The sequence below is a fragment of the Dendrobates tinctorius genome, unplaced genomic scaffold, assembly GCF_039654945.1.
Source record: "Dendrobates tinctorius isolate UK_male_01 unplaced genomic scaffold, ASM3965494v1 ptg000230l, whole genome shotgun sequence".
Taxonomy (NCBI): Eukaryota; Metazoa; Chordata; class Amphibia; order Anura; family Dendrobatidae; genus Dendrobates; species Dendrobates tinctorius.
In genome coordinates, this window is record NW_027361897.1 from 7,688,918 (window position 1) to 7,833,096 (window position 144,179).

Sequence of the window (144,179 nt, forward strand, 5' to 3'; positions counted from 1 at the left end):
TACGTTCAACACATTAGCCAGATGATGGCACTACTACTATCCCATCATTGGCTAATGTGTCAATCACTGTCATTGTAGCAGGCATAGCCCGATGGGACTACAAGTCTGCCTGCACACACACACAACCCCCAGCAGGCCCGCACAGACCCCCGGTAGGCCCGCACAGACCCCCGGCAGGCCCGCACAGACCCCTGGCAGGCCCGCACAGACCCCGGCAGGCCCGCACAGACCCCCGGTAGGCCCATACAGACCGCCGGCAGGCCCGCACAGACCCCCGGCAGGCCCGTACAGACCCCACCCGCACATACACACACGCACAGTCAATTCAATTCAATTCAAATTCAATTCAAAGAAGCTTTATTGGCAGGACTAAATACACATTAGTTTTGCCAAAGCAAATGTACAAAAGGGAAAAGGGATAGGGACTGTAGGGATGTTGGGTCTCCGCCCACGCACCGCCCACACTCTTCCCCCCTCCCGAACTGGATGTGCAAGGAAAGAAAGGGTTTATTTTCATTCCGATATTTCTGCCCCATTAACTAGCATGGGTTTCTGGTATCGGAATCGGCGATACCCGATATTTTTGGGGTATCGGTCCGATCCAATCCGATCCGATATTTCCCGATATCGGAAGATATCGCTCAACACTAGTGTTGAGCGATACCGTTCAATACCCAAAAATATCGTATCAGATGGTATCGCCCGATACGAAAAAAATATCGGGTATCGCCGATTCCGATACCGGAAGTCCCATTCAAGTTAATGGGACTTCCGGTATCGGAATTAAAAAAAGCCCTTTATTTCCTTGTTGGCTAATTCTACATAATTGAAAACAAATAAGAATCATGTAGAATGTATTGTGGGAGGTGGAGGAGACATTAAAGGCATAGTGGTTTATTCAAATCACATGGCATAGCATTAATTCCAATTTTTTTTTTCAAGATGTTCGGAATTAAAAAGATATTGACTATGTTAACTTTTTTATATTTTGTCAGATATGTATGTTTCACAACTTCCATGCTCTTCACCTTCTTTTGTACTTCTCCCACACTTTCTCCTTCATGATCCGCAGCAGTAGCATTTTTTTCATCAACTTTTTCTTCACCTTATTCATCTTCTTCTTCACCTTCTTCCCATTAATTTTTTTTTCCATTCTTCATATTCTTCTTACTCAGCTATTATTAATTTTCATATGCTATTTCTTCATCTTCTTTCTAGTCTTCTTTTTCTTCATTTTCTTATGGTGACAGGCATTCCTGTAGTACTTATCTATAAAAGTTATAAGATTACACCTTACGTTCTGCCTGTCACAAAAGATTTACAACAGGATTTGTCTGCGTTCAGTTTGGCTTGCAGCAGCAGGCATTTTCCAGGGGCACGACGAGGAGGAACGGACTCACCCCCATTTACTGCTTAGTCTTCTTCTGCTTATAATTTTGATTTCTTCTATGCTGATTTTTAGTCTTGTGCTTAATGTTGTTCTGCTTTCTGTTCTGCTTTTGCTTCTTCTGCTTCTTGTTCTTCTGTCTTTTGTTCTGTATCTTGGTGGTTGTCTTCATGTCCTTTGTCCTCTTGGTCATATTATTTAGGGTCATATTTCTGGTCTTCTTTGGTGTGGTCTTCAGGGTCATCGTCATCAGGGTCGTCGTCATGGAGATCAATACGGATTACCAAAAACAATTTCAAAAGCTTGATCTTGGAAATGTAGCAGAAGGTACAAGAAGGCTGAGAAACTGGCGAGAACCAGCTGACAGTACTGGAACCTGTAGTGGCAGCAGAAGGAACAAGAGCCAATGGCACTACTGAGGAACAGCTGACGGTGCTGGAACCCAGATGGGTAGCAAAAGCTACAAGAGCCAATGGCACTACCGAGGACCAACTGACGGTGCTAGACCACGGTTACTAAGCAAAAGGTACCTGTGCTAAAAAGCACTACCAAGGACCAGCTGACGTTGCTGGACCTCTGATACCGAGATGGAGGCACCTAGGCCAAAGGCTCTGGCGAGAACCAGCTGACAGTGCTGGAACCCGGATGGGTAGCAGAAGGAACAAGAGCCAATGGCACTACCGAGGACCAACTGACGGTGCTGGACCACGGTTACTAAGCAGAAGGTACCTGTGCTAAAAAGCACTACCAAGGACCAGCTGACGTTGCTGGACCTCGGATACCGAGATGGAGGCACCTAGGCCAAAGGCTCTGGCGAGAACCAGCTGACAGTGCTGGAACCCGGATGGGTAGCAGAAGGAACAAGAGCCAATGGCACTACCGAGGACCAACTGACGGTGCTGGACCACGGTTACTAAGCAGAAGGTACCTGTGCTAAAAAGCACTACCAAGGACCAGCTGACGTTGCTGGACCTCGGATACCGAGATGGAGGCACCTAGGCCAAAGGCTCTGGCGAGAACCAGCTGACAGTGCTGGCACCCGGGTCGGTAGCAGAAGGTACCCATCCAAAGCAAAGTAGCCAGGCCGCAAGCCGGCCGCAGTTACCGAAACCCACAGTCCTACTGGGGGTCCATGTCCCATTGGCACTACGGATCCAGCCTTCAGTGCCAGTTCCCGCAGCCCACATAGGAGTCACCTAAACTGTAGGCACCGTAGAGTCGGCTAACCCGGCCGCAAGACGACAGGACAACAGATTGGTGGCATAGTGACCTTGACACTACCCGGAAACAGCAGGCGTGCTGAAAACAGGCTGGGCAACAGGGAGTACCCGTGCCAAAGACACTGCCGAGAACCAGCTGACGGTGCTGGAACCCAGATGGGTAGCAAAAGCTACAAGAGCCAATGGCACTACCGAGGAACAGCTGACGGTGCTGGACCACGGTTACTAGGCAGGAGGTACCTGTGCTAGAAAGCACTACCAAGGACCAGCTGACGGTGCTGGACCTTCGGATACCGAGATAGAGGCACCTAGGCCAAAGGCTCTGGCGAGAACCAGCTGACAGTGCTGGAACCCGGGTGGGTAGCAGAAGGTACCCATCCAAAGCAAAGTAGCCAGGCCGCAAGCCGGCCGCAGTTACCGAAACCCACAGTCCTACAGGGGGTCCATGTCCCATTGGCACTACGGATCCAGCCTTCAGTGCCAGTTCCCGCAGCCCACATATGAGTCACCTAAACTGCAGGCACCGTAGAGTCGGCTAACCCGGCCGCAAGACGACAGGACAACGGATTGGTGGCAAAGTGAAATTGACACTACCTGGAAACAGCTGGCGTGCTGGAACCAGGCTGGGCAACAGGGAGTACCCATGCCAAAGACACTGGCGAGCACCAACTGGCATTGTTGGAGCCCAAGGACAATCATGTTGTAGGCCGAGGCCTACTTGGTGGCAGTTTTAGATTGTTTGTAGGCTACAACAGACTGTCAACGTGCTCCAGTTAGGCATCTGTCTCCACTCTGTTTCCAGGATTTCACGTGACCACCAACACCGCCAGTTTATGCGTACAGTAGCCGTCTGCCCAAACCACACGTGTTCCTGTGTTACTGGGGTTCTGTACTGTAAGCAGATCCCCTGTTGTGTGTCTGCCACTGTCTCCTGCTCTGTCCACATTCCCACCAATTGTAGTGGGAAGGTGGACAGCGCAGGAGACAGTGCCGGACACACATTGGGGGATCTGCTCACGTAACAGAACACCAGGAACACAGGAACAAGTGTGGAATGCGTGGACGGCAAATGTGAGCAGCAACTGGTGGTGTTGGAGGTCAGGGGAAATACTAGAGACAGAGAGGAGACAGAGGCCAAATCAGAGAATCTTTAAATCAGAAGTAGTTACAATTTGGAGGCAGCAGCAGTTTGCCCTCCACACAGCAGGGGATCAGCTGACGTTACCGACCCCCACTTTCACATGAACGAGTGTTTTTTTCTGTGCGGACAGCACTTCCGAGCACCAAGTGGCATTGTTTGAGCCCAGGGACAATCATGGTGTAGGCTGAGGCCTACTAGGAGCCAGGTGTAAATCGGAGGTATGCTGACCTTGGAGGGAGCAGGACACTTTGCCCTCCACACAGCAGGGGATCAGCTGACGTTACTGAACCCCACTTTCACATGAACAAGTGTTTTTTTCTGTGTGGACAGCACTTCCGAGCACCAACTGGTGTTGTTGGAGCCCAGGGACAATCATGGTGTAGGCCGAGGCCTACTTGGTGGCAGTTTTAGATTGTTTGCAGGCTACAACAGACTGTCAACGTGCTCCAATTAGGCATCTGTCTCCACTCTGTTTCCAGGATTTCACGTGACCACCAACACCGCCAGTTTATGCGTACAGTAGCCGTCTGCCCAATCCACACGTGTTCCTGTGTTACTGGGGTTCTGTAATGTCAGCAGATCCCCTGATGGGTGTCTGCCAATGTCTCCTGCTCTGTCCACGTTCCCACCACTTGCAGTGGGAAGGTGGACAGCGCAGGAGACTGTGGCGGACACACATTGTGGGATCTGCTGACATTACAGAACCCCAGTAACACAGGAACACGTGTGGAATGCGCGTACGGCAACTGTGAGCAGGAACTGGCGGTGTTGGAGGTCAGGGGAAATACTAGAGACAGAGTGGAGACAGAGGCCAAATCAGAGAATGTTTAAATCAGAAGTAGTTACAATTTGGAGGCAGCAGCAGTTTGCCCTCCACACAGCAGGGGATCAGCTGACGTTACAGAACCCCACTTACACATGAGCGAGTGTTTTGTCTGTGCGTACAGCACTTCTGAACACCAACTGGCGGTGTCGGAGCCCAGGGAAAATCAGGTAGTAGGCCGAGGCCTACTTGGAGCCAGGTGGAAATCTGAGGTACTTTGAGTTTGGAGGGAGCAGGACACTTTGCCATACACACAGCAGGGGATCAGCTGACGTTACCAAACCCCACTTACACATGAACAAGTGTTTTTTCTGTGTGGACAGCACTTCTGAGCACCAACTGGCAGTGTCGGAGCCCAGGGAAAATCAGGTAGTAGGCCGAGGCCTACTTGGAGCCAGGTGTAAATCTGAGGTACTTTGAGTTTGGAGGGAGCAGGACACTTTGCCATACACACAGCAGGGGATCAGCAGACGTTACCGAACCCCACTTACACATGAACAAGTGTTTTTTCTGTGTGGACAGCACTTCTGAGCACCAACTGGTGGTGTCGGAGCCCAGGGAAAATCAGGTAGTAGGCTGAGGCCTACTTGGTGGCAGTTTTCGATTGTTTCTACACTACTACTAACTGTCAACGTACTCCAATTAGGCCTCTGGCTTCACTCTGTTTCGAGTATTTCCTCTGGCTTCCAACCACGCCAGTTGCTGCTCTGAAATGTCGTCTGCACAACCAACACTTGTTCCTGTGTTACTGGGGTTCTGTAACAGCAGCTTCTCCCTAGAGGTGAGTCAGGCAATGTCTCCTGCTCTGTCCACTTTTCCACTACAAGTAGTGGGAATGTAGACAAAGCAGGAGACATTGCCGGACTCACCTCTGGAGATGAGCAGATGTTACAGGACCCAGGTAACACAGGAACAAGTATTGATTGTGCAGACGGCACTTGAGAGCTGAAACAGGCGGTGTTGTAGGCCGGAGGAAATACTCAAAACAGAGTGGAGACAGAGGGCAAATCAGAGAACATATTAAATCAGAGGTAGTCAGAAGTTGTAGGCAGCAGGAGAGTTTGCCGTACACACAGCAGGGGTTCAGCTGACGTTACCGAACCCCACTTACACATGAGCGAGTGTTTTGTCTGTGCGTACAGCACTTTTGAGCACCAACTGGCGGTGTCGGAGCCCAGGGAAAATCAGGTAGTAGGCCGAGGCCTACTTGGAGCCAGGTGTAAATCTGAGGTACTTTGAGTTTGGAGGGAGCAGGACACTTTGCCATACACACAGCAGAGGATCAGCTGACGTTACCGAACCCCACTTACACATGAACAAGTGTTTTTTCTGTGTGGACAGCACTTCTGAGCAACAACGGGCGTTGCTGTAGCCCAGGAAATAAAGTTCAGGTCATAGAAACATGAACACAACACGAGACCTGGATCCTGTAGCCAGCCAATTATTTATTGTGGAAGAGGACTGGCAAATTCAGATGAGATCCAGGCCTTGTTCATTTTCACTAAAGTAAGCCGGTCATCATTTTCGGCGGATAGTCACGTGCGACGGTCTGTTACCACACCACCTGCAGCACTAAAGACACTTTCCAATAATACACTGGCAGCAGGGCAAGCCAGCACCTCCAATGCATACTGGCTAAGCTCTGGCCATGTATCCAGCTTAGAGACCCAAAACTTGAACGGGGAAGAGCCATCTGGGAGTACACTAACAGGGCAAGACAAGTAGTCTGTCACCATCTGACGGAAACGTTGCCTCCTGCTGACTGGAGCCGTCTGTGATGGTGTAGCCGTTTGTGGCGGTCCCACAAAACTTTTCCACATTTGGGCCATACTGGCCATGCCTTGTCCTGCGGCACTGCCTCTGCTACCTCTTTGTGCAGAGCTTCCTCCACTGCCTCTACCCACATGGCTGCTTTGAAAAGCACTACCAGCAACACTTGCGGGGGGAATGGAGAACATGATGGCCTGCACAAGTGTTTCTTGGTACTCCCGCATTTTACTCTCCCGGTTCAACTGTGGTATGAGGCTTTGTAAGTTGTCCTGGTAGCGAGGATCTAAGAGGGTGTACACCCAATAATCAGCCGTGTGGAGAATGTTGGCGATGCGGCGGTCATTTAACAAGCACTGCAGCATGAAATCAACCATGTGCTGCAGACTGCCAACTGGACCGGAAACGCTGTCCCCAGCTTGAGGCAGCATCTCAGCCTGCTCAGCATCACCCCACCCTCGCTGTACACACTGACTACTAGAGCCTTGAGTACCTCCCTCCTCTGGAGAGATGTGTTCCTCCTCCTCCATTGACTCCTCGTCATCCTCCTCACTAAGTGTCCCCTGCCTGGGCCTTTGTGTGGAAGCACGTTGCGCAGACTTGCCAGAAGCAGATGGCATTTCTGACTCCTCATCCTCGACCTCTTCAAAAACCTCCTCACTCAGTGCTTGTAAGGTTTTTTGAAGCAGACAGATAAGGGGGACAGTCATGCTGACTAGTGCATCATCTGCACTGGCCATCCGCGTGGAGTCATCGAAGGCACGCAAAACTTGGCAGATGTCCCTCATAGTGGCCCACTCAGTGGTGGTGAAGTGTGTCCGGCGCACAGTGCGACTTGTTTGCGCCTGATGCAGCTGGTACTCCATTACTGCTGCCTGCTGCTCACACAACTGCTCCAACATATGTAACGTTGAATTCCACCTGGTGGGGAGGTCACATATGATGCGATGTTCTGGCAGGTGGAATCGGCGTTGCAGAGATGCAATGCGTGATCTTGCCATGCTGGAACGCCGCAAGTGAGCACACTCTAGGCGAACCTTGTGCAGCAGTGCATCAAGATCCGGATAGTCCCTCAGAAAGCTCTGCACGACCAAATTGAGCACGTGTGCCAGACATGGTATGTGAGTGAGGTTGCCTAGGCCCAGAGCTGCCACTAGATTTTGGCCATTGTCACTCACTACCAAACCTGGCTGGAGATTCGCTGGCACAAACCACACATCGCTCTCCTGCTTGATGGCATTCCGGAGCTCCTGTGCTGTGTGGCTCCGATTCTCCAAAGAAATTAATTTGAGGATGGCCTGTTGACATTTGGCCACACCTGTGCTCATATCTGGCCTAACAGGCTCATGCAGTGCTGATTCCGAGGAACTAGAGTAGGAGGAGGACTCAATATGTACAGACTGCATTCCTGCAATCCTTGGAGTTGGCAGAATATGTACAGAGCCACTCTCCAGATCTGTACCCAGCTCCACAACATTGACCCAATGGGCAGTGAGGGAAAGGTATCGTCCATGTCCATGGCTACTGGTCCACGCATCGGTGGTCAGGTGGACCTTGCTACTGACGGTGTTTAGTAGCGCATTTTTAATTTTTCCCTCCACATGCTTTTGCAGGGCAGGGACGGTTTGCCTGCTGAAATAAAAGCAGCTGGGCACATTGTATTGTGGAACTGCCAATGACATCAAGTACCGGAAGGTGTCAGTCTCCACCAGCCTGAATGACAGCATCTCAAGGGCCAGTAGTTTGGCAATGCCGGCATTCAGAGCCAGTGCTCGGGGATGCTTTGCCGAGTATGGCCACTTTTTCTCCCATGCCTGTGCTACCGATTGCTGGTGAGTGGCCTGGGAGTGTGCTGATGACTGAGAACGTGGTTCAGTGGGTGGAATTTCACTGGGTCTCTGGACAACAGTGGCAGAGGTTCTTCCATGGCGTTCCAGTGAGGAAGCCGAACCAGCTGTGTGTGAGCTGGAGGAAGAGGCCCCAACACGAGCTGAAGAGGTGGTAGGTGCTGCTGAAGGTTGGCCTACATCTTCAGTGTGTCTGTGTAACTCCACCTCGTGCTTGGTACGCACATGTTTTCACATATTTGTGGTATTGAGGTTGCTCACATTTTTCCCTCGTTTAACTTTCTGATGACACAGCTTGCATTTGACAAAGCAAATGTCATCTGCAACTGTGTCAAAAAAATACCACGCACTGCAAGTCCTGGGAGCGCCCGTTTTCTGTTCTGGAAGAGGATTGCTCCTCACGGTTGCCAAAGTGGAGGCTACAGGCAACCAAGTCTGTCCCCGCCCTCTCCCTCCTCTTTTGGCCGTTCGGGGAATCTCTTCCTCAGAGCTGCTCCCAGCACCTTCCTGTGACTGACGCCATGATGGGTCAAGGACCTCATCATCTCCACTCCCCTCTTCAAGCACCGGCTGGTCCTGGGTTGTCTCGCCAGCACTGTATGCACCAGAAATTGGCAACTGAGTCTCATCATCATCAGATGAGTACTGAAGTGTGCTGACAAAAGGCACTGGCCCACCCGCCTCTTCAGATTCAGAGGGACAAAGCAGTTGCGCATCACTGCATACTCCCTCTTCTTCACGCTCTAGAATGCTGCTTGGCTGGCCACCTCTTTCCAAGCCAACAGATTCTGAGTACAGAAGTAAAGATTGAGATGGCTCCTGTCCAGGGCTCTCAGACTGCCTGGGCAATTTGGCAGGTGGTGAAGAGACAGATGGTTGCTCTTCAGTGCTCTGGCCCTGGGAGGATGCGGAAGTCATTGAAGTGGATACGTTAGCTGCCATCCATCCGACAACGGCTTCAATTTGTTCGTCACGCAGCAGTGGGGTACGGCGAGGTCCTACAAAGCTGCGCATGAAGGACTGTTGCCTGGTAAAAGTGGGGGATGCCGGGTCACTGGTGGCTGCAGCAGACACCGAATCCCCACGTCCTCTCCCTGCTGAATCCCCCCGTCCTCTCCCTGCTGAAACTCCACGGCCACGACCACGTGCCTTACTCCCTGCCTTCTTCATCTTGGTAGACTGATAAAGATAGGCAGAAAAGTGAAAAAGGGGGGGGCTTAGTGTTCTTATTCCTGAACACCTGCTAACCAGTATAAGAAACACTAATTTGGCTAAGAGTGTGTGTACTACACTTTAATATGATCTAATGTGGCCTACACAACTCTAAAGTGGAGTGTTTGGTGAACTTTATTTCCTTTTTTTTTTTGGGGGGGGAAAATAAAAGGATGTGACCAAAGTTTGAAAGCTATAGTATCGCAAACTTTTTGGAGCGATTACAATGCAGGAAGCTAACCTACAATGCAATTGATGAGGCTCCAAAAAATAGGGTGATACTAGTCTGGCTGGCCCTGAAGGGCACAAGCCAGCAAAAAGGCCCCTCTATCTAATCCTATATAGTGTTTGCAACCAACCAATGACAATGGATGCGGATGGAAGCACACTAATATAGGAGCAAAAATCTGGACAAATTAGCTGCAAAAAAAGGACTATGTATGAGGCAGTGACGCACGCTGAGCGGACTACAACCAGCGGTGGCTGTAGAACACACTGCAACGTGAGCTGCACTCACACACAGAGAGACCTATCAGACAGCCAAAAACAGTGCAGAGAAATGGGCTATAGCACTGAAAGGCTGCTGAAAGGCTCCACTGTCCACTCCTTTAGTGTTTGCAACCAACGTATATGGATACGTATGGAAGCACACTATACAGGAGAAAAAAAAAGCAGCAATAAAAGAAAAATGTGTATGAGGCAGAGACACACGCTGGGCGGCCTACAAGCAGATGTGCCTGCAAGCAGACGTGCCTGCAGGACACACTACACAGCGTGGGTCTGCACTCACACAGCCCTTGCAGACAGCTATTAAAACAGCGCTGCTGGGCTAAAAAAATGCTACAGTGGTGGATTATGTAGCCTGGGTAGAGCAATAGATATGTTTGATGATCGCTATTTCTAACTGTCCTTCACAGTCTTCAACAGCAGCCTGTCCCTAACTGAATTCACAGCAGAGTGAACCCGAAATTGCGGCTGCTGCGGTTTTTATAGTGCATCATGACATCATTTCAGCAGCCAATCACAGCCATGCCAGTAGTTAACATGCCTACATGCCTAACAGGATGTGCCCACACTTCTGAGGATCCCCATTGGCTGAATCAAATCGAGCGGGCTCCAAGCATTATGGGAACTTCCGATTCCGGTATTCGATATGAAAAAAGTATCAGAACTAAGTATCGGAATTCCGATACAGCGAATATTGGCCGATACCCGATATTTGCGGTATCGGAATGCTCAACACTACTCAACACTATATACCACCTTACACGGTGACATAGAGGAAGGTACAGATGACATTGAAGACGAGGTCATTGATGACCCAGTTGTTGACCCGGATTGGTATCTATTGGGGGAAGAGGGTGCTGGTGACAATAAGTCAGAACAGGCGAAGGATCCGAAGCAGGCATCGTCATCGCAGCAGCGGTTATCCGGCAGGCCCGTAGCTGTCAAAAAACTTGGCAAGAAAACTAAAAAAGTTGCAGGACAGCTTGGCCAGATGGTCAAATTAGCACAGCATGCAAGCCCTGAAAATTTGTACCATAGTTGGAAGAGTGCAGTGTGGCACTTTTTTGAACAAAATCCTACTGATGACGCAAAGGTTATCTGTAAGAAGTGCCAAAGGACCTTTAGCAGAGGGAAAAATCTAAGAAATTTGAATACCAGTTGCATGCTTAGACATTTAACCAACATGCACTTGCAAGCATGGATGGACTACAAAAGCTCAGGTAGCACATGTGCACCTGCTCCGACTGAAGTTAGCCGGCAACGCTCCATCGCTTCCCCCACTGTAAGGCCACCGCTAAGCACACCACAATCAAGAAATGTTGAGATGTCGTCGCTACGCCAAACCAGTCAGGCAATCACAATATTTTCGTGAGGAAACACTGAATTGAGGCCATCAACACCCTCACCATCACCAACCCCTTCTCAGTCCATCATGTCAAATGCTAGTTCCCCCATATGCAGCTCACGAGTCTAGCTCACCCTACCACTGGCTTTGAACGCTTACATTGCCAAACTGATTTCATTAAAGATGATGCCCTTCCGTTTGGTAGAAAGCGAAGCTTTCCGAGAGCTCATGGCCTACTCTGTCCCAAGCTATGACCTACCAGTCGGCAATTCTTTTCTCGAAAATCCATCCCTGCTCTCCACCAGCATGTGAAAGACCGCATTGTCCATGCAGTAAAAAAATCAGTGAGTGGAAAGGTGCACCTCACAACAGATGCATGGACCAGTAGGCGTGGCCAGGGTCATTACGTCTCCATCACTGAGCACTGGGTTCATGTGGTGGATGCAGGCTCCACAGGGGACAGCGGCGGTGGAACAGTGCTGCCTAGCCCACGGTATAGGAAACAGTTGGCTGTAGGCATTCAACCCTCTTCCCCCTCTTCCACCAGAAGCGAAAGCTCGTTGACGGAGCGCAGTCGCACGAGCACTCCATCCACATCTGTCAGTGTTGCACACGAGGTGTCCTATTATAGAACAGCTAGTGGTAAGCGGCTGTTTTAAAGATGATGTCTTTGGGCAACAGTAGACACACCGCGGAGGTACTGGCCGACTACTTGCATCGACAAACTGAGCAGTCTACATCTTGAGTCAGGCAAGGTAGTCAGTGATAATGGGTGGAATTTTGTGGCAGCCATAGCCCTTTCGAAACTCACCCACATACCTTGCCTGGCTCAGACCTTGAACCTGGTGGTGCAGTGCTTTCTAAACAATTATCCGGAGTTAATAGCCCTGCTCCATAAGGTGCGAAGACTGTGCTTGGACATCTTTTGCTCAAGCGTCCACTCCAGTCGTATGCAGAAGCTGAAGCGATCACTCAACCTCCCCAAGCACCGCCTAATCATAGACGTTGCTACAAGATGGAACTCCACCATGCACATGGTTGAGAGGCTGTGCGAACAGAGGAAGACTGTTATGCATTTGTGGGAGAATACACAGGCAGGCAGGTTGAGGGCAGACATGGAATTGTCGAGTGTGCAGTGGTCAAAGCTGTAAGACATCTGTAAAGTCCTTCAGTGTTTTGAGGAATGCACACGGCTGGTAAGCACAGACGACGCCATCATAAGCATGAGCATACCACTTATGTGTCTGCTCATGCAAACTTTGATGCACATCAAGGTTCAGGCATCTGCAGCTGAGGAGCAACAGGAGGAGGAGGAGGAAGCCTTGATGACAGTCAGCCATTGTCTGGTCAGGGAACTGGCGTGGACGAGGTGGAGGAAGAAGAGGAAGATGAGGAGGATGAGGGGGATGATTATTTTGGGGAGGAGGATGCTTCTTAGGGGGCAACAGAACATGTGGGCGTGCGAAGGTCAGGTACAGGGTTTTTGCGTGACTGGAGGGATGTGGATTTGTCAGAAAGTGCTCCTCCACCCACCACTGGCAGTGCAGCATTGACACGTGGAACATTGGCCCACATGTATGACTATGCCTTGCGGATCCTAAAAAGGGACCCCCGCATTGCCAAAATGATGAAGGATGACGACTACTGGTTGGCCAGCATCCTCGATCCACGCTATAAAGGCAAATTACACAACATCATGCCACAGGAGAACCTAGAGCTAATATTGGCTAACAAACAAGCAACTCTGGAAAACAGGTTGTTTGAGGCATTCCCAGCACACAGCAGTGGAGCTGGTTCTCCCACGAGTCATAGTGGGCAAAATGGAAGAGGTGTTCGTGGTGCACAGAGCCGAACTGGCGTTGGAGACAGGGGTTTCCTGACCATGTTGTTGTCTGATTTCTCAAGTCCCGCACACACGACAGCTAATACAGAATCGATTGCAAGTGACAGGAGGCAGCAGTTGTCAACTATGGTTACAAACTACTCCACCTCCCATATCGAGGTTCTCCCTCACAGGTCATTCCCCTTTGATTATTAGGCCTCAAAACTGGACACATGGCCTGAATTGGAACAATATGCCTTACTAGAGCTCGCTTGCCCTGCTGGTAGTGTGCTGTCTGAAAGAGTCTTCATTGCTGCTGGATCAATCCTGACAGAAAAAAGGACCCATCTGTCGACCCAAAATGTTGATGATCTAACTGTAAGGTACACCTGGGGTGGACCCGCTAGACCGTGGCAACGAACCTCCCGGGGGCGAGCTGACCAGGTGGACCACCCCCTATACAGGGAGCGTTTGGGGCAAACCCGCGGGTAACTATTACCACGGCAGCTGGTACCCTGGAGAGTAACGACAGACAGACAACTAGAGCCGGGTTGGGGGTACAGGACTGACGGTACCGGCTTGGAGACACAGGACAGGCGGGCACGGCTGGGAGACACAGGACAGGCGGGCACGGCTGGGAGACACAGGACAGGCGGGCACGGCTGGGAGACACAGGACAGGCGGGCACGGCTGGGAGACACAGGACAGGCGGGCACGGCTGGGAGACACAGGACAGGCGGGCACGGCTTGGAGACACTGGACCTAGGAAAGAGGAAAAAGGAGAGGTGAACGAGCTACGGATGGACAGGACGCGATAGCGAGCAAAGAGGGCGGCCAAAATCACTAGGGAAAAGCAGTGATACTCAGGCACCGCTGGCAGGAAGAGGCGGCCAGATATAGGGGCTAGTAGGAGGACTTCCGGGTCGTGACCTAAGGTGGAGGAGGAGCAGGCGCGCGTCCTCAGGAGGAGGAGGGGGAGCGCGCGTGCCCAGGCACAGTATGTGCGCGCGCCCGCCGAGCAGGGGGGGCGGGAGCGTGCACCCGGCGCGGTCCGGAAGACCGGACGAAGGGGACCGCCGGACAGAGAAGAGGAGCCGGGGAGGACCGAGGACGGCGGCGCAGAGGGAAGCAGGATGCCGGGGGAAGGGTAAGCTGCGGCCGGGAGGAGGCAGAGAGAGGAGCGCGCGGCAGCCGCCGCGTGACAGTACCCCCCTCCTTACGCGCCCCCCTCCGCAGTCCGGAAAAGAATTTGGCCAAGATTCGAGGGGCCTGGATGTTCTCTTGGGGCTCCCAGGACCTCTCCTCGGGACCAAAGCCCTTCCAATCAACCAAGAAAAAGGTTCTCCCCTTTTGCTTCCTCATGGCCAAAATATCTTTAACCTCAAATACATCGTCTGCGGAGACAGGCGGAGGTGAGTGAGGGGCTTTAGAAAGGAAACGATTGAAGACGACTGGTTTTAGCAAGGACACATGAAAGGCATTAGGGATACGGAGAGAGGCAGGAAGCCGTAGTTTATAGGAGACATCGTTAATACGGGACAAGATCTCAAAAGGTCCAATATAACGGGGACCCAGTTTATGGGAAGGGACCTTGAGGCGAATAAACTTGGAGGCCAGCCAAACTTTATCACCAGGGTGATATGGCGGAGCATCCAGGCGTCTTTTGTCGGCGTGTCTCTTAACTCTGTTACGTACCAACTCGAGAGCGGCCTTGGTCTCCTGCCAGATCCTGGAGAATTCCCCGGTCAGAAGGTCAGCCGCCGGTACACCCGAGACAGGAGGAACCGGTAGAGGTACACCAGGATGTTGCCCATAGACGATAAAGAAAGGGGACTTGCCTGAAGACTCGCTGGCGTGGTTATTATAGGCGAACTCAGCCCACGGGAGAAGTTCAGCCCAGTCGTTCTGGTGGACATTGGAAAAATGCCGGAGGTAGTTCACCAAGCACTGATTTGTCCGTTCGGCCTGACCGTTGGACTGGGGGTGGTAAGATGAGGAGAAGTCGAGAGTGACATCCATTGATCTGCATAGGGCTCTCCAGAAGCGAGAGGTAAATTGGACTCCTCTGTCAGAAACAATATGTTGGGGCAGTCCATGAAGACGGAAGATGTGCTGAACAAAGATCTTCGCCAAGGCTGGAGCTGATGGTAAGCCGGAAAGGGGAACGAAGTGTGCCATCTTAGAAAACCTATCAACCACCACTAGGACGACTGTACAGTTGGCAGAGTGGGGTAGGTCCGTAATAAAGTCCATGGCAATGTGTTGCCAGGGGGACGAGGGTATAGGAAGCGGGTGTAGAAGCCCAGAAGGTAACTGCCTAGGCACCTTGATCTTGGCACAGGAGAGACAGGAGGCGACGAAATCCCGGACATCCTGGGGAAGAGTCGGCCACCAGTAGTAGCGGGATACCAGGTGAAGTGTCTTCTTAATCCCGAGATGGCCAGCCAGCTTGGAAGCATGTCCCCAGTGAAGGATTCGTCCTCGGTCCTTCTCCGGCACAAAAGTCTTGCCAGGTGGAGGTGAGAGAAGAGAAAGTGGTGCCACCGTGATGAGCCGGGATGGATCCAAGATATGCGTGGGTTCTTCTTCGACATCTGAGGGAAGGAAGGATCTGGACAAGGCGTCAGCTTTGAGGTTCTTGTTGCCTGGGCGAAAATGTAGATCAAAATCGAATCGAGCGAAGAACAGAGACCACCTGGCCTGGCGTGGGTTGAGTCTCTGCGCAGACCGAAGATAAGCTAGATTCTTATGATCTGTGAAGATTGTGAAGGGATGTGCGGCGCCCTCCAATAAGTATCTCCACTCTTCTAGAGCTAACTTGATGGCCAGCAGTTCTCGGTCCCCTATGGAATAATTCCGCTCTGGGGTGGAAAAGGACTTGGAAAAGAAGCCGCACGTGACGAGTTTACCGGAAGAAGATTTTTGAGACAAAACCGCTCCGGCTCCAGTTGCTGATGCATCCACTTCGAGGACGAACGGTTTGTTGGCCTCAGGACGATGGAGTATGGAAGCCGTGGTAAAAGCTCGTTTTAGAGATAGGAAGGCCTCCTCTGCTTCAGGGGTCCAGACGTGCGGGTTGGCTCCTTTACGAATCAAAGATGAGATAGAGCCGGCCAATGAGGAAAAATGAGGGATGAACTGCCGATAATAATTTGCGAAGCCGAGAAATCGCTGAACGGCTTTCACCCCTTGGGGACGTGGCCAGTTGAGCACGGCAGACACCTTCGCCGGATCCATACGCAGGCCGAAGTCGGAGATGATATATCCCAAAAATGGAAGGGAGGACTGTTCAAAGACGCACTTCTCCAATTTGGCGTACAGGCGATTCTCCCTCAATCGGAACAACACTCGGCGGACATCTCTTCTGTGGGTGGACAGATCGGGAGAGAAGATCAGGATATCGTCAAGGTATACAACCACACTGGAGTACAGAAGGTCTCGGAAGATGTCGTTCACGAATTCTTGAAAAACTGCGGGAGCGTTGCACAACCCGAAGGGCATGACGAGGTACTCGTAGTGTCCATCCCTGGTGTTGAAGGCGGTCTTCCATTCATCTCCGGAGCGAATACGGACGAGATTATAGGCTCCACGGAGATCCAATTTAGAGAAGATTCGCGCACCTCGCAGCCGGTCGAACAGCTCGGGGATGAGAGGCAGAGGATATCTGTTCTTGATGGTAATCTGGTTAAGACCTCGATAGTCAATACAGGGGCGGAGAGACCCGTCCTTTTTCTTAACAAAAAAGAAGCCAGCCCCAGCGGGAGAAGAAGACTTTCGGATGAAGCCTTTGGCCAAATTCTCTTGTACATATTCAGACATGGCCTGGGACTCGAGTGGACTCAAGGGATAGATTCGCCCCCGGGGCGGAGTCGAGCCGGGAACAAGCTCGATGGGGCAATCATATTGCCGATGCGGTGGAAGAGCCTCTGCCTCTTTCTTATCAAAGACATCTGAAAAAGCCCAATAGACCGAGGGCAAATCCGCAGGACCCGAGACAGGAGACGAGCATTTGAGGGGTGGTACTGGACGAAGACATCTAGTCTGGCAAACGCAGCCCCAGCGAAGGATGTCTCCGGTCCGCCAATCTAGGACAGGTTCATGCATCCTCAACCACGGAAGGCCCAGGAGCAAGGTGTGGGATAGAGATGGCAGCACGAAGAAGGTTATTCTCTCACGGTGCAGGACCCCGATCTGTAATTCCAGCTCTTCAGTGACCAACGTTACGGTCTCGCGCAAGGGAATCCCGTCGACTGAGGCTAACTGCCGGGGAACCTCCAAGGACCTAACAGGTATCCCCAATCTCTTCACCGCCTCGAGTTGGATGAAATTACCAGCAGCCCCTGAGTCAATATAGGCTAGCTCCGAGAAACGTTTGGATCCCTGGATAAACAAAACAGGAAGGGTCAAAGGTAGAGAGGTGTCGAAGGCACCTAGGGAGGCCTCTCTTACCTGTCCTAGGCGGAGGAGTTTCCCGGCCTCACAGGGCAGGAACGTAGAAGGTGGGAGGCACTGCCACAATAGAGACAGAGACCATGAGTGAGTCTCTCCTGGCGGCGTAGCTCTGCGGGCCTGAGTCGGTCAACCTGCATGGGTTCAGGGGCTGACGCCGAGGTGGAAGGCCGGGCGCGGGGAGGACTGCGCATCGGAGGAGAGAACCGAGTGGGTCTTCTCTCCCTGACGGCCTCGCGGGAACGCTCGCGGAAACGCAGGTCAATTCGCGTTGCCAGCGAGATGAGATCTTCCAAAGAAGTAGGTGTATCCCTGCCTGCCAACTCATCCTTGATTCGGGGCGACAAGCCACGCCAAAAAGCCCCTACTAAAGCCTCATTGTTCCATCCTAGTTCAGAAGACAACGTACGGAACTGGATGGCGTACTGTCCCACAGAGAGAGCACCCTGGCGAAGGCAGAATAAGGACTCGGTAGCGGAGACCAGACGCCCGGGCTCATCAAAGACCTTGCGGAATGTCTCCAAGAAGGTTGCGAGCTGGGAGACTATCGGGTCATCTCGCTCCCACAAAGGATTCACCCAAGCCAATGCCTCACCCTCTAAGTGGGAAATCATAAAGGCCACCTTGGCCCGGTCGGAGGGATACTGCAGGGGTGCCAGCTCGAAGTGCAACTGACACTGGTTAATGAACCCCCGACAGAGCTTGGGATCCCCACTATAGCGTGGGGGTTTAGCCAAGCGGGGCGAGGACTGGGAAGCTGCCGCAGGCACAGGGACAGCGGCCGCCGTCTGTAGAGCTAGAAGGCGGTTATCTACAGAAGCTATGTAGTTTAAAATATGGGCCTGGGTGTCGCGCTGCTGAGCAAGCTCCTGCTGTAAGCCGGAGATTTGGGAGGCAATCCCCGGATCGGAGGTTTGCAGAGATGAAAGTCTGGACTCCATCGACTTGAGGAACGACATGATCCTCGCCTGATTCTCACGAAGGAACAAAAGTTCCTTTTGGGTCGGGGTCGGGGTACCAGCGGAATCCATGGCCTGAGTATTCTGTAAGGTACACCTGGGGTGGACCCGCTAGACCGTGGCAACGAACCTCCCGGGGGCGAGCTGACCAGGTGGACCACCCCCTATACAGGGAGCGTTTGGGGCAAGCCCGCGGGTAACTATTACCATGGCAGCTGGTACCCTGGAGAGTAACGACAGACAGACAACTAGAGCCGGGTTGGGGGTACAGGACTGACGGTACCGGCTTGGAGACACAGGACAGGCGGGCACGGCTGGGAGACACAGGACAGGCGGGCACGGCTGGGAGACACAGGACAGGCGGGCACGGCTGGGAGACACAGGACAGGCGGGCACGGCTGGGAGACACAGGACAGGCGGGCACGGCTGGGAGACACAGGACAGGCGGGCACGGCTGGGAGACACAGGACAGGCGGGCACGGCTTGGAGACACTGGACCTAGGAAAGAGGAAAAAGGAGAGGTGAACGAGCCACGGATGGACAGGACGCGATAGCGAGCAAAGAGGGCGGCCAAAATCACTAGGGAAAAGCAGTGATACTCAGGCACCGCTGGCAGGAAGAGGCGGCCAGATATAGGGGCTAGTAGGAGGACTTCCGGGTCGTGACCTAAGGTGGAGGAGGAGCAGGCGCGCGTCCTCAGGAGGAGGAGGGGGAGCGCGCGTGCCCAGGCACAGTATGTGCACGCGCCCGCCGAGCAGGGGGGGCGGGAGCGTGCACCCGGCGCGGTCCGGAAGACCGGACGAAGGGGACCGCCGGACAGAGAAGAGGAGCCGGGGAGGACCGAGGACGGCGGCGCAGAGGGAAGCAGGATGCCGGGGGAAGGGTAAGCTGCGGCCGGGAGGAGGCAGAGAGAGGAGCGCGCGGCAGCCGCCGCGTGACACTAACCTTCATTAAAATGAACCATGCATGGGTTTCAAAAGATTTTGTCCCACCCTCCCCTGATAACACATAGGTTGCCAGAAAAAAGGCTCGCTTTTGTCCTCCTCTTCCTCTGACTTCTCCAATTCCTCCATTTGCAGCACCTGAAAGTCCAGCCTACACATCAACATATGCCATTTTTTAAACCACCCAAAATGGGCAGCCCCCCCACCCCAGGCCCAGGGTCAACACCTGCCGCACCTGGGCAAGTGCTGTTGCCCTGAACAGGTGTGTGGCCCCACCCTTGGGCGACGGGACTGGCACAGGGCCTCTCATAGTACAATAAAGTGTCTCTGACAGTGGGGACCCACCCTGTGCCAGTACCGGCGCCCACGAGTAGGTCCCCCCTGCTTGCTCAGGGCCACAGCACTTGCAATACTTACCTCTCCCTGCTCCACCGCCGTGACGTCTTCTGCCTTTCCTGACAGTGACATTCAGGTTACAGAGCATGATGACATCACGTCTGTGTGCCCTCTACCGAAACAGTACAGGTGCAGAGAGCTTTAAAATGGCAATGCTGAGGAGTCCAGAATAGAGCAGTGCCCAGCGAGGAGAGGTATTTAATTTTTTTAAATTTTGGGAGCATTTTTTAGGGATCAATATACACTGGAGAATGAGATTTGGGGCCCATCATACACTGGAGCATCATCCATTTGGCCCATCATAAACTGGAGCATTCCAAATGGGGGACATCAGACACTGGAGCAGCATTTACGGGGCCCATTATACACTGGATGAATAGAAATGGGGCCCATTATATATGGAGCATAATTTGGGCCCATAACACACTGGAGCATCGTCCATGGAGACCAACAAATACTGGAGCATTCCAAATGTGGGACATCAGACACTGGAGCAGCATTTACGGGACCCATTATACACTGGAGTATTAGAAATGGGGCCCATTATATATGGACTCTATGGAGCATTATTTGGGCCCATAAGACAGTGGAGCATCATCCATGGGGACCAACATATACTGTAGCATTATGTGGAGTTCATCATATACTGTATGGAACATAATATGGGACCAATTATTCTGTATGGAGAAATATATGGGGCTCATTATTCTGTATGACGCACTAGGTGGTGGCCATAATACTGAATGGAGTAGTATACTGTCCGTTTTTTGCGCTATTGTAGAATTTAAAATAGATAATATCAGTCATGTCATGTAAGCAGTGAAGTATTTTTCATTGTACTACACCTATATTTCTGTGCCGTATCGGAGCATTATGAATTGTGGTATGTGTTAAAAGGGTGCACTGACACTCTTTGGCCCAGGGCACACGAAAACCTGGTACCAGCCCTACCCCCCCACAACTTTAGCCAAATAACCCCCAGTTTTCAAAGCGTAACCTATTTTTATAAAGTAAATTAAGGTTGCCAAGCTTAAGTAATAAGAATTGATGTCATTGGCATTGAAATGGGCACTCACTATAGGTGTGTTTACTGTCCTCCACTCCCTGCCGACTTTGCTTCCCCATTGACTTGCATTGGGTTTCGTGTTTCAGTCGGACCCCGACTTTTTCCTATAGTCAGCCGATTTTGTTCGACCCGACTTTTTAGAAAGTCGGGTTTCATGAAACCCGACTCGACCTGAAAAAATGCAAAGTCGCTCATCTCTAGGTATAACTAACCACAGTTGGTTACTATGCCCAGGCAACGCTGGGCTCTTCAGCTAGTATATATATATATATATATATATACAGTATATACATATATATATATATATATATATATGAATATATATTAGTATTCACCATATATAACATTTATAATAGTGCTTCCCACCCCCAGTCCTCACAGCTCCCAACACATCATGTTTTCAGGATTTCCTTACTATTGTAGGTGAAGGAACATTTGGCAATTCCTGATGCCTTAATAGTAATTCCATCACCTTTTGTAATACTGAAGAAATCCTGAAAATGTGTGGGAGGCTGTGAGGACAGGAGATGGGGAAGCACTAGTATGCTCATGCTGTAGTATATACACACTGTAATACATAACTATATACAATATGTTACTCATTATGTGTATAAGCACATGTGGGGGAATGCCAGGGCTGTAGTCGTGGCTGAGAGTAAATGCTTATACACACCCTGGTCTCTCGCCACATGAATACAATGTCCTTTCGTCAGCATACTTGACTCTCTGCTTTCTGCACCTTCAGGGTCCTCTCTGATCTGATAACAGTTTCCTTCTGACGATTGCACGCAAAGAGAGACAGAGTCCAATTCCAACAATAAACAAACAGATTTACTTGTTTCTATACGCAGTACGTTCAGTTCAGTTACAGCATTGACATGAGATTCCACACAGTACACATCCTTCACTGTTCCTGTGCTCTTCCTCATGACTCTGGGTATTCTCCCGCTGCGTGCTGTCTCACTTGGTACTGCAGCATTCTCCCTATCTGGCTTAACTTACACTGTCTGTTTCACCCAGACATAAAGCCATATGCCCACGTAGTAAACCGCTGTTAGGGACGGCAGAACGCACTAAATATAAATTAACGTAAAGTTTGTTCGCCGCCCGGGGTCCACCATGCAGAAGGTATTAACACTACTGCTAGATAATGGCGGACACTAAATATGGCGGTATATCGCACACGGGTTGAACGTCACCCTGTGTGCACAGGGTGTACTCTGTTAACTTCACAGAGACGCTAAAGCATTAACTTTATATACTCAGCCTGTTGGACTGACAGGTCTCAGAGAAGTACACGCATGGTATATGGTCGCAGGAGCTGGGCCCAAGGCAGAGGGTCATAGTCTGTCTAGACCTACCGTCCGTGCGGCGTCCCAACTGCGGACGCCAGGAGGAGCTGCAGACTGCAGCGCGGCAACAGACACTGCCGCTAGTCGACAGTGCCCGGTAGCAAGCACACTGTTGGACGCTAGCAATGTGGAGGATGCTGTTGTGGCTTGTAGCTTGCCACTGGCTGGCGCTGACTCTAAACTAAGTCATTATACACACTCGAAATATCAGAGGGAGGGGATCTTAATGAGTCATTCGCAGGTTCATGCATCCATCATGATTCACACAGTTAGCAACAAGAGACTATACTAGCGCATGGCTGAGCGGCCATGCAAACCTTTTATAGCCGGGACTTTCCGGAAGCTTCCAGATCCCAGTAATGGACCAATCAGCTCATGAGAAGGACCTGGGCATGTGACTCCTGATCTCCAATGGGAGATCGTCTCATGAGCATGCTCAGTAGAGCGACGGAGGGACTAAGCCTCTGGAGTGATTTGCTGCTGAGCAGCCTGCATTGCCATTGCTGACCCAAAGGTGGCAGCAATAGCCAGACCCACAGAGCAAGTCTGGGCAGGGCATCTGGGATGCTGGGATTGCTGAGCAATTTCCTCTGTGGTCGAGAGACAATGGGAGTCCACAGAATGTGAGGCTCTGGATTCCTGCTGAACCACCGCAGAAACCTGACGCCTAGAATAACCCACCCCTCTAGGGCCCCCCCCTCCTGAGCCCTCCAATCCATCAAATACATTTTTTTGCCATGTACCACCTTGTGTCCCACAGAGGCTTTGGCCTCAGGCTTGTCCGAAGACAAGTCTGATGTCCCGGCAGATGACTCGGAAAACCGGGACATGTGAACAGGTTTGAGAAGGGACACGTGGAAGGCGTCAGGGATGGCTAAGTCGCCAGGAGCAGAAGTTGGAGCAGGGCGCCGATGTGTGTCGGTGGGCGTCTTCATTCTCACTTTAGAGGCTTGAGTAACATGCGGGGTGCGACCCAGGCAGTCGCGAACCTCCATTGCTCGGTCTGGCACCGGCCGGGGACCAGTAACCCAGCTGGCCTCTGTTTAGAGGAGCTGCTCCGAGTAGAAGAGGTGCATACCTGAATGTATTATTTAGTGTCCCGGGCCCTGTGCAGCCACCAATAAGACCTTGCCAGGAGTTTTGTGGTCTGCTTGTAGCCAAAGTGACCAGCCTCCCTGGACGCGTGTGCCCACACGAGAACCTTGGACCGCAGATGAGGCGGGACAAAGGTCTTGCCTGGTGGTACTGACTCGAGGGTGACGGAGCCACGGTCTTCAGATTCCCAGTAGGGGGCGCGGAAAAATCCGCAGGCACCTCCGCAGAGGCTACTTGGATGCTTCCCCCATGCACCTTCCCACACAGTTTTTGCTCCATCCCAGTATTTTCCCAGAGGACCACTCTATATGAGGGGAATGGCAACGGAGCCAGGGAACCCCGAGGAGCACCTGATCGATGCCCTCTGGCATAATGAGCAGGGACAGCATCTCCTGGTGAGGTGGTGGAATTGAGAGCCTAAGGGTGCTGTTTGGTGGGTAGTCTGGGATGATAAGGTCGACCCATTGACTACCTTTATGGGCACTGGGTGAGGAAGTGGTACCAACGGGATAGCGTGCTGTTGGGTGAAGGACGAGGACATAAAATTCCCTTCTGTCCCGGAATCCACCGTGACCTGTACCTCCCAGGAGGAATCACCGCTATCTAATGTCCCTAGGAGCGCCGATTTGGGGGCGAAGGTCTCCATAGCGAATAGACCCCCACCAATTACCAGTGGACGCAATTGTTTTTTCGGCTGCTGCGAACACCCATTAGCCAGGTGACCAGACTGTCGACACTGGTAACAGCGTGTGGAGCTTTGTGCCGGACGCGTCTTGAGACCGTCACAGGACACCTCCATGGGCTCTGGTTGTAAATTCTCCTGCTCGGGTTGATCTAGAGGTTCAAAGAGGTTGTAAGCCAAGCTAACCTTCCGTCTGGATTGAGCACGCTCCAGCCCATGCTCTGAAAAACGGAGATTGATGCGGTTGGAAATGGCTATCAGCTCTTCCAGACTTACGGGAACCTCCCTGGTAGATAGAGCATCTTTAACATGCTCCGCCAAACCTCTCCAGAACACAGGGATGAGGGTCTTATCAGGCCGTTCCAGCTCGGAAGCCAATGTCTGGAAACAGATGGCGTACTGGATGACCGAGAAGGATCCCTGTGTTAACGTCAGTAACTGGAGAGAGGTGTCGTGAGTGACCCGTGACCCCAAAAAGACCTGCTTAAGGGATGTTAAGAACTGAGCAGCGGTCCAAACCTCTGGGTCACCACGCTCCCACAGTGGCATGGTCCACTCCAACGCCCTGCCCGACAGAAGGGAAACGAGAAACCCCACCTTGGCCCATTCTGTAGGGAATCGCGCGGCCAGTAACTCAAGCTGGATAGAGCACTGGCTCACGAAACCCTTGCAGGAGGCGCTGTCGCCAGAAAATTTATCGGGCAATGGGAGGCGGGAAACTGTCGGTGCAGGCGTTGGACGTGGACACACGTGAGACAGCCTCTGCGACTGCATGAGCAGCAGCCTCAGTAAATTTCGCAGCTGAGGTGGCTCTCTCTCGAGAGTGGCCAACCTGCCCTCAAGCTGCCGATTGTACTGCAATAGCTGCTGCTGCTGGTCCGCCATTACTAGCCAGACCCTGGCGCTAGTATAAAGTTAGGGATGGCGGAACGCACTAAATATAAAATAACATAAAGTGTGTTTGCCGCCCGGGGTCCACCGTGCAGAAGGTGTTAACACTGCTGCTACATAATGGCGGACACTACATATGGCGGTATATCTCACACGGGGTAAACGTCACCCGGTGTGCACTGGGCGTACTCTGTTAACTTCACAGAGACGCTAAAGCATTAACTTAAATACTGAGCCTGTTGGACTGACAGGTCTCAGAGAAGTGCACGCATGGTATATGGTCGCAGGAGCTGGCCCAAGGCAGAGGGTCAGAGTCCGTCTAGACCTACCGTGCATGCGGCGTCGCAAATGCGGATGCCAGGAGGAGATGCAGACTGCAGCGCGGCAACAGACACTGCCGCTAGTCGACAATGTCCGGTAGCAGGCGCACTCGCACTGTCGGACGCTAGCACTGTGGAGGATGCTGTTGTGGCTTGTAACTTGCCACTGGCTGGCGCTGACTCTAAGCTAAGTCCCTATGCACACTCGTAATATCGGAGGGAGGGGATCTTAATAAGTCATTCGCAGGTTCATGCATCCATCATGATTCACACAGTTAGCAACTAGAGACTATACTAGCGCATGGCCGAGCAGCCATGCAAACCTTTTATAGCCGGGACTTTCCGGAAGCTTCCAGATCCCAGTGATGGACCAATCAGCTCATGAGAAGGACCTGGGCATGTGACTCCCGATCTCCAATGGGAGATGGTCTCGTGAGCATGCTCAGTAGAGCGACAGAGGGACTTAACCTCTGGAGCGATTTTCTGCTGAGCAGCCTGCATTGCCATTGCTGACCCAAAGGTGGCAGCAATAGCCAGACCCACAGAGCAGGTCTGGGCAGGGCATCTGGGAAGCTGGGATTGCTGCGCTATCTCCTCTGCAGTCGAGAGACAATGGGAGACCGCAGAATGTGAGGCTCTGTATTCCTGCTGAACCGCTGCAGGAACCCGACGCCTAACAACCGCCACATCTTGGAACAACCTACCTTTCTATTCTGCTGTGACTTGTGCTGCAGCTTCTCCTGAAGCTTCTTTCTGTAGCTTCTGACCGACATAGGCCCTGGATGACTGGGCTATTATGTTTAACTTTGCTTCGTAAGCTGAGTAGCCCATGCTCTAAGGCCTGCCCAAGCTGTCTGGGCTCCCTGGCCCTACTAACTCTAATCAAGAAGTCCTCCTGCTTATCTGCAGCTTACCCCTGCTGAGTCAACTTTTACTTATCCTAGCCTAGATGTGCTAAAATGCCCCCCTTTAGTGGGCTAAAGGTACTGTCACACTTAGCGATGTACCAGCGATCCCGACCAGCAATATGACGCGGTCAGGATCACTGGTACATCGCTAAGTGGTCGCTAGTGAGCTGCCACACAGGCAGATCTCACCAGCGACATCGCTGGGGACGGGGATCGCTACTTACCTGTCACACCAGGCGATCCTGCGTCCTCCCGCCCGGCTCCACTCGTCGCTCGTCGTCACAGCAGGAAGCGCCACAGGAAGCTGACGACAAGAAACAGTCCAGCCTGTTCTCGCGCGATCAGCGATAACCAGCGGGGGAGCGGGTCGGAGGTAAGTATCAGACATAGAGATATCGCTAGCAATATCGCTATAACGTCACTAGTTATAGCGATATTGCTAGTGATATCTCTTAGTGTGACATGCCCTTAACTCTATTGCTACACTTTCCCTAAATAGGAAAACAATTACACATAAATACATTGCATTGCACAATAATATATACAGTATATATACATATATATATATATATATATATATATATATATACGCAGTATATATATAGTAAATTATCAGGAACTAGGGAACAAGTCCATCCTAGTACACCCCTTACACACACACTGCTCTATATGCATATACAGCTTTGGCAAAAATTATGAGACCTCTGTCCAGTTTTATAAAAATCAGCTTCTCTACATATCTCACAGCCATTCCATTCCAGTGTCAAGTGAATCCCAACCAGAGTACACTTCATTCTTCTTAATGTGCTTCTGATTAGGTGATCACCTGAACCAAATCTTATTTAACGAACAAAAGTATAAAAAAAAAACCTTGCTGTGATCTTCACAATCCTCTTGCAATAGGACAAGCTGGATGGCAAAACAAGCGCTAGTAATATCCCAAAAGTAATAGGAATGAATAAATAACTTTTAACCATTCCAAAGGAGTTGAAAAGAAAAGTCTTGAGTGAGGAATAGAAGGGCTCAATTCTGGCTTTGCTAGCAACGGGATACAGTGAGCGTCATGTTGCCTCCATCCTTAAAATTTCTAAGACAGCAGTCTATTTCAACAAGGTCAAGCAGCAGAAATTGGGGACAACAAAGCTACAGACCTGCAGAGGGCAAAAAACGGCTCTCCTCTGACCGGGATGACTGTCATCCTATACGAATGTCACTCAGCAACCACAGGATGACATCAAGTGACGTTCAAAAGGAATGGCAAATGGCAGCTGGGATGAAGTGTACGGCAAGAACATTTCATAAGAGGCTCCTAGAGGCACGGCTCAAGTAATCTAAAGCTAGAAAAAAGCCTTTTATCAATGAGAAGCAAAGAAGAGCCAGGCTGATGTTTGCCGAAGACTATAAGGATTGGACCATACAGGACTAGAGTAAGGTAATCTTTGTCATGACTTTGGACGGGATGGTTCTGCCTCAATCCTGGTCAGGTCAGGGTTGAGTCTAGTTCATCTCTCTTTGGTTCTGGGGTGGCTATTTAATGTTAGTGGTTCCTGGTTAAGTGTCAGTGATACTTCTGTGTACTCGGTTAGTGGTATCTGACCCAGGTTACTCATCTGTAATCGTTGTGCCTCTGTGTGTGAGCTTTGCTGTGTATAACCCAGTTTGTCCCCTGACTTTTGCCTCTGTTTCCTTCTCTGTACTGCCCTGGCCTTCCTGGTTCTCTGACACCTTGGCTCTCCATTGACTACGTTAACATTCTGTGCCCTGTACTCCGCGCTCTCGGCAGCTTCATTGTCCTCACGCGTGGTGGCTCCATCCCCTGCTATCCCGTGACTGCTTATCTCAGGTCAGTGACACTACCAGTGTCAATACAAACTTCTCTGATTAGTCTAATTTTCAGCTTTGCCCAGCACCTGGCCGTCTAATGGGTAGACGGAGACCTGGAGAAGTGTACAAGCCACAGTGTCTTGCACCAACTGTGAAATTTGGTGGAGGATCAGTGATGGTCTGGGGATGCTTCAGCAAGGCTGGAATTGGTCAGGTTAATCTTTGCAAAGGACTATGAATCAAACTGCATACAAGGATATCCTGGAATAACAGTTGATTCCTTCTGCTCAGGCAATGGTCCCCAACTCTGAGGACTGTTTTTTCCAGCAGGACAATGCACCATGCCACACAGCTAGGCCAATCAATGTGTGGATGAAGGACCACCACATCAAATCCCTGTCATGGCCAGCCCAATCACGAGACCTGAACCCCATTGCAAATCTCTGAATGTAATCAAGAGGAAGATGGATAGTCAAAAGACATCAAACAAAGAAAAACTGCTTAAATTTTTGTACTAGTAGTGGCATAAGGTCACCCAAAAGCAGTGTGAAAGTAGGAGAAGAGGGTTGCATTGACAATCCAACATAATGGGCAGCACTTTGAACACATTTTATAAGTGGTCATAAACTTGTAAATAGCTCATGAAAGAATAAAGTTATGTTAAAGCCAAGCACACCATTGTTTTTCTTGTGAAATTCTCAATAAGTTTGATGTGTCACATGACCCTCTTCCCATTGAAAAAAAAAAAGTTGGATCCAAAATGGCTGACTTCAAAATGGCCATCATGGTCACCACCCATCTTGAAAAGTTTCCCCCCTCCCATATACTAATGTGCCACAAACAGGAAGTTATCACCAACCATTCCCTTTTTATTTAGGTGTATCCAATAAATGGCCCACCCAGTATAACATGCAGGCTTGGAATTAAGAGCACCTGTTGATTTTTTTTCGAGGGGGGGATTTAGACTTTTGCTATGGGGCCCCATGATCTCTATGTATGCCACTGCCTGGGCATGTTGTAATGTCAAATCATAATAGGCCTTCTGGGGCTCACCAGTCAAATAGGGTGCCAATAACTCTGTCCACTACTCTGGAGGTAGCTTCTCACACTCCACCACCCACTCGAACACAGTCAAAAACACTTCTATATCATCTCCTGGAGTCATCTTTTGCATGGCTCATCTTACCGCTTTCTGTAAGTAGAAGTCATCACCTTGATGAGGGGGAGGGGCGGTTTCTCTGCTGCGGACCTCTTCCATCAGGAGTTCCATCTTCCTTTATTGTTGCTGAATCTGTTGTATTAGAAGTTTATTAGTCTCCTGCTGTACCTGATACTGCTGTTGTTGGCCCAGGACCTGGCGCATGAGTAGCTCCTCCATTTTGTCCGAACGCTGTTCCATCCCTGTAGCTGCCTTCACCCAGGACATATGGTTTATCTACTGCTGCTACACGTGTTCCTGGAACACTGCCACCATCCGAAACACCACGTGTGAGGGGTTGCCAGGCTTAGCTGCTCCTCGAGGTAGACACAGGACCACGTAAAGTCTCTGGTTGGTTTATTGTATCATAAACCAAAAACACAAACTGGTAACAGAAAAACAGCCTGTCCGGCTCAAAAGAAAGTAAAAAGTACATACGCAGTCCTGACCAGTACTTCTGGGACAATACCTCTGGCAGCTCTCACAGGAGCTTCAATACGGAGGCTTCCTTTTCCTCCTTACAACACAGACAAAGAAAAAACTGGCTGGACATTTAACTCCCTCCAGCCACACCCTGGAAGTGAAAATATGGTGGGTAGACATCCCGCCCATCTCTGAGCTACCCACCTGAAAGCCAGGCCCATATAGCGGCTGAATTGCTCTCAGCACATATCATGCTGGAGAAAACACTTTCAAATTATGCAGGAAAGTAATCTTTGTGACACATATCTCCCTTCATATACGACACCAGTGACCCTGACACACTACATAAAAATGTTAGAAAGAATACTGACTTGCATCCTCTCACTGATCAATCATCTCCTAATATAGCCAGAGAATTTGCACAAGAGTCCAGTAGAATATATGCAAAAATAAATGTGGGACATCCTTAACTCTAGCACAGATCTGCAGAGATTTTGTGCATCTACACACAGTTTTATCAAACACAGCTTCTGCCATGTAAAATAATGCCTTAATCTTGGTTCAAATCAGGTGTAGATGAGATGTGGCCAAAAACCATAACGACATGCTGAATCCTGTGGTCTGCCAATGACATAGGCTAAAAGAAAAGTTACTGCTAATTGTCCCACAGTGAACAGCTATTTTGTTTCATAATTGAACGGCAATTGATAATTAAATGACTTTAAGGTGCTGTTTGGGAATAAAACGAACAGCACTGGGACCAATGTTACTTAATAGACAAGTGTAGGTAAGAATTTTTTTCACTGACTGAATCTGCATCATACAGTAGTTTCTTTCATAAATTGGATGAGATTTGCCAACTCAAGCCTGGGTGCGCCGCAAAAAATTGTTTGCCATACAGAGCAGATAATGGATTGTACACAGACTGCATAAGGATGGAAAGTGTAAAAAATTATTTAGCTTTCTTGATGAGACTCTGAACCTACACTGACAATATGGTTTTCCAGCTGCTATTGTCTGCAACTTACTGTAATGTAGCTGCAAGAGTCTTGCAGTGTGACTACAAACACAGCTGTAATGAGCCTAAGGGATTGTTCAGTTGTATTTGTTTCCACTACAGGTTATGCCACTGATCAATAACATAATGACATCACTCAAATGAGGCCTAACATGTCATAGTGTCAGAGGTGATGACAAGTGAAGACTGGGAAGAAAAAGACCAGAACCATAAGGAATTTACTGTATTTTTTAGACTATAAGACGCACTTTTTCCCCATAAATTTTGAAGGAAAATGGGGGTAAGTGTTACAGGCCAGATGTACTTACCAGGAAACACATCCCAGTCTGATGTGAGGCTGTTTTGCAGATGATCGGTGGTGCGGGGGCTCCGCCGACATTTTTGGAAATAACGAAGCCCCTTCACATCCATCCCAGGCTGGTGCGCGGCAGTTTTGGAGATGCTAGATGGTGCGGGGGCTCCGCCAACATTTTGTGAAAGACCGAAGCCCCGCACTTCCATTGCTGTAATGAGTTGGTCTCCAGGAAAATGGCCACCGGAGGCGGTGCATGTGTAGATTGAGATCTCGGGAGACAAGATATTGCCTCACGAGATCTCGTCTATCAACTCATTACAGCAATGGAAGTGCGGGGCACTGGCCTTTCACAAAATGTCGGCAGAGCTCTTGCACCACCAATCATCTCCAAAACTGCTGCGCACCAGCTTGTGATGGATGTGTGGGGGCTTTCACAAAATGGCAGAGCCCAAGCACCACCGAACCTGCTGCACCAGTCTGGGATGAGTCAGATCATTGACAGACCACCGAACACCTCCTGTGACCCCACTCCACCAGCGGTCCCGATCACACCCTACCTCCCCAGGTAAGCTGATTAATTTTGGACTGTAAGACAGACCTTCATTTGAGGCATTAAATTTTTCCCTATTTTTCTTCTGAAAATTTGGGGTGCGTCTTATGGTCCAGTGTTACTCATAGTCCGAAAAATATGGTAGATGATGATTGGGTGGTAAGCTGTGGCCTCCGGACAGATTAGCAGTGAGGTGAGTATAATATATATATAGATATATGTGTGTGTGTATATATATATATTTTTTTTTTTTTAACCTCTCCATTTATTATGTTCTCTCTCAGATTGATAAGCATATTCTAACATCAATTGGGGCACATTCAATTTACATCCAATGAATTCAATGCCACACAACTTGAGGGGAAGTCTATCAAAGAGCAGGAATACATGTGAGCTGCGACTCAGAGGTGTCATATAGTCTTTATTTAAAAGGAATAAAGTCGTTTTAGAGTGAATAATGCTTGATAAATAATATAACAAACTAGAACTTGGGTGTACAGAGCATTCCCACAGTGTAATGAAAAGACTGCTGAACTCATGCACTGTCATTTTGAGCCACAGCAAGAAATGGTGAAGAAAATGAGAAACAAGGAAACTGTTATCTCATGAATTCAACAACTTCCAGCGTGGAATTGAAAGTATGTGGAAAGGGTGGAAGGTATGGTCGAGTGGATAAAAGGCACAAATTGAAGCCCTGCAAGATGGGGTTGAATTCATCGACTGAAAAGGGCATCATGGATATGTAAGGGGTTGTAAAGACCTCCACCATCCTCCCGGTTAAATGTTGATAATTGTGTATGTTTTAATACCTAATGCTGCTATGTACACTACTGTTCAAAAGTTTAGGGTCACTTAGAAATGTCCTTATTTTTGAAAGAAAATCACAGTTTTTTCTAATGAAGCTAACATTAAATGATTCAGAAATACACGATATACATTGTTAATGTGGTAAATGACTATTCTAGCTGCAAAAGTCTGGTTTTTAATGCAATATCTTCATAGGTGTATAGAGGCCCATTTCCAACAACCATCACTCCAGTGTTCTTATGGTACTTTGTGTTTAATAACTGTGAATGAAGGGTAATGGATGGTTAGAATACCCTTGAAAACCCTTGTGCAAGTATGTTAGCACAGCTGAAAACAGATTGGTTGATTAGAGAAGCTATAAACCTGACCTTCCTTTGAGCTAGTTGAGAATCTGGAGCATTACATTTGTTGGTCCCATTAAACTCTCAAAATGGCCAGAAAAAAAGAACTTTCATGTGTAACTCGACAGTCTATTCTTGTTCTTAGAAATGAAGGCTATTCCATGGGAGAAATTGCCAAGAAACTGAAGATTTCCTACAACGGTGTGTACTACTCCCTTCAGAGGAGAGCACAAACAGGCTCTAACCAGAGTAGAAAGAGAAATGGGATGCCCCGCTGCACAACTGAGCAAAGAAAAAAGCCAAGGAAAAGAAAAAGCCATATCTGAGACTTGCTAATAAAAGGAACAGATTAATATGGGCAAAAGAACACAGACATTGGACAGAGGATGATTGTTAAAAAGTGTTATGGACAGACGAATCCAAGTTTGAGGTGTTTGGATCACACAGAAGAACATTTGTGAGACGCAGAACTGAAAAGATGCTAGAAAAGTGCCTGACGCCATGGTGGAGGTATTGTGATGGCCTGGGGTTGATTTGGTGCTGGTAAAGTGGGAGATTTGTACAAGGTAAAAGGGATTTTGAATAAGGAAGGCTATCACTCCATTTTGCAAAGCCATGCCATACCCTGTGATTAATTTCATCCTACAACAGGACAATGACCCAAAATCACACCTTCAAATTATGCAAGAACTATTTAGGGAAGAAGCAGGCAGTTGGTATTCTATCTGTAATGGAGTGGCCAGCGCAGTCACCAGATCTCAACTCCATTGAGCTGTTGTGGGAGCAGCTTGACCATATGGTATGCAAAAAGTCCCATCAAGCCAAACCAACTTGTGGGAGGGGCTTCCGGAATCGTGGGGTGAAATTTCTTCAGATTACCTCAGCAAATAACTGCTAGAATGCCAAAGGACTACAATGCTGAATTGCTGCAAAGGGAGCATTCTTTGACTAAAGCAAAGTTTGAAGGAGAAAATTATTATTTCAAATAAAAAAAATTTTTTCAAACCTTGTCAATGTTTGGACTAGATTTTAAATTCATTTGGCAACTCATTTAATTAATAAAAGTATGAGTTTTCACGGAAAACACAAAATTATCTGGGTGACATCAAACTTTTGAATTGTAGTGTATATAATGTTATTTGCCTAATTTATCTTGTGTGTATATTGAATAGGGAAAGTACAGTATTTAAGTTGGGCCACTAAAGGAGGGCATATTAGCTTACATAAGATCAGAAATAGTTAACATAGGAGGGGCCAACCGGGGGTAAGACAGCAAGTTCCCAGCATTTTAGTCAGTTGGGCCTGGGAGCTTAGACAGGCTAGTAGGGCCTAGGAGCCCTGTACAGGGTGGTTGGCCCTGCAACATTTCAAGTAAGGAGCCCAGCTCATCCCGAGCCTCAGAATAGAGGAAAACTGGGAAAGAATGCATGGCGGCTACATTATGAAGACCATCAGCTACCTAGGCAGACGCCTGAGTGTCTGGGGTGAAACGGACAGGAAACTCCTGGATTGACTGGTCAGTCGGATTGCTGTGGTACTGGGAAGTATGGTATGACCTGGCTGTGTTCCTCAAGAGACAAGGGATAGCACAGGGACAGTAACTGACTGACTCTGTAAAGAACCGTGTGCTGCATGTGAACTGGACGAGCTGTGTCAAGTGCTGAATAAAGTTAACTGTTTAAAGTTAGACCTGGACTCTGCCTGTCTTTGTCGAGTAGCAGAATCAAGGAACCCTCACCGCCTCAGGGAGGACCCTGAGGGCCAGACAAGTGAGACAGAGGGACTTTGTGTGTATGTTGCTGGCTGGCCAGGGTGTGCCTAAGCAGCCATCATAGCGGGACATGACTACGGCCCTGGCACCCTGTACAGATAGATAGAGCAAAAGAAAAAAAGGATGTAAGTACAGAAAATTGGGGGAGGATAATTCATCTATTTTGGGGAAAGATAAATTACATCATTAAATCAGGGAGGGTAGCTCTCAATTTGAGAATAGTGACATTGTGCATATAGGGCAATAACATGTTATTAGGATATGCAAATGATAGATAATGTTCAGAAGACTGGAAAAGAAACATAAATAATTTGCTTGTAAACTACGTAACATTGGTAAAACAATTGATTCATGAACATAAAAGTTTATCATGAACCTAAAAAGTTTATCATGATTTGGAAGGGAACATTTACCAAAATATTGCACAAAACCTTTTATGGCACATCAATATAATAGAAATATATGATATTTTATAGACCAAACATACAGATATACAATTATATAATAAAAATTATGATAAAAAATACATATTTAATTAGTTACTAAAATGGTAATAAAAAAAGAATAAAATGATTAAAAACAATAAGAATTATAAAAAGACCTCTGTGATTTCATTCAATGCATGTGGTTTCAGAGTATTTAATCTATAAATCCAATAGATTTCTTTCCTGTTAACTTTTGAATTTAATTAGGTGTATTTGCTGGAATCTGCTCTATAGGGCTAATCCTCAAATTGTCAAATTCTTTATCATGAACTAGAGTGCAATGTCTGGATAGACCGTGTAAAGGAATCCTTTACGGATTTTTTGTGTATGAGAATTCAATCTACAATGCAATGGATGGGTGGTCCTGCTAACATTGTTTTCCACATTTGCAATTTATAACGTAGATAACAAATTCTGTGTTACAGTTTAGAACCTGTTTAATATTGAACTTCTCATTTGTAGTCGTTGAGGTTACACAATTAGAACCGTGATTTATAGTGCGACAGCATTGGCACTTTTTTGTACCACAATTATAGATGCCATTGAGTTTATTTATGAGATTCTGAATAGAGTTGAGCGAAACAGGTCGGTCAGATTCAAAAGTCGCTGACTTTCGCCAAAGTCGGGTTTCGCCGAGCGAAACCTGACCATAGCGTGAGGTCGGCCATGTGGTCGTAGACCCAAGCGCCAAAGTCGGATTTCACAGAATGCTTGCACGTGACTTTTTTTTCAGCCAATGAGCAAGGACGTACACTGTGGGCAACGAGATGACATGTGCAGCATCTGGGAGAGAGAGAAGGAGAGAGATTTTGCACACTTTAAAAAAGCGGTCTGGCATGTAGGTGTCCCCCACTCCCTGCCGACTTTGCTTCCCCATTGACATGCATTGGGTTTCGTGTTGCAGTCGGACCTCAGACTTTTCCCGATAGTCGGACGATTTCGTTCGACTCGACTTTTGAGAAAGTCGGGTTTCATGAAACCCGACTCGACCCTAAAAAAGGCAAAGTTGCTCATCTCTAATTCTGAAGGTTCACTCCTGGGGCCACAATATTTTTAAATGTAGGGGCTCTTTGAAAGGTAATCCCAGGGTTTTTAGGAAGAGTCACCAACTCTTGCTGCCCCATCCGTTGCATGTCTGGAGGAACCTAGGGTGCGCTTTCCTGAGGAGGCCCGGTGGATCTGGGGAATGATTAATGAGACGAAGCGGCGAGAGTGTAGCATTGTGAAAGAATTGCTGTGGCCCGGTGGGGAAGCTATGGTTGGACGGTTGACCAGCGGTGTGATTCGGCACTTTGATTCCACAAGGTGTTACGGCTTTATCCTGGAGACCAGCACTGGGGATAAAGTCTATGCCATCGTCGGGTCCATGGCTTTTGAAGGTCCCCTTCAGTTATAGGACCATGTCAGTTTTATAAAGGAATAAGGGCCCATGAGGGCCATATGCGGTGGCTGTGAGGATGGCCTCTATTCGGGAGGAAGAACCACCACAGGAGGCACAGTGTTGGCAGTGGCCGACAGCAACAGTCGCAGTTTCTGCAGTTAGGCAGGATGAAGCATTGTCTGAACAGAGTGTGGTGGCCGCAGGTGAATCACCGGAGCAGGCACCTCTGGCAGCCATGGGGCCTCTGCTGGAGGGGGTGTGGAGCAGAAGAAAATAGTGGAGATCTTTGGCTCATAAAGATATTATTTTTCAGGGTCCAAATGTAGCCCACTATACCAATCAGCGGCCATGTATTGGTTGATGCAGACCCTTTAAAATGTCATGCCGATTGCACCTACTGGATGACAGGGACTGTTCCGTATCTCTAAAAAGGCAGAGGACCTTATATAGCACCAAGGACTAGGTGCCAGTGGTGGCCAACATGGTCACAGTGGAACGCTTTTGCTTTTCTCTCTCCAAGTTTTAGTTCCGCCCGTTGCACATCTCCTGCTGTATCACAGGGCTGAAACCATATGAGGGTTGGGTGCTGTGGACTTCTTTAGGAACTGGACTATTTTATCCTTGAACTTTGCCCTCCTTTTAACCTTGAACAGTTCCCCTGTTAAAAAAAGCAGCCTACCAGTATTATACTGTGCCCGTGATCTGCTCAAAGGAGGAAGGGTTAAGGATTTGTGCAGGAGGACCCGAGGAGCAAGCCAGGTCAGCACTATGAGGACTGTTGTTAAGTGGTCATCGGGCAAGTATGTTTGAATTGGTTCCAGGAGTCAGGGGACCGGGGTCAGACGGACCCACTTTGAGAGAAACTGCGATGTTTTAATGGACTATGTTGCTTTTCTGCTTCAAGAGCCATTATGATTGGGGACAACCATATTTTATGAGGGAGGGGTGTAAGGAGGTGGCAAGGACCCTCATGTGCCTCCTCTCTCCTGTACGCCAAGCATGTGTGCCCCATGCAGTACCCCACCTGTATATTATTGTATTAATTTTATGTATTACTGGTTTAGCAATGTATTGTGTTGTGTCTGTGTGTATGTTCTTGTAATGTGTAACCTGTACTGTATATATAATCTGTTGCAAGTGTTGAGGTTAGTGACAGAAAGGGTTAAGTCAAAAGGGGGTCAGTCCAGCAGGCTGAAAAAGCAGTAATTTTCTGTTTCTGCAGCAGAGCCCGGGCAGGCTTGCCCAGGGCAGTATGCTCCATATCATCGGGAGCAGAGGACACCCCTGGAGGGGAAATAAAAGGACTGCCAAGGACTACCAGGCAGTGTGGGCAGGCACCAGAGCAGTGAAAGTGCCTGCAGAAGGACAGTTTGTTCCCAGACTCTGGATGGGAGCTGTGAATGCTTCACTGCTTGGGAAAGATGCAGGGTAAGTGCAGGAGGCATTACCTCATTTAATTCCCTGTTCTTAAAAGTTTTCTACTGTTGGAACAGAACCATTGGTGTGTATTGCATCTGGATGAGACTTTTCCGGCATTGAGAGTAACCAAGTAATTGAGGTAACCGACTGTGCTCAAGGGCTGGGACTTTATCGTTTTTTTTATGTGCAAGAGGCCAGGGTGCTTATTGACTGTAACTTTGTGGACTCGCCCACGACTACCACCCCATGCCACCTTGTTACAGATGTGCCATAAAAGGTTTCGTGCAATAGAAGTATCACATGGTAAATGTTTTAACTCTTCCAGTAGCATTTATATAAACAGTATTCAATCAAATAATAATCTCTTGTCCCTCTGATGGGACAGTCCACTGGATAGAGGGGCCATCCAGATAGTCAGTTTTTTTTGGGATTCATGTTGGGATGAGTACTTTTCCATTTCCCATCTTTATTTTATTTATTTATTTATTTTTTTCCCCCTTTTTTCATTTTCTTCTTCTCATTTTCTTAAATATTTATCCTACAATTAAATAGATGCCTAGATGAGTTATATTATTATACCTACACACTTGATCGATTTTTTTTCTCTATGCATATCACATGTATGTCATATGCCACCCCATGTGGTACCTGATCCTACTTTGACATCTGTCATGTGTTTTTGGCATCTATGTTTGAAACCTTCATTGCTATTTAAATGACACCTTTGTTGTTTTTACTGTATACTTGTGGTATTTCCTGATGAAGAACTAATTTGTACTTTGAAGCGAGTAGATAAAACCACCATTTCATTTTGTATCCTGGGATATACGTCTCATTAACTGTCAGCAAGCGCAGAAACCATCCACAAACCTTACCCTGCAACACTGGCAAGCAATAAACTCTTAGAAGGCAGATTCCCTCATACCTAGTGCAAATAATCCTTAGTGGCTGCTTAGCAAGAGTCCCCACTGTTACTATGAAATTCAAGTATTTAAACCCTTTCTGTTTTATTAGTTGTTGGTTTCAGAACAAAATAAATCAATAAGCTCCATTATACCATCTTAAAATAAAGTTGTGTATATTGTAAAGCAACCGCGTCCATGCTGTGCAGAGATGAGGCTGTGACCCAGCAAGTTCAAACAAAAAATGTGTTTAATGTTCACAAAAACACTCACAGTGCACAACACGCTGTATCCGACAGATCCCACTACCTTCCTGCAGTCCGTTTCAAAAATAAAAGCCCATACCGGGTTTTCCTGAATAAACTCCTTGGTTCAAATAACTTGACCTGGCTCAAATTCACTTTTATTCTGCCCTGTGAGTCACGTCACAGGGACACATAGCGACCCTCACATATGACTCCGGTCGCTGCCTCACAATATATACCACCATGTAAATACTTCTTATACATACTTTATTCTTTGGTCTTAAGATACACGATTATTAAGACAAACTCTTTCTAAAACGTGTGTGCATCTTACAGACCGGAGGCAGACTCCTGTCATGGAGAAGAACAGACACCGTGTCCTTCTTGATCAAAGAGAGAACTGTTCTCTCTTCTCCTGCCCCACACTGATCTATGCAATCAGTTACCATGACCTGAATGGAGGCTGCACATCTGGAGCAGTTGAATGACCTTCCTCTTGACCAGCTCTAAAACCTTTCATGTCATGTGATCAGTCACATGCCTGAAATGAACTTCAAGGTGTGATAATGTGTAAATATGCAAGTGGCAGAGCTGTGTGTGTTTATAAATGTGCATGTTGTTAGTAGTGTTGAGCGATACCGTCCGATACTTAAAAGTATCGTATCGGATGGTATCGGCCCATCTAAAAAAAATATCGGGTATCGCTGATTCCGATACCGGAAGTCCCATTCAAGTCTATGGGACTTCCGGTATCGGAATAAGAAAAACCCTATTTTTGCCTTGTACAGCCTCTCTGGGGTCTGTACGGGCCTTTCGGGGGGCTGTGCCGGCCTGCCGGGGGGGTCTGTGCAGGCTCCGGTGGTCTGTGCAGGCCTGCCGGTGGTCTGTGCAGGCCTGCCGGTGGTCTGTGCCAGCCTGCCGGTGGTCTGTGCAGGCTCCGGTGGTCTGTGCCGGCCTGCCGGGGGGCTGTGCCGGCCTGCCGGTGGGCTGTGCAGGCTCCGGGGGGTCTGTGCCGGCCTTCCGGGGAGCTGTGCCGGCCTGCCGGGGAGCTGTGCAGGCTCCGGTGGTCTGTGCCGGCCTGCCGGGGGGCTGTGCCGGCCTGCCGGTGGGCTGTGCAGGCTCCGGGGGTCTGTGCAGGCATCGTCCGATGGGACTACAAGTCCCATCGGGCGATGCCTGCTACCATGACAGTGATTGACACATTAGCCAATGATGGTACAGTAGTAGTCCCATCATCCGGCTAATGTGTTGAATGTAAAAAAAAAAAAAAAAAATTACATGCTACATACATGCTACATACATGCTACATACATACAACATGCATACTACATATATACTACATGTAACATACATAATACATGCAACATGCATACTACATACATGCTACATACTACATGCATGCTACATACATGCTACATACTACATACATGCTACATACATACTACATACATAATACATATATACTACATGCATGCAACATACATACAACATATATACTACATGCATGCAACATGCATACTACATATATACTATATATACTACATGTAACATACATACTACATATATACTACATGCTACATACATGCTACATACTACATACATGCTACATACTACATACTACATACATAATACATATATACTACATGCATGCAACATACATACAACATATATACTACATGCATACTACATATATACTATATATACTACATGTAACATACATACTACATATATACTACATGCTACATACATGCAACATACATACTACATACATGATACATACATACTACATGCATGCAACATACATACAACATATATACTACATGCATACAACATGCATACTACATATATACTATATATACTACATGTAACATACATACTACATATATACTACATGCTACATACATGCAACATACACACTACATGCTACATACATGCAACATACATACTACATACATGCTACATACATACTACATACATAATACATATATACTACATGCATGCAACATACATACAACATATATACTACATGCATGCAACATGCATACTACATATATACTATACACTCACTGGCCACTTTATTAGGTACACCTGTCCAACTGTGTGTTAAGACTTAATTTCTAATCAGCCAATCACATGGCGGCAACTCAGTGCATTTAGGCATGTAGACATGGTCAAGACAATCTCCTGCAGTTCAAACCGAGCATCAGTATGGGGAAGAAAGGTGATTTGAGTGCCTTTGAACGTGGCATGATTGTTGGTGCCAGAAGGGCTGGTCTGAGAATTTCAGAAACTGCTGATCTACTGGGATTTTCACGCACAACCATCTCTAGGGTTTACAGAGAATGGTCCGAAAAAGAAAAAAAATCCAGGGAGCGGCAGTTCTGTGGCCGGAAATGCCATGTTGATGCCAGAGGTCAGAGGAGAATGGGCAGACTGGTTCGAGCTGATAGAAAGGCAACAGTGACTCAAATTGCCACCCGTTACAACCAAGGTGGCCAGAAGAGCATCTCTGAACGCACAGTGCGTCGAACTTTGAGGCAGATGGGCTACAGCAGCAGAAGACCACACTGGGTACCACTCCTCTCAGCTAAGAACAGGAAACTGAGGCTACAATTTGCACAAGCTCATCGAAATTGGACAGTAGAAGATTGGAAAAACGTTGCCTGGTCTGATGAGTCTCGATTTCTGCTGTGACATTCGGATGGTAGGGTCAGAATTTGGCGTAAACAACATGAAAGCATGGATCCATCCTGCCTTGTATCAACGGTTCAGGCTGGTGGTGGTGGTGTCATGGTGTGGGGAATTTTTTCTGGGCACTCTTTGGGCCCCTTGGTACCAATTGAGCATCGTTGCAACGCCACAGCCTACCTGAGTATTGTTGCTGACCATGTCCATCCCTTTATGACCACAATGTACCCAACATCTGATGGCTACTTTCAGCAGGATAATGCGCCATGTCCTAAAGCTCGAATCATCTCAGATTGGTTTCTTGAACATGACAATGAGTTTACTGTACTCAAATGGCCTCCTCAGTCACCAGATCTCAATCCAATAGAGCATCTTTGGGATGTGGTGGAACGGGAGATTCGCATCAGGGATGTGCAGCCGACAAATCTGCGCCAACTGTGTGATGCCATCATGTCAATATGGTCCAAAATCTCTGAGGAATGCTTCCAGCACCTTGTTGAATCTCTGCCACGAAGAATTGAGGCAGTTCTGAAGGCAAAAGGGGGTCCAACCCCTTACTAGCATGGTGTACCTAATAAAGTGGCCAGTGAGTGTATATACCACATGTAACATACATACTACATATATACTACATGCTACATACATGCAACATACACACTACATGCCACATACATGCAACATACATACTACATACATGCTACATACATACACACTACATGCTACATACATGCAACATACATACTACATACATGCTACATACTACATACATGCTACATACCACATGCATGCAACATGCATACTACATATATACTGCATATATACTACATGCATGCAACATACATATATACTACATACAATACATACATATAGACATACAGTACATATAACATAGAGTACATTCTCACCGTCACTTGTCACTTTGATCCCCGAAGCCATTGTCCCCTTGAGGAATAAATATCAAAATAAAAAAACACCAATATACTTACCCAGATCCGCATAAGTCCACGAGGGTCCCACGTCCATCTTGCGTGGAGAACAGCAGCATCAGCTGATGCTACCGTTCTCTACCAGCTCCAGGAATACAATGACGGAAGGTAGGTATCCTTCCGCACTGTATTCCTCCACCACTTTAAAAAAAAAAAAAAAGTCCCTAGTCTCACTTTATGCCATTGCTGCGTGGGAATATTTGTATGTTGCATGCATGTAGTATATATGCAGTATATATGTAGTATGCATGTTGCATGCATGTGGTATATATGTAGTATGTATGTAGCATGTATGTAGTATGTAGCATGTATGTAGTATGTATGTTGCATGTAGTGTGTATGTATGTAGCATGTATGTTGCATGTATGTAGCATGTAGTGTGTATGTTGCATGTATGTTGCATGTACTATATATGTAGTATGTATGTTATATGTAGCATATATAGTATATATGTAGTATGCATGTTGCATGCATGTAGTATATATGTTGTATGTATGTTGCATGCATGTAGTATGTATGTATTATGTATGTAGCATGTATGTAGTATGTATGCTGCATGTATGTAGCATGTAGTATATATGTATTATGTATGTTACATGTAGTATATATAGTATATATGTAGTATGCATTTAGTATATATGTTGTATGTATGTTGCATGCATGTAGTATATATGTATTATGTATGTAGTATGTAGCATGTATGTAGTATGTAGTATGTATGTAGCATGTAGTATATATGTAGTATGTATGTTACATGTAGTATATATAGTATATATGTAGTATGCATGTTGCATGCATGTAGTATATATGTTGTATGTATGTTGCATGCATGTAGTATATATGTATTATGTATGTAGTATGTATGTAGCATGTATGTAGTATGTAGCATGTATGTAGCATGCATGTAGTATGTAGCATGTATGTAGTATGCATGTTGCATGTAGTATGTATGTTACATGTAGTATATATGTAGTATGCATGTTGTATGTATGTAGCATGTATGTAGCATGTATGTAGCATGTAAATTTTTTTTTTTTTTTTTTTTTTTTACATTCAACACATTAGCCGGATGATGGGACTACTACTGTCCCATCATTGGCTAATGTGTCAATCACTGTCATGGTAGCAGGCATCGCCCGATGGGACTTGTAGTCCCATCGGACGATGCCTGCACAGACCCCCGGAGCCTGCACAGCCCACCGGCAGGCCGGCACAGCCCCCCGGCAGGCCGGCACAGACCACCGGAGCCTGCACAGCTCCCCGGCAGGCCGGCACAGCTCCCCGGCAGGCCGGCACAGACCCCCCGGAGCCTGCACAGCCCACCGGCAGGCCGGCACAGCCCCCCGGCAGGCCGGCACAGACCACCGGAGCCTGCACAGACCACTGGCAGGCCGGCACAGCCCCCCCGGCAGGCCGGCACAGACCCCCGGAGCCTGCACAGCCCACCGGCAGGCCGGCACAGCCCCCCGGCAGGCCAGCACAGACCACCGGAGCCTGCACAGACCACCGGCAGGCCGGCACAGCCCCCCTGGCAGGCCGGCACAGAGCCCCGGCAGGCCAGCACAGACCCCCGGAGCCTGCACAGACCACCGGCAGGCCGGCACAGAGCCACCGGCAGGCCGGCACAGACCCCCGGAGCCTGCACAGACCACCGGCAGGCCGGCACAGCCCCCCGGCAGGCCGGCACAGACCCCCGGAGCCTGCACAGACCACCGGCAGGCCGGCACAGACCCCCGGACAGTCGGCACAGCCCCCCCGAAGGCCCGAACTGACGGCGCATCATGATGCGCACAGACAGCGCATCATGATGACGTAATTTCGGCAGCCAATCAGAGCCACAAAAGTGGCTCATTGCTTTTTGGACTTCCGATTCCGGTACGAAAAAAGTATCGGTACTCGGTATTCCGATACGGCAAATATCGGCCGATACCCGATACTTGCGGTATCGGAAAGCTCAACACTAGTTGTTAGGCGTCGGATTTCTGTCACTGCACAGCGAGAGTCCCTAGCCTTGCTTCCGGCGGTCACCCATTCCTCTCCAGCCGCAGAGGAGCTTGCTCGGCAGACTCGTCGGTCCCGGCGCTCTGCCCAGACCAGCTCCGTGGGTTTGCTTGCTGCTGCCACCTCTGGCACAGCTATGGCAATGCATGCTGCTCAACAGCGAGATTCTCCATGCCCGTGGTGTGATCTCCCATTGCTCAGGTCCTGCTCGTGTTCAGATTGGCCCTTCCGAGAAGCCAAGAAGGTCCCGGACGCTCGCGGCTATAAAAGGTTCGCATGGCCGCTCGGCCATGCGCTAGGATAGCCAATATTTTCTGACTATAAGGAGTGAGTGATGGATGCACGTATGAATGTCTCTGGTGACTGACTCATTATGAAACCCCTACCCTTGGTACGCATGTGTTGTGCAGCCTAGCCTGCTAGCGCCCAGGCTTAGGCATAGGTAGGACAGAGTTGAGTCAGATATTAGTCACTATCAGTGACTCGGCACGCCTCAGAGCAAGTGCTCCGCACTCCTTAGCCAGCGTCTATAGCAGCGTTCGTGGCAGCGACGCCGCACGCTCAGTGGCCTAGAAGGACTCTAACCCCGTGCCTTGGGGTGGAGTTCTGTGGCTGTTTGCTGTGCGCTCTGTGGCTGGGCTCTGTGAGCTAAACAGGTTCCGACATTCACTTTCAAGCGGCTGTGCGGTTCTGTGAAGTAACAGAATCCGCTCCTGTTCACACTGGGTGATGTAACCCACGTGTGACTGTTTTCACACCGCTCTTCCCTTCCGCCATTACCTAGCAGCAGTGTACCACCTCTGCACGGTGGACCCCGGGCTGCGAACGCACTCTCTACTATTTTAGAATTTGATGCGCTCCGCCAGCCCTAAATTATCCTAGCGCCAGGGTCTGGCTAGTAATGGCGGACGAACAGCGACTGCATAGATACATCCAGCAGCTGGAGGGTAGGTTGGCAGCGCTAGAGCGTTCCACCTCAGCTGCGGATGTTACTTCGGTCGTTTTCCAAGCAGCTACAGAGGCTGTCGCCCGTGTCTCCACGGCCAGTCCTGCCCCGCCCTTGTCCCACCTCCTGCTGCCCGAGAAGTTCTCGGGCGATAGTGCTTCATGCAGGGGTTTCGAGAGTCAGTGCTCCATTCACCTGGAGTTGATGGCCACACGATTCCCCTCCGAGCGGGCCAAGGTGGGGTTTATCATCTCCCTCCTGTCGGGCAGGGCCTTGGAGTGGGCCACCCCGCTGTGGGAGCGTGGGGATCCCCTGCTACAGAGTGCCACCCACTTCCTGGTCACTCTGAAGCAGGTGTTCCTGGGTCCTCGGGTCACGCATGATACTGCAATTCAGCTGCTGGCTGTGACCCAGGGTGCGTCTTTGGTCAGCAAGTATGCCATCTTCTTCAGAACTCTGGTCTCGGAGTTGGAGTGGCCAGATAAGGTTCTCATACCCATATTCTGGAGAGGCCTGGCTGATCACGCCAAAGATGCCCTGGCCACCAGGGAGGTGCCCACCACTTTAGAGGAGCTCATTACGGTCGCTACCCGAATAGACATTCGCTTCACCGAGCGAGGGCTGGAGCGTTCCAGGTCCCGCCAACGTTATAAGTTGGCTCCAAATTTCGCGAGACCTCTGGAACCTTCCGGTCAGCCTCCCGAGCCTCCAGAGGCCATGAAGGTGTCCTGCACGGGGTCCAGGACCCGGTCTGCGCCAGTAACTTCAGTCTGCTTCCGCTGTCGGCAGACTGGGCATCTTGCTAACCAGTGCCCACAGTGCTCGGAAAACGCTCCCGTCTAGTGGTTATCGGAGGGGGCCTACTAGACACCGCGACTTTCTACTCCAAGCTCCTGTTTAAAGGGGCATTAGAATTTAATTCCTCTACTCTGATGGTGGAGGTTTGTGTGGACTCAGGGGCAGAGGGCAATTTCATGTCATCTGCCTTCGCTCAACAACACGCAGTCCCCCTGGTCTTGCTACCTCAACCAGTCACCATCAGAGTGGTGAATGATGCGACACTCTCGTCCCAAATCACCCACGGCTTCACTGAGACTCTCTTTGTCTCCTTCTCATCAGGAGATGCTGTCTTTCATTGTTATGTCCGAAGGGATCGATCAGGTCCTCCTAGGGGTTCCCTGGTTGCAATCTCACTCTCCCCATATAGAGTGGTCTTCGGGAAAAATTCTCAGTTGGAGCAAGGCCTGCGAGGGTAGGTGTCTGAGGGACTGCGTACAGGTCACCACTTCTGAGGTTCCTGCAGATCTCTCCTCGCTTCCCAGGCCATATTGACAGTATGCAGACGTATTCTCCAAGAAGGCGGCAGAGACCCTTCCACCGCACCGCCCATATGACTGTCCTATTGACCTCTTGCCCGGTGCTGAGCCTCCCCGGGTTCGAGTATATCCACTATCTCTCCCAGAGACAGAGGCCATGTCTCAGTATATCAGGGGGAATCTGGCAAGAGGATTCATTAGGAAGTCGGTGTCTCCGGTGGGTGCGGGATTCTTCTTTGTCCAAAAGAAGAATGGAGAATTACGTCCATGCATCGATTACAGGAGTCTTAACGCTATAACCGAACAAGTATCCTTTGCCCCTGATATCGGAACTGTTTGATAGGCTACGGGGAGCGAGAGTGTTTACTAAGCTTGATCTGTGGGGAGCCTATAACCTGATTTGCATCCGTGAGGGGGACGAATGGAAGATGGCTTTTAACACCAGAGACAGGCACTATGAATACCTAGTGATGCCCTTCGGGCTATGTAATGTGCCAGCCGTCTTCCAAGACTTTGTGAACGACATCTTCAGGGATATGCTTACCACCTCGGTAGTAGTCTATCTGGATGATATTCTCATTTACTCTCCAGATATTGACTCCCACCGGAGAGATGTTTGCAAAATTTTCGATCTCCTGCGGGCCAATTCTCTTTATGCAAAATTGGAGAAATGTGTGTTTGAGCAGGAGTCCTTGCCTTTCCTGGGCTACATCATCTCAGCCCAGGGTTTGGCCATGGATCCTGCCAAGCTACGGGCAGTGATGGATTGGCAGGAACCCTATTCTCTCAAAGCGGTGCAGCGCTTTATGGGGTTCATAAATTACTATCGCCAATTCATTCCCCATTTCTCAACTTTGGTCGCGCCTTTGGTTGCCCTCACCAAGAAGGGTGCAAATCCCAAACTATGGTCGGAGACTGTCTCCAAGGCCTTCGCCTCCATTGAGTCCCACTTCGCTAGCGCTCCCTTTTTACATCACCCTGATGTAGATAAGCCCTTCATCCTGGAGGTGGAGCGGTCCTTTTTCAGAAGGACTCGCAAGGTCGGAAGCACCCATGCTTCTTCTTCTCTAAGACCTTCACACCGGCGGAGAGGAATTATTCCATCGGGGACAGGGAGTTGCTAGCAATGAAGCTCGCCTTCTCAGAGTGGAGACACCTCCTGGAGGGGGCTCGCCACCCATTCCAGGTGTTCACCGACCACAAAAATTTGGTCTATTTACAGACAGCCCAGCGGCTGAATTCTCGCCAGGCCAGATGGTCCTTGTTCTTCTCCCGATTCCATTTCATGCTGCATTTTCTCTTCGGGGAGAAGAACGTCTGGGCCGATGCTCTTTCCTGCTCCGTGGTGTCATCGGAGGAGGAGGAGCCTCGGTTGATAGGTCCATCAGATTGCCTGAGGACCATGGCTCCGGTTGCTCTCGAGTCTGTACCTCCGGGCAAGACTTTAGTTCCTGCACATCTGCGACCGGAGGTCCTCGCTTGGGCCCAGTCGTCCAGGGTGAGTGGCCATTTTGTGAGCAAACGGACCTCTGAACTCCTGGCAAGGACATACTGGTGGCCACATATCCCCCGTGACGTCAGGGACTATATTCAGGCGTGCATCTCTTGCGCCCAGAATCGGTCCTCTCAGCAGTGGCCCGCTGGGTTACTCTATCCTCTGCCGGTTGTGGACAGGCCCTGGGAGATGGTTGGTATGGACTTTGTGGTGGGTCTGCCCAAGTCCAGCGGCAGCACTGTCATTTGGGTGGTCACCGATAATTTCTCCAAGATGGTGCATCTGGTACCACTCTCTCGGCTACCATCGGCACGGGGTCTGGCAGCGTTGTTTATTAAACATGTTTTCCGCCTGCACGGCATGCCGGATAAAATTGTCAGTGGCCGGGGTCCTCAGTTTGCGTCTCGGTTCTGGAGAGAGCTCTGTTCTCTGCTTAGCATTGAGCTAAATCTCTCCTCGGCCTATCATCCCGAGACAAATATGTTGTTTGAGAGAGCCAACCAGACCCTGGTGACATATCTGCGACATTTTGTCTCGGCCAGGCAGGATGATTGGGCATCCTTGCTGCCATGGGCAGAGTTCACCATAACCCCTTTCTGTCATGTGACGTACTATCCCGCCCATGTGCCCTGGGTAGAGTTGAGCGAAACGGGTCGAAAAATTTCAAAAGTCGCCGACTTTTGGCAAAGTCGGGTTTCATGAAACGAAACCCGACCCTAGGATGAGGTCGGCCACGAGGTCGGCGACTTACGCGCCAAAGTCGCGTTTCAAAAGTTTGTTTTGCGCTCTTTTTCAGCCAATCAGGATCCACGGACACTGTGGGCAACGTGATGACATAGGCACGGGTCACCACCATCTTTCAGAAGGGCATGCAAGTGATTGGCTTGCTTTGGTGGGCGTCACAGGGGGTATAAAAGGGCATGCACGCCGACCGCCATCTTACTTCTGCCGATCTTAGCATAGGGAGAGGTTGCTGCTGATTCTGTAGGGAGAGCGTTAGGCAGGGAAGAAGAAAAAAAAACTGCTTCTGCTGCTAGCGATTGTGCCTGTACAACACACCAGTCACTGTGTGTGCAGTGCAAGGGGAGGCTATATTGTGGTGTATCAGTGGTGTTGGTTGTTGGGCTGCCTTCTAAGGCTTCCTGACAGCTGCATTGCTGTTTACCCACTGCTCTGCAAACTGCTTTTTTAAAAGCAATCCCAATTTTTTTTTTTTGTCCTGCTGAGGTACTGAGCTGCAAACTGCTTTTTTAAAAGCAATCCCAATTTTTTTTTTTGTCCTGCTGAGGTACTGAGCGTGCATTTTTTCACACCATACAGTGGTGTACGCTCCTCACACAGTACCGTGTAATGGCTGTATCACAGCCACAGTGAAGCTATCTGTGTCACTCTGTGAGAATAAGTCGAGGACATGTTCCGTTCTTACAGACCTGCACTCTAGGGAGATTCCTACTCTGCCCAATTCTACATACACCTTGTAGTTTGTGATACACTAGCCAATTTCTGCCTGTGACATAGCGCTGTGATATTCAGTGGGCCTCACACAATCCAAAAGTGTCCAGTGTCCACAAGTGTCTGCAGAAATTCAAAATCTCCCTTATCCTCTAGTCACTTTGGTCACAGCTGTGCCATCGAGCCTGTGACATAGCGCTCAGATATTCAGTGGGCCTCACACAATCCAAAAGTGTCCAGTGTCTGCAGAAATTCAAAATCTCACTTATCCTCTAGTCACTTTGGTCACAGCTGTGCCATCGAGCCTGTGACATAGCGCTCAGATATTCAGTGGGCCTCACACAATCCAAAAGTGTCCAGTGTCTGCAGAAATTCAAAATCTCACTTATCCTCTAGTCACTTTGGTCACAGCTGTGCCATCGAGCCTGTGACATAGCGCTCAGATATTCAGTGGGCCTCACACAATCCAAAAGTGTCCAGTGTACACAAGTGTCTGCAGAAATTCAAAATCTCCCTTTTCCTCTAGTCACTTTGGTCACAGCTGTGCCATCGAGCCTGTGACATAGCGCTCAGTTATTCAGTGGGCCTCACACAATCCAAAAGTGTCCAGTGTCTGCAGAAATTCCAAATCTCACTTATCCTCTAGTCACTTTGGTCACAGCTGTGCCATCGAGCCTGTGACATAGCGCTCAGATATTCAGTGGACATCACACAATCCAAAAGTGTCCAGTGTCTGCAGAAATTCAAAATCTCACTTATCCTCTAGTCACTTTGGTCACAGCTGTGCCATCGAGCCTGTGACATAGCGCTCAGATATTCAGTGGGCCTCACACAATCCAAAAGTGTCCAGTGTCCACAAGTGTCTGCAGAAATTCAAAATCTCCCTTATCCTCTAGTCACTTTGGTCACAGCTGTGCCATCGAGCCTGTGACATAGCGCTCATATATTCAGTGGGCCTCACACAATCCAAAAGTGTCCAGTGTCTGCAGAAATTCAAAATCTCACTTATCCTCTAGTCACTTTGGTCACAGCTGTGCCATCGAGCCTGTGACATAGCGCTCAGATATTCAGTGGGCCTCACACAATCCAAAAGTGTCCAGTGTCCACAAGTGTCTGCAGAAATTCAAAATCTCCCTTATCCTCTAGTCACTTTGGTCACAGCTGTGCCATCGAGCCTGTGACATAGCGCTCATATATTCAGTGGGCCTCACACAATCCAAAAGTGTCCAGTGTCTGCAGAAATTCAAAATCTCACTTATCCTCTAGTCACTTTGGTCACAGCTGTGCCATCGAGCCTGTGACATAGCACTCAGATATTCAGTGGGCCTCACACAATCCAAAAGTGTCCAGTGTCTGCAGAAATTCAAAATCTCACTTATCCTCTAGTCACTTTGGTCACAGCTGTGCCATCGAGCCTGTGACATAGCGCTCAGATATTCAGTGGGCCTCACACAATCCAAAAGTGTCCAGTGTCTGCAGAAATTCAAAATCTCACTTATCCTCTAGTCACTTTGGTCACAGCTGTGCCATCGAGCCTGTGACATAGCGCTCAGATATTCAGTGGGCCTCACACAATCCAAAAGTGTCCAGTGTCCACAAGTGTCTGCAGAAATTCAAAATCTCCCTTATCCTCTAGTCACTTTGGTCACAGCTGTGCCATCGAGCCTGTGACATAGCGCTCAGATATTCAGTGGGTCTCACACAATCCAAAAGTGTCCAGTGTCTGCAGAAATTCAAAATCTCACTTATCCTCTAGTCACTTTGGTCACAGCTGTGCCATCGAGCCTGTGACATAGCGCTCAGATATTCAGTGGGCCTCACACAATCCAAAAGTGTCCAGTGTCCACAAGTGTCTGCAGAAATTCAAAATCTCCCTTATCCTCTAGTCACTTTGGTCACAGCTGTGCCATCGAGCCTGTGACATAGCGCTCATATATTCAGTGGGCCTCACACAATCCAAAAGTGTCCAGTGTCTGCAGAAATTCAAAATCTCCCTTATCCTCTAGTCACTTTGGTCACAGCTGTGCCATCGAGCCTGTGACATAGCGCTCAGATATTCAGTGGGCCTCACACAATCCAAAAGTGTCCAGTGTCTGCAGAAATTCCAAATCTCACTTATCCTCTAGTCACTTTGGTCACAGCTGTGCCATCGAGCCTGTGACATAGCGCTCAGATATTCAGTGGGCCTCACACAATCCAAAAGTGTCCAGTGTCTGCAGAAATTCAAAATCTCACTTATCCTCTAGTCACTTTGGTCACAGCTGTGCCATCGAGCCTGTGACATAGCGCTCAGATATTCAGTGGGCCTCACACAATCCAAAAGTGTCCAGTGTCCACAAGTGTCTGCAGAAATTCAAAATCTCCCTTATCCTCTAGTCACTTTGGTCACAGCTGTGCCATCGAGCCTGTGACATAGCGCTCAGATATTCAGTGGGTCTCACACAATCCAAAAGTGTCCAGTGTCTGCAGAAATTCAAAATCTCACTTATCCTCTAGTCACTTTGGTCACAGCTGTGCCATCGAGCCTGTGACATAGCGCTCAGATATTCAGTGGGCCTCACACAATCCAAAAGTGTCCAGTGTCTGCAGGAATTCAATATCTCCCTTATTTTCTAGTCACTTTGGTCACAGCTGTGCCATCGAGCCTGTGACATAGCGCTCAGATATTCAGTGGGCCTCACACAATCCAAAAGTGTCCAGTGTCTGCAGAAATTCAAAATCTCACTTATCCTCTCGTCACTTTGGTCACAGCTGTGCCATCGAGCCTGTGACATAGCGCTCAGATATTCAGTGGGCCTCACACAATCCAAAAGTGTCCAGTGTCCACAAGTGTCTGCAGAAATTCAAAATCTCCCTTATCCTCTAGTCACTTTGGTCACAGCTGTGCCATCGAGCCTGTGACATAGTGCTCATATATTCAGTGGGCCTCACACAATCCAAAAGTGTCCAGTGTCTGCAGAAATTCAAAATCTCACTTATCCTCTAGTCACTTTGGTCACAGCTGTGCCATCGAGCCTGTGACATAGCGCTCAGATATTCAGTGGGCCTCACACAATCCAAAAGTGTCCAGTGTCCACAAGTGTCTGCAGAAATTCAAAATCTCCCTTATCCTCTAGTCACTTTGGTCACAGCTGTGCCATCGAGCCTGTGACATAGCGCTCATATATTCAGTGGGCCTCACACAATCCAAAAGTGTCCAGTGTCTGCAGAAATTCAAAATCTCACTTATTCTCTAGTCACTTTGGTCACAGCTGTGCCATCGAGCCTGTGACATAGCGCTCAGATATTCAGTGGGCCTCACACAATCCAAAAGTGTCCAGTGTCCACAAGTGTCTGCAGAAATTCAAAATCTCCCTTATCCTCTAGTCACTTTGGTCACAGCTGTGCCATCGAGCCTGTGACATAGCGCTCAGATATTCAGTGGGCCTCACACAATCCAAAAGTGTCCAGTGTCTGCAGAAATTCAGAATCTCACTTATCCTCTAGTCACTTTGGTCACAGCTGTGCCATTGAGCCTGTGACATAGCGCTCAGATATTCAGTGGGCCTCACACAATCCAAAAGTGTCCAGTGTCCACTAGTGTGAGCAGAAATTCAAAATCTCCCCTGTCCTATAGACACCTTGTACCTTGTTTTACATTACTATATAGTTTGTTGGATTTTGTCTACATTTCTACCAAAAATGAGGAAGGCTGGTGGAAGAGGCCGTGGAATTGGGTGGGGGTTGGCAGCTGGTAATGATGGTGTTGGTGGTGGATCTGATGGTAGTGGCAAGAGCAAAATAGGACCGAATGCAGGAGGTGTTGAGCCTGCGTCATCGTCTGGCTCCATAAGGCTTCGAAGGCTTAGTTTTCTAGGAGTTGGCAAACCGCTTTTAAAGCCAGAGCATCAGGAAAAAGTTTTGTCTTACATTGCTGACTCAGCCTCCAGCTCTATCGCCTCCTCTTCTTCAGTTGTAAAAAGTAAAAGCACTGAGTCGTCATTGGAGGCTCATGTTCATGAACCACACCTTTCCTTGTGTCCTTCACCCCAACCAAGATTGAAGGATGACGCAGGCCATACTACTGATTACTCCATGGAGCTGTTTTCACATACCATGCCTGGATTATCAAGTCAAATGGTGAATTACCCAGGCCAAGATGAATCTGACATGGAGTGCACTGATGCACAGCCGCTGATGGATGATTCTGCTGGTACATTCACTCAGATCACTACATTGTCCTCGCAGTGTACAGAGCCAGATTCTGACCCTGATGAGACTCAGGTGCCCCTTCCCGCACACTATACCACCATACACGGTGACACAGAGGAAGGTGCACATGACATTGAAGAGGAGGTGATGGATGACCCAGTTGTTGACCCAGATTGGCATCCATTGGGGGAAGAGGGTGCTGCTTACAATAGCTCAGATGAGGAGCATCCACAGCAGACATCGACATCGCAACAGCTGTTATCTGGCAGGCCCGGAGCACTCCAAAGACAGGTTCCAAACATCAAAAGAGTTGCTGGACAGCTTGTCCAGAGGGTCAAAAGATCACAGCGTGCTAGGCCGCAAAATGTCTGCCAAAGTAGGAAGAGTGCAGTGTGGCACTTTTTTGAACAAAATCCTCATGATCAGGCCAAGGTTATCTGTAAGAAGTGCGCAAAGACCTTTAGCCGAGGGAAAAATCTGAAAAATTTGAATACCAGTTGCATGCTTAGACATTTAAACACCCTGCACTTGTAAGCGTGGACACAACACCAAACCTCAAGTGCCACATGTGCAACTGATCACAACGAAGGTAGTCAGCAACGCTACATTGTTTCCCCCACTGTAAGCCCACCGGTTAGCACAGCAGCAAATGTTGAGGTGTCGTTGCAAGGCCACAGCAGTCAGGGAATCCCACTGTTATATCAACGAAAGACTGATTCTAGGCCATCAGAAAGAACACCAACTCCATCACCATCATCAACCCTCTCTCAGTCCGCCCTGTCCACCGCTACTTCCACCATATGCAGCTCTCAAGTCCAGCTCACCCTCCCAGACACTATGAGTAGGTCAAGAAAGTACTCAGTCTCTCATCCACGTACACTGGGTTTGAACGCCCACATTGCCAAACTAATCTCGTTTGAGATGATGCCCTTTCGGTTGGTGGAAAGCACAGCTTTCCGCGAACTCATGGCTTATGCAGTACCACGCTATGACCTACCCAGTCGCCACTTCTTCTCTCGCAAAGCCATCTCAGCCCTCCACCATCATGTGAAAGACCGCATTGTCCATGCACTCAAGCAGTCAGTGAGCGGAAAGGTGCACCTCACAACTGATGCATGGTCCAGTCGGCATGGCCAGGGCCGTTACGTGTCCATCACTGCGCACTGGGTTAATGTGGTGGATGCAGGGTCCACAGGGGACAGCGGTGGTGGGACAGTGCTGCCTAGCCCACGGTATAGGAAACAGTTGGCTGTAGGCGTGCGACCCTCCTCCTCCTCCTCCTCCAGAAGCGAAAGCTCGTCCACAGAGCGCAGTCGTACGAGCACTCCATCTTCAGCTGCCACTGTTGCCCATGAGGTGTCCCCCTATCGAGCAGCTAGTGGAAAGCGTCAGCAGGCTGTGTTGCAGATGATGTGTTTGGGCGACAGACATACCGCCGAGGTGCTGGCCGAGTACTTGAAGCGACAAACTGAGTCATGGCTGGGCAGTGTACATCTTGAGGCAGGCAAGGTAGTTAGTGATAACGGCCGTCATTTTGTGGCAGCCATAGCCCTTTCAAAATTCAGCCACATACCTTGCTTGGCTCACACCTTGAACCTGGTGGTGCAGTGCTTCCTCAAAAATTATCCGGAGTTAACAGCCCTGCTCCAGAAGGTGCGAAGACTGTGCACGCACATCCGCCGGTCGCCTGTACACTCCGTTCGTATGCAAAAGCTGCAGCGATTGCTCCACCTTCCCAACCACCGCCTCATTATCGACATTGCAACAAGGTGGAACTCCACCCTGCACATGGTGAAGCGGCTGTGCGAGCAGAGGCAGGCCATAATGCATTTGTGGGAGGATACACGGCCAGGCACTTTGAGAGCAGACATGGAGTTGACAGGTGTGCAGTGGTCGAAGCTGAAAGACCTCTGTAAAGTCCTTCAGTGTTTTGAGGAATGCACACGGCTGGTAAGCGCAGACGACGCCATCCTAAGCATGAGCATCCCACTTATGCGTCTGCTCATGCAAACTTTGACGCACCTTAAGGAGCAGGCTTCTGCAGCCAATGTTGATGAGGAGGAAGAGGAGGAGGGAATCCTTGATGACATTCAGCCATTGTCTGCTCAGAGACCTCTCCTGGACGAGGTGGAGGAAGAAGAGGAGGAGGAGGATGATGGGGATGATTACTTAGTGGAGGAGGATGCATCTCGTGGGGCAAGTGAAAATGTTGGCGTGGCAAGGTCTGGTACAGGGTTTGTGCGTGACTGGAGGGATGTGGATTTGCCAGAAAGTGCTCCTCCAACCAGCACTCGCAGTGCATCATTGACACCGGGAACATTGGCCCACAAGTCAGATTATGCCTTGCTGATCCTAAAAAGGGACCCCCGCATTGCCAAAATGATGAACGATGATGACTACTGGTTGGCCAGCATCCTGGATCCACGCTATAAAGGCAAATTACAAAACATCATGCCACAGGAGAACCTTGACCTAATAGTGGCTAATAAACAAGCAACTCTGGTAAACTCTGGTTGCTTGAGGCATTCCCAGCACACAGCAGCGGTGATGGTTCTCACACGAGCCGTACGGGCCGGGGACAGCTTGCCAGAGGTGTTCGTGGTGCACACAGCAGAAGTGGCGTTGGAGACAGGGTTTTCATGACAATGTTGTGGACTGATTTTTTCAAGTACCGCTCACACAACTGGTAATACTGCATCGATGGAAAGTGACAGGAGACAGCAGTTGTCAACTATGGTTACAAACTACTTTTCCTCCCATATCGATGTTCTCCCACACAGGTCATTCCCCTTTGACTATTGGGCCGCTAAACTGGACACCTGGCCTGAATTGGCACAATATGCCTTACAGGAGCTCGCTTGCCCAGCTGCAAGTGTGCTATCGGAAAGAGTCTTCTGTGCAGCTGGATCAATCCTGACAGAAAAAAGGACCCATCTGTCAACCCAAAATGTGGATGATCTAACCTTCATTAAAATGAACCACGCATGGGTTTCCAAGGATATTGTCCCACCTTCCCCTGATGACACATAGGGTGACAGAAAAATGGCTTGCTTTGGTCCACCTCTTCCTGGGACTTGACCTATTTCACCTTTTGCATCAGCTGAATGTCCAACATCAACATATGCCACTTTCTAAAACTCCCTAACTGTGCTGCCTCCTCCCACATGGCCGGGGTCACCACCTAGCGCATGACACCGTGCGAGTGCCGTTGCCCTGGACAGGTGGGTAGGCCGACTCTTGGGCGCGGGCACTGGCACAGGGTCCCTCATAGTGCAATCAAGTGTCTCTGATGGTGGTGGTGCACACCCGCCGTCAGACACACCGCCGTACTATGAGGGGCCCAGTGCCAGTACCGACGCTCACGAGTGGGCCCACCTTGCTTGGGCAGGGCCCCAGCATTTGCAATCTTTACCTCTCCCTGCTCCTCCGCTGTGTAGTCTGGGCCGTTAAATCCATACTGTGCCTGACACCGTTTGAGCCTGCCTCCTGATGTATAGACATATATTTTGAATGTGTACGCTATCCATACATGTTATCCGGGGATACGGTACCCTTTCTAACCTTTGTGCAATCATGTGCAATCCATACTGGGCCTAACACCGTCTGAGCCTGCCTCCTGATGTATAGACATATATTTTGAATGTGTACGCTATCCATACATGTTATCCGGGGATACGGTACCCTTTCTAACTTTTGTGCAATCACGTGCAATCCATACTGGGCCTAACACCGTCTGAGCCTGCCTCCTGATGTATAGACATATATTTTGAATGTGTACGCTATCCATACATGTTATCCGGGGATACGGTACCCTTTCTAACCTTTGTGCAATCACGTGCAATCCATACTGGACCTAACACCGTCTGAGCCTGCCTCCTGATGTATAGACATATATTTTGAATGTGTACGCTATCCATACATGTTATCTGGGGATACGGTACCCTTTCTAACCTTTGTGCAATCATGTGCAATCCATACTGGGCCTAACACCGTCTGAGCTTGCCTCCTGATGTATAGACATATATTTTGAATGTGTACGCTATCCATACATGTTATCCGGGGATACGGTACCCTTTCTAACCTTTGTGCAATCACGTGCAATCCATACTGGGCCTAACACCGTCTGAGCCTGCCTCCTGATGTATAGACATATATTTTGAATGTGTACGCTATCCATACATGTTATCCGGGGATACGGTACCCTTTCTAACCTTTGTGCAATCACGTGCAATCCATACTGGGCCTAACACCGTCTGAGCCTGCCTCCTGATGTATAGACATATATTTTGAATGTGTACGCTATCCATACATGTTATCCGGGGATACGGTACCCTTTCTAACCTTTGTGCAATCACGTGCAATCCATACTGGGCCTAACACCGTCTGAGCCTGCCTCCTGATGTATAGACATATATTTTGAATGTGTACGCTATCCATACATGTTATCCGGGGATACGGTACCCTTTCTAACCTTTGTGCAATCACGTGCAATCCATACTGGGCCTGACACCGTTTGAGCCTGCCTCCTGATGTATAGACATATATTTTGAATGTGTACGCTATCCATACATGTTATCTGGGGATACGGTACCCTTTCTCACCTTTGTGCAATCACATGTAATCCATACTGGGCGTGAGAACGGCTGGCGAGCTGTTAAGCAAGCTACAGCACCTGTGGTTTGCACACGTAAGTTTTTCATTTTTTCAGGAATGACGGTTAGGCCTAATTCCGGAACTGCGGTTGACCTGCACTTACTGGGAAATCATTGTTCGCGGGTAATAATTGTAATCAGTGATCCCCATCACTAACGTTGTTCAGCGGCTTATCTGCACCTGTAAGCGACAAACGCTGGCCTTTTCAGTGTAGCGCACATGCAGCCACGGACATGTAAGGGCATGACACACCAGTTATTGGCCAATCTCATGTGCCAGAGCCTCACGTGTCCCTCTAGTAAGCCGGACTCGGACCGCGGCGCATGACGGAGTCTCGTTCGTTAACGGAATTAAGCTTGCAATGTGTGCATCTGTTCTGTAGCTGGCATGTTTGAGGTTTCCCAGGTGGAGTCGAATTTAACCGTAGGCTCCACTCCTGGTGGTGCCCTTCTGGACATTCCTTTAAGGTTCAGCTTTGCAACCATACTGCCCACGTAAAACAAACACTTTGCCTTCATGAATGCTGTTTGGAGGGTCATGACTCGTGGGAATAACGCCGCCCAATCAGTTAACCTGCTAGAGAGATCGTTCGTTGCTCCCAAGCATGACATCACACTCCCAGGAGGAAGGTAATGCCACTGTGGCGACCGTACTCCTGGGGGCGACACATGTGCACTGATGCCCAGCCACTGCTCGATGAATCTGCTGGTACATTGACCCAGACCACTACATTCCCCTCGCACGCTACACGGCCTGAATCTGACCCTGATGAAACTCAGGTTACCCTTCCCATATACAGTTCCATCTTACACGGTGACAAAGAGGAAGCTGCAGATGAAATTGCATGTTCTGCCCACCCGCCATCAGACACACCACCGTACTATCAGGGGCCCTGTGCCAGTGCCGTCGCCAACTAGTGGGCCCCCCCCTGCTTGCTCAGGATCACAGCACTTGCAAAGTTAAATACTGTGCAGTGAGATGGAAGATGGGGACGACGAGGAGTCCAGACAAGTACAGGTATTCCCTAGCGAGGAGACTTATTTGATTGTTTTCAATGTTGGGACAGCAATTTTTGGGGAGCACTATACTCTGGAGAATGATAGATGGGGCCCACCATACACTGGAACATTCCAAAGGTGGACATCAGACACTGGAGCAGCATTTACAGGGCCCATTATACACTAGAGCATTAGAAATGGGGCCCATTATGTTTGGAGCATTATATGGGCCCATAAGACAGTGGAGCTTCATCCATGGGGACCAACATATACTATGTGGAGCTCATCATATACTGTTTCAAACATTATATGGGACCAATGATTCTGTATGGAGAAATAGATGGGCCTCGTCATGAGATGTAAAAAGTGAAGTATTTTTCATTGTACTATACCGCTATTTCTCTGCCGTATCGGAGCATGATGAGTTGTGGTATGTGTTAAAGGGGGGCTCTTTCGCCCAGGGCACATGAAAACCTGGAGCCAGCCCTACACCCCCACAACTGTAGCCAAATAACCCCCATTTTTCAGTGCGTAACTTGTATTATGAAGTTAATTAAGGTTGACAAGCTTAAGTAAGAAGAATTGATGCTTTTGGCATTCAAATGGGCACTGTAGGTGTGTTTCCTGTCCTCCTCTCACTGCCGACTTTTATTCACCATTGACTTACATTGGGTTTCGTGTTTCGGGACGACCCCGACTTTTCCCTATAATCGGACGATCTTGCTCGACCCGACATTTGGAAAAGTCGGGTTTCACGAAACGAAACGCGACCCTAAAAAACCAAAAGTCGCTCAACTCTAGCCCTGGGACTTAATTCCCAGGGACGGGATAGTACATCACTGCGATCAGCGGTGCCCACGTGGTGAGCGCTGCTGATCGCGGCCGGGTGTCAGCTGATTATCACAGCTGACACCCGGAACAATGTGTCAGGGGCGGTCACAGATCGCCCCCGACACGTTAACCCCTTGCACACTGCGATCAAACACGATCGTGGTGTCCCGGGGGTTAAAGGGAAGCATCGGCAGGGAGGGGGCTCCCTCCGTGCTTCCCTGAGCACCCCCACAGCAGCGCAATGTGCAGCGCTGCTGCGGGGGGCTCCATCCCTGCAGGTCCCTGAATCCAAGATGGCGACGGGGACCTTCGGGGGCCTGCAGGGAGCAGGCTTCCTCATGCCTGCAAAGCGCAGGCAAGGAGGAAGCCTTGTGCAGTGCCTGTGAGAGATGGCTGATCTGTCACAGTGATCTGTGATGTGACAGTGATGTCCCACCTGGGACAATGTAATAAAGTTAAAAAAATAAGTGTAAAAATAATTTTTTAAAAATCGCTAAATAAATTTAAAAAAAAAATATTCCCTAATAAATTCATTTTTTGGAAATAAAAAAAAAAACAATAAAAGTACACATATTTGGCATCGCCGCGTCCGTAACGACCCGCCCTATAAAACTGTCCCATTAGTTAACCCCTTTAGCGAACCCCTTAAAAAATAAAAATAAAAAACGAAGCAAAAAATAATGATTTATTATCATACCGCCGAACAAAAAGTGCAATAACGCGCGATGAAAAAGGCGCATGTAAAAATGCATGGTACCGCTGAAAACATCATCTTGTCCCACAAAAAAACAGCCACAATACAGCATCATCAGTGAAAAAATGAAAAGTTATAGCTCGCAGAATAAAGCGATGCAAAAATAATTATTTTTTATATAAAATTGTTTTCATTGCATAAAAGCGCCAAAACATAAGAAAAAAACTCTAAATGAGGTATCGCTGTAACCGTACTGACCCGAAGAATAAAAGGGCTTTGCCAATTTTACCACATGCAGAATGGTGTAAATGCACCCCCCAAAAGAAATTCATGAAACGCTGGTTTTTGTTTATTCTGAGTTCCAAAAATCGGAATAAAAAGCGATCAAAAGATGTCACGTGCCCGAACATGATACTAGTAAAAGCGTCAACTCGTCCCGCAAAAAATAAGACCTCACATGACTCAGTGGGTCAATATGGAAATTTATTTAAAATATGGAAAAATTATAGCTCTCAATATGTGGTGATGCAAAAACTATTTTTACAATAAAAAGCGTCTTTTAGCGTGTGACAGCTGCCAAATATAAAAACCGCCATAAATAGTAAATCAAACCCCCCGTTATCACCCCCTTAGCTAGGGAAAAATAATAAAATAAAAAAATTGTATTTATTTCCATTTTCCCATTAGGGTTAGGGATAGGGCTAGGGTTAGGGTTAGGGCTGAGATTAGGGTTAGGGGTGTGTTGGGGTTAGGGTTGGAGTTAGAATTGGGGGGTTTCCACTGTTTGGGCACATCAGGTGCTCTCCAAATGCAACATGGCGTCTGATCTCAATTCCAGCCAATTCTCCGTTGAAAAAGTCAAATGGTGCTCCTTCCCTTCCAAGCTCTACCATGCGCCCAAACAGTGCTTTACCCCCACATATAGGGTATCAGCGTACTCAGGACAAATTGCAAAACAACTTTTGGGGTCCAATTTCTCCTGTTACCCTTAGGAAAATAAAAAATTGGGGGCAAAAAAATCATTTTTGTGGAAAATAATGATTTTTATATTTTCACGCCCGGGCGTTATAAACTTCTGTGAAGCACTTGCGGGTTCAAAGTGCTCACCACACATCTAGATAAGTTCCATGGGGGGTCTAGTTTCCAAAATGGGGTCACTTGTGGGGAGTTTCAATAGTTTAGGTACATCAGAGGCTCTCCAAACGCACATGACACCCGCAGAAAATTCCATCAAAGTCTGCATTCCAAAACATCACTACTTCCCTTCCGAGCCCTGACGTGTGCCCATACAGTAGTTTTCTCCCACATATGAGGTATCAGCGTACTCAGGACAAATTGTACAACAACTTTTGGGGTCCAATTTCTCCTGTTACCCTTGGGAAAATAAAAAATTGGGGACTAAATGATCATGTTTGTGGAAAAAATACAATTTTTTTATTTTCATGCCCTGGCATTATAAACTTCTGTGAAGCCCTTGCGGGTTCAAAGTGCTCACCACACATCTAGATAAGTTCCTTAGGGGGTCTAGTTTCCAAAATGGTGTCACTTTTGGGGGTTTCCACTGTTTAGGTACATTCGGGGCTCCCCAAAGGCAACATGACACCCGCAGAGCATTCCATCAAAGTCTGCATTCCAAAACGTCACTACTTCCCTTCCGAGCCCCGACGTGTGCCCATACAGTAGTTTTCTCCCACATATGGGGTATCAGCGTACTCAGGACAAATTGGACAACCACTTTTGGGGTCCAATTTCTCCTGGTACCCTTGGGAAAATAAAAAAACTGGTGACTAAATATCATGCTTGTGGAAAAAATATGATTTTTTTATTTTCACGCCTGGGCGTTAAAAAACTTCTGTGAAGCACTGGGGGGTTCAAAGTGCTCACCACACATCTAGATAAGTTCTTTGGGGGGTCTAGTTTCCAAAATGGTGTAATTTGTGGGGGGTTTTCACTGTTTTAGTACATCAGGGGCTTTCCAAATGCGACATGGTGTCCGATCTCAATTCCAGCCAAAAACGTCAAATGGCGCTGCTTCCCTTCGGAGCTCTGCCATGCGCCCAAATAGTGGTTTACCCCCACATGTGGGGTATCAGCGTACTCAGGACAAATTGCACAATAACATTTAAGGTCCTGTTACCCTTGGGAAAATAAAAATTGGGGGTGAAAAGATAATTTTTGTGGAAAAATATGATTTTTTAATTGTACCGCTATACGTTATAAACTTCTGTGAAGCCCTTGTTGGTTCAAAGTTCTCACCACATATCTAGATAAGTTCCTTCGGGGGTCTAGTTTCCAAAATGGGGTCACTTGTGGGGGGGTTTCCACTGTTTAGGTACATCAGGGGCTCTCCAAACGTGACATGGCGTCCGATCTGAATTCTAGCCAATTTTGCATTGAAAAAGTCAAATGGCGCTCGTTCCCTTCTGAGCTCTGCCATGCGTTGAAACAGTGGTTCCCCCCACATATCAGGTATCAGCGTACTCTGGACAAACTGCACAATAACTTTTGCAGTCCAACTTCTCCTGTTACCCTTGGTAAAATAAAAAACATTGATCCTGAAGTATTTTTTTTGTGAAAAAAAGTTAAATGTTCATTTTTTTTAAATATTCAAAAAATTCCTGTGAAGTACCTGAAGGGTTAATAAACTTCTTGAATGTGGTTTTGAGCACCTTAAGGGGTGTAGTTTTTAGAATCGTGTCACATTTGGGTATTTTCTATCATATAGACCCCTCAAAGTGGCTTCAAATGTGATGTGGTCCGTAAAAATAAAATGGTGTTGCAAAAATGAGAAATCGCTGGTCAAATTTTAACCCTTATAAGTTCCTAAGAAAAAAAATTTTGGTTCCAAAATTGTGCTGATTTAAAGTAAACATGTGGGAAATGTTACTTATTAAGTTTTTTTGTGCCATATCTCTGTGATTTAAGGGCATAAAAATTCAAAGTTGGAAAATTGCGAAATTTTCAAAATTTTCGCCAAATTTCCATTTTTTTCACAAATAAACGCAAGTTACATGAATGAAATTTTACCACTAGCATGAAGTACAATGTGTCACGAGAAAACAGTGTCAGAATCACCAGGATCCATGGAATCGTTCCAGAGTTATTACCTCATAAAGGAACAGTGGTCAGAATTGTAAAAAAATTGGCCCGGTCATGAACGTGCATACCACCCTTGGGGGTTAAGGGGTTAAACGACGCTGTGGACGACTCCACCGGTCAGACCCCATTCCTCTTAAATTACGGTCAGCATCCGCGCGTCCCCGTGCCCATGCCCGTGTTGTCCACCGACTCTAGGGTGGCAGACTGGGCGGTGGAGGCACGTGACATTTGGGATCACATGCAGGATGCTATCCGGGCCTCCAAGGAGAGAATGAGGTCCTCCACTGATTCTCGCCAGCGCCCTGCTCTGACCTTCGCTCCTGGCGACTTAGTGTGGCTCTCCGCTCGAAACATCAGGCTGCGGGTGGAATCCGCTAAGTTCGCACAGTGCTATATTGGCCCTTTCAAGGTCCTCGAGCAGGTTAACCCCGTGGTCTACCGTCTGGCCCTTCCACCACATTTGGCTATCTCAGACACGTTTCATGTGACTCTCCTTAAGCCGATTTACATGTCCCGGTTTTCTGAGCCATCTGCCAGGACATCAGACCTGTCATCTGACGAGTTTGAGGTCAAAGCCATCGTGGGATGCAAGGTGATGTGGGAAAAAAGTTTTACTTGGTGGATTGGAAGGGTCATGGTCCAGAGGCTCGGACCTGGGAGCCAGTGGAGAACATCCACGCTCCTCTGCTCATTGCGGAGATTGAGCGGAGTGAGGCTCAGAGAGGAGGGGGGGTAATGTTAGGGGTCGGATTTCTGTCACTGCACGGGGAGAGTCCCGAGCCTTACTTCCGGTGGTCTCCCATTCCTCTCCAGCCACAGAGGAGCTTGCTCAGCAGACTCGTCGGTCCCAGCGCTCTGCCCAGACCAGCTCCGTGGGTTTGCTTGCTGCTGCCACCTCTGGTACAGCTATGGCAATGCATGCTGCTCAGCAGCGAGATTCTCCAGGGACTAAGTCCTCATGTCGGGCCACTGAGCATGCCCGTGATGTGATCTCCCACTGGAGATCAAAGGTCACGTGCCCAGGTCCTGCTCGTGTTCGGATTGGCCCATCAGAGAAGCCAGGAAGGTCCCGGATGCTCGCGGCTATAAAAGGTTTGCCATGCATTAGATAGCCAGTATTTTCTGACTATAAGGAGTGAGTGATGGATGCACGTATGAATGTCTCTGGTGACTTACTCATTATGAAACCCCTACCCTTGGTATGCATGTGTTGTGCAGCCTAGCCTGCTAGCACCCAGGCTTAGGCATAGGTAGGACAGAGTTGAGTCAGATATTAGTCACTATCAGTGACGCGGCATGCCTCAGAGCAAGTGGCAGCGACGCCGCGTGCTCAGTTGCCTAGAAGGACTCTAACCCCATGCCTTGGGGTGGAGTTCTGTGGCAGTTTGCTGTGTGCTCTGTGGCCGGGCTCTGTGAGCTAAACAGGCTCCGGCATTCACTTTCAAGCGGCTGTGCGGTTCTGTGAAGTAACAGAATCCGCTCCTGTTCACACTGGGTGACGTAACCCACGTGTGACTGTTTTCACGCCGCTCTTCCCTTCCGCCATTACCTAGCAGCAGTGTACCACCTCTGCACGGTGGACCCCGGGCTGCGAACGCACGCTCTACTATTTTATAATCTGGTGCGTTCCGCCAGCCCTAACACATGTAGCATAGCTGGTTGAGTCTATATGTACATGTAGCAGAGCTGTGTGTCTACATGTGCATGTAGCAGAGCTGTGTGTGTCTCTATGTGCATATCTTGCAGAGCTGTGTGTATGTATATGTGCATATGTAGCAAAGCTGTGTGTCTATGTGCATTTCTAGCAAAGCTGCATGTGTCTATATGCATATGTAGCAGAACTGTGTGTGTGTATAATGCAAATGCTGCAGAGAAAAACTAACAAAAGATCTATTCGACCCTTGTGTATTAAAATTAGTGTTTCACTTTATACCACCAGGGATGTTTTAATTCATAAAATGTTTTTCATATTTTCTGCCATCTAAACCTGGGTTGCGTCATATACTCCGAAAAATATTGTGTATGTATATACAAATATGTACATTGTGTATGAGGGAGGCTAAAACTGACCAAGTAGCCATTGTCTTCATAAAATAAAATATTATAAAATTGTTCTATATAAAATATGAATGCAATCTAACAATCGGATGTGCTAAGCTGTCAGTATGGTGATGGACAGCTCAGCCGTCCAAACGGATGCTTGGGTGTGATGAGCTGTACTGAGCTGTCAGTGTTTGGAGTGACAGTTTAGCCATCCAATCAGGACCAGGGTGTGCTGGTGCTTTATCCATGAATTTCTTGTCCAGAGTAATTACCTGGCTATCTAAGCAGCTCTCTGTGTTGCCAATTGTAGCTTTGCCTAGGAGGTGCATGGTTGCTCTGTGTTCCTTGTCTGGTGTTCTGATCATTGTTGCTCAACCTTGGATTTGTCTTGACCATCTATTTGCCTCCAAATGTTTTCTGACTGCGCCTTTGTCTAGCCCCTCTGTCTATTATGTACCTTCTTAGCTTTTGACCTTAACCCCTTTCTGACATAAGACATACTATCCCGTCCATGGGACCCGGGCCCCTATGTCCATGGACGGGATAGTACGTCTAGCGAGATCAGCTGCGCTCACGGGGGGAGCGCAGCTGATCGCGGCCGGGTGTCAGCTGATTATCACAGCTGACACCCGGCACTATGTGTCAGGGGCAGTCACGGACCGCCCCCGACACGTTAACCCCTTGCACACCACGATCAAACACGATTGTGGTGTACCGGAGGTTAAAGGGAAGCATCGGCAGGGAGGGGGCTCCCTACGTGCTTCCCTGAGCCCCCCACGGCAGCGCAATGTGCAGCGCTGCTGCGGGGGGCTCCATCCCTGCAGGTCCCTGGATCCAAGATGGCGACGGGGACCTTCGGGGGCCTGCAGGGAGCTGGCTTCCTCAGTGCCTGCAAAGCGCAGGCATGAGGAAGTCTGATTCTATGCCTGTGACAGATCGCTGATCTGTCACAGTGATCTGTGATGTGACAGATCAGCGATCTGACACATGACAGCTACGTCCCCCCTGGGAAAATGTAATAAAGTTAAAAAAAAGTGTAAAAATAATTTTTAAAAAATCGCTAAATAAATTAAAAAAAAATATTCCCTAATAAATTCATTTTTTGGAAATAAAAAAAACCCATAAAAGTGCACATATTTGGTATCACCGCGTCCGTAACGACCCGCCCTATAAAACTGTCCCATTAGTTAACCCCTTTAGCAAACCCCTTAAAAAATAAGAATAAAAAACGAAGAAAAAAATAATGATTTATTATCATACCGCCGAACAAAAAATGCAATAACGCGCGATCAAAAAGACGCATATAAATATCCATGGTACCGCTGAAAACATCATCTTGTCTCGCAAAAAACAAGCCATGACTAGTGTTGAGCTTTCCGATACCGCAAGTATCGGGTATCGGCCGATATTAGCTGTATCGGAATTCCGATACTGACTTCCGATATTTTTTTCATATCGGATACCAGAATCGGAAGTTCCCATAATGCTATCAGCCCGCTCGCTTTGATTCAGCCAATAGGAATCCTCAGAAGTATAGGCACATCCTGTTAGGCATGTAGGCATGTTAACTATTGGCATGGCTGTGATTGGCTGCTGAAATGATGTCATGATGCACTATAAAAGCCACTGCCGCCGCCATTTCTGGTCACTCTGCTGTGAATTCAGATAGGGACAGGCTGCTGTTGAAGACTGTGAGGGACAGTTAGAAATAGCGATTCTCAAAACAATATTGTGCTTTACCCAGGCTACATAAACCACCACTGTAGCTTGCTTTTCCCTAGCAATAGTGTTCACAGCTGTCTGCAAGGGCTGTGTGAGTGCAGCTCACGCTGTGGAGTGGGTCCTGCAGCCACGTCTGGTTGTAGGCCGCCCAGCTTGCCTCACTGCTGCCTCATACATATTTTTCTTTTTGAGCTGCTTATTTTTAAAAAATTCTATCTAGTGTGCTTCTATCCGTATCCATATACATTGGTTGCAAACACTAGTAGTAGACAGCGGAGCCTTTCTGCAGCCTTTCAGTGCTAGTGCCCACTTACCTGCACTGTTCACAGCTGTCTGAGAGGTCTCTGACTGTGTGTGAGTGCAGCTCACGCTGAGTAGTGTGTCCTGCAGCTACGTCTGGTTGTAGGCCGCTCAGCGTGCGTCACTGCCTCACACATATTTTTCTTTAATTGCAGCTCATTTTTTCTTCTATTAGTGTGCATCCATCCAGATCCATCTACATTGGTTGGTTGCAAACACTATATAGGAGTAGATAGAGGAGCCTTTTTTCTGGCTTGTGCCCTTCAGCTGCAGCCAGATTAGTATTACCCAATTTTTTTGGAGCCTCATATTTTGCATTGTAGGATACCTGCCTGCATTGTAATAGCTCAAGAAAGTTGGTGATACTCTGACTTTCAAATCTTTGGTCACATCCTTTTAGTTTTTTTTCCCCCAAAAAAAAACAACAAAGTTCACCAAACACTACATTTGAAAGTTGTGTAGGCCACATTAGCTCCCATTAAAGTGTAGTCGACACACACTTCATAAAATTAGTGTTTCTTATACCTGTAACCTGCTGTTCAGGAATAAGCACACTAAGGCCCCCCTTTGTACTTTTCTGCCTATCTTTCTCAGTCTAGCAAGATGAAGAAGGCAGGGAGTAAGGCACGTGGCCGTGGGCGTGGAGTTTCAGCAGGGAGAGGACGTGGGGATTCTGCAGGGAGAGGACGTGGGGATTCTGCAGGGAGAGGACGTGGGGATTCTGTGCCTGCTGTGGGCACCAGTGAGTCAAGCATCCCCCAGTTTTAGCAGGCAACAGTCCTTTACGCGCAGCTTTGTAGGACCTCACCATACCCCACTGCTGTGGGAAGAACAAATTGAAGCCGTTGTCGGATGGATGGCAGCTAACGCATCGACTTCAATTACTTCCACATCCTCTCAGGGTCAGAGCTCCGAAGAGCAATCATCTGTCTCTTCACCACCTGCCAAAGTGCCCAGGCAGTCAGAGAGCCCTGGACAGGAGCCATCACAGTCTCTACTTCTGTTCTCGGAATCTGTTGGTTTGGAAAGAGGGGGCAAGCCAAGCAGCATTCCAGAATGTGAAGAAGAGGGAGTATGCAGTGATGCGCAACTTCTTTGTCCCTCTGAATCTGAAGAGGTGGGTGGGCCAGTGCCTATGGTCAGCACACCTCAGTACACATCAGATGATGACGAGACTCAGTTACCACTTTCTGGTGCATACGGTGCTGGCGAGACAACCCAGGAGAAGCAGGTGTTTGAAGAGGGGAGTGTAGATGATGAGGTCCTTGACCCATCATGGCGTGAGGAACAGGAAGGTGGTGGGAGCAGCTTTGAGGAAGAGATTTCCCGAACGGCCAAAACCGGAGGGAGAGGGAGGGGGCAGACTTGGTTGCCTGTAGCCTCCACTTCGGCACCCGGTAGGAGCATTCCACTTTCAAAAGGCAAAACGGGCGCTCCCAAGACTTGCAGTGCGTGGTCCTGTTTTGACACAGTTGCAGATGACATTTGCTTTGTCAAATGCAAGCTGTGTCATCAGAGAGTCAAAAGAGGGAAAAATGTCAGCAACCTCAATACCACTAATATGTGGAAACATGTGCGGACCAAGCACGAACTGGAGTTACACAGACACACTGAAGACGTAGGCCAACGTTCAGCACCACCTACCACCTCTTCAGCTCGTGTTGGGGCCTCTTCCTCCAGCTCACACACAGCTGGTTCGGCTTCCTCACAGGATCGCCAAGGAAGAACCTCTGGCACTGTTGTCCAGAGAACCTGTGACATTCCACCCATAGCACCACGTTCAAAGTCATCCTCACACTCCCAGGCCACTAGGCAGCCATCGGTAGCACAGGCATGGGAGAAAAGGCGGCCATACTCGGCAAACCATCCCCGAGCACAGGCTCTGAATGCTGGCATTGCCAAACTACTGGCCCTTGAAATGCTGTCATTCAGGCTGGTGGAGACTGACACCTTCCGGGACTTCATGGCATTGGCAGTCCCACAATACACCGTGCCCAGCCGCTTTTATTTCAGCAGGCGAGCCGTCCCTGCCCTGCAGAAACATGTGGAGACAAACATAAAACATGCGCTACTAAACGCCGTCAGTAGCAAGGTCCACCTGACCACCGATGCGTGGACCAGTAACCATGGACAGGGATGATACCTTTCCTTCACTGCACATTGGGTCAATGTTGTGGAGCTGGGTACAGATCTGGAGAGTGGCGCTCTACGAGTTCTGCTAACTCCACGGATTGCAGAAATCCAGTCTGTACATATTGACTCCTCCTCCTACTCCAGTTCCTCTGCAACAGCGCAGCAGGAGCCTGTTACGACCGATATGAGCACAGCCATGGCCAAACGTCAACAGGCCGTACTGAAATTAATTTCTTTGGGGAATCGAAGCCTCACAGCGCAGGAGCTCTGGAATGCCATCAAGCAGGAGAGCGACGTGTGGTTTGTGCCAGCAAATCTGCAGCCGGGCTTGGTAGTGTGTGACAATGGCCGAAATCTGGTGGCAGCTCTTGGCCTTGGCAACCTCACTCACTTCCCATGTCTGGCACATGTGCTCAACTTGGTCGTGCAGAGCTTTCTGAGGGACTATCCGGATCTTGATGCACTGCTGCACAAGGTCCGCATAGAGTGCGCTCACTTGCGTCGTTTCAGCACGGCAAGATCGTGCCTTGCTGCTCTGCAGCGCCGATTACGCCTTCCGGAACATCGCATCATATGTGACCTACCCACCAGGTGGAATTCAACGTTACATATGTTGGAGCGGTTGTGTGAGCAGCAGGCAGCAGTCATGGAGTACCAGCTGCATCAGGCGCAAACAAGTCGCAATGTGCGCCGGTCACACTTCAGCACCACTGAGTGGGCCTCTATAAAGGACATCTGCTTCGTTTTGCGTGCCTTCGATGATTCCATGCGGATGGCGAGTGCAGATGATGCACTAGTCGGCATGACTGTCCCCCTTATCTGCATGCTTCAAAAAACACTGCAAGCACTAAGGGATGAGGTTTTGGAAGAGGTGGAGGATGAGGAGTCCCAAATGCCATCTGCTTCTGGACAGTCTGCGCTACGCGCTTCCTCACAAAGGCCTAGGCAGGGGACACTTTGTGAGGAGGATGAGGAGGAGTCGATGGAGGAGGAAGACATCTCTCCACAGGAGGGAGGTTCACAAAGCTCTAGTCAGTATGTACAGCGAGGGTGGGGTGATGCAGAGCAGGCAGAGATCACGCCTCAAGCAGGGGACAGCGGTTCTTTGGCAGTTGGGAGTCTGCAGCACATGGTTGACTTAATGCTGCAGTGCCTGAGAAACGACCGCCGCATCGCCCACATTCTCTACACGGCTGATTATTGGGTGTACACCCTCCTAGATCCTCGCTACCAGGACAACTTGCAAACCCTCATACCAACGTTGAACCGGGAGCGTAAACTGCGGGAGTACCAAGACACACTGGTGCAGTCCATCATGTTTTCCATTCCACCCGACAGCAGTGGTGCTAGTGCTTTACAAAGCACCTCTGTGTGTCGAGCCAGTGGAGGAAACTCGGCACAAAGAGGGAGCAGAGGCAGCGCCTCAGCACAAGGCAAGACCACTATGGCCCAAATGTGGCAAAGTTTTGTGTGTCCGCCACAATTGTCTACACCATCACTGATGGCTCCAGTCAGCAGGAGGCAACATTTCCGTCAGATGGTGACAGACTACATGTCTTGCCCTGTGAGTGTACTCCCAGATGGCTCTTCCCCCTTCAAGTTTTGGGTCTCTAAGCTGGATACATGGCCAGAGCTTAGCCAGTATGCATTGGAGGTCCTGGCTTGCCCTGCTGCCAGTGTATTATCAGAACGAGTCTTTAGTGCGGCAGGTGGTGTACTAACAGACCGTCGCACGCGACTTTCTTCCGATAACGTCGACCGGCTTACTTTTCTGAAAATGAACAAGGCCTGGATCTCCCCAGAATTTACCAGTCCTCTTCCTGACTAAATAATTGGTTGGCATCTGTATCCAGGTCTCCTGTTGGGTTCATGTTTCTACCACCTGACCTATAATCCCTGGGCTTCAGCACAGCCAGTTGTCGCTCAGATGTGTCGTCTGCACAGAGAAAAACACTAGCTCCTGTGTTAGTGGGGTTCAGTAACACCAGCTGCTCCCCTGTTGTGTGGACGGCAAAGTCTCCTGCTCCATCCACATTCAAACTACTACTAATTTTTAACCCTGCTCCACTTAGGCCTCTGGCTCCACTGTCTCTAGTACTTCCCCTGGCCTCCAACCCCGCCAGTGACAGCTCTTAAGTGGCGTCTGCATAATCCACACTTGTTCCAGTGTTACTTGGCCTCAGTCACGTCAGTTGATCCCCTGATGTGTTTCCGGCAAGGTCTCCTGCTCTGTCCACATTCCCATTACTAGTAGTGTGAATGAGGACAGAGCAGGAGACATTGCCGGACACACATCAGGGGATCAACAGACGGGACTGAGCCACAGTTGCACAGGAACAAGTGTGGATTGTGCTGACGCCACTTCAGAGCTGTCACTGGTGGGGTTGGAGGCCAGGGGAAATACTAGAGACAGTGGAGCGGGAGGCCATAGTGGAGCACGGTTACAATCAGTTGTAGTCTACTACCTCTATAAAACGTGCTGCAAGTTGGCCTCAGCCAGCTCCATGCCTCATCCTGGGCTCCAACAACGCCAGTTGGTGTTCAGAAGTGCCGTCTTCACAGAGAAAAACACACTCGCTCCTGTGTCAGTGGGGTTCAGTAATGCCAGCTGTTCCCCTGCTGTGTAGACGACAAAGTCTCCTGCTGCCTCCACATGCCAACACCATCAGGCCTCAGCCTGCTCCATGCCTCATCCTGGGCTCCAACAACGCCAGTTGGTGTTCAGAAGTGCCGTCTTCACAGAGAAAAACACACTCGCTCCTGTGTCAGTGGGGTTCAGTAATGCCAGCTGTTCCCCTGCTGTGTAGATGGCAAAGTCTCCCGCAGCCTCCACATGCCAACACCATCAGGCCTCAGCCTGCTCCATGCCTTATCCTGGGCTCCAACAACGCCAGTTGGTGTTCAGAAGTGCCGTCTTCACAGAGAAAAACACGCTCGCTACTGTGTCAGTGGGGTTCAGTAATGCCAGCTATTCCCCTGCTGTGTAGACGGCAATGTCTCCTGCTCCATCCACATGCAAACTACTACAGATTTGTAACTTTGGTCAACTTAGGCCTCTGGCTCCACTCTACCAGTCTTTCCCCTGGCCAACAACCACGCCAATTACAGCTGTGAAGTGGCGTCTGCACAATCCACACTTGTTCCTGAGTTACTGTGGCTCTGTCCCATCAGTTGATCCCCTGATGTGTGTCCGGCAAGGTCTCCTGCTCTGTCCACATTCACATTACTAGTAGTGTGAATGAGGACTGAGCAGGAGAGCTTGCCAGACACACATCAGGGGATCAACAGACGGGACAGAGCCACAGTTACACAGGAACAAGAGTGGATTGTGCAGACGCCACTTCAGAGCTGTAACTGGCGGGGTTGTTGGCCAGGGGAAATACTAGAGACAGTGGAGCCAGAGGCCTAAGTGGAGCACGGTTACAATCAGTAGTAGTCTACAACCTCTATAAAATGTGCTGCAAGTTGGCCTCAGCCAACTCCATGCCTCATCCTGGGCTCCAACAATGGTTGGTGTTCAGAAGTGCCGTCTTAACAGAGAAACACACATTAGCTCCTGTGTTAGTGGGGTTCAGTAATGCCAGCTGTTTCCCTGCTGTGCGGATGGCAAAGTCTCCTGCTGCCTCCAACATCACACTACATGTTATTTTCCACTTGCTCTAAGTAGGCCTCAGCCTGCTCGGAGCATTGATCCTGGGCTTCAACACAGCCAGTTGTAGCTTGAAAGTGCCGTCCGCACAGATAGAAACACTCGCTCCTGTGTCTGTGGGGTTCTGTAGCGCCAGCTGTTCCCCTGCTGTGCGGATGGCAAAGTCTCCTGCTGCCTCCAACATCACACTACATGTTATTTTCCACTTGCTCCAAGTAGGCCTCAGCCTGCTCGGAGCATTGATCCTGGGCTTCAACACAGCCAGTTATAGCTTGGAAGTGCCGTCCACACAGATAGAAACACTCGCTCCTGTGTCTGTGGGGTTCAGTAACGCCAGCTGTTCCCCTGCTGTGCAGATGGCAAAGTCTCCTGCTGCCTCCAACATCACACTACTACTGACTTTTAACTGTGCTCCACTTAGGCCTCTGGTTGTACTGTCTCTAGTATTTCCCCTGGCCTCCAACCACGCCAGTCGCTGCTCTGATGTGCAGTCTGCACAATCCACACTTGTTCCTGTGTTACTGGGGCTCAGTCACGTCAGTTGATCCCCTGATGTGTGTCCAGCAATGTCTCCTGCTCTGTCCCCATTCCCATTAATAGTAGTGGGAATGTGGACAGAGCAGGACACCTTGCCGGACACACATCAGGGGATCAACTGACGTGACTGAGCCCCAGTAACTCAGGAACAAGTGTGGATTGTGCAGACAACTCTGCAGAGCAGCAACTGCCGTGGTTGGAGGCCAGGTGAAATACTAGAGACAGTAGAGCCAGAGGCCAAAGTGGAGCACGGTTACAATCAGTAGTTGTGTACAACCAATATAAAACTCGCTCCAAGTTGGCCTCAGCATGATTGACCCCTGGGCTTCAACATCGCATGTTGCTGCTCAGAAGTGTGTTTGCCACGGGTACTCCCTCCTGCCCAGCCGGGTTCCAGCACCATCAGCTGTTTCTCAGCAGAGCCTTTGGCCTAGGTGCCTCCTTCTTGGTATCCGAGTTCCAGCAACGTCTGCTGGTCCTTGGTAGTGCTTTTTAGCACAGGTACATCCTGCTTAGAAACCGTGTTCCAGCACCTTCAGCTGGTCTGCGGTTGTGCCATTGGCTCTTGTTCCTTTTGCTGCCCCTCCGGGTTCCAGCACCGTCAGCTGGTTCTCGGTAGTTCCATTGACTCTTGTAGCTAATGCTACCCATCCGGGTTCCAGCACCGTCAGCTGGTTCTCGGAAGTGTCTTTGGCACGGGCACTCCCTCCTGCCCAGCCTGGTTCCAGCACGCCTGCTGTTTCCGTGCTTCCTATGTGGGCTATGGGTTCTGGTAACAAAGGCTGGTTCCATAGTGCCAATAGGACAAGCACTCCATGTAGGACTGTGGGTTTCGGTAACTGCGGCCGGCTTGCGGCCTTGCAACTTTGTTTTTCATGGGTACCTTCTGCTACCCATCCGGGTTCCAGCACCGCCAGCTGGTTCTCGGCAGTGCCTTTGGCTGAGGTGCCTCCTTCTCGGTATCCGAGTTCAAGCAACGTCTGCTGGTACTTGGTAGTGCTTTTTAGCACAGATACGTCCAGCTTAGAAACTGTGTTCCAGCACCGTCAGCTGGTCCACGGTTGTGCCATTGGCTCTTGTTCCTTTTGCTGCCCCTCTGGGTTCCAGCACCGTCAGCTGGTTCTCAGCAGTGTCTTTTGCACGGGTACTCCCTCCTGCCCAGCCTGGTTACAGCACGCCTGCTGTTTCCGGGTAGTGTCAACGTCACTTTGCCACTGATATGTTGTTATGTCGTGTTGTGGTCGGGTTAGCCGAGTCTATGGTGCCTGCAGTTTCAGTGCTTCCTATGTGGACTGCGGGTTCTGGTAGCAAAGGCTGGTTCCATAGTGCCAATAGGAAAAGCACCCCCTGTAGGACTGTGGGTTTCGGTAACTGCGGCCTGCTCGCGGACGCGACACTTTGTTAATCATGGGTACCTTTTGCTACCCATCCGGGTTCCAGCAACGTCAGCTGGTTCTCGGCAGTGCCTTTGGCCTAGGTGCCTCCTTCTTGGTATCCGAGTTCCAGCAACGTCTGCTGGTCCTTGGTAGTGCTTTGGAGCACAGGTACCTCCTGCTTAGTAACCGTGTTCCAGCAACGTCAGCTGGTCCACGGTTGTGCCATTGGCTCTTGTTCATTCTGCTGCCCCTCCGGGTTCCAGTACCGTCAGCTGGTTCTCGGCAGTTCCTCAGCCTTCTTGTACCTTCTGCTACTTTTCCAAGTTCAAGCTTGTGGAAATGGTTTTTGATTCTCACTCTGGATCTCCCTGACAATGACCCTGAAGACGACGACCCTGAAGACCACACAGAAGAATTCCTAAAAGATGACCCTGAAGAAGATGACCAAGAGGACAAAGAACAGGAAGACAACCACCAAGATGCAGAACAACAAGAGACAGAAGACCAAGAAGCATAAAACCAAAAGCTGAAGAACATGAAGTATAAGACTAAAAATCAGAGCAAATGATATTATCTAATTTATAAGCAGAAGAAGACTAAGCAGTGTATGGGGGGTGTGTCCGTTCCTCCTCATGGTGCCCCTGGAAAAGGCCTGCTGCTGCAGGCCAAACTGAACGCGGTCAAATACTGTTGTAAATCTTTTGTGACAGGCTGAACGGAAGGTGTAATCTTCAAACTTTTATAGATAACAACTACAGGAATGCCTGGCACAAATAAGAATATGATGAAGAAGAATAGGAAGAAGATGAAGAAGTAGAATATGAAGAAGAATAAAAGAAGAAGAATAAAAGAAGAAGAATAAAAGAAGAAGAAGAAAAGATGAAGAATAAAAGAAGAAGAATTAAAGAAGAAGAAGAAGAAGATACTGCTGCTGCTGAAGATGATGAAGGAGAAAGTGTGGGAAAAGTAAAAAAGAAGGTGAAGAGCATGGAAGTAGTGAAACATACATAGATGACAAAAAATTAAAGACTTTAACATAGTCAATATCTTTGTAAATACGAACGTCTTTAAAAAAAAAAAAAATCCTGCTATTCCATTTGATTGGGCTAAAGCTCTATGGCTTTAATGTCTCCTACACCTCCCACAATACATTCTACATTATTATTAGTTGTTTTTCTCCATGTAGAATTAACCAACAGGGAAAGAAAGGGTTTTTTTTAATTCCGATATTTCTGTTCCATTGACTTGAATGGGACTTCCGGGATCGGAATCGGCGATACCCGATACTTTTTTACATCGGCCGATCCATTCCGATACGATATTTTTCATTATCGGGTGGTATCGCTCAACACTAGCCATGACACATCATCATCAGCGAAAAAATTAAAAATTTATAGCTCGCAGAATAAAGGGATGCAAAAATAATTATTTTTTATATAAAATTGTTTTGTATTGCATAAAAGCACCAAAACATAAAAAAACAACATAAATGAGGTATCGCTGTAACCGTACGGACCCGAAGAATAAAACCGCCTTATCAATTTTACCGCACGTGGAACGATGTAAATGCACCCCCCAAAAGAAATTCTTGAAATGCTGGTTTTTGATCATTCTGTGTCCCAAAAATCAGAATAAAAAGCGATCAAAAAATGTCACGCGCCCGAAAATGTTACCAATAATAACGTCAACTCGTCCCACAAAAAATAAGACCTCACATGACTCTGTGTGTCAAAATATGGAAAAATTATAGGTCTCAAGATGTGGTGATGCAAAAACTATTTTTACAATAAAAAGCGTCTTTTAGTGTGCTGCCAAAAATAAAAACCAGCCATAAATAGTAAATCAAACCCCCCGTTATCACCCACTTAGTTAGGGAAAAATAATAAAATTTAAAAAAATGTATTTATTTCCATTTTCCCATTAGGGTTAGGGCTAGGGCTAGGGCAAGGGCTAGGGTTAGGGCTAGGGCTAGGGCAGGGTTAGGGCTAAGGTTAGGGCTAGGGTTAGGGCTAGGGCTAGGGGTGTGTTGGGGTTAGGGTTGGAGTTAGAATTGGTGGGTTTCCACTGTTTGGGCACATCAGGTGCTCTCCAAACGCAGCGTCTGATCTCAATTCCAGCCAATTCTGCGTTGATAAAGTCAAATGGTGATCCTTCCCTTCCAACCTCTGCAATGCACCCAAACAGTGGTTTACCCCAACATATGGGGTATCAGCCTACTCAGGACAAATTGCAAAACAACTTTTGGGGTCCAATTTCTCCTGTTACCCTTAGGAAAATAAAAAATTTGGGGCAAAAATATCATTTCTGTGGAAAAAAATATGATTTTGTGAAGCACTTGGGGGTTCTAGGTGCTCACCACACATCTAGATAAGTTTCGTGGGGGGTCTAGTTTCCAAAATGGGGTCACTTGTGGGGAGTTTCAACAGTTTAGGCACATCAGATGCTGTCCAAATGCGACATGACACCCGCAAACCATTCCATCAAAGTTTGCATTCCAAAACGTCACTACTTCCCTTCTGAGCCCGGACGTGTCCACATACAGTAGTTTTCTCCCACATATGGGGTATCAACGTACTTAGGACAAATTGGACAACAACTGTTGGGGTCCAATTTCTCCTGTTACTCTTGGGAAAATAAAAAAATTGGGGAAAAAATGATCATGTTTGTGGAAAAAATATGTTTTTTTTATTTTCACGCCCGGGCGTTATAAACTTCTGTGAAGCACTGGGGGGTTCAAAGTGCTCAACACACATCTAGATAAGTTCCTTACGTGGTCTAGTTAACAAAATGGGGTCACTTGTGTGGGGTTTCCACTGTTTAGGAACATCAGGGGCTCTCCAAAGGCAACATGACACCAGCAGACCATTCCATCAAAGTCTGCACTCCAAAACATCACTACTTCCCTTCCGAACCCCGACGTGTGCCCATACAGTAGTTTTCTCCCACATATCGGGTATCATGGTACTCAGGACAAATTGTACAACAACTTTTGGGGTCCAATTTCTCCTGTTACCCTTGGGAAAATAAAAAAATTGGGGACTAAAAGATCATGTTTGTGGAAAAATATGATTTTTTTATTTTCACGCCCGGGCGTTATAAGCTTCTATGAAGCACTGGGGGGTTCAAAGTGCTCACCACACATCTAGATAAGTTCCTTAGGGGGTCTAGTTTCCGAAATGGTGTCACTTTTGGGGGTTTCCACTGTTTAGGTACATTCGGGGCTCCCCAAAGGCAACATGACACCCGCAGAGCATTCCATCAAAGTCTGCATTCCAAGCGCGGCATGGCGTCCAATCCCAATTCCAGCCAAAAAAGTCAAATGGCGCTGCTTCCCTTCCGAGCTCTGCCATGTGCCCAAATAGTGGTTTACCCCCACATATCAGGTATCAGCCTACTCAGGACAAATTGCACAATAACTTTTGGGGTCCTGTTACCCTTGGAAAAATAAAAATTGAGGGTGAATAGATTATTTTTGTGGAAAAAATTTGATTTTTTAATTGTACGGCTGTACCTTATAAACTTCTGTGAAGCCCTTGGGGGTTCAAAGTTCTCACCACACATCTAGATAAGTTCCTTGGGGGGTCTAATTTCCAAAATGGTGTCATTTGTGGGGGGATTCCACTGTTTTGGTACATCAGGGGCTTTCCAAATGCGACATGGTGTCCGATCTCAATTCCAGCCAAAAAAGTCAAATGGCGGTGCTTCCCTTCCGAGCTCTGCCATGCGCCCAAATAGTCATTTACACCCAGATATGGGGTGTCAGCGTACTCAGGACAAATTGCACAATAACTTTTAGGGTCCTGTTACCCTTGGGAAAATAAAAATTGGGGGTGAAAAGATCATTTTTGTGGAAAAATATGATTTTTTAATTATACGGCTGTACGTTATAAACTTCGGTGAAGCCCTTGTGAGTTCAAAGTTCTCACCACATATCTAGATTAGTTACTTGGGGGTCTAGTTTCCAAAATGGGGTCACTTGTGGAGGGTTTCCACTGTTTAGGTACATCAGGGGCTCTCCAAACGTGACATGGCGTCCGATCTGAATTCCAGCCAATTTTGCATTGAAAAAGTCAAACGGCGCGCCTTCCCTTCTTAGCTCTGCTATGTGCCGAAACATTTGTTCCCCCCCCACATATCAGGTATCAGCATACTCAGGACAAATTGCACAATAAGTTTTGCAGTCTAATTTCTCCTGTTACCCTTGGTAAAATAAAAAAAATTGGACCTGAAGTAATTTTTTTGTTAAAAAAAGTTAAATGTTCATTTTTTTTTAAACATTCAAAAAATTCCTGTGAAGCACCTGGAGGGTTAATAAACTTCTTGAATGTGGTTTTGAGCACCTTGAGGGGTACAGATTTTAGAATGGTGTCACTTTTGGGGATTTTCTATCATATAGACCCCTCAAAGTGACTTCAAATGTGATGTGGTCTGTAAAATAAAATGGTGTTGCAAAACTGAGAAATCGCTGGTTAATTTTTAACCCTTATAACTTCCTAACAAAAAAAAATTTTGGTTCCAAAATTGTGCTGATGTAAAGTAAACATGTGGGAAATGTTACTTATTAAGTTTTTTGTGTGCTATGACTCTGTGAATTAAGGGAATAAAAATTCAAAGTTGGAAAATTGCGAAATTTTCAACATTTTCGCCAAATTTCCGTTTTTTTCACAAATAAATGCAAGTTATTTGAATTAAATTTTACCACTAACATGAAGTACAATATGTCACGAGGAAACAATGTCAGAATCACCAGGATCCATGGAAGCGTTTCAGAGTTATTACCTCATAAAGGGACAGTGGTCAGAATTGTAAAAATTGGCCCGGTCATGAACGTGCAAACCACCGTTGGGGGTAAAGGGTTAAACCTCTTGATTACCCAGTCTCATAATTTTTCCATGAGTAGCATGATATTTAAATTTTGTCCGTTTGTTAGAATCATTGTAATCAAATTCTGTACACTTGACCATTTAGGAAAAAAGAGGATATTGTAAGAATCATTTTGATCAGGCAAATAGAAAGTTAAAAGGATTCATGTTTTCTTAAGCTTAGCAATGGGAATATTAGGACACCAGTGAGATTTAATATCCAAGACATTAATTAACCAAGAAAATATCTAAACTTAACAGTGATGCAATTGTAAATCATATAGTTAGCAGAATGAATTCCCAGATGTTTGCGAATCCTTTGTGTTTAATTTCCTTTGTTTTTCCAAATATATATCTACCTTATTCCTATTAGAGTTTTCAATTCCCATAATTATCAATTATTTCTTTATGTTGTAGGCATGACAAAGTTAATTTAGCAAAGATAAAAAAAAAAATTAGTTTGAGAAATAGTCCTTTTAATAAATCTACTGGGATGTTTGTTGAAAACCTGTAACAATGTTAATATAAAAATTGTAACTTTTGTTAAGAGAAAAAAATTATTCCCATAATGATGGAACTTTAAATCTTGGCCAAATGATTGCTTTCAAACTTCAAACTTTTACAATTGTGCTTGGTTAAACTTACTTAACGATCTGAGAACTCATGTAATGAAACTTTCACAATACAGATGAAATAATGATGTTTATTAAAATAATGTAAATTTACCTGAGCATAGATATGATTGACATTATTTTCGTATTATAAAATATTACTAAATTATTGTAACTCATCACACTCTTTAGTATTGGATGTAAAAGTATTTGTCTATCTCTTAATGATATTAAATAATTTCTAAAGTAAATATATGTAATGTAAGCATATGTAACCTTGTGCATCCTCGTTTTATAATTATGCATCCCGAGACAATGGTGAAAGGTGATGGATCATCCCATCCATGACTGAAAGAATTTAACTTGTTACAATTATGTTTAGAGATGAGTGAATTGAATTTGCAAGCTCTGCTTAGTGTCCCAGAAAGTTTGATTGGCAGCAAATTTGTTTGCAGCAGATTTAAGTTAATCCAAAGCCTCCAAATGCCCTGAAAATTCTCTATTCACTTTTCCTTACATACTAATCTTTTTCAATGATATACTGTCACACTATCTGTACAGTTTATTTAGTGTTTTATGGCTTTCTCTTCTTATCTCTATTTGCAAGCTGTAATGTTATCTCTTTATTCAGATTCACAACAAAATTGCTGCTGCATTCCCTGCTTCTGCTTTGATACAGGCTGAGATAATCCTTCCTAATTGACTGTGCAGAACCATGAGAGGTGACAGCTGCAAGTTATTAAAGAAGATTAATCATATAGCCATTATATATTAAAAAAACAAACAAACAATTATGTATACCTCAGTTAATCCTAGGAAATAATCAGTAGAGATGAGCGACTTTGCCTTTTTTAGGGTCGAGTCGGGTTTCATGAAACCCGAATTTCTCAAAAGTCGAGTTGAACGAAATCAGCCGACTACCGGGAAAAGTCGAAGGTCCGACTGAAACACGAAAGTCAATGCAAGTCAATGGGGAAGCAAAGTCGGCAGGGAGTGGAGGACAGTAAACACACCTACATGCCGGACCGCTTTTTTAAAGTGCGCAAAATCTCTCTCTCTCTCCCCGAACGCTGCACATGTCATCACGTTGCCCACAGTGTACGTCCTTGCTCATTGGCTGAGAAAAAGCGCCTGTAAGCATTATGGGAAATGCGACTTTGGCACTCGGGTCGCTGTCAGCTTCAGCAAGGCTAGTTAGCAAGAATAGATCGGCCCCCACGATGTTTTTTAAATTATTTAAATAAATAAATAAAATAAAAAACCGGCATGGGGTCCCCCCCATTTTTGACAACCTACCTTACTAAAGAAGACAGCTAGGAGCTGGGATTCTCAGGCTGATGCGGGGCCATAGATATTGGCCCCCCAGCCTAAAATCAGCAGCCCACAACTGTCCAGAAATGGCACATCTATTAGATGCAGCAATTCTGGCACTTTGCCCTGCTTTTCCCACTGTAGTGGTGGCAAGTGGGATAATATTTGTAGGGTTGATGTCCCCTTTGTATTGTCCGGTGACATCAAGCTCACAGCTTAGTAATGGAGAGATGTCTATAAGACACCCATCCATTACTAATCCTATAGTTGTATTGTAAATAAAGCCACAGCCAGAATAAAGTCCTTTATTTCAAATAAGACTAACAGTCTTATTTATTTAAATGCCTCTTTCCAGTGAAGCCTCCGATTTCCTTAATAAAAATTAAACTAAAATAAAAAAACAACAATATACCATACCTGTCCGTCGTTCTGTCCCACGACGTAATCCATGTCTGGGGAATAAACAGTTTTTGACCTGGACGGTGTCAAGATGTGTCCGTCCAGGCTGAAAACCACTGGTGAATGAAATGCTGCAAGTGCAGCCTCAGAGACCGGTGGTGACGTCATAGAGGTTGTGTCTGGTCACTGAGCCTCCGTTCCCAGCTGTACTTTGATGACCTCGGTGACATCCCCGCTAGCACCATGAGAGTTTTACTCAAAAACAAATCCGTCTTATCACAAGCGTTTGCAAGTAGCCTAAGAGATCGTATTCATAAAAGACCAAAACTGTGGTGTACCCTCTGGCAGCCCCACATGCCAAAAGTGTGACTGCATGTTTCTTTACAGACCCGACGACCCTTTGCTCAAACAGAACAACCTGTCAATCAACTACTGTACAAAACGACAGCTACTCCTCCAGATCAGGTCTGAGAGAGAAGTCTTTATACGGGACATCATCATCTCAGGAACGTACGTCTCAGCAAAATGCCAAAATAAAGACTTCAATCACTCTGCACTGTGGCTTCTGCAACTGAGATGGAGCATTCAACACGTGCACAGTTTGCTCCAAAGTCTCGTGTGATGCTTGCATTGTTGCTTACTCTCACGAGTATTGTTGCTGAAAAAGCGATTATCGCACCAATCAGGTAAACTCTAAATCTTCTCCACTCTCCCACCTTGCGTACAGATAAATGCGTAAATTACCATCATTTTATTTTTTTATTTTATTTTGTTCCCCTTCTTCCTTTGAAAAAAAGGGCTAAAGGAGAGGACCTCTGAACTGGAATATCCCACTGACCGCTAGAACAATACCACATCGATGGTGTGTTATAGAGGCCTGATCCATAGGACACAAAAAACTTCTTCTACTCCTAGTGTTATACAGTAGGGTACCTGACTTTTATTTTGTAGCATCTAGTATGTTATAGAGGCCTGATCCACAGGCCACAAAAAAGTATTGTGTTATTAATGTCATACAGCAAGGAACCTGACTGTAAAATAGTTTGTAGCATCTAGTGTGTTATAGAGGCCTGACCCATAGGCCACAAAAATACTTCTGTTCCTAGTGTTATACAGTAGGTGACCTGACTTTAAAATAGTTTGTAGCATCTAGTGTGCTATAGAGGCCTCCACCTGCGCCCTCAAACTCTGCTTTAATGAGACACGTGTTCCAACACTGCAGAGCGAACCCTCACCACCTCCATACAGTGAAGCCAGGGTTCAACGCAATCAGGCAGTCTTAAAATTGATATGCCTTGGAGATCGCTGTTATACAGCTGAAGAATTGTGGAAAGCTCTCCAGGCTGAGTTTGATCAATAGCTGTCTCCACTGAACCTGCATCCAGGGAAGGCCATGTGCGATAACAGCGCGAACCTGGTGGCGGCCCTGCGGTGAGGCAAACTCACACACGTGCCTTGTATGGCTCACATCCTCATCCTGGTGGTACAGAGTTTTCTCAGCCACTATCCTGGCCTGGGTGAGCTTCTCCAAAAAGTAAGCTGTGTGCTCATTTCTGTCATTCGCACCCCTTTGTTCATTGACTTGCATCGATACAAAGGTCTTTGTCCATGCCAGTTAACAGACTGATATGTAATGTGCCGACACAGTGGAATTCCACTCTACACATGTTGCAGCGACTCTGGCAGGAGCAACGAGCCCTGACGCAGTATGTTATGTCGTATAAACTGGGCCAACACAGTACGGACGTGGTGCAGATCTCGTTTACAGTTTACAGAGTGAACATAGAGTAAGGACCTCTGCACCCTTCTGCACAGTGTTAAAATAGCTACTAAGATCCGTCATCAGCATCACTATTCCAATCATCTATATGCTGGAGCAGACTTTGAATAGCCTGCAGGTGGAGATGGTGGTCCCAAAAGAAGAGGAGAATGTAGAGGAGGCTGTGGAAGGGATAACATTGTCTCTAAGTTCAAGACTGTCGTCACACAGGTGGGTGCCAAGGGAGGGTAGATTACTGTGATCAAGGGGGGGCTGGTGATAACAGACAAACTGTTATCGAAGGTGCAAGATACGAGGAACAAATGGAGGAGGAAGAGGTGATGGGTGAGCAACTGTCAGATGAAGAGGATACTCCTCCCCTCTCTGTTGTTCGTGATTGGCGGGAGGGGATGGAGGAAATGAGCCTCATTGTTACCCAGCCTCCAAACACAGCATGGGCTTGGACCTCATAGTAGTAGCCGACATATGAGTGCCTATCTACAACATGATACCCATATAGTTATGATTAGGAATAATGCTGACTACTGGGTTGCCACTTTATTAGAGCCACGTTATAAAACCAAATTTTGCCAGATGAATCCCACCCTAGAAAGGGACCCACGAATGCTGGAGTATCAAAACACGCTTTTACACAACCTTAAGAGAGCTTTTCCACAATTCAGAAGTGGAGCACACAGTTCGCATTGCAGCTCTAGACTTCCAACATCCGGCATGTCAATTCATCAATGCCAAAACATTAGCAGCAGCATCATTGACCAACTCATGCATCAGCACAGCAGAATCCAAGTCTTACACGTGGTGAACAAATGGAGATGATGGGGCAGGAGTATCTAGAACTAAATATCAATACCATCAGGGAGGATTTGGACCCTTTCACATTTTGGTCTTTCAAAATTGATGAGTGGCCCGAGCTTGCCTCACACGCCTTGGAAGTTTTTTCATGCGTTCAGCCATCGTTCTCTCAGAACGTGTCTTCAGTGCTGCTGGTAGTGTCCTGATGGATAAGTGCATATGGTTGTCCCCTGAAAGTGTAGATCGCCTAACTTTCATTAAGTTGAACAAGTCATGGATCTCCAAGGACCTTTGCACCCCAATCAAAGACTGTCCAGGCTAGGTGATATTGCATTTTTCGTGTGATGCATTAATGTCATGTAACTGCACTCTTTGATATCTTTAGTGCAGCTTGTCTGGCTGCTGCTGCTGCTGCTGTTGCTGATGATGATGATGGTAACACAAATTTGTGGAAATGTGAACAGTCATGGTTGGTCTACATCTGCTGGGTTAGCTGTAGTGGAAGACATGTCGGTCCCAATTAAACTATTTCCATTCTCATGACTGCTATTCCACTTTGATGGTGTCAGGCCCTCATTTTTTAAAATGTGAACACTCCTGGTTGGGTGTCCTTCTGCTGGATTAAGTGTATTGGAACAACTGTCGGTCCCTATTATACTATTTATACTGTGGTGAAATTGATGCCATTTTGGTGGTGTCTTCCAATATTTCTGGAAATGTGAACACTCCTGGTTGGGTGTCCATCTGCTGGATTGGGTGTAGTGGAGCAACAGTCGGTCCCTATTATACCATATCTACTCTGGTGAAATTGATGTCAATTCTGTGGTGTAAGGCCCTCATTTATTTAAATGTGAACACTCCTTTTAGGGTGTCCATCTGCTGCATTGGGTGTAGTGAAAGACCTGTTGGACCCTATTATACTATTTCTACTGTGGTTAAATTGATGCCACTTCTGTTGTGGAAGGCCCTCATTTCTTTAAATGTGAACACACCTTGCAGGGTGTCCAGCTTCTGGATTAAGTGTAGTGCAAGACCGGTCTATCCCTATTATACTATTTCAACTGTGGTGAAATTGATGGCACTTGTGTGTTGTAAGGCCCTCATTTCTTTAAATGTAATGTAGTGGCAGAACTGTCGGTCCCTATAATACTTTTTCTACTGTGGTGAAATTGATGCCACTTCTATGGTGTAAGGCCCTCATTTCTTTAAATGTGAACACTCCTTGTAGGGTGTCCATCTGCTGGATTGGGTGTAGTGGAAGAACTGTCGGTCCCTATTATACTGTTCTACTGTGGTGAAATTGATGCCACTTCTGTGGTGGAAGGCCCTAATTTCTTTAAATGTGAACACTCCTTCTAAGGTGTCCATCTGCTGGATTGGGTGTAGTGGAAAAACTGTCAGTCCCTATTATACTATTTCTACTGTGGTGAAATTGATGCCACTTTGGTGGTGTCTGCCAATAATTTTTGGAAACGTGAACACTCATGGTCTGGTCTCCTTCTTGCGTGTTTCCTGTAGCAGTTGGCCTCTGAGACTGTCAGGTCTCTACTTCGTTGGATTTAACTATCTGTGTTACGATCCTTAAATTTTTCTTACAATGGTAGTCTACAAAACTGATATTTGTGCCACCTGAGTTTCCTCAGCAGGAAAGCAGGAAGATGTGTTGCGTGTGGTATCAGGGTTCCCAGCAAAGGGGGTCTACACTGATCCCTCACCCACCTTGTCTTACTGTGACATTGAATTGAAAGCTGTAAATGCTGTCCCAGACCCCGATACCTCATGCCTGGCTGATTGCTGCAGTGCCATGCTAAAATCTGTACTGTGGGTGAATTGAGGTGACTTTCCTGGTGTCTGTCCTTCATTTGATGTGTTTTGGCAGCATTTGGGGCCGTTCTATGGTGTTGTGCATACGTTTGCTTTTGCCTCCCATTGACTGTAAAGGCATTCGGTTATGTTCAGCTAATATTCGACAAATTAATAGGCGAATATTGCAAATTTGGCGAACATAATCCGAACAGAACATTGAAATATTCCCTCATATATAATAGTAATTTTATTTTTATATTGCTGACATATTCTGCAGCACATCTCTAGTCATGAGGTTTCACATGACTTCATGATATAAGACATCATGGCACACAGAAAGGCCTAATTGTAGCCAGAGGTGTCTATGAAGATGGGCTGGGGATATCGACTGCAGAAACAGCCCTACCCTGGTTCGACTGCCATGGGGAACCAGGTTGGATATTAGTCAGGGAGACATAAAATCTTTTTGCTTAACTATATGAGGAAGAATCGAGATTGCTAAAGCGACACAATAGGAATGTTAGTGTAAAATTAAATATATTAGTATTTTATTTTATCCCTCTGTACTTTGTGAAACCATTTTCAGACAGTCTAAATAGTGGGCAAGGTTAGTAAATCTGCCCACCCAGTGAGCGAGCTCTTAAGCATATCTCTGAAGTTCTGTGCACAGCTTAGAGCAATACCATTACTGTCTGTGTAGACAAATTTTATAACATGTTCTTGTGAAAATGATCCTTAAATACTTTCACTAGAGCATCTTTTACATCCTTGTTCCTCAGGCTGTATATGAATGGATTTAACATAGGAATAACATTGACGTAAAGAACAGATACAATTTTTCCCACATCCAATGAGTAAGAGGAGGTCGGCTTCATATACACACATACAACTAAGATGTAGAAAAGTACAACAACTGTAAGATGGGAAGCACAGGTGGAGAAAGCTTTGTGCCTCCCTTCCGTAGACTGGATCTTGAGAATGGCTGAGATTATATAAACATAAGACATTACTGTAAGAAGGAAGCAGCTAAAGAGCAACACAATGCCTTCAGTGAACATGGTCATTTCTATATCGGTGATGTCATCACATGAAAGTTTAAGTAAAGGAGTGACATCACAAAAGAAATGGTTGATCACTTTTGATGCACAGAAAGTTAAGGTTGAAGAAAGGATGGTTACAGGAAGAGCTGCCGTAAAGCCAGAGATCCAGGCTGCAACTGAGAGCCAAAAGCATGCTCTTCGGTTCATAACATGCATGTATAGAAATGGTTTACAAATTGCCATGTAACGATCAAAAGCCATCGTAGTGAGTAAAAGATATTCAACACTAGCAAAAGTGTTAAAGAAGTAAAGTTGGGTCATGCATCTTTTTATTGACAGATTTTTATGTCCAGTGAATAAAACATACAACATGTAAGGAGCCGTGACTGTGCTATAGGAAAAATCTAAAAATGACATGTTACAAAGAAAATAGTACATAGGCTTTTGCAAATGAACATCATAGAAAATCAAAGATATGATGACTACATTGCCAGACACCGTAAGAACATAGATTAACAGAAATATCAGGCATAGAATGGGTTGTAAACTTGGGTTATCGGAAAAACCCCAAATGACAAATTCAGTAGCACCGCTTTTGTTTTCACTAAACATTTCTAGTTTGGCATATGAGTATGATACTGAAGACATCACTCTAAAATGCATAAAAAATAGTGAACACATAAACAATCTTATACCTTTAACATACAAATACATGTCTTCTTGATTAAAAATAATTCTACAAATGAATTACAGTAAAAATGTTGAACCTTAAGTCATCTATGGCTCCCCATTACCCAAAGACTCCAGTTCAAACCCAAACCATGGAATACAAAGCCATCCACAACCTGAGTCCTCCATACATCTGTGACCTCGTCTCCCGATACTTACCTGCACGCAATCTCCGATCCTCACAAGATCTCCTTTTCTACTCCCCTCTTATTTCCTCTTCCCACAATCGCATAAAAGACTTCTCCCGTGCATCACCCCTTCTCTGGAACCCTCTACCACAACATACCAGACTCTCTCCTACCATGGAAATCTTCAAAAAGAACCTGAAGAGCCATCTCTTCCAACAAACCTACAACCTGCAGTAACCACCGATCCACCAAATCGCTGCACAACCAGCTCTACCCTCGCCTACTGTATCCTCACCCATCCCTTGTAGATTGTGAGCCCTCGCGAGCAGGATACTCTCTCCTCCTGTACCAGTCGTGACTTGTATTGTTTAAGATTATTGTACAATGTATTTATTATGTATACCCCTCCTCACATGTAAAGCGCCATGGAATAAATGGCACTATAATAATAAATAATAATAATAATCTAAAATCTCTTTACTACAGAATAGAATGGAAAGATTTCAATTTGCTTGTTCTTTCTACTGGTTATAAGAAAAGGGATAAAAGTTGTAAACTCAGCAGATCAGATTTACTGATGGGTTCCACTGTTAAATCATTCTGCAGTTTGACATGTACAAAGAGCTTGCGGAACACAAACGGTCCAAACTATTTAATTGAAATCTTTTGTAAATTTTATTTTTTGTACAGTAACACTACATTAAAGTAATAATACTTAGAAAAAGATCCCAAAGGTGTGCAAATCTTTAATATTATTATCAATGTGGATATATTTTCGGTCAAAGTTCTGTATTTCTGCAAGGTTCACATAAAGCACCACTCCAGCTGTTTTTTATTTTATTTTTTATTTTACTGCTAGAGTGATGTTACTAGTATTGATGTAAGTTCCCTGCCCATAGTAATAACCTGTCTTCATCTTTTATTGCCATTGCTCAGATTAGTCTTCTGCAGGTTGTGAACGGCAGGTTCGCTCCAGTGTTTGCTGGGTGACCCGGAAGTCACAACTCAGTGTAAGTCTATGAGAGTGAGAATGAGGCCAGAATGATACTTTCACAGACTTACAGTACATTGAGAGCTTGTGACCATTACCTCTGACTTCCAGTCAGACAGAAGTTGCTGTCACGAGATTGCAGATTGGGACCAGAGCCGCGCCAACAAAATCAGAAGACAATCAGAAAAATTAGGCATAGCAGCTTAAAAGGAATTAGAGAAATCCATGGATAAACATATACTATACATAATATTGGCACGTACGACCTCAAGAATTGAATGGCAGACCATTCGATGTGTGAAGAACAAAAAAAAAAAACACTAGGTATGGACCTGAAAAGAGTAGTAATGAGTAGTGTTGAGCGATACCATCCGATATTCAGAAATATCGGATCGGATTGGATCGGCCCGATATCCCAAAAAGTATCGGTATCACCGATTCCGATATCGGAAGTCCCATTCAAGTCAATGGGACAGAAATATCGGAATTAAAAAAAACCCTTTCTTGCCTTGTACATCCTGTCCAGGAGGGGGGAAGAGTGTGGGCGGTGCGTGGGCGGACACTGTGCATGTCTGTGTGTGCGGGCGGGGTCTGTGCCGACTGTCTGGGGCCTGTGCAGGCTGCCGGTGGTCTGTACGGGTCTCTCGGGGGCCTGTGCCAGCTTCCAGTGGTCTGTACGGGCCTCTCAGGGGTCTGTACAGGCCTGTTGGGTGGTCTGTGCCGGCTGTCGGTGGTCTGTGCCGGCTGCCGAGGGCCTGTGCCGGCTGCTGGTGGTCTGTACGGGCTTCTCGGGGACCTGTGCCGGCTATCGGTGGTCTGGCTGGCAGCCGAGGGCCTGTGCCAGCTGCCGGGGGTCTGTACGGGCCTCTCGGGGGCTTGTGCCAGCTGTCGGTGGTCTGTGCCGGCTGCCGGGGGCCTGTGTCGGTCGACATGGAGGCGCCGGCTCGGCCGCAAACGCGGTCGCTAGTCGTGACACGCGGCCTGTATCCCGTGAGTCCACCGCCTCCTGCATCTCTACATGTCTGATGTGTTTGGTCACATAAACCTGTCCTGACGTCTTCTGTCACATGACGTGGGTGATGGAAACTTCTGGGTTCCTACTGACCACGCATGTGGCGACATCAATCCTGTCTTTGTCTATTGGCATTCCTCTCACACATATATCCCTCCGGTTCATCTGAGTGTCACCCCCTGATGAAGAACTAAGCTCTGAAACGCGCATCGGGGTGTGCGCCACACTTGGACCGGGGACCACTATCTGACTACCATCAGGTAAGGCCTATTGCTGCTATCCACATCCCCCTTTCCATTGCATATATTGTGCAGTTTACATGCTCCATATATCTTCTCTATGATTGCTCTCCTTATGTGATTGCCCCTTTTATATGTATTTGGGATGATTTAATACACTGCATTTAATTATTTATCAATGGATTAATAAATGTGGTATTGGCATATCTTTTATCTATAGACTTATCCTTAAAGAGATTATTAATATTTTGCATTTAATTAATAATTCACTCTAAATAATTACCTACCTTATTACTTTCCCTGTGGTTTCCCTTTTTCTTCTGAATTTAAATAATTCCATGTACATTGTGTTTAATATACTATTTTAATTAAATTATTGTACTTGTGTGGGCACGCTTTTGCACATAGTGCCAACATTTGCCACCCACTGTTTAATAAATGTGCTTTACTCTATTTTTATTGTCTCATTACTAGTGTTGAGCATTCCGATACTGCAAATATCGGGTATCGGCCGATATTCGCTGCATCGGAATTCCGATACTGAGTACCGATATTTTTTCAATATCGGATACCGGTATCGGAAGTCCCCATAATGCAATGAGCCACTGTTGTGGCTGTGATTGGCTGCTGAAATAATGTCATCATGATGCGCGGTCTGTGCCGACTGCGGGGGTCTGTGCCGACTTTCGGGGGTCTGTGCCGACTGTCGGGGGTCTGTGCCAGCTGCTAGTGGTCTGTGCCAGCTGCCAGTGGTCTGTACGGGCCTCTCGGGGGTCTGTACAGGCCTGTTGGGGGCCTGTGCCAGCTGCTGGTCGTCTATACGGGCCTCTCGGGGGTCTGTGCCGGCTGCCGGTGGTCTGTACGGGCCTCTCGGGGTCTGTACAGGCCTGTCAGGGGCCTGTGCCGGCTGCCGGTGGTCTGTACGGGCCTCTTGGGGGCCTGTACTGACTGTCGGTGGTCTGTGCCGGCTGCCGGGGGCCTGTGCTGGCTGCCGGTAGTCTGTACGGGCCTCTCGGGGTCTGTGCCGGCTGTCGGTGGTCTGTGCCGGCTGCCAGGGGCATGTGCCAGCTGCCGGTGGTCTGTACGGGCCTCTCGGGGGCCTGTGCCGGCTGTCGGTGGTCTGTGCCGGCTGGGGGCCTGTGCTGGCTGCAGGTGGTCTGTGCGGGCCTGCCGGGGGTCTTGTGTGTGTGCAGGCATTGTCCGATGGGACTACAAGTCCCATCGGGCGATGCCTGCTACAATGACAGTGATTGACACATTAGCCAATGATGGGACAGTAGTAGTCCCATCATCCGGCTAATGTGTTGAATGTAAAAAAAAAACATACTACATACATACTACATATATATACTACATTCATACAACATACATACATACTACATACAGTACATATAACATAGAGTACATACTCACCATCACTTGTCACTTTGATCCTCGAAGCCAGTGTCATCTATAAAAAATTAGAAAATAACAAACCGATATACTTCCTGATCCACAGAAATCCACGAGGGTCCCACGCCAATTTTCCGTGGAGAACAGCAGCATCAGCTGATGCGACCGCTCTCTAGGGGCTTCAATAATCCAATGACGGGAGGTAGGTATCCTTCCGCACTGTATTCCTCTGCCACTGTAAAATAATTGTCCCTAGTCACACTTTTGGCATTGCTGTGTGAGAAAGTTGCCACGCAGCTTTTGCCATAAAGTGAGACTAGGGACTATTTTTTTACAGTGGCGGAGGAATACAGTGCGGAAAGATACCTACCTCCCGTCATTGGATTATTGAAGCCCCTAGAGAGCGGTCGCATCAGCTGATGCTGCTGCTCTCCATGGGAAATCGGCGTGGGACTCTCGTGGATGTCTGCGGATCAGGAAGTATATCTATCGCTTGTTTTTTTTCTAAATTTTTATAGATGACACTGGCTTCGGGGATCAAAGTGACAAGTGATGGTGAGTATGTACTCTGTGTTATATGTACTGTATGTCTATGTATGTATTGTATGAATGTATGAATGTATTGTATGCAGTATGCATGTACTATGTATGCTGTATGTAGTATGTATGTGTGTATGTTGTATGTCTGTAGCATGTTGTATGTATGTAGTATGTATGTAGTATGTACTATTTATGTATGTTGTATGAATGTAGCATATATGAAGCATGCATGTAGTATGTATGCATGCTGTATGAATGTAGTATATATGTACTATGTATGTAGTATATATGAATGTAGTATATATGCAGCATGTATGTAGTATGTATGTATGTTGCATGAATGTAGTATATATGTAGCATGTATGTAGTATATATGTATGTTGTATGAATGTAGTATATATGTAGTATGTATGTTGTATGAATGTAGTATATATGTAGCATGTATGTAGTATGTAGCATATATGTATGTTGTATGAATGTAGTATATATGAAGTATGTATGTAGTATACTGTGTGGCCAAAAGTATTGACACCCCTGCAATTCTGTCAGATAATACTCAGTTTCTTCCTGAAAATGATTGCAAACACAAATTCTTTGGTATTATTATCTTCATTTAATTTGTCTTAAATGAAAAACCACAAAAAGAATTGTCCTAAAGCCAAATTGGATATAATTCCACACCAAACATAAAAAAGAGGGTGGACAAAAGTATTGGCACTGTTCGAAAAATCATGTGATGCTTCTCTAATTTGTGTAATTAACAGCACCTGTAACTTACCTGTGGCACCTAACAGGTGTTGGCAATAACTAAATCACACTTGCAGCCAGTTGACATGCATTAAAGTTGACTCAACCTCTGTCATGTGTCCTTGTGTGTACCACATTGAGCATGGAGAAATGAAATAAGACCAAAGAACTGTCTGAGGACTTGAGAAACCAAATTGTGAGGAATCATGAGCAATCTCAAGGCTACAAGTCCATCTCCAAAGACCTGAATGTTCCTGTGTCTACCGTGCACAGTGTCATCAAGAAGTTTAAAGCCCATGGCACTGTGGCTAACCTCACTAGATGTGGAAGGAAAACAAAAATTGACAAGAGATTTCAATGCAAGATTGTGCGGATGTTGGATAAAGAACCTCGACTAACATCCAAATAAGTTCAAGCTGCCCTGCAGTCCGAGGGTACAACAGTGTCAACCCGTACTATCCGTCGACGTCTGAATGAAAAGGGACTGTATGGTGGGAGACCCAGGAAGACCCTACTTCTTACCCCGAGACATAAAAAAGCCAGGCTGGAGTTTGCCAAAACTTACCTGAAAAAGCCTAAAACGTTTTGGAAGAATGTTCTCTGGTCAGATGAGACAAAAGTAGAGCTTTTTGGGCAAAGGCATCAACATAGAGTTTACAGGAGAAAAAAGAGGCATTCAAAGAAAAGAACACGGTCCCTACAGTCAAACATGGCGGAGGTTCCCTGATGTTTGGGGGTTGCTTTGCTGCCTCTGGCACTGGACTGCATGACCGTGTGCATGGCATTATGAAGTCTGAAGACTACCAACAAATTTTGCAGCATAATGTAGGGCCCAGTGTGAGAAAGCTGGGTCTCCCTCCGAGGTCATGGGTCTTCCAGCAGGACAATGACCCAAAACACACTTCAAAAAGCACTAGAAAATGGTTTGAGAGAAAGCACTGGAGACTTCTAAGGTGGCCAGCAATGAGTCCAGACCTGAATCCCATAGAACACCTGTGTAGAGATCTAAAAATGGCAGTTTGGAGAAAGCACCCTTCAAATATCAGGGACCTGGAGCAGTTTGCCAAAGAAGAAAGGTCTAAAATTCCAACAGAGCATTATAAGAAACTCATTGATAGTTACCGGAAACGGTTGGTCGCAGTTATTTTGGCTAAAGGTTGTGCAACCAAGTATTAGGCTGAGGGTGCGAATACTTTTGTCTGGCCCATTTTTGGAGTTTTGTGTGAAATGATCAATGTTTTGCTTTTTGCTTCATTCTCTTCTGTGTTTTTTCATTTAAGACAAATTAAATGAAGATAATAATACCAAAGAATTTGTGTTTGCAATCATTTTCAGGAAGAAACTGAGTATTATCTGACAGAATTGCAGGGGTGTCAATACTTTTGGCCAGAACTGTATATGTATGTTGTATGAATGTAGTATATATGTAGCATGTATGTAGTATGTATGTATGTTGTATGAATGTAGTATATATGAAGTATGTATGTATTATGTAGTATGTATGTATGTTGTATGAATGTAGTATGTATGTAGTATGTATGTATGTTGTATGAATGTAGTATACATGTAGTATTTATGTATGTTGTATGAATGTAGTATATATGAAGTATGTATGTTGTATATATGTAGCATGTATGTATGTTGTATGAATGTAGTGTATATGTAGCATGTATGTAGTATGTAGTATGTATGTTGTATGAATGTAGCATATATGTAGTATGTATGTAGTATGTATGTTGTATGAATGCAGTATATATGTAGTATGTAGTATGTATGTATGTTGTATGAATGTAGTATATATGTAGCATGTTGTATGAATGTAGTATATATGTAGCATGTATTAGTGTATAGTATGTATGTATGTTGTATGAATGTAGTATACATGTAGCATGTATGTAGTATGTATGTATGTTGTATGAATGTAGTATATATGTAGTATATACATATGTTGTATGAATGTAGTATATACTGTATGTAGTATATACATATGTTGCATGAATGTAGTATATATGTAGCATGTATGTAGCATGTTGTATGAATGTAGTATATATGTAGCATGTATGTAGTATATATGTATGTTGTATGAATGTACTATATATGTAGAATGTATGTAGTATGTATGTAGTATGTATGTTGTATGAATGTAGTATATATGTAGTATGTATGTAGTATGTTTTTTTTTTTACATTCAACACATTAGCCGGATGATGGGACTGCTACTGTCCCATCATTGGCTAATGTGTCAATCACTGTCATTGTAGCAGGCATCGCCCGATGGGACTTGTAGTCCCATCGGACGATGCCTGCACACACACAAAACCCCCGGCAGGCCCGCACAGACCACCGACAGCCGGCACAGGCCCCCAGCAGCCAGCACAGACCACCGACAGCCGGCACAGGCCCCCGAGAGGCCCATACAGACCACCGGCAGCCAGCACAGACCACCAACAGCCGGCACAGACCCCGAGAGGCCCGTACAGACTACCGGCAGCCGGCACAGGCCCCTGACAGGCCTGTACAGACCCCCGAGAGGCCCGTACAGACCACCGGCAGCCGGCACAGGCCCCCCGAGAGGCCCGTATAGACGACCAGCAGCTGGCACAGGCCCCCAACAGGCCTGTACAGACCCCCGAGAGGCCCGTACAGACCACCGGCAGCCGGCACAGACCACCGGCAGCTGGCACAGACCACCGGCAGCCTGCACAGACCACCGGCAGCCGGCACAGACCACCGGCAGCCGGCACAGACCCCCGACAGTCAGCACAGACCGCGCATCATGATGACATTATTTCAGCAGCCAATCACAGCCACAACGGTGGCTCATTGCATTATGGGGACTTCCGATACCAGTATCCGATATTGAAAAAATATCGGTACTCGGTATCGGAATTCCGATGCAGCGAATATCGGCCAATACCCGATATTTGCAGTATCGGAATGCTCAACACTAGTAATGAGACAATAAAAATAGAGTAAAGCACATTTATTAAACAGTGGGTGGCAAATGTTGGCACTATGTGCAAAAGCGTGCCCACACAAGTACAATAATTTAATTAAAATAGTATATTAAACACAATGTACATGGAATTATTTAAATTCAGAAGAAAAAGGGAAACCACAGGGAAAGTAATAAGGTAGGTAATTATTTAGAGTGAATTATTAATTAAATGCAACATATTAATAATCTCTTTAAGGATAAGTCTATAGATAAAAGATATGCCAATACCACATTTATTAATCCATTGATAAATAATTAAATGCAGTGTATTAAATCATCCCAAATACATATAAAAGGGGCAATCACATAAGGAGAGCAATCATATAGAAGATATATGGAGCATGTAAACTGCACAATATATGCAATGGAAAGGGGGATGTGGATAGCAGCAATAGACCTTACCTGATGGTAGTCAGATAGTGGTCCCCGGTCCAAGTGTGGCGCACACCCCGATGCGCGTTTCAGAGCTTAGTTCTTCATCAGGGGGTGACACTCAGATGAACCGGAGGGATATATGTGTGAGAGGAATGCCAATAGACAAAGACAGGATTGATGTCGCCACATGCGTGGTCAGTAGGAACCCAGAAGTTTCCATCACCCACGTCATGTGACAGAAGACGTCAGGACAGGGTTATGTGACCAAACACATCAGACATGTAGAGATGCAGGAGGCGGTGGACTCACGGGATACAGGCCGTGTGTCACTACTAGCGACCGCGTTCGCGGCCGAGCCGGCGCCTCCATGTCGACCGACCACGTCGACGTGGGGCGAGCATCCCAGGTGGGAACGGAATATGGACCCACTGGACCACAGGGGGGACCCTGGCATACCCAGACTAGGGAAGAGTATTGACCGGGGGTCTGTGGCAGCTGAGCATGTGGACGAGGAGGCAGAACGGCACCGCACAACTTCAGGTATAGACAAAGTTTACTTGAACAAGACATGGTACAGAAACAAAACAGTTATGCAAGGCTCCCGGTTCCGCACATCAGGGAAGGGTACACGTCTCAGGATAACAGACGAAGGCAGGAGGACATCACGGGTTGATGCAGTCCAGGGTTGTCTGGCACGGGCATACTAGGGCGGCCTCATCCTCAGGCGTAGCACAGGCTCAGCAGGAGAGCATCAGACACCGACCTCAGACTGACTTCAGACGATGGCAGGGGTCATCACGGGTTGATGCAGTCCAGGGTCGTCTGGCACGGGCATATCAGGACGGCCTATCCCTCAGGCCTCAGGCATAGCACTGGCTCAGCAGGAGAACATCAGACACATACCCAGGACAGACGTCAGACGATGGCAGGAGTCATCACGGGTTGATGCAGTCCAGGATCCTCTGGCACGGGCATACTAGGGCGGCCTCTCTCTCAGGCCTCAGGCGTAGCACAGGGTCAGCAGGAGAACATCAAACACCGATCCCAGAAGGACGTCATCACTGGGTGGACCTCAGGGAATTGGGGGAACATCAGGAACACGGACATCAGGCCACCAGGAACACGGACATCAGGCCATCAGGAACACGGACATCAGGCCACCCGGAACACGGACATCAGGCCACCCGGAACACGGACATCAGGCCACCCGGAACACGGACATCAGGCCACCCGGAACACGGACATCAGGCCACCCGGAACACGGACATCAGGAACACGGACTGGACATCAGGACACAGGCAGGGCATCAGGACTCGGATCTCAGATAGAGCATCAGCACACTGGCATCGGACTCCGGACATCTGGCAGCGACCGACAGGATCCGGACATCAGGCTGCGGACATCAGCTCCGGACATCAGGCCGCAGTCATCAGGCTCCGGACCACTGGCAGCGATCGGCAGGCTCCGGACATCGGGCAGAGAAGCATAGGATCTGGACATCTGGCAGAGGACATCAGGCACAGCACATCTGGAAGGGGTCATCAGACACCGGACATCAGGCCGTGGTCATCAGGCTCCGGACGAGAGGCCACGGTCATCAGGCTCCGGTCATCTGGCAGCCACCTAGAAAGGAACCCCAGCGGTCTGGTGAAAACCCTGCTGGGTTGGACTGGAACTGGCAGGGAATTGCACCGAATCCCCAGCTGAGCAGAGAGTGGCAGAAACTCAGCGAACACACCGGACTCCTACTTCCAAGATGAACCCAGGTTAAATCACAGCAAGTCAGGTAGCAAAGAGTCACAGTCACTGGGCACAGGGTTCAAGACACGGAGAGACCTCAGGAACATCCCACAGAGGACACAGTTCAGACAGGGTCAGGTAGAGGAGCAGGTCCAGAATTCAAGGAACAAGACGCAACATAGACAGGCCTGGATATGCAGCCTCCAGGAAGGGCAATCTTGGTATTACTGCCCCCATAGCAGGCGAAGAAACAAGACACAATTCAGACAGTCAGGTGCCGGGATAGATCCAGGATCAAGGATTCAGGAAACAAGACACAACATGGACGGGCCTGGATATGCAGCCTCCAGGAAGGGCGGTCTGGGTATTTCTGCCCCCAGAGCAGGCAGACAAACAAGACACAATTCAGACAGGGTCAGGTGCAGGAACAGATCCAGGATCAGGGATTCAGGAAACAAGACACAACATGGACAGGCCTGGATATGCAGCCTCCAGGTAGGGCAGTCTGGGTATTTCTGCCCCCAGAGCAGGCAGACAAACAAGACACAGTTCACACAGGGACGAAGAGCCACAGCTCCCCTAGAACTGATCAGAATCAGAGCAGGAGCTGAACATACACTCACATGGCTAGGTTCAGGAACTCAATGCAAAGCTCTGGTGACACCCCAAAGGGGGAGGGAACTTTATATAGCAGCTGCCTCACAGTGATATGCTGGAGCAGCAATTGTAGCACACACCCATTCCTCATAAAAGCAGGGGAGGTGTGGCTGCGCGCACCCTAAGCAAGGCCAAACAAATCAGCATTGCAGAGGACACCTGGCGAGAGCTGCAAGCCTGAACAAACGTGGTAAGCCATACACAATGTAGAGGACCTATTAACCCACGGATAGCTTTCCACAGCAGCAGCCAGGGACCGCACCAGCGGGTGGTCTTGCAAAGCAGCGGAGCCACGCACGCCTGTACGGCTACACAGTGGGGCAGGGACCTGAGCAGCATCCATAACGGTAACAGGCAACAGTACCCCTGTTAGTTAGGAGGAGAGGAGCAAAGGGTTAATGCAGACATGCAGAGTAACGCCGGGGAAGCAAAGTACAAACACACCGGCGTTACAGTATCCCCCTCCTCAGGCCCCCCTCTTCTGAAGCCCCAAGTGAAAAAAATTCCCCAGAAAATTCACTTGGGTTTGGCGGTAGGTCCCACAGTTCACAATATGGCAGCGGAGTCCATAGCTCAAAAAATCCAAACCGCTGACCAAACGCAGGATTGATGAAACTAGTCCACTTACCACATGGGGTCCGAGCAGTCCAATTTTCTCACCAGGTGGGGCTCGGAGAAACGTTCTGCAGTCCACACATGCTCAGCGGAGTCCATGGCCAGAGCTTACTGTTCCGACTAGCGACCGCGTTCGCAGCCGAGCCGGCGCCTCCACGTCGACCGACCATGCCGACGTGGGGCGAGCATCCCAGGTGGGAACGGAATGTGGACCCACTGGACCACAGGGGGGACCCTGGCATACCCAGACTAGGGAAGAGTATTGACCGGGGTCTGTGGCAGCTGAGCATGTGGACGAGGAGGCAGAACGACACCGCACAACTTCAGGTATAGACAAAGTCTACTTGAACAAGACATGGTACAGAAACAAAACAGTTATGCAAGGCTCCCGGTTCCGCACATCAGGGAAGGGTACACGTCTCAGGATAACAGACGAAGGCAGGAGGACATCACGGGTTGATGCAGTCCAGGGTTGTCTGGCACGGGCATACTAGGGCGGCCTCAGGCCTCAGGCGTAGCAACATCAGGCCACCAGGAACACGGACATCAGGAACATGGACTGGACATCAGGACACAGGCAGGGCATCAGGACTCGGATCTCAGATAGAGCATCAGCACACTGGCATCGGACTCCGGACATCTGGCAGCGACCGACAGGATCCGGACATCAGGCTGCGGACATCAGCTCCGGACATCAGGCCGCAGTCATCAGGCCACGGACCACTGGCAGCGATCGGCAGGCTCCGGACATCGGGCAGAGAAGCATAGGATCCGGACATCTGGCAGAGGACATCAGGCACAGCACATCTGGAAGGGGTCGTCAGACACCGGACATCAGGCCGTGGTCATCAGGCTCCGGACGAGAGGCCCTGGTCATCAGGCTCCGGTCATCTGGCAGCGACCTAGAAAGGAACCCCAGCGGTCTGGTGCAAACCCTGCTGGGTTGGACTGGAACCGGTAGGGAATTGCACCAAATCCCCAGCTGAGCAGAGAGTGGCAGAAACTCAGCGGACACACCGGACTCCTACTTCCAAGATGAACCCAGGTTAAATCACAGCAAGTCAGGTAGCAAAGAGTCACAGTCACTGGTCACAGGGTTCAAGACATGGAGGGACCTCAGGAACATCCCACAGAGGACACAGTTCAGACAGGGTCAGGTAGAGGAGCAGGTCCAGAATTCAAGGAACAAGACACAACATAGACAGGCCTGGATATGCAGCCTCCAGGAAGGGCAATCTTGGTATTACTGCCCCCATAGCAGGCGAAGAAACAAGACACAATTCAGACAGTCAGGTGCCGGGATAGATCCAGGATCAAGGATTCAGGAAACAAGACACAACATGGACGGGCCTGGATATGCAGCCTCCAGGAAGGGCGGTCTGGGTATTTCTGCCCCCAGAGCAGGCAGACAAACAAGACACGGTTCACACAGGGACGAAGAGCCACAGCTCCCCTAGAACTGATCAGAATCAGAGCAGGAGCTGAATACACACTCACATGGCTAGGTTCAGGAACTCAATGCGAAGCTCTGGCGATGCCCCAAAGGGGGAGGGAACTTTATATAGCAGCTGCCTCACAGTGATAGGCTGGAGCATCAATTGTAGCACACACCCATTCCTCATAAAAGCAAGGGAGGTGTGGCCGCGCGCACCCTAAGCAAGGCCAAACAAATCAGCATTGCAGAGGACACCTGGCGAGAGCTGCAAGCCTGAACAAACGTGGTAAGCCATACACAATGTAGAGGACCTATTAACCCACGGATAGCTTTCCACAGCAGCAGCCAGGGACCGCACCAGCGGGTGGTCTTGCAAAGCAGCGGAGCCACGCACGCCTGTACGGCTACGCAGCGGGGCAGGGACCTGAGCAGCATCCATAACGGTAACAGGCAACAGTATCCCCGCTAGTTAGGAGGAGAGGAGCAAAGGGTTAATGCAGACATGCAGAGTAACGCCGGGGAAGCAAAGTACAAACACACCGGCGTTACACCGCGCATGCACACGTTGTCGGTCTGAGCATATAAGCCACAGAGGAGAGGATTGTACACAGAACAGGGAGGGGTATTCATGCACGTTAGAGTTGCTGGCAATGATAGTGCATGGAAAGGTACATGTTAGAGACAAAATGGATACATTTTACATGATTAAATAAAGCAATGTGCCAAGGAAAAAAAGATAATAAATAAAAAAATTATAATATGTGGAAATGATGTGTGAGGGAAAAGGAAATGTAAGTGGAGTATGATGAAGTAAAATAAATGAATACACACAATGTAAATGAAGTGAAAATAAAAAAAATATGTACAGTATATACTGTGGATTGAAGATAATGCTAAAGGTAAAATGGGAAAAATCTGTATGTGAAAAATCTGGGATGAAAGGGGCAAGAGAGAATGTATGTGAATAAATAAGTGTGATTAAGTGGGTATAAATGAATAAATGATGAATATGAAAAGATGCAACTATTGCATAATAGCCTCCACAGGGGTAGGGGAAGGTAAAGGGGGGAGGGGGAATCAGAAGACAGCAGCTCGTAATTATATTGCTATAGTCAGGGAACTTACATTAGTGGCACCGCTCCGGTGCTGAAATAAACTCTGGAATGGTGCTTTGGATTGAGCTAGCGTACTTGTTAGTCACCTGCCCCATTTTCCTCTCTGGATGATTTTGCATTTTCAACTGCTCAGTGGTTTGCCATGGCAACATGAGGCACTCTATTGACGATAATCAACCCAGGTCATATTAACCTTGCTCAGGCACTGGAACGTCACTTAAGTATTCAGGTATTTGGTGTCCTTCCCACTACATTTCACAATTTGTCCATTCTCTAGCTATCATTGTGACAACTCTGAATTGTTTTTCCACTCTGTGTTGCTGTGAAAAGTTTGCTGCGTCATCTGTCCAAATCTACTACATTGTGATTCCACTCTGCTATTGCTGTGCCAACTCTGCTAGTATAAAGGTTCCATCTCTTCTACACCATGGATCCATTCCGCTATGTGCCAAGTCTGCTACACCATTGTTTCAACTTTGCTACATTAGTTACTCTGTTATATACAGTAAGTTGCAATTGCTGCAGCTTTGCTGCATTAGTTGCAATTGTTCCGACACTCAGATGACGTTCCATCTCCGATACATCATTTGCCCTTGTTCCATCTCTACTACATCAGTTGCCATTGTCCCAGCTCTCCTACACCAGTTGCTGATGTTCCAGTCCTGATACATCAGCCACTGTTGTTTCATCTTATCCACCTTACTGCATCCACACCAGCTGTCTGTGCTGTATGAGAACTGCTCATCCGGATCAGGCTCTTTGATGATTCACCCAACAGGTACCATATGAAACATATTAATACCGGACATATCTGCGCTTGTATGTATGTCACTGAGTTTGGATAAACAATAAAGAAACTATTATTCTACATCATGCCCCTATTCACAGATCATACCCACCAGCAGGGGAATGCCATAATGTAAAAATTACAGTCAGCGTACATTAAAATTTAAAAATGTAGTCAAGATACATTTGTTGTTTGACATATAATATCTGCAGCTTTTCAAGGGACTGCACAAAAAATGGCTCTGCTGTACCTATAAGACAGTTAAAAGGATTACTGGAGGCTTCAATTTTTTCTGCATAGATAAGAGCTTATTGGCAGGTAGTAGCTAAATACCTGCCTCTTCTCCCATACGACAATCTCTCCAATCTCAGAGCAGTCGCAGATCAGTCCTGACGGTGATTCTCCTACTTCCTGTGACGTCACATCGATGGAGCAGTTCCTTCTCTTTCGCTCTGCTCTGTCGATGGCGCATCACTTCCGGTGTGATATTGATTTACATCTGGCTCCTAACTACATTAGGTGGTGGTGGTAGTTCTATAGTGGCATTTTTGGGAACATTGGTCTTTATAAAGTTTGTTCTGTTTTGTAGAACTATAGTAGAAGTATTTAATAATTGTGTATTAATAAATACTAATAATTATTAATACACAATGATTAAATAATACTACTATAATGGTAGTGGTCACGGTGTAGCAGCATTATTTGTGCCTAGTATAGTGGTATTATTGGTAATAGCATGTTTTATTCATACGAGTATGTATAATTAGTAATCCTTACTCTAGGTTTAGCAACAATATTGTTATATAACAAAGGTTTCTTGTCAGCAAATCCCTAATTTAGTTGCTTTTCCTTGTACACCAGTCCAACTGCTCCTTCTGCCAACATCCATAAAAGAAAATTACGGTATGTGTTCTTGTTTTCTTTGTAGCTGGTGTTGTTATGAATTTATAGAGTACTCACTAAATACCGATTATATATTCATAATATAGTACCTAAAATCCTGCTGTATATTAAATCTTAAATCTTAGTTTTTAGTATCCAATTTGACCTTCAAAATTTTGGATGTCTGTGGTTTTTTATTAAGTTGACCCTGGCAAAAGGGTCAACATGAAAGAATTTACTGAAAGCAGTATTTTGGTTGTACTACAGCTAAGGGCTCATACTCACTTGCGAGAGACTTGCACGATTTTCGTGAGAGTCTCTCGCGTGAAAACCCGTCACTGCCGCCGGCACTTGGACCGGAGCGTGCGGCTACATGTATTTCTATGCAGCTGCACACTCTGGTCCCAGTGCCAGCGGCAGTGACGGGTTTTCATGCGAGAGACTCGCACGAGAATCGTGCAAGTCTCTCGCAAGTGAGTATGAGCCCCAAGACTGAAACTACACATCCATGAAACACAAGCTGAGCTTGGATCGCAAGACCCAGCCCAATTTATATCTACAGCTTTTTGTATAGGTTAACACAGTTTGGAATTAGCATGTAATAAGGCAAAAAACATCCGTTCATGGACTTTATATACACAACCTCCAAAAGAATGACTCTTTTTGCACAATGCACTTTAATATGTGAATAATTTTTTATATATATTTTTTTGAATCATCACATTTTCTTCATTATTGATTTCTGGGTCTAAGCTGTAGCTGTGCTTCATTGCGTCAGCACTTACTGTCAATTAATTTTTGCCGGTGTTTGCACTCTTTCTAGTTCCGATTGCTTGATCAGTATAAGCATTTAATTATATACTTTTATTATGTTTCATTAATAAAGATTATCTTAATCTTTAAAAATTGTGGCTATTTATTGTTTTTACCTCTAGCTTTACTTTTGGAGGTTGTGTATATAAAGCTTTTTGTATAGGGATTTTATTTAAAACTCCATAGGTGATTGTTAGTGGTTATTTCCATAGCTGTTAATATCTGTATGCTAAAATATAAAGCAACATGAACCAAATGAAACAAAACAAGCAGAAAAAAACAAGTGCATTCAGAGCCAAAAGAAAGTTGGAAAGAAAAAACAAAAGGTCTTATGTGACTTTTACATATTGCCTCAGTATGGCTTCATTCCTCATTTTAGATTTATCAAAACCATAATAAAAATATTAAAAAAGAGCTCCCATATTTTTTTTGGTTAACTGTCCCAAAATGATTGTGTGCACGCTTTTGCAGAATGTTGTTTCTGTATAATGAGTAATGTTGTACCTGGTTAACATTCCTGATTCTTAAAATGTTAGTCAAAATCTTCAAGACAAAATATTCAATAATTCATCACGCAGCTATATCTTAAAGTAATGTTCTTTGAAGTAAAAAGATATAATAAAAGGAAGAAATGGTATGATGGTGAGCGTTTTTCATTCATATTTATATAACTTTAGTGCATGAAAGCAACCTGGGAATTTACCTGGTAGTAAACAATACACTAGACTCGGAAAGTATAGTAATTATTAAGTCAGGGATTTTTTTTCTCCCCATTGAGAATGATGGGCAATTCTGTGGCTTTTTCATAGGACATTTAAAATATACAGTGGGTACGGAAAGTATTCAGACCCCTTTAAATTTTGCACTCTTTGTATCATTGCAGCCATTTGGTAAATTCAAATAAGTTCATTTTTTTCCTCATTAATGTACACTCTGCACCCCATGTTGACTGAAAAGAACAGAAATGTAGAAATTTTTGCAAATTTATTAAAAAAGAAAAACTGAAATATCACATGGTCATAAGTATTCAGACCCTTTGCTCACTCATATTTAAGTCACATGCTGTCCATTTCCTTGTGATCTTCCTTGAGATGGTTCTACTCCTTCATTGGAGTTCAGCTGTGTTTAATTACACTGATAGGACTTGATTTTGAAAGGCACACACCTGTCTATGTAAGACCTCACAGCTCACAGTGCATGTCAGACCAAATGAGGTTCATGAGGTCAAAGGAACTGGCTAAGGAGCTCAGAGACAGAATTGTGGCAAGGCACAGATCTGGCAAAGGTTACAAAAGAGTTTCTGCAGTACTCAAGGTTCCTAAGAGCTCAGTGGCCTCCATAATCCTTAAATAGAAGAAGTTTGGGACCACCAGAAGTCTTCCAAGACCAGGCCGTCCAGCCAAACTGAGCAATCATGGGAGAATGGCCTTGGTGAGAGAGGTAAAGAAGAACCCCAAGATCACTGTGGCTGAGCTCCAGAGATGCAGTAGGGAGATATGAGAAAGTTCCATAATGTCAACTATCACTGCAGCCCTCCACTAGTCGGGCCTTTGTGGCAGAGAGGCCTGATGGAAGCCTCTCCTTTGTTTTAATTATTTCTCATAGTCTGGGAGATCATAGTCAATGACGATACAAATCGTGGCCAATGCAGCAAGTTCTTAGCTATAGCATATTGCTTACAGCTACAGGATTGTAACCCGTCGAGATATACTAGTCTTTTATATCGCAGGTCAGCAAAAATGCGTATTGGTGGTCACTAAGAGGTTAAACAGTGGAGACCCCCCATAATTGACCCCATTTTGGAAAGTAGACCTCTCAAGGAATGTATATAGATGTGTGGTGAGCACCTTGAACCCCCAGGTGCTTCACAGAAGTTTATATTGTTGAGCCGTGAAAATAATAAAACCACATTTTTCCCACAAAAATGTTATTTTATTTTACCCCGAAATTTTGCATTGTTATAAGGGTAACAAGAAAAATTGCACCATATAGTTTGTTCTGTAATTTCTCCTGAGTATGCTGATACCCTATATGTCAGGGAATACTACTTTTAAGGCACAGTGCAAAGTTCAGAAGGGAAAAGGCGCCATGTTGGAGTTTAGATTTTGCTAAAATTGTTTGAGGGTGCCATGTCACATTGGCAGAGCCCTGAGGTGCCAGAACAACAGAAACCCCTATTTGTCAACTAATTTTACAAACTACACTCCCAAAAAATCAATCTAGGGGTGCAGTGATCATAATGACACCACATGTGCCTCATTTTATACTATTGAGCGGTGAAGAAAGAGTAATTACATTTCTTCCACTAAAATGTTGTTTTAGCCCCAAGTTTTTAATTTTTCCAAGGGCTAATAGTAAGTGGGTAAAAATAGCACCATAATTTGTACCACAATTTCTAGTTAATGTGGCAACACCTCATATAAGGCTTTACAGTACTACTTAGCCATACGTAGAGACTCCTCAAGCACAGATTTTCCTAGAACAGTTTGTGGATTCCATATACAGAGCCCCTAAATGCTAGAAGAGCAGAATCCCCCCTCAAGTAACCCCATTTTGGAAATGATACCCCTTTGGGAATTTATCTACAAGTGTAGTGCCGATTTTGACTCCATTGGGTATTTCCCAGAAACAAGCAGCAATAAATGTTGCCTAGTGAAAATTGCAAACAGCTGTGGTAGTGACAAGTATGCTGTAGTGATCAGTACATTGCAGTCAAAAGTACGTTATGCCCAATCTGTGCTTCTGGAGACATGCACCCGAAAGTTAGGCGGGCTCTCATCGCTTCAGAAATGCCAAACATGTGGATGCTATTTGTGGCTTAGGTACATTGTGGGGCTCAGATGGGAGGGGGGCATTTCTTTTGGATGGTGAGGAGCCATTTCACTTTTCCAGAGCCTTGGTAATACCAGTAGCATGGAAACCCCCTATATTTACGTTAACAGATGACAGACCTGAGTAGGGGCTTGCTTTTTTATGGATTGAGCAAGCCCCTATTGGGAACATTTTACATAAGGTTTGGGATCACATTTATCCAGCTCTCTACGCTGACCATTTACTTTGGGGTTTCCATCTAAATCTCTGAGAGACGTGATTCAGATGAAACCCTCACTATAATGAGGCAGCAGAGTTACTCAGGTCTCCGTCTGGCCTCTGTTCAGCCTTGTCCTTCTATTCTGAAGTGGGCAAAACTGATAGCACTTTTATGCAATCCTAAACAGACAGATGTATGAATGAGCTATAACACTAATAATGTCCCAATGATACAGCACTCTCCAATTACGGAATCTTTGCAATTAGGAATTTCACATTTTTTTGCAAAATCACATAGAATTATACAATCATGTTACCCATTGTGTCATGTTTCGGCTCGTCCCAAGCCATATCTCACAGTCATTAAAAGAAGCAAGAAATAAATGTATAGAAACATAAAGCACGCAAACATAACATACAGATAATACTAAGGTAACTCATGTCTCTATAAGTCTGATATTAATTTTAATAGAAAATGACAACTATAGATCACAAGTTGAGTTGAGCGAAACGGTTCGGTCAAATTCAAAAGTCGCCGACTTTCGCTAAAGTCGGGTTTCACCGATCGAAACTCGACCATAGCGTGAGGTCGGCCATGAGGTCGCCGACTCGAGCGCCAAAGTCGCATTTCCCATAATGCTTCCAGCGCCTTTTCTTAGCCAATGATCAAGGATGCACACTGTGGGAAACGCGATGACATAGGCAGCGGCCACCACCACCTTATAGAAGGGCATTGCAGTGATTGGCTGGCTTTGTGTGGCGTCACAGTGGCTATAACAGCCTTGAACGCCAACCGCCATCTTACTTCTGCCGATCTTAGCAAAGGGAGAGCTGCTGCTGCTCGTTCTCAATAGGGAGAGTGTTTAGGCAGGAAAAAAAAAACTGCTTCTGCTGATAGCGATTTTCACTGTACAACACAACAGTTAGTGTGCAGTAACAGGGGAGGCTATATTTGTGTGCAGCAGCTCTGGTGGTTATTAGGCTGCCTTACTAGGCTACCTGATAGCTGCATTGCTGTGTGCACACTGCTGTGCAGACTGCTTTTTTCAAAGCAAAAATACTTGTATTCCTTTTCTCTGCACAGTTAGCAAGCGTTCATTTTTTCACACACCGTATAGAGGTGTACGCTCCTCACACACTACCATGTACCGGCTGGTATCACGGACAAATACATGCCATCTGTGTGTGACTCTGGAAAAAGATAGATGGAGATTTTCATTTTTCCATACACACCGTATAGAGCTGTCCGCTTATCAAACAGTATTGTAGATCTGCTGTTTGTATAGCGGTCAAATCTATACAGAGACAGCGTGTGTGTGTGTGAGACTCCGTAAATACATATATGTACAGTAAATTTCAATTTTTCCATACACCGTATAGAGCTGTCCACTTGTCAATCAGTATCCTATATCTGCTGTTTGATTACAGTCAAATCTATACAGAGACAGCATATGTGTGAGTCTGTAAATACATAGACGGACATTTCCATTTTTCCATACACCGTATAGAGCTGTCTGCTTGTCAAACAGTATCCTATATCTGCTGTTGATTATGGTCCAATATATACAGAGACAGCACGTGTGTGAGTGAGTCCGTAAATACATAGACGGACATTTCCATTTTTCCATACACCGTATAGAGCTGTCCGCTTGTCAAACAGTATCCTATATCTGCTGTTTGATTACGTTCAAATCTATACGGAGACAGCGTGTATGTCACTCCATTAAAACATAGACGGAGAATTAAAATTTTCCATACATACACCGTATAGAGCTGTCCACGTGTCAAACAGTATCCTATATCTGCTGTTTGATCACAGACCAATCTATACAGAGACAGCACGTGTGTGTGTGAGTCCGTAAATACATAGACGGACATTTCAATTTTTCCATACACCATATAGAGCTGTCCGCTTGTCAAACAGTATTCTATATCTGCTGTTTGATTACGTTCAAATCTATACCGAGACAGCGTGTGTTTGACTCTGTTAAAACATAGACGGAGAATTACAATTTTCCATACATACACCGTATAGAGCTGTCTGTTATGAATGATCAAGGATGCACACTGTGGGAAACGCGATGACATAGGCAGCGGCCACCACCATCTTATAGTAGGGCATTGCAGTGATTGGCTGGCTTTGTGTGGCATCACAGTGGCTATAAAAGCCTTGAACGCCAACCGCCATCTTATTTCTGCCGATCTTAGCATAGGGAGAGCTGCTGCTGCTCGTTCTCAATAGGGAGAGTGTTTAGGCAGGAAAAAAAAAAACTGCTTCTGCTGATAGCGATTTTCACTGTACAACACAACAGTTAGTGTGCAGTGACAGGGGAGGCTATATTTGTGTGCAGCAGCTCTGGTGGTTATTAGGCTGCCTTACTAGGCTACCTGATAGCTGCATTGCTGTGTGCACACTGCTGTGCAGACTGCTTTTTTCAAAGCAAAAATACTTGTATTCCTTTTCTCTGCACAGTTAGCAAGCGTTCATTTTTTCACACACCGTATAGAGGTGTACGCTCCTCACACACTACCATGTACCGGCTGGTATCACGGACAAATACATGCCATCTGTGTGTGACTCCGGAAAAAGATAGATGGAGATTTTCATTTTTCCATACACACCGTATAGAGCTGTCCGCTTATCAAACAGTATTGTAGATCTGCTGTTTGTATAGCGGTCAAATCTATACAGAGACAGCGTGTGTGTGTGTGAGACTCCGTAAATGCATATATGTACAGTAAATTTCAATTTTTCCATACACCGTATAGAGCTGTCCACTTGTCAATCAGTATCCTATATCTGCTGTTTGATTACAGTCAAATCTATACAGAGACAGCATATGTGTGAGTCTGTAAATACATAGACGGACATTTCCATTTTTCCATACACCGTATAGAGCTGTCTGCTTGTCAAACAGTATCCTATATCTGCTGTTGATTATGGTCCAATATATACAGAGACAGCACGTGTGTGAGTGAGTCCGTAAATACATAGACGGACATTTCCATTTTTCCATACACCGTATAGAGCTGTCCGCTTGTCAAACAGTATCCTATATCTGCTGTTTGATTACGTTCAAATCTATACGGAGACAGCGTGTATGTCACTCCATTAAAACATAGACGGAGAATTAAAATTTTCCATACATACACCGTATAGAGCTGTCCACGTGTCAAACAGTATCCTATATCTGCTGTTTGATCACAGACCAATCTATACAGAGACAGCACGTGTGTATGTGAGTCCGTAAATACATAGACGGACATTTCAATTTTTCCATACACCGTATAGAGCTGTCCGCTTGTCAAACAGTATTCTATATCTGCTGTTTGATTACGTTCAAATCTATACCGAGACAGCGTGTGTTTGACTCTGTTAAAACATAGACGGAGAATTAAAATTTTCCATACATACACCGTATAGAGCTGTCTGTTATGAATGATCAAGGATGCACACTGTGGGAAACGCGATGACATAGGCAGCGGCCACCACCATCTTATAGTAGGGCATTGCAGTGATTGGCTGGCTTTGTGTGGCATCACAGTGGCTATAAAAGCCTTGAACGCCAACCGCCATCTTATTTCTACCGATCTTAGCATAGGGAGAGCTGCTGCTGCTCGTTCTCAATAGGGAGAGTGTTTAGGCAGGAAAAAAAAAACTGCTTCTGCTGATAGCGATTTTCACTGTACAACACAACAGTTAGTGTGCAGTGACAGGGGAGGCTATATTTGTGTGCAGCAGCTCTGGTGGTTATTAGGCTGCCTTACTAGGCTACCTGATAGCTGCATTGATGTGTGCACACTGCTGTACAGTCTGCTTTTTTCAAAGCAAAAATACATTTATTCCTTTTGTCTGCACAGTTACCGAGCATTCAGTTTTTCACACTTTTGTGTGCAGCAGCTCTGGTGGTTATTAGGCTGCCTTGCTAGGCTACCTGATAGCTGCATTGCTGTGTGCACACTGCTGCGCAGTCTGCTTTTTTCAAAGCAAAAAAAACTTTTATTCCTTTTGTCTGCACAGTTACCGAGCGTTCATTTTTTCACACTTTTGTGTGCAGCAGCTCTGGTGGTTATTAGGCTGCCTTACTAGGCTACCTGATAGCTGCATTGCTGTGTGCACACTGCTGTGCAGACTGCTTTTTTCAAAGCAAAAATACTTGTATTCCTTTTCTCTGCACAGTTAGCAAGCGTTCATTTTTTCACACACCGTATAGCCGTATAGAGGTGTACGCTCCTCACACACTACCATGTACCGGCTGGTATCACAGACAAATACATGCTATCTGTGTGTGACTCCGGAAAAAGATAGATGGAGATTTTCTTTTTTCCATACACACCGTATAGAGCTGTCCGCTTATCAAACAGTATTGTAGATCTGCTGTTTGTATAGCGGTCAAATCTATACAGAGACAGCGTGTGTGTGTGTGAGACTCCGAAAATACATATATGTACAGTAAATTTCAATTTTTCCATACACCGTATAGAGCTGTCCACTTGTCAATCAGTATCCTATATCTGCTGTTTGATTACAGTCAAATCTATACAGAGACAGCGTGTGTGTGAGTTCGTAAATACATAGACGGACATTTCCATTTTTCCATACACCATATAGAGCTGTCCGCTTGTCAAACAGTATCCTATATCTGCTGTTGATTATGGTCCAATATATACAGAGACAGCACGTGTGTGAGTGAGTCCGTAAATACATAGACGGACATTTCCATTTTTCCATACACCGTATAGAGCTGTCCGCTTGTCAAACAGTATCCTATATCTGCTGTTTGATTACGTTCAAATCTATACGGAGACAGTGTGTATGTCACTCCATTAAAACATAGACGGAGAATTAAAATTTTCCATACATACACCGTATAGAGCTGTCCACGTGTCAAACAGTATCCTATATCTGCTGTTTGATCACAGACCAATCTATACAGAGACAGCACGTGTGTGTGTGAGTCCGTAAATACATAGACGGACATTTCCATTTTTACATACACTGTATAGAGCTGTCCGCTTGTCAAAAAGTATCCTATATCTGCTGTTTGATTACATTCAAATCTATACCGACACAGTGTGTGTGACTCCGTAAGAACATAGATGGAGAATTAAAATTTCCCATACATACACCGTATAGAGCTGTCCGCTTGTCAAACAGTATCCTATATCTGCTGTTTGATTACGGTCCAATCTATACAGAGACAGCACATGTGTGTGTGAGTCCGTAAATACATAGACGGACATTTCAATTTTTCCATACACCGTATAGAGCTGTCCGCTTGTCAAACAGTATTCTATATCTGCTGTTTGATTACGTTCAAATCTATACCGAGACAGCGTGTGTTTGACTCTGTTAAAACATAGACGGAGAATTAAAATTTTCTATACATACACCGTATAGAGCTGTCTGTTATGAATGGGTCACAGAGGAGAAAAAAGCAAAACAAGCAAAGTCACAGAAAACCAGAGAGGTTGGTAACTATGCAGATTGCAGATCCCTGATCCTAACTACACAACTAGCAGCAGCCGTGGAGCATACCTACGATGATCCTAGATGCTTTGTCACAGCCGGAGGACTAAATAAACCTGAAGCATGAAAAGGGGAAAACTAACTGCCCCAGAGCAGACCCCAAAGGAAAGACAGCCCCCACACATGTACTGATGGTGAAACAAGATGAAAGCACAAACACAGGCAGGAAAACAGGCTGAGCAAACGATGGGGCCCAAACTAACTAGAAAGGAAAGGAAAGGAAAGACACTGTCTGCAATCTGCAAAAAACCCTACAAAAATAATGTCCAACACTTCTGATAGCAAAATTAACCCTGAAGTCACTAGACTTTTCCCACTATATCAGCACTCTGAAATATTCTGAGACAGAGCAAGAAGAGACCAATCTAGTAAGGGACAAAAAACAAATTGGCAAATACAGATAAATAAGAGTGGAAATTCAGCGCAACCCCAGCCGGGGCTGGCTGACCACACAAAAAACTGAATAGACCAACAAAATCAAGTGTGAACATTAGCAGAAAAACTTAGCTTGAGATGACTGGAGCAGAGCTGAAAACCAAGACCTGACAAGCCAGAAGTAATCACCAGCACCAGAATTGGGCGCCGGCTGTCTTAAATCCAGTCTGAGATTCCTGAGGTCCAATCGTCATCCTCACTATCAGGTGGCAGATCTCTACTGATTAAATCAGCCTCACTACCTCCTGTTACCACCAGAGGGAGCCTGGAAGGATAACTTCCAACTGGTGGCCCAGAGAATTAACTCACAACAACTGTCCTCTTGTCAAACAGTATCCTATATCTGCTGTTTGATCACGGTCCAATCTATACAGAGGAAAAAGAAAAAAGGTCCAGCTTTGCAAATTCAAGTCCAATTTATTGTTAAAAACAAGTCCAAAACAGAGCAAAAAATGGTGTGTTCACATGAGTAACAAGTAGTAGATTACGCGTTTCGAACAATAGCTTGTTCTTTCTCAAAACTACTTCCCTTGGGTGTTACTGCAATATATACTCTTTACACCCAGTAAATTACAAACACATGGTGTGAAGGGAGAAAAAAAAAAAAGAAAAAAAAAGGGGGATAGGGAAACATGTGTGAGATATAAAAAATAACATTACAAAGTAAAACACATTTTTTGTGAAAAGAGGGGGGAGCCAAAAAAGAAAACAAAAAAGAAGAAAAAAAACAAACAATTTTTTTAAAAGTTTTTTTGTGCATATATATATAAATACAATTATAATAACATCAATAATGAAACATAATTTCTCTTCTGGCATTCAATCCATTTGGAAAGCATGTATTTAGATAGAAAATCCAATATGCTTCGCGTGTTAGAAGACGTTTTTTCAGATCTCCACCTCTTATATGTGGTGTTATTCTCTCAATGCCCATGACATGAAAAAATTCAGTACTTCTTTGGTGTTCATTAATGAAGTGTCTGGATGCAGATGAGATGGAGCGATTAATACTGGAAGGAGATAAGATGTCAGTTATATGTTCAGATATGCGAGTCTTGAGCATGCGAGCTGTGCAGCCCACATATCTCAAGTTGCATTTGGAGCAAACAATCACATATACTACATTTTTACTATTGCAATTAATATATTGTTTTATTTTATGTTCATTACACTTAGTACCATCAAAAAAGGAATGAACATTATTAGAATGTGCACATGTTCTGCATCTGGATGTACCGCAGCGGTAAAAACCGCAGCAGTGTAGCCATGTCCGAGATCCAGCTTTAGAGCTAAAAAAGCTAGGAGACACTATGTCTGATAAGGTGTTGGCTTTTTTAGCAACCACTCTGCAGCCGTTAGATAAAATGCTAGACAAAACCTCATCTTCAAACAGAATAGGTAGATGTTTCAAGAAGAGTGCTTTAATGGTGTTAAACTGAGAACTATATTGGATAGAGCAAACCATCTTATCTGGATTTTTATCATTATTATATACCTTTGGCAATAACAAATCATGTCTTTTTTTCTTTTGTACAATTTTCTTTGCTCTATCAAGACACCAATTAGAGTAACCCCTCTTGCTCAGCTTGTTGCAGCATGACTCAATTTCTCCTTTTAGGGCATTGTCATCACTGCAATTTCTAGTGATTCTAGTGAGCTCCCCCACTGGTATAGATTTAATAGTGTGCCCGGGATGGCTACTAGATGCATGTAAAATGGTGTTACCAGAAAGTGGCTTGCAGAATGTAGCAGTGCTAACAGCACTGAATTTTTTCGTGTCATGGGCATTGAGAGAATAACACCTATAAGAGGTGGAGATCTGAAAAAACGTCTTCTAACACGCAAAGCATATTGGATTTTCTATCTAAATACATGCTTTCCAAATGGATTGAATGCCAGAAGAGAAATTATGTTTCATTATTGATGTTATTATAATTGTATTTATATATATATATGCACAAAAAAACTTTTAAAAAAATTGTTTGTTTTTTTTATTCTTTTTTGTTTTCTTTTTTGGCTCCCCCCTCTTTTCACAAAAAATGTGTTTTACTTTGTAATGTTATTTTTTATATCTCACACATGTTTCCCTCTCCCCTTTTTTTTTTTTTTTTTTTCTTTTTTTCTCCCTTCACACCATGTGTTTGTAATTTACTGGGTGTAAAGAGTATATATTGCAGTAACACCCAAGGGAAGTAGTTTTGAGAAAGAACAAGCTATTGTTCGAAACGCGTAATCTACTACTTGTTACTCATGTGAACACACCATTTTTTGCTCTGTTTTGGACTTGATTTTAACAATAAATTGGACTTGAATTTGCAAAGCTGGACCTTTTTTCTTTTTCCTTGGTTACTGCGTGAAGACTGCACGTGGTCCGGGCTATCCACTACACATGCCTTCAGGTGAGCTGGCTTTTTTTTTCTTTTTTTTTTCTTTTTTTCTCTTTTTCAATCTATACAGAGACAGCATGTGTGTGAGTCCGTAAATACATAGATGGACATTTCCATTTTTCCATACACTGTATAGAGCTGTCCGCTTGTCAAACAGTATCCTATATCTGCTGTTTGATTACGGTCCAGTCTATACAGAGACAGCACGTGTGTGTGTGAGTCCGTAAATACATAGATGGACATTTCCATTTTTCCATACACCGTATAGAGCTGTCCACTTCTCATACAGTACCATATCTCTGCTGGTATTTTTGGTACATTTTCCCAAACATGAGGAAGTATGGTGGAAGAGGCCGCGTACGTGGGTGGGGGGCGCAACTGGTACTGATGGTGGTGGTGGTGCATCTGCTGGTTATGCCAAAAGCACAATAGCAGCTAAGGCAGGAGGTGTTGAGCCTGCGTCATCGTCTGCACAAGAAGGCCTTTTCTGGGAGTAGGTAAACCGCTTTTAAAGCTGGAGCATTAGGAACAGGTTTTGGCTTACATTGCCGAAACAGCCTCCAGCTCTATTGCCTCCTCTTCTGAAGTTACAAAAACTGCAAGCACAGAGTCATCAGTGCAGGCTTCTGGTCAGGAACAACACCTTTCATTGTGTCCTTCACCCACATCATAAGTGAAGGATGCCGCAGCACACACTTCAGATTACTCCATGGAGCTCTTTTCACATACCATGCCAGGGTTATCATGTCAAATCCTGAATTCCCCAATCCAAGATGAATCTGACATGGAGTGCAGTGATGCACAGCCACTGCTAGATGATTCTGCTGGTACATTGAACCAGAGCAATACATTTGCCTCACAGTCTAGTGAGCATGAATCAGACCCTGATGAAACTCAGGTGCCCCTTCCCACATACTATACCACCTTACACGGTGACACAGAGGAAGGTGCAGATGAAATTGAAGAGGAGGTGATGGATGACCCAGTTGTTGACCCGGATTGGCATCCATTGGGGGAAGAGGTTACTGCTGGCGATAGCTCAGAAGAGGAGAAGGATCCGCAGCAGGCATCGACATCGCAACAGCCGTTATCTGGCAGGCCCATAGCTGTACCAAAACTTGTTAAAAACAAAAAGAGTTGCAGGACAGCTTGGCCAGACAGTCAAATTTGCACACTGTGCAAGCCCGGAAAATTTATTCCATAGTAGGAAGAGTGCAGTGTGGCACTTTTTTGACCAAAATCCTAGTGATGAGGCAAAGGTTATCTGTAAGAAGTGCGGAAGGACCTTCAGCCAAGGTAAAAATCTCCGAAATTTAAACACCAGTTGCATGCTTAGACATTTAACCACCATGCACTTGAAAGCGTGGACGGACTACAAAACCTCAGGTAGCACATGTGCACCTGCTCCAACTGAAGGTAGCCAGCAACCCTACATTGCTTCCCCAACTGAAAGGCCACAGATATGCACACCACCAGCAAGAAATGTTGATGTGTCATCGCAAGGCCAAAGAAGTCAGGGAATCACAATGTTTTTGCAAAAAAAGACTGAATCTAGGCCATCACCAACACCACCATCACCATCACCAACCCCTCTCTCAGTCCTTAATGTCCACTGCTAGTTCCCCCCTCTGCAGCTCTCAAGTCCAGCTCACCCTACCAGACACTCTGAGTAGGACAAGAAAGTACTCATCATCTCATCCGCGTACACTGGCTTTGAACGCCCATATTGCCAAACTGATCTCATTAGAGATGATGCCCTTCCGTTTGGTTGAAAGCGAAGCTTTCCAAGAGTTCATGGCCTACGCTTTCCCATGCTAGGACCTACCCAGTTGGCACTTCTTTTCTCGCAAAGCCATCCCAGCCCTCCACCGGCATGTGAAAGACCGCATTGTCCATGCACTCAAACAGTGAGTGGAAAGGTGCACCTCACAACAGATGCATGGGCCAGTAGGCAAGGCCAGGGCCGTTACGTGTCCATCACTGCGCACTGGGTTTATGTTGTGGATGCAGGCTCCACAGGGGACAGCAGCAATGGAACAGTGCTGCCTAGTCCATGGTATAGGAAACAGTTGACTGTAGGCATTCAACCCTCCTCTTCCTCCTCCAGAAGCAAAATCTCATCCACAGAGCGCTGTCGCACGAGCACTCCATCCGCAGCTGCCAGTGTTGCACACGAGGTGTTCCACTATCGAACAGCTAGTGGTAAGCGGCAGCAGGTTGTTTTAAAGATGATGTCTTTGGGCAACAAAAGACACAACGCGGAGGTACTTGCCGACTACTTGCATCGACAAACTGAGTCATGGCTGGGCAGTCTACATCTTGAGCCAGGCAAGGTAGTCAGTGATAACGGCCATAATTTTGTGGCAGCCATAGCCCTTGCAAATCTCAGACACATACCTTGCCTGGCTCACACCTTGATCCTGGTGGTGCAGTTCTTCCTAAATAATTTTCCGGAGTTAACAGCCCTGCTGAATAAGGTGCGAAGACTGTGCTCGCACATCCGTCGCTCGCCCGTACACTCCAGTCGTATGCAGAAGCTGCAGCGATCGCTCCAACTCCCCAAGCACAGCCTAATCATAGACGTTGCAACAAAGTGGAACTCCACCCTGCACATGGTTGAGAGGCTGTGCGAACAGAGGCAGCCTGTAATGCATTTGTGAGAGGATACATGGGCAGGCAGTTTGCGGGAAGACATAGAATTGTCGGTTGTGCAGTGGTCAAAGCTGAAAGACCTCTGTAAAGTCCTTCAGTGTTTTAAGGAATGCACATGGCTGGTAAGCGCAGACGACGCCATCATAAGCTTGAGCATACCACTTATGCGTCTGCTCATGCAAACTTTGACGTACATTAAGGATCAGGCGTCTGCAGCAGAGGAGGAGGAAGAGGAGGAGGGAAGCCTTGATGACAGTCAGCCATTGTCAGCGAGGGCAACTGACGTGGACGAGGTGGAGGAAGAAGAGGAGGAGGAGGATGAGGGGAATGATTATTTTGGGGAGAAGGATGCTTCTCAGGGGGCAAGAGATAATGTTGGCGTTCCAAGGTCAGGTCCAGGGTTTGTGCGTGACTGGAGGGATGTGGATTTCCAAAAAAGTGCTCCTCCACCCACCACTGGCAGTGCATCATTGACACCTGGAACATTGGCCCTCATGTGTGATTATGCTTTGCGGATCCTAAAAAGGGACCCCCGCATTGCCAAAATGATGAAGGATGATGACTAATGGTTGGCCAGCATCCTGGATCCATGCTATAAAGGCAAATTACAGAATATCATGCCACAGGAGAACCTAGAGATAATATTGGCGAACAAACAAGCAACTCTGGTAAATCATTTGTTGGAGGCATTCCCAGCACACAGCAGCGGTGCTGGTTCTCCCACGAGCCGTAGAAGTTAAAATGGAAGAGGTGTTTGTGGTGCACACAGCCGAAGTGGCGTTGGAGACAGGGGTTTCATGACCATGTTGTGGACTGATTTTTCAAGTACCGCTCACACGACTGCTAATACTGAATCAATTGCAAGTGACAGGAGACAGCGGTTGTCAACTATAGTTACAAACTACTTCTCCTCCCATATCAATGTTCTCCCTCACAGGTCATTCCCCTTTGACTATTGGGCCTGTAAACTGGACACCTGGCCTGAATTGGCACAATATGCCTTACAGGAGCTCGCTTGCCCTGCTGCTAGTGTGTTATCTGAACTAGTCTTCAGTGCTGCTGGATCAATCCTGACAGAAAAAAGGACCCGTCTGTCAACCCAAAATGTTGATGATCTAACCTTCATTAAAATGAACCATGCATGGGTTTCAAAGGATTTTGTCCCACCGTCACCTGATGATACATAGGTGGCATTAAAAATGACTCGTTTTTGTACTCCTCTTCCTCGTACTTCTCCACTTCCTCCATTTGCAGCTGCTGAATGTACAGCCTACACATCAACATATGGCATTTTTTCAACCTCCCTAACTGGGCTGCCCCCCCCATGGCTGTGGTCACCACCTGGCGCACCCGGGCAAGTGCCATTGCCCTGAACAGGTGGGTGGGCCCACTCTTGGGTGACTGCACTGGCACAGGGCCCCTCGTAGTACAATAAAGTGTCTCTGATGGTGGGGGGGCCCACTTGCTGTCAGGCACACTGGCGTACTATGAGAGTCCCTTTGCCAGTACCGACGCCCATGAGTGTGCCCCCCTGCTTGCTCAAGCACTTGCAAGACTTACCTCTCCCTGCTCCACCGCTGTGTAGTCTGGCCAGTTAAATCCTTCACAGGGATGGGCACCACAACTTTGCTGAACTGATCGATGGTGGTTAAAACGTAGCTATGTCCAGTCCTGCTGGGCTCTACCTTCAGATGATCAATGGCTACCATTTGTAATGGATGTCGACTCACAATTGGATGCAGGGGTGCTTTATGATCAGCTTTCACAGTTTTCCTAGTCACAGACATATGACATTCCTGCCACCATTTTTCAATGTCTCCTCTCATGGCCATCCAATAGAATCGCCTACAGCCTGTGGCTTCTGTCTTTTGCACTCCAAAGTGAACAGACAGATCATGATAGGCAGTGAGGACCATGTGTACATCTCTCCCCATGATCACAATTTGATGGAGACGAGTAATGGTGATGGGATCCACGCTACTGCTATACAACAACCCTTTATTCACAAAGAACCGTTTTCGCAGTATCCACAGACAAATTAATTGAGGGTCTGCATCGCCTCTGCCAATCCACCCGGGAGATTTTCCCGTGATTAGTAATTTCAAAAATTTCTGCAGTCACTCGACTTTCCATATGGACTTGTATCCATCTAGTTTCCTGTAGCGGAGAGTCTTGACTGGCTTACTGACACTGAAATATATGTGAATATTTAAAAGTACCCCAACACTGTATATTGTTGTACACTTCGAATACATTTCCCTTTTTCTAATTTTTATATTCTGGTGTAATCCGTACTGAGCCTGTGAAAGTTTGTGTCTGACTCTGCAAAACTATAAGGAGATTTAAAATGACACCAACACTGTATGCAGCTGTAGGCTTGTAATATATTACCCTTTTTGGACTTTATATATTCTTGTCTAATCCATACTGAGCCTGTGAGTGTATTTTTCGGGATATATAGACGGATATTTCCAATTACCTCTGGACTGGATGCACCATGTATCTGCTGATACAGTACCTTTTATCAACATGTTTGAGTACGGTTACATCCATACTGACTGAGTGAGCGGGTGTGATTGACTCATGAAATCTGGTGGTTTGAAAAATTAATGGAAACACATGGAAACATCAACAAAACTTAGGTTAATATGGTGTAGGTCCACCGTTTATGGCGATTACAGCCTCAATTATCCGAGGTATGGATTCATACAAGGTGTGAATTGTTTCCAAAGGAATTGTAGCCTATTCTTCAGTTCAAACACCCTCCAGTTCTTTGAGTGACAATGGTGGCGGAAATCAACGTCTAACTTGAATCTATAAAATCTGCCATAAATGATCAATAATGTGGAGGTCTGGGGATTGTGGGGGACAGATGAGATGCTCAACTTCATTACAGTGTTACTCGTGCCATGCTTTAACGATTCGAGCTGTATGAATTGGTGCATTATCATCCTGAAAGATGGCGTTCTCCTCCGGGAACAGTGCTTGATCCATAGGATGCCTACATAATCGCGGCTGTTACTTCTTCAATGAAGGGATATCATTGGCCCGGCATATCTCCACGAAATAGCACCCCAGATCATCACAGAACATCCGCCATGTTTTACGGTTGGGAGAAGGCAGTCTGAATGGAATGCTTCTTTAGGCTGTCTCCAAACGTACACTCGGCCAGAGGTCAGAAATAGGGTAAACGATGATTCATCTGAGAATATAAAATGTTTTCACAGCTTGAGAGACCTATTCTGGAGGTTTTTACACCTCTCTAAATGCATGGAAACATTTGTAATTGAGAGAAGCGTTTTTACAATTGCAGCTCTTCCGTGGAATCCATATTTGTGCAGCTTCCAACAAACATTTTTTCATGGAAACTGTGTTCTGTAGATGTTCATTGAGCTCTGCATTGATTTTCCGAGCAGTCGTCTTGCGATCCTCTCTCCCAATTTGCTTTACAGTTCAACAGTAACTCTGTCATGATCTGACAGTTTTAAATTGCACTGGGTGAACTTTTTTTACTTTGGAAAGTTCCAAGGTGTCTTGACTGTCCCCGGTGGTTGTTAGCAGTATTGCACTTTAGGTTTTTGTGCACTTAATTAGGGATCAGGTGTGACACCCTATAAAGGTGTGCTAGGGGTGTGCAATCACTGCCTGTGATATTGTGAGTTTGATTTCTTTCTGAGTTGTTGGAGAGCCTGGTGGAAGGATGGAGCGGGATAGGAGTCCTGCGCAGTCAGCCAGAGAGGATGTGTGCCAGCTAATGGTGTCTGCAGGAAGGACTGGCATGGCTTGGTGGAGTCGCAGTTTATGGTGTCGGCGGGAAGTGCGGGCATGGCTTAGAGGAGTGGCGACTAGGAAGAGAGTTGCACTCAGCATGTTCGACTTGGTTGCTGAGAACTGGACTCGAGCATGCTTGGATTATTGGCAGAGGCTGGACTCATCTTGGGACTCTGTGTACTGGACTGCTGCAAGTGGTGATGGACTCTGCTCCCAGGCTGCATGATGGTGATGGATCCAGTTATGTGATGGATCAAGGTGGAGGAGGAGATGCACACAGGTGGTGGGCTCTGTTGCTAGGAGTGCACGCAACAGAGCAAAGATAAGTGGTGTTTCCCCTGTATTGTCTCTTTCCTCATGTGTGTTATTAGTGCAGTGGTGGGATTAGTCTCCGCACCGACCCATTCCCTAGTGAGGGTTTAGGGTCAGGGTGAGCAAGGGCGTTAAGGTACGCGTGCGGCGACAGGTGCGGAGCCTGTTTAGGGAATGTGAGGAGTGTAGGGACACTGGCTCAGGGGAGTGCAGGAGGTCTCCATTTCCCCATTCCCTATCGCAGGGCCCACCATTGTTAAAGTTACCCAGGTTCCCCTTTATTATTTAAATGCGCCTTACTGGAGGCGGGGTTTCCAGATTTTATGTATATAACGTGTAATACCCAAATTCGCCAGGTGGAGGCGGTGTATCCACCTGCACGTTTTATTATTTAAATGCGCCCCACTGGAGGCGGTGTATCCAGGGTCACGTGTGTCATATGGGTTCGCCTTGCGGAAACATCTGCGTCCTGACACACGTGATCATGACAAACTCTCTCAATCAACTTCGAATTTCGGCCTGACCTGTGCTTTGCTGCGGATATTTTTCCTTCTCTTTCAAACACAGTCATTACTTTGGAGACAGTACCGCTTGACACGCCAAGTATATGGTCACTTTCTGTTACACTAGTGCCTGCCATACCAGCATCAACAATTTGGGCTCTTTGAAAATCAGAGAGGTCTGCCATTGGTATCAGGTTTTCCTCAATGTTCTTAGAATTATGCAAAACAAACATTTAATTTACATACACATATCACATGACACAAATAATCAACTAAAAAGCATTAACATATGTCATGGTTTGCATGTTTATAACATGTTTGAAGATTATGAGGACAACACGTTAGGTGTTTGGTTGCATTATTTTGTCCAACCCCTGTATATATGGAGTGTGTATAAAAGCCCTCACCGCCGACCGCCATTTTTCTTCTGCCCATCTTCACAGTAGGGAGAGGTTGCTGACGCTGTTTATGATTTGGGAGACACTTAGGCCTGTAAACAGAAGTTGTTATGTGCTTGCGCTGAACCCAATTGTTGTGTTCTGTTAGTGTGCAGTGACAGGGGAGGATTTTCTTGTGTGCAGCAGTGCTAGTTATTAGGCTGCCTGCCAGTGACAGGGACAATTTTCTTGTGTGCAGCAGCACTGATTATTAACCTGCCTTATTCCAGTATTGCTGTGTGGACCCAGCTGTGCAGACTGCTTTTTGCACAGCACTCCTACTTTTTTCTGTTTTCCTGCAGTGAACAAATGTTCATTATTTCACACACCATATAGAGCTGTACGATCCTCACACACTACCGTGTACTGGATGGTGTCATGGAGAAATACATGCTGACTATCTGTATGAGACTGTGGAAATATATAGGGAGATTAACATTTTCGATTACACTATATACACTTGGTATTTGATGAAACAGTACCTTAGTTCTAAATTTTTTCTTATGGTATCATCCATACTCAGTGAGCATGTGTGGTTTACTCATTCAATATATATGGAGAAGAACATTTTACCCTATACTCTATACACCTCCTATCTTGTGATACAGTACCTTTGTTAGACATTTTGTCTTACTGTCAAATCCATACTGGGTGACTGTCTGAGAGTGACTACGGAAATATATACGGAGATTTAAATTGTACCCTACAATACATACACTTGCTATCTTGTTATCCAGTACCTTTTTTAAACATTTTGTATTATGGTCAAATCCAGACTGAGTGAGCGTCTGAGGGTGACTCCGGAAATTTATACAGAGATTTACATTTAGCCCAATACTGTATCCAGCTGTACGCTTTTGATACAGTACCCTTTTTTGCTATTTACATTCTGTTGTAATCCATACTCAGCCTATGATTGTCTGTCTATTAATCCGTAAAAATATTTGGAGATTTCCGATTAACACAACACTGTATACAGCTGTAAGCTTGGGATACATTACCCATTTACTGCTGTTTTTATTCTGGTCTAATGCATACAGAGCCAGTGAGAGTCTGTTTATGACTATGGAAATATATATGGAGTTTTACAATGACCCCTACACTGTATACAGCTGTACGCTTCTGATCCATTACCCTTTTACTGCTTTTTACATTGTGGTGTAATCCTTAATGAGCTTGAGAGCATCTGTGTCTGCCTCCTGAAATATATACGTACATTTAGAATGTTGAAAGTATACCATATATATACCTGGTATCTGGTGTTACTGTACCCTTTCTCAACTATTTATATTACTGTCTAATCCATAATGAGGCTGTGAGCGTCTGTGTCTGACTAGTGAAATATATACGTATATTTACAATTATCCCTAGACTGTATAAAGCTGTACGCTTCTAATACTGTACCATATATGTAGTAGTATTTTGGTTTTTTTTTAACAAACATTAGGAACTATGGTTGAAGAGGCTGCAGATGTGGGCGTGGGAGGCCAGCTGGTACTGATGGTGGTGGTGGTGCATCTGCTGGTACAGCCAAAAGCATAATAGCAGCTAAGGCAGGAGGTGTTGAGACTGTCCCATGGTCTGGCTCAGGAAGGCCTGGAAGGCTACCTTTTCTGGGATTAGGTAAACCGCTTTTATTTCCAATATTTTGTATTAAATTTAAAAATTTAAGAGGAAAGGAAAGGAAGGGAAGAGTTAGGATTAGGAATGAAAACCCCTTGTGAAGACAGGGAGCCCCCCAGATGGTGGAGAGACAGGTAGACATACAAAGCAATGACATAATTACCATAATTACATAAACGATAATGTTACACTTTTTAATTTCAGTACATAAAGTTCCCTAAGCATGCTTTTTGTCCACTGCTTAGTACCATCTTCTATAAATAAACAAACTGTCTCATGAGCGTGTTTGACATCCGAATACAAAGATCCCTAAGCATAAAATTTCCGCTGCTTAATGCCATCAGCTATAAATAAACAAACTGTCACCTAAGCTTTAAATTGTATATAGGACCTTAGAAAGCGTTGTAATATAAAAAATTCTTACATAGCGCAAGTACTGAAACCTATCCCTAAACTAAAAAACAAAAAATTCCCTATAAATGTATGATTGCTAATGTTGAGCTTTCCGATACTGCAATATCGGGTATGGGCCGATATTCGCGGTATCGGAGTTCCTAAACTGAGTTCCGATACTTTTAGAATATCGAATACCGGAATCGGAAGTTCCCATAATGCAATGAGCCAGTTTGATTTTATTCAGCCAATGAGAAATCCTAAGAAGTGTGGGCACATCCTGTTATGCATGTTAGGCATGTTAACTAATAGCATGGCTGTGATTGGCTGCTGAAATGATGTCATGATGCACTATAAAAGCCGCCGCCGCCATTTTGGGTTCACTCTGCTGTGAATTTACTTAGGGACAGGACGCTGCTGTTCTGACTCTGAGGGACAGTTTGAGCTAGCGATTTGCTTTATTGTGCTTTACCCAGGCTACTTTAGCAACCGCTGTGTGAGGAGCTTTCTTTTGCCTTGCAGCGCTGTTCACGGCTGTCTGTGAGGTCTCTGTGTGTGAGTGCAGCTCACGCTGTAGTGTGTTCTGCAGCCACCTCCGGTTGTAGTCCGCTCAGCGTGCGTCACTGCCTCATACACTGTCCTTTTTTGCATTAGTGCTGCTCATTTTTCCAGATTTCTCCTATTAGTGTGGTTCCATCCGTATCCAGCTAGATTGCTTGAAAACACTATATAGGAGTAGATAGAGGAGCTTTTCTGGAGCCTTGCAGCGCTGTTCACGGCTGTCTGCGAGGTCTCTGTGTGTGAGTGCAGCTCATGCAGTAGTGTGTTCTGCAGCCACCACCGGTTGTAGTCCGCTCAGCGTGCCTCACTGCCTCATACTTTGTCCTTTTTTGCATTAGTGCTGCTCATTTTTCCAGATTTCTCCTATTAGTGTGGTTCCAACCGTATCCAGCTAGAATATTTGCAAACACTATATAGGAGTAGATAGAGGAGCCTTTCTGCTGGCTTGTGCCCTGCAGCCCCAGCCAGATTAGTGTTAGCCTATTTTTTGGAGCCTCATCTATTGCATTGTAGGTTACCTTCCTGCATTGTAATAGCTACAAAAAGTTTGTGATACTATTGGTTTTACATCTTTGGGCACATCCAGTGTCTTTTTGTGAAAAAAAAAGTTAATAAAGCTTACCAAACACTCCACTTTACAGTTGTGTAGGCCACATTAGCTCATATTAAAGTCTAGTCCACACTTTATAAAATTAGTGTTTGTTATACCTGTTAGCAGCTGTTCAGAAATAGGCACAATAAGCCCTTAGTACTTTTCTGCCTATCTTTATCAGTCTACCAAAATGAAGAAGGCAGGAAGTAAGGCACATGGTCATGGGCGTGGAGTTTCTGCAGGGAGAGGACGTGGGGATTCTGTGCCTGCTGCGGGCACCAGTGACTCAGCATCCCCCAGTTTTACCGGGGAACAGGCCTTTATGCGCAGCTTTGTAGGAGCTCGCCGTACCCCACTGCTGCGGGACGAACAGATTGAAGCCGTTGTCGGATGGATGGCAGCTAACGCATCGACTTCAATTAGTTCCAGATCCTCTCAGGTCCAGAGCACTGAAGAGCACCCATCTGTCTCTTCACCACCTGCCAAATTGCCCAGGCAGTCAGAGAGCCCTGGACAGGAGTCATCTCTACTTCTGTTCTCTGAATCTGTTGGCTTGGAAAGAGGGGGCCAGCCAAGCAGCATTCGAGAGTTTAAAGAAGAGGTAGTATGCAGTGATGCGCAACAGCTTTGTCTCTCTGAATCTGAAGTGCAGGTGGGCCAGTGCCTACGGTCATCACACCTCAGTACGCATCTGATGATGAGACTCAGTAGCTACTTTCTGGTGCGTACTGTGCTATCGAGACTACCCAGGAGAAGCAGACGTTTGAAGAGGGTAGTGTAGTTGATGAGGTCCTTGACCCATCATGGCATGAGGTACAGGAAGGTGGTGGGAGCAGCTCTGAGGAAGAGATTCCCTGAATGGCCAAAAAAGGAGCGAGAGGGAGGGGGCAGACTCGGTTGCCTGTAGCCTCCACTTCGGCACCTATTAGGTGCATGCCTCTTCCAAAACCCAAAACGGGCGCACCCAAGACTTGCAGTGCCTGGTCCTTTTTTGACACAGTTGCAGATGACATTTGCTTTGTCAAATGCAAGCTGTGTAATCAGAAAGTGAAAAGAGGGAAAACTGTCAGCAACCTCAATACCACAAATATGTGGAAACATATGCGGACCAAGCACGTAGTGGAGTTACAAAGACACACTGAAGACCTAGGCCAACCTACAGCACCACCTACCACCTCTTCAGCTCATGTTGTAGCCTCTTCCTCCAGCTCACACACAGCTGGTTCGGCTTCCTCACAGGATCGCCATGGAAGAACCTCTGGCACTGTTGTACAGAGACACAGTGTCATTCCACCCACAGCACCACATTCCCTGTCATCCTCACACTCCCAGGCCAGTCTACAGCCATCGGTAGCACAGGCATGGGAGAAAAGGCGCCCATGTTAAATATTATTAGTTATGGATTTATATATATTAGTTATGGAGTTGTATTCTTATTATACTCAATTCTGTACTGGACATTGCCTTCCACAAGAGATAAGTTGAAAAATATTCTACAGATGGTACATATATTTCATAGATCTGTGTCAGAGAAATCCAAAAATGATTGTGTAGAGGATAGTGATATTCCCAAGATTCACTGTAATGTGGAGAAACAGTTACAAGTAGCAGCAGCCATTCAAGGTGACCTTGCAGACGTGAAACAAGATGGAGAAGTAGGAGGAGACTTCAGAACTGACGTAGAGGACGTACAAGGGAAAGACGGACCACTAAAAATAGACGACTCACAGGCCCAACTCTGAAATAACGTAAGGAAAAGTTTGCTAAAAATATGCAAAATCATTCCTGCATATGATAACAAAATCCATGTTTGTAGAAACTCTGAGGTTTTTGAAAGCTCTGTTGATAAATTTGAGTTATCTAACGAGGAGAAGAATCAGTTGTTCAAAATGTGGATCCCTGTAAACTTTGCTAGGAGATTATCTTTAAAGATATCTGGTGAAACACATGAGAACTTAAATGATAAAGACATTAAAAATTCAGATTTTTTGTGCATCAAATGAAAATCATCCAGATATTGATATTCTTCAAAAATTAAGGATTGGTCGGAAGGAATGTACTTTCACGTTTATGTCCATATATGACCGTCTGTACAAAATGCTGAGTGAGAATGTCAAAACACAGTCCCTCATAAGGAGTTTTGTAAGCAAATTTTGGTTTCTAAATCCTGCATCTCGTGTTATTGCGTCACAAAAAGATTCTTTATTTGAATGTGCGCAATCCCTTGATTTTGCCAGAAAACACGAGAATCGTGAAAGGAAAGAAAATCGTGCTAATTTTGTGAAGACAGGCAGAGTAAAATCTTATCAGAAGCCTGTATTAGCAAAGCCTTCTAAATTGAGTTTTCCCCGAAATCAAATCTATGAAGAACGAAGAAAATTACATATTTGTTATAAGCCATATGGAATGATGCAAAGGACCACCGAAAAAACTTCACAGTTTAAGCCCTATAAAATTCCAAGTTCTGATTTTCTTTCTGTAAAAAAGATGGCGGAATCTGACAGACAGAAGCAGGTGGTGAGTGACATCATTGACTTTGAGCTGAAGAGTCCATCGGAGCCGCACAGAGGATCCAGTAATTTCAACATAGCAAGAGTATTTCGAGACATTTTTTACAGAGAAATAAGAGTGGGTTTAGGAATTGGCTAGAAAAAGTAATTATATATATATATATATTGTGTAAAAGAATTATACAGTTAGTCAGTTATATGTAATTATTTTATAGAGTATAATTCTGTAGTTCTATGGTTTGCGGATAGATACATATTCATGCAGTATATACAATATATAGTGTTTGTAGAAGTAGAGATTGTAGAACTGTATTTTTTAGTGAAAATTAAAATCTACTTCAGCAATAATATTTAGAATTATGGATATGATATTAACCTTCTCTTTTATCTTTCCTTAGAATTTTCATTTCAAAGCAGGACTTAATCGGGAAAAATTCTCTTACAAGGATTTATGCCTTTATGCCTTTATTTACACAGGAAGTTGCAATAATTGCATGATTTTATATATATTTAACACTTAAATAATATGCATATAGCTAACAATTTAAAATCTGTGTGTGTGCCTTTACTGCATTGCATGAATGACAACCACAGCATGTGAAATTTTAACTTTGTTCTAATAATAAGTATACCAGTATACTATGTCCCTGTTCTTTAGGAAAATAATTTTTAAGGGGGTCTCAACTTTTGCAAACCAATGGAATTTTTTTTTCGAGGCCTAAATGTCAAGCATAGCTACACAATATATATTTATGTCTCATGTGTATTTGGGGAATATTCAAAGAAATATTAAGATACTAAACTTAATAGTTTACAATGTGCATTGATTGATAATTGATAATTAGGATAATTTGGGTTAAAATACGTGTATTTATCACACCTTCGTATGTGGGGTAATTTGGTTTAAACTTATATGTGACACAGTCTCAGTGACAGTGACTGAGTGTATGAGCAGCTGCTTAGGAGTAATGTGATACGTATGTTGTATGTGTGAGGCCTCAGGATTCTGAATGCAAAGAGAGAAAAAAAAACAAAAAACCTTTATTTTAAGGAGAAATATGCAGATCAGTTAAATTATTAGAATATTAGGATATATAATGAAATATCTACACAACATATATTTCTACATTTCTATAGTTCTTTAGTAATTTCTTGATTTAGTTAATTGTGATAAATTCAAAGTGCAATCACACATCAAAATAGTTTATGAAGAAAATCTACATTTGAATTAATTTTTCCAAAGGATAATTTTATGATATTCAAATTAATTTTAATGGTTACACATCTTCAGACAAATAATGGTATAAGCAAGTATAATATTTAGACAATTTATAAATTAATTATTTTAATTTTGGCTTTGATAAATGAATTATTTCATGAAACAGTATTTTTCGGTATTAAGGGGGAAAAAGTGTTTTTGATCCTGACTACATCATCACATTTGATGAATACCTCTTCACACATTTTAATAAAGAACAAATACAAATAAGGTACAATGGTATAAGCATTGGGTATAATAACATTAAGTATTATAAAGAGTCATTTCTTTACACTAAGAGGAGTATTACATGCAAAGTTGCATAATTTGAATATTTTGGTAACACAAGTTTATGACAATTATGAAATAATCCAGATCATGGAAATATTAAGGGTATATGTTACTGAAGACATAACTACTCTGCATCAACATAAAAGCCTTATCTTTATTCTTAATTTTAATTTTCAATTTTTTAATCTATTTTTATTTTAATTCTTAAATTTTTATTTTTTATGTCAATCAATATTTAATAAAGTAATATCTACTATAACTATAGAATATTGCTTCATTAAATATAGTGATGATATGGTTCTATTACAAAGGAAAATGTTTCACTTCTGAGTTATATGCAACAATTCTTTTATTCATTCATTCGCTCACTCATATATTCTTATTTTGGTTCATGGCTATACATTCCTACATATTATTAGTATAATAAATATATTCCTTATTAATAAAGATGAAAACACTGGTTACATAAAACACAGTGACACCTATGGGTTGAAAAAGGTAATTACACCTATAACAAAAAATGTTCTATCAAAAAAAAAAATATGGATAATAATGTATTATCACTAGAGTTGAGCGATACCATCCGATACTTCAAAGTATCGTATCGGATGGTATCGGCCGATCTTTAAAAAAAGTATCGGTATCGCCGATTCCGATACCGGAAGTCCCATTCAAGTCTATGGGACTTCCGGTATCGGAATAAGAAAAACCCTTTCCTGCCCTTGTACAGCCTCTCTGGGGTCTGTACGGGCCTTTCGGGGGGCTGTGCCGGCCTGCCAGGGGGTCTGTGCAGGCTCCGGTGGTCTGTGCCGGCCTGCCGGTGGTCTGTGCAGGCTCCGGGGGGCTGTGCCGGCCTGCCGGGGGGCTGTGCAGGCTCCGGGGGTCTGTGCAGGCATCGTCCGATGGGACTACAAGTCCCATCGGGCGATGCCTGCTACCATGACAGTGATTGACACATTAGCCAATGATGGGACAGTAGTAGTCCCATCATCCGGCTAATGTGTTAAATGTAAAAAAAAAAAAAAAAAAAAAAAAAATTACATGCTACATTCATACTACATACTACATACATGCTACATTCATACTACATGCAACATACATACTACATATATACTACATGCATGCTACATATATACTACATGCATGCTACATACATACTACATATATACTACATGCATGCTACATACATACTACATATATACTACATGCATGCTACATACATACTACATGCTACATGCATGCTACATACATACTACATACATGCTACATATATACTACATACATACTACATATATACTACATGCATGCTACATATATACTACATGCATGCTACATATATACTACATATATACTACATGCATGCTACATACATACTACATGCTACATGCATGCTACATACATACTACATACATGCTACATATATACTACATACATACTACATATATACTACATGCATGCTACATATATACTACATGCATGCTACATACATACTACATATATACTACATGCATGCTACATACATACTACATGCTACATGCATGCTACATACATACTACATACATGCTACATATATACTACATACATACTACATATATACTACATACATACCACATACATACTACATGCATGCTACATATATACTACATGCATGCTACATACATACTACATATATACTACATGCATGCTACATACATAGTACATGCTACATGCATGCTACATACATACTACATACATGCTACATATATACTACATACATACTACATATATACTACATGCATGCTACATATATACTACATACATACTACATATATACTACATGCATGCTACATATATACTACATACATACTACATATATACTACATACATGCTACATACATACTACATATATACTACATGCATGCTACATATATACTACATGCTACATACATACCACATACATACTACATACATGCTACATATATACTACATGCATGCTACATACATACTACATATATACTACATGCATGCTACATACATACTACATGCTACATGCATGCTACATACATACTACATACATACTACATGCTACATACATACCACATATATACTACATACATACAATACATTCATACAATACATACATAGACATACAGTACATATAACATAGAGTAACATACTTACCAATACTTGTCACATTGTTCCCCGAAGCCATTGTCGTCTACGGAATAAATATTAACATAACAAACCACAAAAATACTCACCCACGATCCGAAGCAGTCCACGAGTGTGTCCCACGACGATCTTGGGTAGAGAACTGCAGCATCAGCTGATGCTGCCGTTCTCTACGGGCTGCAGGAATCCAATGACGGAAGGTAGGTATCCTTCCGCACTGTATTCCTCCGCCACTTAAAAAAAAAAAAAAGTCCCTAGTCTCACTTTATGCCATTGCTGTGTGGGAATTTCCCACACAGCAATGGCATAAAGTGAGACTAGGGACTTTTTTTTTTTTAAGTGGCAGAGGAATACAGTGCGGAAGGATACCTACCTTCCGTCATTGGATTCCTGCAGCCCGTAGAGAACGGCAGCATCATCTGATGCTGCAGTTCTCTACCCAAGATCGTCGTGGGACACACTCGTGGACTGCTTCGGATCGTGGGTGAGTATTTTTGTGGTTTGTTATGTTAATATTTATTCCGGAAAGACAATGGCTTCGGGGAACAATGTGACAAGTATTGGTAAGTATGTTACTCTATGTTATATGTACTGTATGTCTATGTATGTATTGTATGAATGTATTGTATGTATGTAGTATATATGTGGTATGTATGTAGCATGTAGTATGTATGTAGTATGTATGTAGCATGCATGTAGCATGTAGTATGTATGTAGCATGCATGTAGTATATATGTAGTATGTATGTAGCATGCATGTAGTATATATGTAGCATGTATGTAGTATGTATGTGGTATGTATGTAGCATGTAGTATATATGTAGCATGCATGTAGTATATATGTAGTATGTATGTAGTATATATGTAGCATGCATGTAGTATATATGTAGTATGTATGTAGTATATATGTAGCATGCATGTAGTATATATGTAGTATGTATGTAGTATATATGTAGCATGTATGTAGTATGTATGTAGCATGCATGTAGCATGTAGTATGTATGTAGCATGCATGTAGCATGTAGTATGTATGTAGCATGCATGTAGTATATATGTAGTATGTATGTAGCATGCATGTAGTATATATGTAGCATGCATGTAGTATGTATGTGGTATGTATGTAGCATGTAGTATATATGTAGCATGCATGTAGTATGTATGTAGTATGTATGTAGTATGTATGTAGCATGCAGTATGTATGTAGTATGTATGTAGTATATATGTAGTATGTATGTAGCATGCATGTAGTATGTATGTAGCATGTATGTAGTATGTATGTAGTATATATGTAGTATGTATGTAGCATGTAGCATGTATGTAGTATTTTTTTTTTTTTTTTTTTTTTTTTTTTTAACATTTAACACATTAGCCGGATGATGGGACTACTACTGTCCCATCATTGGCTAATGTGTCAATCACTGTCATGGTAGCAGGCATCGCCCGATGGGACTTGTAGTCCCATCGGACGATGCTTGCACAGACCCCCGGACATCAGCACAGCCCCCCGGCAGGCCGGCACAGCCCCCCGGCAGGCCGGTACAGACCCCCACAGGGTGCACAGCCCCCCGGCAGGCCGGCACAGCCCCCCGGCAGGCCGGCAGAGACCCCGGGCAGTCCACACAGCCCCCCGGCAGGCCGGCACAGCCCCCCGGCAGGCCGGCAGAGACCCCCGGAAGGCCCGAAATGACGGCGCATCATGATGCGCACACACCGCGCATCATGATGACGTCAGGCCGTCAATCAACTGAACTTCCGATTCCGATGCCGAATTCCGATATTGAAAAAATATCGGAAGTCGGTATCGGAATTCCGATACAGCAAGTATCGGCCGATACCCGATACTTGCGGTATCGGAATGCTCAACACTAATTATCACTAGAGTTGAGCGACTTTTGGTTTTTTAGGGTCGCGTTTCGTTTCGTGAAACCCGACTTTTCCAAAAGTCGGGTCGAGCAAGATCGTCCGATTATAGGGAAAAGTCGGGGTCGTCCCGAAACACGAAACCCAATGTAAGTCAATGGGGAATAAAAGTCGGCAGTGAGAGGAGGACAGGAAACACACCAACAGTGCCCATTTGAATGCCAAAAGCATCAATTCTTCTTACTTAAGCTTGTCAACCTTAATTAACTTCATAATACAAGTTACGCACTGAAAAATGGGGGTTATTTGGCTACAGTTGTGGGGGGGAGGGCTGGCTCCAGGTTTTCATGTGCCCTGGGCGAAAGAGTGCCCCTTTAACACATACCACAACTCATCATGCTCCGATATGGCAGAGAAATAGCGGTATAGTACAATGAAAAATACTTCACTTTTTACATCTCATGACGAGGCCCATCTATTTCTCCATACAGAATCATTGGTCCCATATAATGTTTGAAACAGTATATGATGAGCTCCACATAATGCTACAGTATATGTTGGTCCCCATGGATGAAGCTCCACTGTCTTATGGGCCCAAATAATGCTCCAAACATAATGGGCCCCATTTCTAATGCTCTAGTGTATAATGGGCCCTGTAAATGCTGCTCCAGTGTCTGATGTCCACCTTTGGAATGTTCCAGTGTATGGTGGGCACCATCTATCATTCTCCAGAGTATAGTGCTCCCCAAAAATTGCTGTCCCAACATTGAAAACAATCAAATAAGTCTCCTCGCTAGGGAATCCCTGTACTTGTCTGGACTCCTCGTCGTCCCCATCTTCCATCTCACTGCACAGTATTTCAACTTTGCAAGTGCTGTGATCCTGAGCAAGCAGGGGGGGCCCACTCGTTGACGACGGCACTGGCACAGGGCCCCTGATAGTACGGTGGTGTGTCTGATGGCGGGTGGGCCGAACCTGCACTTTCATCTGCAGCTTCCTCTTTGTCACCGTGTAAGATGGAACTGTATATGGGAATGGTAACCTGAGTTTCATCAGGGTCAGATTCAGGCCGTGTAGCGTGCGAGGGGAATGTAGTGGTCTGGGTCAATGTACCAGCAGATTCATCGAGCAGTGGCTGGGCATCAGTGCACTTGTGTCGCCCCCAGGAGTACGGTCGCCACAGTGGCATTACCTTCCTCCTAGGGAGTGTGATGTCATGCTTGGGAGCAACGAAGGATCTCTCTAGCAGGTTAACTGATTGGGCGGCGTTATTCCCACGAGTCATGACGCTCCAAACAGCGTTCATGAAGGCAAAGTGTTTGTTTTACGTGGGCAGTATGGTTGCAAAGCTGAACCTTAAAGGAATGTCCATAAGGGCACCACCAGGAGTGGAGCCTATGGTTAAATTCGACTCCACCTGGGAAACCTCAACCATGCCAGCTACAGAACAGATGCACACATTGCAAGCTTAATTCCGTTAACGAACGAGACTCCGTCATGCCCCGCGGTCCGAGTCCGGCTTACTAGAGGGACACGTGAGGCTCTGGCACATGAGATTGGCCAATAACTGGTGTGTCATGCCCTTACATGTCCGTGGCTGCATGTGCGCTACACTGAAAAGGCCAGCATTTGTCGCTTACAGGTGCAGATGGGGATCACTGATTACAATTATTACCCGCGAACAATGATTTCCCAGTAAGTGCAGGTCAACCGCAGTTCCGGAATTAGGCCTAACCGTCATTCCTGAAAAAATGAAAAACTTACGTGTGCAAACCACAGGTGCTGTAGCTTGCTTAACGGCTCGCCAGCCGTTCTCACGCCCAGTATGGATTACACGTGATTGCACAAAGGTGAGAAAGGGTACCGTATCCCCAGATAACATGTATGGATAGCGTACACATTCAAAATATATGTCTATACATCAGGAGGCAGGCTCAGACGGTGTTAGGCCCAGTATGGATTGCACGTGTTTGCACAAAGGTTAGAAAGGGTACCGTATCCCCAGATAACATGTATGGATAGCGTACACATTCAAAATATATGTCTATACATCAGGAGGCAGGCTCAGACGGTGTTAGGCCCAGTATGGATTGCACGTGATTGCACAAAGGTTAGAAAGGGTACCGTATCCCCAGATAACATGTATGGATAGCGTACACATTCAAAATATATGTCTATACATCAGGAGGCAGGCTCAGACGGTGTTAGGCCCAGTATGGATTGCACGTGATTGCACAAAGGTTAGAAAGGGTACCGTATCCCCAGATAACATGTATGGATAGCGTACACATTCAAAATATATGTCTATACATCAGGAGGCAGGCTCAGACTGTGTTAGGCCCAGTATGGATTGCACGTGATTGCACAAAGGTTAGAAAGGGTACCGTATCCCCAGATAACATGTATGGATAGCGTACACATTCAAAATATATGTCTATACATCAGGAGGCAGGCTCAGACGGAGTTAGGCCCAGTATGGATTGCACGTGATTGCACAAAGGTTAGAAAGGGTACCGTATCCCCAGATAACATGTATGGATAGCGTACACATTCAAAATATATGTCTATACATCAGGAGGCAGGCTCAGACGGTGTTAGGCCCAGTATGGATTGCACGTGATTGCACAAAGGTTAGAAAGGGTACCGTATCCCCAGATAACATGTATGGATAGCGTACACATTCAAAATATATGTCTATACATCAGGAGGCAGGCTCAAACGGTGTCAGGCACAGTATGGATTTGACGGCCCAGACTACACAGTGGAGGAGCAGGGAGAGGTAAAGATTGCAAATGCTGGGGCCCTGCCCAAGCAAGGGGGGCCCACTCGTGGGCATCGGTACTGGCACTGGGCCCCTCATAGTACGGCGGTGTGTCTGACGGCGGGTGTGCACCACCACCGTCAGAGACACTTGATTGCACTATGAGGGACCCTGTGCCAGTGCCCAAGAGTCGGCCTACCCACCTGTCCAGGGCAACGGCACTCGCATGGTGTCGTGCGCTAGGCAGCACAGTTAGGGAGTTTTAGAAAGTGGCATATGTTGATGTTGGACATTCAGCTCTAGCAAAAGGTGAAATAGGTCAAGTCCCAGGAAGAGGTGGACCAAAGCAAGCCATTTTTCTGTCACCCTATTTGTCATCAGGGGAAGGTGGGACAAAATCCTTGGAAACCCATGCGTGGTTCATTTTAATGAAGGTTAGATCATCCACATTTTGGGTTGACAGACGGGTCCTTTTTTCTGTCAGGATTGATCCAGCTGCACTGAAGACTTTTCCAATAGCACACTTGCAGCTGGGCAAGCGAGCTCCTCTAAGGCATATTGTGCCAATTCAGGCCAGGTGTCCAGTTTAGCGGCCCAATAGTCAAAGGGGAATGACCTGTGTGGGAGAACATCGATATGGGAGGAAAAGTAGTTTGTAACCATAGTTGACAACTGCTGTCTCCTGTCACTTTCTATCGATGCAGTATTACCAGTTGTGTGAGCGGTATTTGAAAAATCAGTCCACAACATTGTCATGAAACCCCTGTCTCCAACGCCACTTCTGCTGTGTGCACCACGAACACCTCTGCCAAGCTGACCCCGGCCCGTACGGCTCGTATGAGAACCATCACCGCTGCTGTGTGCTGGGAATGCCTCAAGCAACCGATTTACCAGAGTTGCTTGTTTATTAGCCAATATTAGGTCAAGGTTCTCCTGTGGCATGATGTTTTGTAATTTGCCTTTATAGCGTTGATCCAGGATGCTGGCCAACCAGTAGTCGTCATCGTTCATCATTTTGGCAATGCGGGGGTCCCTTTTTAGGATCTGCAAGGCATAATCTGACATGTGGGCCAATGTTCCCGATGTCAATAATGCACTGCGAGTGCTGGTTGGAGGAGCACTTTCTCGCAAATCCACATCCCTCCAGTCACGCACAAACCCTGTACCAGACTTTGCCACGCCAACATTTTCACTTACCCCACGAGATGCATCCTCCTCCACTAAGTAATCATCCCCATCATCCTCCTCCTCCTCTTCTTCCTCCACCTCGTCCAGGAGAGGTCCCTGAGCAGACAATGGCTGAATGTCATCAAGGATTCCCTCCTCCTCTTCCTCCTCATCAACATTGGCTGCAGAAGCCTGCTCCTTAAGGTGCGTCAAAGTTTGCATGAGCAGATGCATAAGTGGGATGCTCATGCTTAGGATGGCGTCGTCTGCGCTTACCAGCCGTGTGCATTCCTAAAAACACTGAAGGACTTTACAAAGGTCTTTCAGCTTCGACCACTGCACACCTGTCAACTCCATGTCTGCTCTCAAAGTGCCTGGCCGTGTATCGTCCCACAAATGCATTATTGCCTGCCTCTGCTCGCACAGCTGCTCCACCATGTGCAGGGTGGAGTTCCACCTTGTTGCAATGTCGATAATGAGGCGGTGGTTGGGAAGGTGGAGCAATCGCTGCAGCTTCTGCATACGAACGGAGTGTACAGGCGACCGGCGGATGTGTGCGCACAGTCTTCGCACCTTCTGGAGCAGGGCTGTTAACTCCGGATAATTTTTGAGGAAGCACTGCACCACCAGGTTCAAGGTGTGAGCCAAGCAAGGTATGTGACTGAGTTTTGAAAGGGCTATGGCTGCCACAAAATTACGGCCGTTATCACTAACTACCTTGCCTGCATCAAGATGTACACTGCCCAGCCATGACTCAGTTTGTCGCTTCAAGTACTCGGCCAGCACCTCTGCGGTGTGTCTGTCGCCCAAACACATCATCTGCAACACAGCCTGCTGACGCTTTCCACTAGCTGCTCAATAGGGGGACACCTTGTGTGCAACAGTGGCAGCTGCAGATGGAGTGCTCGTACGACTGCACTCTGTGGACGAGCTTTCGCTTCTGGAGGAGGAGGAGGAGGAGGGTCGAACGTCTACAGCCAACTGTTTCCTATACCGTGGGCTAGGCAGCACTGTCCCACCACTGCTGTCCCCTGTGGACCCTGCATCCACCACATTAACCCAGTGCGCAGTGATGGACACGTAACGGCCCTGGCCATGCCGACTGGACCATGCATCAGTTGTGAGGTGCACCTTTCCGCTCACTGACTGCTTGAGTGCATGGACAATGCGGTCTTTCACATAATGGTGGAGGGCTGGGATGGCTTTGCGAGAGAAGAAGTGGCGACTGGGTAGGTCATAGCGTGGTACTGCATAGGCCATGAGTCCTTTTTCCTACAGACCCAGGGAACGGCTATGGGTGCCTCCTTTGCCCCATCATATGCCAACCTGTTCCTGGGTCTGTGGGAAAGGGACTTATTTTTATCCGGCCAAGTTGAACAGATGGAGCGTGTTCCTTTTTGGACACGCTACATTGATGACATATTTTTTATTTGGCAGGATCCCATCGGTATGTTGCCTGATTTCATTGATGTATTGAATTCCAATAACATCAATGTGCATCTCACATATCACAGTGATTTTAAAACCATTGAATTTCTTGATGTTCTAGTCATGAGGGATTCTGACAATCATCTTCAGACGGATTTATTTAGAAAACATACCTCCGTTAATGCCCTTCTCCATGTTTCATCTTCTCACCCCCGTACGCTTATCAATTCAATACCCATTGGGCAATTTTTACGTTTAAGACGTATTTGCTCTACAGACACTGATTTCTTTAAACAGGCCTATCTTCTAAAGGAAAGATTTCTTGAACGTGGCTATAGCAGGCGATCATTGAAGAGAGCCTTTAATAGGGCCAAGCATACGTCACGTCATAATGCACTTTACACGAACACGAATAGATCCGAATCTAATGAAGTGGTAAGATTTATCACCACGTTTAATGGTCACAATGAACAAATGAGATTTTTTTTGAAAAAATTTTGACCCATTTTAAAAAATGACCCGATTATCTCTAAATACATTGGTGACTGTCCTAACATCGCTTTTCGTAGATCATCCAACCTTTGTGACTGGTTAGTGAAAAGTCACTACATTTCCGAACCAGTCAGCAATTTTATGTCTCAATACACACGACCCGCAGGATGCACACCTTGCGGCTCTTGTGTTGCATGCTGTAATATTGCCAGAGCCTGCACTTTTGCGAGCTCTGATGGATCGTGTATCTTCAATATCAAACAATCCATCACCTGTTTATCAACTGCTGTGATCTATTATGCCACGTGCCCATGTTCCCTCATCTATGTTGGCCTCACCACCCGCCAGCTCAAGGTGAGGGTTCGTGAGCACGTTTTGGGCATAAAGGCAGCGAGAGAGGTTGAGGATATTGCTTCCCTTAAAACCTTGCCAAAACACTTTAAAATCCATCACAATTGTGATCCTACTTTATTAAAAGTGTCTGGCATTGATATGATTCGTAAAGGGATTAGGGGAGGCAATGTCAGCAAACGTCTTGCACAGTTAGAAACCCAGTGGATCTGGACACTGAATACTATGTCTCCACTGGGTTTGAATGAGAGTTTGTCTTTTATTCCGTTTTTATAAAATACCTTTGTACTCTCTTTTTAATTTTTTTTGTGTTTATTCTAGATTCTTTGGTCGGCACTCTGTATCTTTATGACCGCCTATATCTGAGAAAGAAGAAACAGTGACAGGAGATTTTTTCGCTTGTATATATTATGATATTGAATATGGATGGTGATATGTATATATATATTTTTAATAGTGTGTATATATATATATATATACTATTATGCAGAATATGCAATTCCCTTTTTCTGTACCTCACACATTTATTACCTAATTATAATGGTGCACCTTGTGTTTTAATAATGTCTTGATATATACTATTATGCGAAATGTGCACCTCCCTCCTTTTTGCACTATATATTTTGTAACAGTGATATATCTTGAACCTTGTAATATGGATGGAGATATATATAACTTTTATTATTTTTCAGTATTATTTTTTCACATATCGTTTTCTTTCTTCATTATCACTTTGTAAATTGTTGTCACATATTGTGTCACTTTCTCTTTTTTCTACATGTCATATGTGAATTGCTCATCGTTTATATACAGTATTGCGTTTTTCATTCATTATTAATATCATCATTTTAACTTTTCACCATGTCCTCCTTTTTATACTATTGGATTCTATATTTCCATATATACATTGTGGCGATATGCTGGACAGGCGGTCCTCTTGTAGCTGTTGCTGCACTTACACTTCCTTTCTTTTGTTCTTGGACAGGCACCTGTGCGCGTGTGCCGCCTCGGCGCCGGGGGTTCACATGGCGACGGCGTCTCTTCATGCCCTGACACGCCGGGTTCACCCGGCGGTGTTTTGTCATGTGACGCCGTGCGCGATGTGTCTTCCGGGTCGCGGCGGCGGCGCATGCGCCATTCTGTTACCTGCCCGATATTGAACTCATTATAAAAGGTAGTGCCGGCCATTAGTATCTCCACCCCCTGATTCCGAAACGCGCGTCGGGGCGCGTCACAGGCACCAATTACGGCTCACCAGGTAGTTGTTTCATTCCCTGATCCTCACTTTGTGGTTTCCACGCATCCAGTGTGGTCTCTGTTGGACACATTTCGGCATTTTTTATCCATTGTGCACTTGTCTTTTCACATATTTTTGTCATGCATTGACATTTTTTGTCACATTATTTGGGCATTACTAAATATTTTTCATTTTTTTATTATTTTTCACCTTTTTTTAATTATTTTTATTTTCCTTTTCTCTTTACCACTTTATTGAATTCTTTGGGGGTTTCCATACAAATATACAACTATTACCTGTTTATTATTGAGCCTGTTTTTACATGGCTATTTATTAAGCTCTATGCTATAGCATATCACATTATTATACCATGTATACAGTTGTGATGCCTTTCTTTTTAATTGTCTAATGTGTACACCCATATTTTAATAAAGGGTATTTCAATTATTTTTGCGTGGTGTTGCATATATTCTATTTACATCCATTTGTCACCTTGCCGGTTTTTTCCCCCATATTCAGTGTGCATAGTCACATAGCGTGGTACTGCATAGGCCATGAGTTCGCGGAAAGCTGCGCTTTCCACCAACCGAAAGGGCATCATCTCAAACGAGATTAGTTTGGCAATGTGGGCGTTCAAACCCAGTGTACGCGGATGAGAGACTGAGTACTTTCTTGACCTACTCATAGTGTCTGGGAGGGTGAGCTGGACTTGAGAGCTGCATATGGTGGAAGTAGCGGTGGACAGGGCGG

General features: G+C 46.1%; 1 protein-coding gene across 1 annotated transcript; it reads right to left on the bottom strand.

The window, feature by feature from the left end:
• Positions 1-88,170: 88,170 nt before the first annotated feature.
• On the bottom strand, positions 88,171-89,151 carry LOC141059743 (olfactory receptor 5AR1-like). Its single transcript, XM_073555878.1, has one exon. It carries the CDS (start codon positions 89,149-89,151, stop codon positions 88,171-88,173), a length of 981 nt encoding a protein of 326 aa, XP_073411979.1.
• Positions 89,152-144,179: the final 55,028 nt, after the last annotated feature.

Coding starts and splice junctions, on each gene's coding strand:
- LOC141059743 (XM_073555878.1), bottom strand. CDS start 89,151: ATGTCTTCAGTATCATACTCATATGCCAAACTAGAAATGTTTAGTGAA.